This window comes from Notechis scutatus, chromosome 1 (assembly GCF_049901735.1).
Source record: "Notechis scutatus isolate UNSWTSFEM ecotype Mainland chromosome 1, rNotScu1.2, whole genome shotgun sequence".
NCBI lineage: Eukaryota > Metazoa > Chordata > Lepidosauria > Squamata > Elapidae > Notechis > Notechis scutatus.
In genome coordinates this window covers 189845161-189989339 of record NC_142009.1, presented here as the reverse complement: position 1 = coordinate 189989339, position 144179 = coordinate 189845161, and the positions used below count along the sequence as shown (strand labels likewise).

Sequence of the window (144179 nt, the reverse complement as noted above, 5' to 3'; positions counted from 1 at the left end):
ATTTAAGATTGTCAAAAAATAATAATAATAAAGTTTACAAATTGGAGACTGGACTGTGCTGGAATATTGAGGTTCGAAAAACCCTAAATAAAAAAATAGGGGAAAAAGGTGAAGACTTTGTATAATGGAGAGTGCCACCTTTTGACAAAAACTTGAGCTCAAACAAAAGGGAAAGCATCCTGTTTCTGAATGAACTTGTGTGGATATAACATTAAAGAAATATTGAAACAAAGTAAGAATCTTAGAAAATGAAAGCAGAACCAGAATAAAGAAAAAAGCAAGGAAAGACTGACTGTGGGATTGATTGATGTTTTTGGTATAGACCCTCGGCTGGAATAACTGAGAACTTTAGAAAATTGAAAGAAGAAAGAAGGAAAGTAAAAGTGGTTTTTTTTGTGGACTTTAACGATCATAAAATGTAAGAGTGTGTAATGATGATATCTCTTCGGGAATTAAAAATGGAACTTGAAAATAGGAGAGAATTACTACAGGAAAGAGGCGAATCACTTTGCTCTGTGTTAGAAAAAATGGAAATGGCGATTGAAGAACAAGAAGAAAGAGCTTCAGAGGAGGAGGAGTCGATTCAAGGAGAAGACATTTTAAATAGACAATTAACACAAAGAACACTACAAAGAAGTGGGGAAAGAAGGAAGGTTAAAAAGTTGAGATTTAAGAAGGCAATCAAAGGGAGTACCTGTGAAGTCGGGAAAGGCAGAAAGACCCAGCAGAAAAGGGGAAAGGAAGATATTAAGAAAGAGAGGGATATAAACTGGAATGAGAAAAGATATGGGGAAAAGAGGGGGAGGAGAAGCAGTAAGAAACAGGTGCATGAAATAAAGAAATACGGAAATAGTAAAATGTTGAAAAGAAATTGTTTTTTCAGAGATAATGGTTGATGAATTAAAAAGGGGATTCTGCAGGGTGACAAGGGGTGAGAAGAATATTTCTGCAATTAAAAATATTTAGAAAACAGGGTAATATAGATACTGATAACTCTTATTAAAAATCAAGGGAGGAAAATATGCTGCGGAATCCAAATGAAAAGATGTAATGATTATTATTGTAACTTCTTAAAAATAATGGTTTATTGGGAATCAAGATGAGGGAATAAAGGTATATTTTAATAATTGAGGTGTCACACTCAAAGAAGTAAAAGTGGGGAAACCTATACTTGTTTTTTTTTGTTTTAGTGTTAAAATTTGTATTAATCTAGAATTTATAAAAAGAATGTGTAATGGAAAGGGAATATGACAGACTAAAGAACCAACTAAATTAATAAGTTAACATAGACTATTAAAAGCAAGGAGAGACATTGGTAACTTTATTATTATTATTATTATTATTATTATTATTATTATTATTATTATTATTAGGCAAACACATATTGTTTATCTTTATTTTTAAAATAAATATTAAAGGATTATATTTGAAATAATTGAAATGAAACAAAAAGATGTTTCGGTTGACATTAATGAAAGAGGCTAGAATTAATGTGTTTGTTTCTCTCCTTACTAAAAATTTGGAATGGAAAAGGTAATAATAGAATTAAGTATGCATATATGAATGTATAATTGCTGTCATATTTGTATGTAAAGGTGATGACCCGGAAATACGTTGTCCACTAAAAAGAGATTTTTGTTTTTAATGTGAAAAACAGAATAAAATTTGTTTTAAAAAAAATATGCAGATCACATGCAGAAGAGGGGGAAAGTATGAAGTTTCATCCTATTGCTGAATTGCTAGTGCTTGCTAATACTGCAATGCGGAATTTTTAATGTATACTGGCAACAGTTCATAACAGAAATTTCACAAGTCATCCCGACCGTACCACTGTCTTTTAGTCAACACCCCAAACCATATCTGCCTTTTCTTCTATTGATATGGATGATTTGTTGAGGTAGAAAGATTCCAAGCAAAGGCACCATTCTTTGAAAAGTTATTGAAATGTCTGAAATCCTTGTCTTGTTCTGGACAGGCTTCCGTCTCTATAGTAACATTCGCCACCTTTTTCATGCTGACAATTATGCCAGCATTATGACCAGCAAATTTGAATCTGTAAACTCCCAGAATTTTAAAATATTGTAAACGGACTGTGTTGAAAATTACTTTATACTTTATTCCTCTTTATCTTTTCATCTGAGCACTTTTTGTACTGAAGTGTGAATACATTTTTTCCTGGACTATCCAGTGGGATTTTATTAAATGATGGCCTTTAAGAGAGATGACTCTTCAACATGCAAGCCACCGACCCATGATGCCCTACACAGGATTGCAGCTTGTTCTCCCTGCTATTCAACACTTAGATAAAAATACTAGGATAAGTCATTCCAAGCTTTGAACAAGGGCCTATAACATGCTGGTGCACACACTTCTACTGCTCCTTACCATCTAAGTCTAAACCGGTAAAGTACTACCCTTGAGTTTTCTTGGAAGAAGGAGATGACACTGAAATTAAGACCTCTATGAGATCCTGTTTTCAAACAGTGGATTTTCAGAAACAAAGATAACAGGATATTAGAATAACAGAATTGGAAGGGACTTTCAAGGTCTTCTAGTCCAATCCGCTCAAGTGGAAAATCCTACACCATTTCAGACAAATGGTTGTCCAACCTCTTAAGAACTTCCAGTGTTGGACAGCATCATTGCTAGACAATGAAGTACATTTATTCAGAAGTTTTGTTTGCCCCCCCCCCCTCAACTTTCTTTGCTTTTAGAAAACCTGTAGAAATGCATCTCTTTATATATCAAATATTTTGACTGTACATTAAATGGAAATAAGTCAGATATTGAGCCCATTGCCAGAAGGTCCAAAATGATGTAAAGGAAATCTCTTAGACTTTACTGGTTGACCAGCCCTGGCAAGTTTCCAACAACTTGATTCTCTTCCAGTTCCAGACAAACGTCTGAGAATGGCAATAAATGTTTACCTTCTCTCTTGCCATGTAGAGCAGCAGTTGCCAACCGGTGGGCTGTGAGAAAATTTTGGTGGGCCGCAGAAAAATCTCACCCCAAGAGTACCCCCCCCAAAAGCAATTAATCCAGGCTGCGCAGAAACACAAGTGCTGCGCCGCCCACATGGCCCGTGGGAATCCTCCCCGCCCACTCATTCCTTACCCTGTAAACTTGCCTGCTAAATTTCTATTTTTCCTTTTTCTGACCATCATCTGTTCTCTGTGTCGGGAGGTTTAGATTAGCTAGGAAGCAGAAAATGGTTGGATTTCTTGCTTTCCAGCTAGTCTTTAGATCTTCGGCTCTGCTTTTAAGTACAGCCGAACCTCCCTTAGGACTGAAGGTTTCCTTGCAAGCAAATTCAGTGCATGCAAATTTGAGAGACTGAGCTAGCTGATGGCAGATAGATAGATAGATAGATCATTGAATGATTCTGTGAGCAACTCAATCTGTCTGCTTTACCTGATTTTGAGTAAAAGTTGCTCTTTTTTTAAATAAAAAATTCAACATTTACATGCATGGTGTATTGTGAGTTAATTTTGTGAGTTTGTTTGCTAGCAAATTGTATGAGTTTGCTTGCGAGCAAATTTTATGTGACAGACTGAGCTAGCCGATGGCAGATAGATCTCTGAATGAATCTGTGATTCTGTGAGCAACTCAATCTGCCTGCCTGCTTTGCCTGATTTTGGGTAAAAGTTGCTCTTTTTTCATTAAAAAAATCAATATTTATATAAATATTTATAATATTTACATACAAGCCATGCCCAGCCAGTCACATGACCACCAAGTCACACCCACAAATTAGGCCACACCTACAGAACCAGTTAGTGGTTCCTGGCATCTAAAATTATGAGTTTGGTGGTCCCTGAGGTCCAAAACGTTGGCGACCCCTGATGTAGAGAGTAGTTTAGCATTTTCTGTTTATGTCTACTGTGGTGGTTAGCAGTGGGATGGTTCCTTCCTTTCTACTGGAATTCCTTGCTACTGGGTGTTGAAATTAGTCTCCTGTTCTCCTACTATACCTACTAATTCTTGCAGATCCGTTCCTCCACCAAGATTAAGTCCAGAGGAGTTTGTCCAGAAGAGTTTGTTTCTACCACCCTTTATTACAAGTAGCTGCTAATAGGTTTGACTGTTTCATTGGCTGGTTGATTTTGGGGCTATTCCTGCATGGGGTCAGCAATTGGTTCTTGTTTGCACTGCTGTTCTTCACTTGTCTCAGCTTTTTGGATACCAAACCAAGTTCAGTTCTTCTCCCAACTTCTCCCTATGAAGCTTTAACTAACCTCTGCTTTGGTGGCCTTCAGTTCTTTGGCACTGCTTCAGCCTAAATGACCCACCGTGTGTCTCAGCTGCTGCTTCAATGCTCTGCTGTAGAATTCTCTGTATGGAGGTTTGTCTGTGTTCTCTGTGTGGAGGTTCGTCCTCCCTGAACACTACAACATAAATCTATGTATATTTTTCTCTGGACCTGTGATTCCCTGGAAACTTCAAACTGTTTTCCAAATCTTCATACACCAATACTGTACCACCATTTCAGCCTTTCCCTGGGTATGAGAGAGTCAGCCTTTAAAGACTTTCTGTCTTAGGTATGCTGGCCTGTGTGCAACCTGAGACCATGTACTTTGTGCAGAAACGCACAGGTATTTTCAGTTGGAAATGTGGACATAAATTTAGTCCTTACGAAATGCTTGGGGCCATGATTATGCAACTATAGTATTTTTCCACTTCTCATCCTATATTGACCTCAACTATTGACACTTTGGGGGCAGGGAATCCCTTTAAAAAAGAGTTTATAAACAACCAGACTTGGAACAGCAAAATCCACTATATGTGTTTGAGGATATGATTTTCAGGAGAGCATTTTGGATATTTTGTCCTTTTCTTGGGACAGGGGGAATTGCATTAAAATGGCTTCCCTCAGGGAAGAAAAGTTATACTGTCTTTTGACAATAAAACTGTTGGTCATTTTGGATTTTTTTTTAAAAATGCACCTTTTGCTCCAACGTTTTTGGTACCCTTTCATCAGAGATTTGAGAGAGTCTTACCTCATAAAGTCTTACCTCACTTCTTGTCACATTTGCTAATGTCCTAAGCCTTTAACCTCGGAACCAGTTGGACTGTTACATCCTCTGATTTTTCTGAACTTATGGTAGCACAACATCTGAAAAAAAAACCTACTTAGATTTTGTCAAGGCTGCTTAGAAATGGCCTTTTTTCCCCCTCTCCATTAATCCTTCCAGAAAATTTATTGTTCTCTTTCTAACAGTCTAAGAAAGTGTGAGGGAAATGGATCACTTTCCATGTAGGAAGCTGCCAAAATTGCTGCACATTACTTCAAATCTCCCCCCCCCAATTTATGTTAAAGAAAATATATTTGTATTCTATAATGAAGCTTACTGTGAAGAATCTGTTAAGGGCTAAGCAGCTCAGGGTTGTCTGAACCACAAGATAAGTGGCAAATAAAATTGATTAAAAAAATTAAAAAGTTATGTTCTGGTTCCAGTCTGAGTTTGCAAGGAAACCGGGATGATAGCTAGCAATGGATAGTTCGCAACTCTTCAATTCTAATTGAATTCTAATTCCTGCACTGAAGTCCTACTCTCTTCTAGGTAGCAATTTCATGGATGGCTTAAATTTAAAAAAATCCTTGAAGTTAGCTCTCAACTGTTACAAAATTAGCAGTTGCCCAAATTTGGATTAGCCTTGATCAAAGGTTATCTACTTTGCAGCTTCCTCAGTCTTATCAGCAATTAGATTTATCACAAAACCTATCCAAATCTGATCTCTTGAGAAAGTCTTTTCTTATCTCAGGGAGTTCTATAGTTTACCTTGATTAAGGAAAGCAGTAAATTTGGATCTTCCTCCTCATTTGTCTACCGAAACATTTCTGTCCATCATTGAATTTCATACAGCAAATGATTATGTTCTTTCCTTTTGGCTGCCTTGTGCTCCTTTCCCCACCAAATATATTGGGGTTACTAAATGATGGTTGACAGTTATCTCTGCAGATTTCTGTACCCACACCATAATCGCAACAATGATTTCATGTCATTCAATTACATGTGTGTGGGACTTTTTGGACAAGAGATTTTAATCTAATTGCAGGCAAAAAAGGAACAAGGGCTGTAAATTTGTTGCGATTCTTGTATGTATTTGTCTGGCAACAAAGCAAACTTTTGATATTGAGGGCTGTAAGAATAACAGTGGTAACTGCCCTGGTAACAGCTGCAGAATAAGCTTGTGCTCCCACAGTGGGTGACTCACCTCTTATGGAGTTAGCTAATTTTATCTGCTCTTTCGGGTTAATTGATCCATGGTCTGAGCTACTTGGTTCACTTTGATAGCTTTCTGAGTCTAATATTGATGTTTACAACTTAATCAACAGCTAATAATAGTTCCCAGGAAGTTGGCAGCCATTATTCACAATCTAAAGTAATATTTGAATAGTAATGGAAGATAAGGACTATCAAAAATGACAGGGTCATTAAGATTTCCCAGACATTTGACTCAGCATGACTTGCCTCGACTCTAGATTCATATTCAGTTTAAGGCATTGTTAGATAGCAATCTTTATTACACAGTAAAAAGAAGTCACTAAAACATGTTTTCTATGAATATGAGAGTTTAACTCTGTCGTTTGTTTTTCCTGGCCTTGGACAGTTTATCAGACTATGCTGCTTAGCTTCAAAGCTGGGTGAGTATGGATTGCTGACACAATTAACATCTCCTCTCTGAGGAATTCTGGATCAATCAATCAAACATTTATTGTCAATGCACAACATGTATACAATGAAATTGAAAATGTTAATGTTGATACCTGTAACTGGGCATCTCCAGCCAGCCACCTGGTGAAAACTATATTTTACTTTTCATACGTGCAGGAGTGTGAGCCACTAAAATGTGAGTCAACTGTTCTAAAAACTTCACCTAATGGAGGAAAACACAGCTGAGCATTATCAAGGGCAATACCTAGAGCAAGGATCTTCAAACTTGGCAAGATTAAGACTTGTGGGTTTCAACTCACAAAATTCCTGAGCTAACATGACGAGGAGGAATTCTGGGAGTTGAAGTCCACAAGTCTTAAAGTTGTCGAGTTGAAGACCCCTGCCCTAGACCTACAATCCCTTACCAGTTGATTTGTCATAATAGGTAGCTCTCAACTTATGACCACAATTGAGCCCAACATTTCTGTTGCTAAGTGAGACATTTGTTAAGTGCCTTTTGCCCCATTTAACAACCTTTCTCGCCACAGTTGTTAAAGTGAATCACTGCAGTTGTTAAATTAATAACAGGATTCTACAATTCTACGAGTATACATAAGTATTGAAGGGACATAAGTGAATCTGGCTTCCCCATTGATTTTGCTTGGCAGAAGATCGCAAGAGGATCACAAGACCCCAAGACAATGCAACTGTCATAAATATGAATCAGTTGCCAAGCATCTGAATTTTGATCATGTGACCATGAAGATGCTGCAATGGTTATAAGTGTGAAAAACAGCCATAAGTCACTTTTTCCAGTGCTGTTGTAACTTCAAACAGTTAAGTTAAATAACCCAGAGGAAATCAGGACCACACCAAGCATACATAAGTATTGAAGGGACATAATAGTAGAATAGGTAAAATTAGCGGGACATAATAATAACTATTTTGCTTCTGTAAGAATTAGAATTGCCTCTGCCATTTGCTTCTACCAGTGATCTAATAGGGGGCGTGCATAAGCGCACCAACGTGCCTACCGTCCCTGTCCTATTGTTTCTCCTATTCTTTTATTTTTCTTATATGTACCCATTTCATGTATTCACAACTATGTATACATTTATACTTATTATCTTGTAAACAATTGGCAAATCAAATAAATAAATAAATAAAAATAAATAATACCTGCAATCTTGTTTTTTTGTATAACTCTGTATCTGGAACAGAATACATCATAGCTTGGCAGGGTTACACTGGGCAAAATACCTGTGTTGCTAAGCACCCAAGGCCAATGCAGGGCCACAAGGAAGGCATGGGCCAGGGTGGCAGAATTGGGTACTACGCTGATGTCTCTGAAAGTATAAAAGGACACCATACCTTCCCCCAAGGTGTGGCCTTCCTTACATGCCTCTTTTGTATATGTTTGGAAGGGTTCACCCAGCTCTTTGCTTCGATCAGATTAAACACTGATTCTTTCTCAAGCCTCCGCTTAACTTCTTTTGGCTCATTGGTGGCTTAAGCGCATCGCCGAACCTTACAGTATATACATGCATGCACATCCATAGAATTCCTTCATTTTGCAATTTGTGTTGCCGTATTTATAGATGTATATTTAAATTTAAAGACCAGAAAGTCCAGTTGAATATGGGGTGGGGGGGGGTGAGGAGGGAAGCACCTTTGGGACAACCATGACCCGGATGTCTGAGAATCCCCGTAGGCATGTATCGTATTTATAGCTCACCCAAACTTTACGGTATAAAATAAGAAGGTGTCACTACTAGAGCGACGGAGAAGCCGTACGAGAAGTACGAAAAATGTCAAGTTCTGGCGCTGGAAATTTCCACGGAAAAAGACTGGCTGAAAGATCGAGTTGGGCGGGGCTATCCCGAGGCGCAAACTTGGCAACTTTAAGACTTGTGGACTTCAACTCCCAGAATTCTCCAGCCAGCATAGCTGGGAGTTGAAGTCCACAAGTCTTAAAGTTGCCAAGTTTGGGGAAATCCCTGCTTTAAGGGAAGGCCAGCAATCACAGGGAGGGAAAGGGAACGTGCAAATTGCGCATGCGTGTGGAAGAGCGCGGCCGTCGCTCCCGTCCCTTCAGCGCCGAACGAGCGGAAGGGCAATTCCTTTCCCCTCCCCCCCTCCCCCACCCGAGTATGTCATTTCCGGCGTGTGGGCGCGCGGCTTGATTCGCTCAATTAGGCTGGGTCTGTTGGCTTTGCTGGCGCCGAGGCCGCCGCCGTTTGGGAAATGGCGGGTAAGGAGGGTCCCTCCGGGCGGATAAACGGGGCGGGTTGGAGACCCGGCTCTCCGGTGTCCGCTCGGTGCACTCTCGGCGAGGGAGGTTTCCAAGCCAGAGTCTGGCAGACGATGAGCGGGGAAGCCCACCGAGTTTCGACTCTAACCTGCCCTCCCGGCAAGCTCTGCTGGGCGGGAAAGGGCTGGGAAGGAGAAACGTCCCCGCTGGTGGAAACGGGGAAAGTCCGCCTCGTCCTCCAGCTCGTGGCTGCTTCTCAACTCGCTTTGAAGATGACGGCCAGTTAGTTCACAAACGGCTCGGAGGAGAAAGGGGTGCGCTTGGTCCTTCAGGGTTATTCCAGTAGAGTGGACCCGTGGTAGGATGAGGTTGATTAGTACAGGTAGTCCTCGACTTACAACATTTCATTTAGTGACCGAACTTACAACAGCTCTGAAAAAAGTGACTTAGGACCGTTTTTCACAGTTAACGACCTTTGCAGTGACCCTATGGTGCCATGATCAAAATTTGGATGAAAAAAAAAAGGATGCTTGCCAACTGGTTGCAGTGTCCTAGGGTCATGCTATCACTTTTTGCAACCCTCCGACAAAGTTAACGGGGAAGCCCGATTTAATTAACAACTGTATGACTAGCTTTAACAATGGCAGTGATTCAGTGAACAAGGTGACGAAAAAAGTAAAATGGGTCAAAACTCACTTAACAAATTTCTCACATAACAACAGAAATTTTGGGCTCAATTGTGGTCAGTAAGTCAAGGACTAACTGTAGTATATGCCCACTAGAAAAGAATTAGGTTGCATGGTTAATGTAAAGCGGGGTTCTCAAAGTCTTCAACTCATTGACCCTTTCATGAAGTTTCAGATTGTTCGTTGACCTCCATGTGAAAATATTACTTTAATAGTCCTATCAATTATAACATCAACCCCTTGGATTGTTTCCCTTGGAGATTGATGTCAACCACTTTGGATAAACTTGGTGTAAGCCCCTGCCTTTTAAGCTGTTGCAAAGTAGTAGACGTCCAAAATTGGCAACTATGCTGTGACCATTACATCATCCTAAACGAAGAGGGTTCCCCAAATAAATAACCACTAAATGTGGGTATCATGTTTGAAAATATCAGAGCATAGTCACAGCTTTCCCCATACTAGCGCTCACAATCCATTATGGTGGTTAGCAGTTTAATACATCTGAATGTCATTAAATTGAAGAAAAAAACAACTAGTTGATAACAAATACCTCAGTGCCTCAGTGTAACTTGGAAAACTATTCCTCAAAAGCCCTGTAATTCTTTTGCTTGTATTCTTTAAAACTTATTATATATTCTGTTCTAGCATTAGACATTGGTTTGTGTCTCTTTTGTGAACATAAAAGCTTATAGAATCTGCAATAATTCTAAGATGTGCTTTTAGAGCAAAAAAATGAAATCTTTCTAGGGTGATGACCTCTGACTGTTGCAAAGTTCCTGCAGCCAGCAATTAATGAGTGATGGGAACATTGGGATATAACACCAAAACTCTGAATTTGCACCTCTACCTTGTTTCTGTCGTCATTCTCACAGAGAGGAAGAAAGTGTTGAAAAAAAAACACTGTGATTAAAGCTAAAGATGTAATTTGCAGTGACATGTATCTTTCCAGATATTTTGAGCTGCTGCAGCTTTGTGCTAGTCAGAATGGGAATTGTAGGCCAAAGCCTCTGAGAAATCCATGGTGCAGAAAGCTGCTCTGAAACATAAATAACAAACTTCTGGCATGGGTGAAGTTATGGCAAATGTCACAAACTTAAATAAGGCTACACTCCAAAATTCTATTTGTTCCAACACAAAGTCAAATGAGTAGTGGTTTGTGTATCTTTGCTGTAAGTTTTCAAGGAGATGTTAAGTAGCCATATTTCTGGAATAGTTTAGTAAATTTCTGTGCTGAGGAAAGATTTGAACTAGAGAGTTTCAAGACAGAATACAACTAGAGGACATTATCACTTAAAGGTCTATATGGTCATAGATTAAGGGTCAGTATTATGCTTCTGTTTCTTAATTGCTACAAATGTTATTGTGTTAAAGCAGTGTTTCTTAAACCATTTTGGAGGGTCCCAAAAAAGGTTTTGTTGTATGGGTTATGTTTATTGATATTTACCATATTAACTTAAAATTGACACATTCCTACAATATTGAGTATCAAAATAATGTGTTAAACCAATTAAATATTTTTCATAAAAACTATTTTAACACATTAAAAATAGTAATGAGAAAAGTGCCACTGTTTTACATTTTTGCAAATGTAAAACAATATCTGACAAATAATACATTTGCAGACTCATGACAATCTTGGGGATACTCTCAGGGAGCCTAGGACCACATTTTGAGAAACATTGTTTTAAGGGACTATTCATAGATGCAGTAGCTATTTTGTCAGTCCTTGAAAATAGATCCTATTCTCAATTGCATAATATAGTTGTGAATTACTAAATATTCAGAAAAAATGCTAGGATGAGATTTGTTCAAATACATTTTATGTCAATTTTCCAGCCCAATATAGGATGAATTATAAATAAATCAGATGAGTATATAAATAGTTAATCTTCAGGTTCCTGAGTTACTTTATTTCACTGTGGAATAAAGCAGTAGTGGAACAGACTTGTGACTGCTGAGGTTGAAATTCTGAGTTAACTGTGCAAGATGAAGTGGTCTTCACAGTCTAGGCATAAGATTTCTAACAACCGAGGAAGACAATGTACTACAGTAAACTTCTATTTAATTGTCTTTCCATATACAGAAAGTAATGAAAGGACAACTACCTTTCTCCAACCTGAAATGCATAAGTAAAAGTATAATCTCTCCCAATTTGTTGAGCTTCTAAAAGTACAATGCATCTGTAAGGAATCTGGAGAGGAAAGTTTGCCCCTTGCTTTGTGGCATTGATCCTCAAAATATGGTGTCTATTATTGGTTGCCAAAGTTGATAATTGCCAGCATATGAAGCCAGAGAAAATTGAAGAATTTTCCTATAATTGTGATAAGACCTCTGAAGTTTCATTCTGTTCACAAATTGGATTTTGAGGAAGGGAACAAAGAATTACCCTAAATTTTCTTTGGGGATGAACTGAGTGTATAACCAGCCAAGTCCAATTCTATCTAGACCTAATGCTTGATGCACTTTTACCTCAGAGGCACTGAACCGCTCTCAAAACAAAAGGCAACTGGACTATGTTTTTCCCCTTGAGGAAGAAGACATTTCATTTATCATCCAAGAACTTTTATCAGTTCTAGTTGGCTGGGAAAAGAGAATGGAAGAATTCATTCTGACATTCGTTCCTTCCATTCCCCCCACCACCTGCCCCGCTGGTCCCTAACTATCCAGCCAGAACTGATGAAGCTTCTTACATAGTCCAGTTGCTTTTTGAAAAAGCACTTTTGAGACAACAGGATCTGGATGATTGAGAATCTCCATAGACATTTTCAAAATAATACCCACTTTGGGGGTACAGCCCTCAACATGTTGTGCTGATATGACGCTCAAGCCAATAGAAAGTGCACACTTTCACAGTAAGAAATTTGATCCCTGCCTGAAAGAAAAACAAGAATCCACTTGATTAGGCATATTTTCATGACTACACATTTTATTTCTTTTGGACTTATACAAACATGACATATAAACTATAAGATCATAGTGAAGAGTTGTGCTTGTTAGACTATCTTTTAAGGTGCTTGTTTCCTTGATAGCCTTGCTTTTATTTAAAATAAAATAATATGTAAGCTAAAATATTTGTTTAAATGCTTTTTATATTGTGGCAAAAACTGATTTAAAATTCTTTTCCCTAGGTCTCTCTGCTATGGAAAAGAAATTGGCTGAGTACAAGTGTAATACAAATGAAGCAATTCATTTAAAATTAGGTAAAAAAAAATAGTTCTGATGTAACCCACTATTTCAGCAGTTTTTGATAAACAATGATTTTTTAAAGACTAGCAAAATGTCAGTAGTCATACATACATCTTTATAGAATTTATAGAATTACCATAACAGTAAAATAATATGGTTCCTGTTTTACTTATTTAATGATTTATATAGCATCTCTTGCTGAATATATTTGAAAGTTATCTTGATGATTATTGAACAGAGAAATAGACATTTTCTATCAGATGGATGTTAGAACTAGGCTTAAAATCACTTCTGGTCAAAATCATCTTCAGGAAAGTTGGTTAATTAGCAAAGCTAGAAATGTAAGATTTATTGCACAGTCTTCTCTAACACCAGCCTCATCTTGGAATTGCTGATATTTTAAACATTTCCTTAGTCTTGTATAGTTAGTTCTCACTTACCAGTAGTACCAGAAACGCCATCATTAAGCCTTGCTATCAGAAGCCAGAGTGAAGGTTACAAATGGTTATTATGGTTATATTACTGCGGGATACAGTGAGCATAATAATTCTGAGCTGGTTGCTCAGTGCTGGAATATAAGGCTTGTCATGTATCCCTCGTTCAGCAGTGTCATAACTTCAAGTGGTTGCTAAACAAGGACTACTTGTATTCAGTTGATTTGTGTACACGTTTTTGCTTTTTGATATGGAAGTGGCAATGTGTGAAGGTGCCTTAGGAATTCAAGACTGTTTAAAAGATATATGTGATAAAACATAAAATACTGTGGAGAAGATAATGGAAAATAGATGGTTTTCCATATCGCTACATTTTGAATCAGAAATTGTAATTATGTCAATCTGAGAAATTGTACAGGATCTAATTATTTAATGGACTATATCTGCAGTAGAGTGTCAAACCGATTTTCTGTAACAAAGAAAATCTTGCTATGTGACATGTATTTGAAACTGAAGAAAACACATACTTATTGGGGCTTTAGCAATTCTGTGTTCTCAAAATGTATGGCTAAAGCAACACAGAAGGTTCTTGACTTCCCTCTCCCAAGATGTGGTAGCGGAAAGCTGTGCGTGTATTCGCACTTATACTCTGCCAGTGGTGGAATCAGACAAAATATAGTGTAATGTCCTAATGAGGAATGCTGGAGTTTTACAGATTGCTAGATAATCACAATTCAATTGTAATGATGCCAACTGAAGTAGTTGACTCTATCCTATTAAAAGTGGGTTTGGGGTGAGTGAGTTTAAGAATTGAAAAATATTAATTCGGTAGTAGATAAGATTTCAGACATGGTGGCATAGCCTCTCTATATGCACAGATACTCCCCTTTTTTATACTGCTCTTCCCACTGATACGATTTCTGTAAATTAACCAAAATGTGTTGGTAGACCGCTGCTAGCTATTCAAATGCAAACAACTGTTTTTCCCATTAGTCCGCTTCCCAGAGGATTTGGAAGATGATAGTACAACATTTCATCCAGAGTTCAGCCATCAAGTTTTTGGGGATGAGTAAGTAACAAGATATTATAAAAACAGTTTTAAGGTATTGGATTTTGTACTGATGCTATAAAATTTAACAATAATGTTTATTAAATTGCACACAGTTCTTTCAATAAATATACACTGCTCAAAAAAATAAAGGGAGCACTTAAACAACACAATGTATCTCCAAGTCAATCACACTTCTGTAAAATCAAACTGTCCACTTAGGTAGCAACACTGATTGATAATCAATGTCACATGCTGTTGTGCAAATGGAATAGACAACAGGTGGAAAGCATAGGCAGTTAGCAAGACATCCCCAATAAAGGAGTGGTTCTGCAGGTGGTGACCACAGACCACTTCTCAGTTTCTATGCTTTCTGGCTGATGGTTTGGTCACTTTTGAATGCTGGCGGTGCTGTCACTCTAGTGGTAGCATGAGACGGAGTCTACAACCCACACAAGTGGCTCAGGTAGTGCAGCTCATCCAGGATGGCACATCAATGCGAGCTGTGGCAAGAAGGTTTGCTGTGTCTTGTCAGTGTAGTGTCCAGAGCATGGAGGCGCTACCAGGAGACAGGCCAGTGCATCAGGAGACGTGGAGGAGCCTGTAGGAGGGCAACAACCCAGCATCAGGACCACTACCTCTGCCTTTGTGGAAGGAGGGACAGGAGGAGCACTGCCAGAGCCCTGCAAAATGACCTCCAGTGGACCACAAATGTGCATTTGGCTGCTCAAACGGTCAGAAACAGACTCGATGAGGGTGGTATGAGGGCCCGACGTCCACAGGTGGGGGTTGTGCTTACAGCCCAACACCGTGCAGGACGTTTGGCATTTGCCAGAGAACACCAAGATTGGCAAATTCATCACTGGCGCCCTGTGCTCTTCACAGATGAAAGCAGGTTCACACTGAGCACATGTGACAGACGTGACAGGGTCTGGAGACGCCGTGGAGAATGTTTGCTGCTGCAACATCCTCCAGCATGACCACTTTGGCACTGGGTCAGTAATGGTGTGGGGTGGCATTTCTTTAGGGGGCTGCACAGCCCTCCATGTGCTCGCCAGAGGTAGCCTGACTGCCTTTAGGTACCGAGATGAGGTCCTCAGACCCCTTGTGAGACCATATGCTGGTGCAGTTGGCCCTGGGTTCCTCCTAATGCAAGACAATGCTAGACCTCATGTGGCTGGAGTGTGTCAGCAGTTCCTGCAAGACGAAGGCATTGATGCTATGGATTGGCCCGCCCGTTCCCCAGACCTGAATCCAATTGAGCACATCTGGGACATCATGTCTCACTCCACCCACCAATGTCACATTGCACCACAGACTGTCCAGGAGTTGGGGGATGATTTAGTCCAGGTGTGGGAGGAGATCCCTCCGGAGACCATCCGCCACCTCATCAGGAGCATGTCCAGGCATTGTAGGGAGGTCATACAGGCACGTGGAGGCCACACACACACACTACTGAGCCTCATTTTGACTTCTTTTAAGGACATTACATCAAAGTTGGATCAGCCTGTAGTCTTTTTTCCACTTTAATTTTGAGTGTAACTCCAAATCCAGACCTCCATGGGTTGCTTAATTTGATTTCCATTGATAATTTTTGTGTGATGTTGTCAGCACATTCAACTATGTAATGAACAAAGTATTTAATAAGAATATTTCATTCATTCAGATCTAGGATGTCTTATTTTTGTGTTCCCTTTATTTTTTTGAGCAGTGTACTTATATGGATCTATAATTATTTTTGCCATATAATTCGCTGTGGTCAAGATCTATAGAATGCTTGGCATTGCTTCTGTGTTATAAGATGATGTAATTTTCTAAAGTTGTAATAGTTTTTAATTTCAATTTATTGAATATTTTAATTACAATAATACAAACTAAATTTAGAAAGAAAGGAAAATAAAAGAGAGTAAATGGTAAAGAAGAAGAAAGCAAAAGAAAAAAAGGTTTGATAGATAAATATAGATAGATTGATAGATAGATAGATAGATAGATAGATAGATAGATAGATAGATAGATAAAAGTAACTTCCAATCTTCATCACTAGTATTTTTAATAATTTTATTGTTTTTTAAAGAAAATTACAAAACACAAAAATACTGAAGCAAAAGCTTAAAAATAAGTGAAAAAATCCATCAGAAAAATATAAAGTGTAATATCTTGTTACAGTAAACAGTTACATTTTTATATTTACACACGCACACTGTATACACTTGCAGGTGACACCAGAATTATGTTTTCTTTAGAGTGATATAATTCTTTAGAGTTATATAATATTTATATATCTTTTGGTGGGAAAACTATCAATTGTACCTTAAGGTACTTGATAAAGTAGGTCAAAATCCATTGATGCAGTAGGTCAAAATCCATCTGTTTAAAGAATATTCTAAATGCATGTAATCAGGCTTATATTGCAGTAATACTTAAATCTTTATCCAGGTAAAGATCATACCTAATGTGCTAATTATCATCCAAATGCATTGATTAATGTTGACAGGAAGATCTTAACAGCAGTGTTAGCAAATAGATTAGGGCCGTAATGGTAAACCTATGGCACGCGTTCCACAGGTGGCACGCAGAGCCCCAGCCAAACTTACCTCATACCAGAAGTGACGAAACAGGCCTGTTTTTTTGGCCTCCAAAAGCTGCAGAGGCTTCCCTCGAGCCTCTGGGAGGCCGAGAATCAGCTGGGAGGCAGTGCAGGTAAGGGGGTGCCGCCAGCGCAGGGGGAATCGCGTGCGAATGCACAGGGGGTATGGGGGGCCCCCTGGCATTGCTTTCTGGGTGCTGGCGCGCGCATGTGAGCATGCTTGCAATTTTTAGCACAGGAGCTCAAAAAGATTAGCCACCACTGGATTAGGGCAATTGTTACCATTCATTTTTAAGAATGATCAAGTAGGGTTTATAAAAATCAGGCAAGCATCAGGTATTACTATTAAGTAAGTTGTAGATTTAATAGACTTGAATACAGGGAGTCCTCAACTTACGACCACAATTGAGCCCAAAATTTCTATTGTTAAGCGAGACACTTGTTAAGCGAGTTTTGCCCCCATTTTATGACCTTGCCACCATGAAGTGAATCACTGCAGTTGATAAGTTAGTAACATGGTTGCTAAATGAATCTGGCTTCTCCATTGACTTTGCTTGTCAGAAGGACATAAAAGATGACCCTGGACACTGCAACCATCTTAAATCAGTTGCCAAGTGCCTGAATTTTGATTACATGATCATGGGGATGTTGCAAAGGTCATAACTGAAAAACAGTCATAAGTCACATTTTTCAGTGCTGTTGTAACTTTGAACGGTCACTAAATGAACTTGTAAGTCAAGGACTACCTGAACCAATGACCAATTTGTAATCCTGTCATTATACATGAAAAATCTTCAACCAAATATATCGATAATATATGTTTGCTATGTTAAATAAGTGTGGATTTCCTTTAAATTCATAAAATTGATCAAGATACTATATGAGTCACATCTAAATTAAAGATTAATGGTTTGTTTTTTGCAACTTTCCTATTATTTAGAGGAACTAAACAAGGATGCCCATTTTTTCCTTTTTTTATTTGTATAGAATATTGCCTTGTATTATTAAACAATGAGGTAAAATTATCCATAAATTTTCCTATGTTTAGTTGAACATAAATTGGTTTTATTTGAAGATGACATTCTAAACATTACACTAGTATTCCTGTGTTTATACAAATGATAAATGCTTTTAATAAAATAGCAGGATATTCCATCAGGTAGTCCAAATCAGAGGTTGATGCCAGTAGGTCAGTGATGGCTAACCTTTTCAGCTTGGTGTGTCGAAAAACTTGGTGTGTCGAAAAAGTGTAGCCTTCCTCGGATCGTGTGTCACTTCAAGAAATATCAATAATTTGGTTTATGACGGACTGGGCTGGGGTGATCACACAGGGCTGTGAAACCCGTCTCCCTGGTCTCAGGGCTGCAGGTGCAGGATGTGGGGATCGGAAGGCCACCTTACAGGGCTGTGAACCTCATGGATCTCCTTTCCTCCTGTAGCGTTCCTGAGGTAATGAAACTGACAAACCTCAGTTTATGGCGGTTAAAACTGGTTCTCTGCTGCAAAGATCTTGCGGCAGCGGTGACACCACGCCTCCACGCAACAAGCAGGGAGCAGGGATTGGAGCAGAGCACAGGCAGCCTCTAAATGTGCAGGTTTTCCCCACACCAACAGGCGTGTCAGTCAAAGTGTCTCGGCGTGTCACGAGTGACACGCGTGTCATAGGTTAGCCATCACTGCAGTAGGTCAAAATCCATCTGTTTAAGGAATATCAGTTCCATATTTGTACCCAAACCATTAAATATTTAGGTATGGGTATATAGAAAAATATAACTCCTATATATAAGGATTTCTTCAGATATGGATAAGTGGGAATCATTTAAACTTCACTCTTAAGGTGAATAGCCTCAAAATAAATATTCCTATGTTAATTTATATTCTGGGAGAAATTTCTGCTCAAATATGACTTGTTTTACATCTGTCATTTTTTCATAAGCATCTTTTGAACAGTCTATCCACAGAAGCAGATATTGTTGCCGACATTGTTGATATTGATCTGTTTATTTTACATAGTTGATAATAAAAAATCTTATACTAAAAGTTTCAATATTCCAAATTTCTCTGGCCCCTTAAATTGCTTATACTATCGTATAACTTTCTTAGATTAAAATCTTCTTTACCTTTTTGCCATTTATTTTATATTCTTTAAGTTCTTAAACGTGTTAATTTTTTTTTTGTTCAGAAATGAATTTGACTCACCAAGTGGCTCTTCAAACTTGTTCTAAAGATCTCTTATTATTAAGCAATTTCTGGAAGTGATTTGAAAGCAAGTTTAGTGAACCTAGTGTCCTTTAAAAGGTGCCATGTAATTGTGAGCTTGATAACTTATCTCTTTGTCTTCCTTCCTTTTTTGAAGATGGGAACCATATCAGCTCTTTTTCATTCCTCTGGTAGTTTCCTGGTGCTCTGGGATTTTTTAATATGGTACAATGGTTCTGAGATAACATCTGACAGCTCCTTCAGAACAATAGGCTGCTATTTTAGAAATATGAACCTTAATGTCTTTTGGGTATGGGGATTTTTAAATCCATATAAAGCTAGAGCTTAATTATTATTAATGTAATAACGCTCACTTTTTCTTTATGGTTTAAATTTGTACACCAACATAATCTATTTCACTCTAGGAAGTTAACAGCACTAACAAAAAATCCTCAATGTAGCTTAAGCATCCATGGTAAACAAGAGCACAATTATTTTAAATTAAGTTACTTATTGCAAATGAAATGTAATTTCAATGAGAAATAATATCTTTGTAATTATGTTTGCACATCTCAGCAATGATTTGCTCTGTGTTTCTAGCTGAATTGTTTTAGGTGAATAAATCACAATCTGAAACAATTATTTGTCAATTGCATCTGTGACTTGGAATGATATATAAATATTAATGGTTTTCAGGGTTATTTTTGGTTCATTTTTATACTCTACCAAATCCAGTAATAATCCCTAGAAGTACAAAGCGGTAACAACTAAAATGAAAATTCTGAAATCAGAAGTTGGCCAAACAGCTCAATTTCTCCTCTACAAGATTGTCTTGCTCAAGAAACTATAATTAATTAAAACAAATTGTGGATTACTGTGATGTATGGTAATTCTCTTAGAAATTTACTAGTTTTCAACTGTAAAAGGGTGTTTCAGTAATTCAATTTGTGTTTCTCCTACAGTGAGGTTGCATTTGGTTACAAGGGACTGAAGATTCTTTTGTACTACATCGCTGGTAACTTGTCGACGCTGTTTCGTGTTGATTATACATCAAAAGTTAATGAGAACTTCGAGTGCGTGGAGGTAAAATCAGATATTCAGAAATCATCTAAACGTGCTAAGGATGCTACTCTTCAGCTTTTTATGATCACATGTTTATTTTCAAACTCTCACTATCACAATCCATATATCTTTTATTATTATACTCGGAATAATGTTTAATGAGTATTTAAACAAGCTTTCTAGGAATTTGTCATCCTTTGTTGGAAAATCTGCTTTATACAAGTAAATTGCATGCGCATCAGAAGTCTTAACATTATTTCATGCTTCAAGTATATACGTCTGAAGAAATTCTCACTTATATGGTTGTATTTATTTGTATCTGTTAGTTTGAAATAGAACTGATGTAAAACTATAATTTGTCTGATCTCATGGGCCACTTCAGAATTACCACACGGCAGCTCTAAACACAAGTGCTATTTTATATTGTTGGTCATTTCTGAGTATTGTAAGAATGTAATAATGCTAGGTTTACTCTAGGGTAGGAAGCTACATCTCTCTTTTAATCAGGACCAAAACATTGTTGCTTTTCATCATTTGATATTGATATCCTTAATCATCAGGACTAAAGCAGACTGTTGGGCTCAAAAATTCAAAAAGTTTCCCAGGAATCTTTTTACTTATATGTTGGTGCTCTATTTTACTTTGAGTAACAAAACTAGGAAGATGGGCAGAATGCCTATGGGATGTTTTCCATATAGGGGGATAATAGTAATTTAGATACATTTTAGTTTGTATTTTGATATTTTGTGAGATTGAAAATTAAGATAAAGATAGATTATAAATTTAGGCTAACAATATTTGGGGAAAAACTGAGCTGTAAATATATTGTTTTATTTTTAATATGGGGGAGGGGAGTTGTGAAATTATGTTAATACATTACCTCAGTGTTTACATTGAACTGCTTTTCCTGGTTCACAATTTTGGCAACCCAGACCAGGTGTTTCAGTTGATGCAAAAACAAATAAATAAATAAAGCTCCCAAGACCATAAATATTAGTCTGAGTTAATTTTGACAATGGCTTGTTTTTGTGGCATTTTACCTGTATCAATATTTGGCTAGAGAACCTTGTGAGCAGAAAGACGGGATATAACTTATAAAAGAAAGAGCTATCTTTTTAAATTCAATTCTGACTTGCATGAACCTAATAAGATTTTTAACATGTAGAATAAAAATGTACTACAGAATGTTATATTAAAAATAGCTTGGTGTTTATCTCTTGGCCTTCTGTTTTTATTATAATAGTTTCTAAGAGTTACTTTGGCAATTCTAATACAGCTAAATAAAGGCAGCCTTCTTGTATTTTTACACAGATAGATTTAGTATTTAGTAAAATGTATTTTAGCCCTCTCTCCACTACTTTAATCAGTTGCATAAGATGAAAGCAAATTTGTAGAACCATGTACATTAATTACACAACAGAATCTTAGAAATATAAAGCTGATATATATGAATGTTAATAGCACCAAGGCGTTAAGAATGAAATATGCAAAGGGTGAACTCCATCCTACTCTATATCCCAAAATATAGCTAATAGTGAAGTATTATTCCTTTGCAGGTGCGTTGCTTCTACTTAGGGGGATAATAGTTGAAAGGACAGCCATTAGCAGTGTGTTGTATTAGCCTTTTGTAGTGTATTTTGTCCTAAGCATCTTAATTTCCCAGTTTTGAATGCTAAGTAGCAAAGGTCTTGGTTTAGAATTAATACTCATCATGCATGTAAATGGTGTGAAAGAGCTGCTTAGTAAGTTAACACAAAGTGTTCTTGTGTCAATCCTTATGGAAATAGATACAATACAAACATTACAGCTGAACTCATGACAAACTCCATTAAGTAAAAACCTGGGCTTATTGTTCAGAGCATGGTTTGAATAGAATGTAAGCTCATTTTGTTGAATGTAATGTCAGGCTTTTAGGAGTTGTATTGAGGGGGGAGGGTTTTGTTAAGTTGAGACCAATTCATTAAGTTTTATTGCCTGGTGAGAAGCAGCAATACTTTATTGTTAAACTTCATCAGATATTCATGGCTAAAGAGAAGTAGTAAATGCATTCAATCAAGTGGCCGTTTGGAGGCCTGAAAAGGATTATGATGTCTGCTCAGCTGATAGTCTATCACATTTACTTTGACTATTTAATAAGGCTACTCTTAATTCAGTTTTGCTTATAAAATTTGTACTGTTTTCCTCATCCTTTGGTTAAATTAGATTTTAAAATAAGTTCTCTAGATATAGTTGTTTGCAGTCATTATTAAATTGCTAAAGTAATTTGAGGTAGGACAGTATTTTCTGGGCTTTCTTGATATTTGCATGATTGGATTTTTTTTTTTTGGATTCTAGTTTATATATGAGGGTGGGAAAAAAGTTGATCTTTATCCTGGGACTAGCAAGCCTTAGTTTGTTTGGGTTGTTTTTGCTTAGCTTCACGAGTATATAAGAATGGATTGAATATACACTGCTCAGAAATGGTGATCATGTGGGGACTATGTCTTCTTTAATTTTCTTTTTGTTATTGGATAGTTACATAGTTTTATTTTATCAGAGGTTTTAGCTATAAATAAAACACCAGTGCTGGCTATTAGCTATAAATAAAATTAGCTATAAATAAAACACCAGTGCTGTTTTCACAATTTTTATTTCCCAATATTGAATGGAAAAATATTACTGATGTACCAGATAACCTGCAGTGTGCAGAAAATCAGTTATAGCATCGTTTCCTGCCGTTTTGAGGAAAGTCAGATACAAAAACTAGTGTAAACTAATACATCCCATGCTTTAAAAAAAAAAACCACACCTTTGAAAGCCCAAGAAAAACTGGAAATCTAATGCTGGCCAAGTGTATAACATAGTCCCATCCACATGCCATTATTTTTCTTCCCACTGCTGCACTCAAGCTTCCAAAATATTGGTCATGCTGTTGTAAATAATCAGTATATTATTAAGAATATACAGATAGTCCTAGACTTATGACAGTTCATTTAGTGACTATTCAAAGTTACCTTGGCACTTGACTTATGACTGTTTTTTACCCATATAACTGCTGTAGCATCCCCATTGTCACATGATCAAAATTCTGATGCTTGGCTCATATTTATGACAGTTGCAGTGTCTTTGGGGGGGGGGTCACATGATCAGCTTTTGCACTTTCGTCTGATAAGCAAAGGCAATGGGAAAGCCAGATTCATTTAACAACCTTGTTACTAACTTAACAACTGCAGTGCTTCACTTAACAACCATGGCAAGAAAGTTTGTAAAATGAGGCAAAATTCACTTAACAAAATGTCTCACTTAGCAACATAAATGTTGGGCTCAATTGTGATCATATGTTGAGGGCTACCTGTAGTGGGACTAGGAAATGTGTTTTTACTTAAAATAAAAATGCGTATGCATTCTTCAAAATCAGTATTTAAAAAAAAAAACTTTTCTATAAGGGTTTGAGTTTTTTTTTATTGCAACTTTGATTTATAGGTACTCCTTGACTTATAACCATAACTGACCCTGAAATGTAGGTCACTTGTTATGATAGTTAAGACATGACTGCCTTGCTCAATGACAGCAATCCTGGCTGTCACCATTGCAATTGTTAAGCAGACACAACAGCAAAAGAGCAGCAGCTCCCAAAGGGAACTGCAGATCTGGACTGGAGAAAAAAAAAGCTTAGATCTTTATGATCCAAGATTTTTTTCTCCAGCCCAGCAGTTCAATTTGTTTTCCTTCGTGGGCAGAAGGGAACCGCCACAAATTCCAAGCAGAAGTTTGTCACAAAACATTTGCAGTATTGGGCATTTGGATTCAGCCCCCACAAATGAGAGGGAGTTGCCACATTTCTGAGGATTGGGTGCAAACACCCTGTGCTGCAAGCGCTCCATGCCAAAATCCTGTTTGGATTTTAGCCTGGGCTTTTTCAGTGGGTCTCCCTGAAAGCAAAACTGCTTGGCAGACAGACTGCACCCTGTGTCGAGTGAAATCAATTCCAGTAGGTAGCACTCTGACTCTTAAAAGAGGCTGGGTGAAAAAGTTCCTTAGTGGGGGACCTTCTTCACGCTTGATAGCAAAAACACGGTTTGACAGAGAGGCTGTTCCCTGCACAAGGATGAAACCAATCTGTCAGACCCCGCTATTGGTCTTGAGGCTGGGTGAAAAAGCCCTCCTGAAAGCCAAGCTTGGATTTTGTGATTTTTTTCAGCCAGTCCCTACAAACCAGAGGGAGTTCTCTAGGCAGGCAGCAGCATCTTGCAATCTTCCCTGCTGGCTTCCCCACTGACTGCCTGGGGAAGCCAGCAGGGAAAATTTCACATGGTGATCATGTGATTGCAGGGTGCTTGGCAACCTACCTTAAGCGCAGACAAGTTGCCAACTCCCCAGATTTCAATCATGTGACCACAAGGGTGCTGCAATGGCCGTAAATTTGGGCATGGGTCTTAAGTCTGTTCAGCTCCATCATAATTTTGAACGGTCACTGAACAAATGGTGCGTAAGCAAGGACTACCTGTAGGATTTCTTAATTATTTTTAAGAAGAAATATTGTCCAAGTCTAAGTGTTTTCTTTTATGACCTAGCTGACACCTATTTCTGTTTGTGTTATTTTGAGGAAACCATTTCATCTATTTTACTACAATCCTTTGTCCTCCAATAACCAAAAAGCAACATAGCCATGGTAAATGTTTTGCTTAAGTAGCCATTATTGAGCATCAGTGATGATATAATGATTGGGCCTTTTTTGTTTCTCATCTTTTTGAAAATGGAAATAAGAGTTTCCCTTAGTGAAACCTCTAAAGTAGGAAGAATACCGTAACTTTCTGATGAATTTTAGAGGAATTTCTTCAAGGGGTAGATACGAAAAATATTAGTTTACATTTAACTTTCCAGTATAACTGAGCTTACACTCACATTGCTTTTCCTTCTTTGTTTTCAGGCAGATGATGTGGAAAGTAAAATTAGAGAAATTATTCCCCCAGGCTTTAGCAGAAGTGTAGATGACTTGGTATCTCTGCTGGAAAAAGAAGTTAATTTTAAGCCGTTTGGGATATTATTGCATACATATTCCGTGCATAATGAAGAAGCAGGTGAAGACATAACATATCAAATATACAAGGTAAAAAAAATGAAGACATGTTTTGCCCAAAGTGACAAGTTTTCATGGCAACTTTTAAATGACATTCAGTTAATTGTTTGCGATATATGTAAAAAAAAAAAAAAACTTATTTGGGAGTCATATCACTTTTTGTGCACCCATAGTTGCCTGCCAAAGAATTTGAATGTACCCTTCTAAGAGCCCTTTTCACATCTGTGAAAAGTTTCACCTGACTTCTTCTAGCTTTTTCCCTAGGCTGACATGACATGCCCGGGCTTTCGAGAGTATCATGAAAGGCTTCAGACCTTCTTGATGTGGTTTATTGAAACAGCGAGCTTCATTGACGTGGATGATGAAAGATGGAACTACTTTCTAGTGTAGGTACAATTCTAAAGCAATAGTGGACCTTATTACCTCCATAAAGGCTGCGTTTTAATTGTGGCTGGCCAATTATTGGGACAGTATAATGATATTTTTCCCAGGACAGGAAAAAAAGCTATTGTTTATCAAGCTGGAGTTTACATCCATTATGTTTCGCAAGACCTTGAGAATAGAGCCAAATTAAATACTGTTGTCCACTGGAGCTCTGAATGTAGGGCTTAAACAGTAAAATGAGCTTTGCCTGTGTTTTCTTTTACTTGCCACCTATTCATCGTTATAATAGGCAAGTGTGGTGAAGTGCTGTAAAGAGGACTGATTTATCCAAGTTGCTGCACACCAATTAAGTGAATTGTACATTCAGAACATAGCAGGTGTACCCATTGGGCCCGCACAGAGTAGCTTGCTGACACTGAAAATTCAGTCACAGAATAGAAAAGAAAATGGACACTGCATGGGAGCGCGACTGTAATTGACCTGCTTGGCTTTCTGTTTTATCTGCAGATTTGAGAAGTATAATAAGGATGGAGCGACACTCTCTGCGACTGTAGGCTATATGACAGTCTATAATTACTATGTGTACCCAGACAAAACCCGGCCACGTGTAAGGTAATTGGAAGCATAACACGTGCCTTGCCTTTTATTTCAGAAGAGAGGACTGTTGAAATTCCCAATAATAGTCAATAATGGTTTTAATTTTGGTTTTAATTTGGGGGGGGGGGGTTATTTTTTTTACTTCAAGATTTGGGTTGGCTTTGCATTTTTTAAGATGTTCTTTGCATCTAAAATGGGAAAGAATCTCAGAGTTACTTGTATTCGAACTCCTATTTATAGCAAATCATTATAAATAAGTTTCAAAAGTAAAATGTACAGCTTTCAGTTACCTTTTTTCCCCTTCTTCCTGTAGCCAAATGCTGATATTGCCTCCATTCCAAGGAGAAGGCCATGGAGCCCGGCTATTAGAAACTGTCCATAGATACTACATGTCATCTCCTACAGTACTTGATATAACAGGGTATCTGAAATAAATCTTTATTGAAGCTGCTAGCTTTTGAAATTCATCTGTCAAAATGAAGTGAACTTTCAAAGTTCAACTAATCGGAGGTCAAGATAATACTGCCCTTTCTTACATAAGAACTGTGTATAATATAATTTTTCAAATCTTTTTCTCACTGAGAAGAGTGCATCATGGAAATCCATCCCTTTTGCTCAAGGATTACCAAATAATTAGGCATTTTGGTTGTGAAGTACATAGCTGGCTTGACAAGGAATCTTAAGTTGTGTGTGGGGGGGTGTTAATTGCCTTGGAGAGATTGTCTTCTTGAGGCAAACTGTTAAATCAAAAACTACTCTTAGGGATCTCTTGTGTTTAAAAACACAACTGTATGCGTAAGAGAAATAAGATCCCTAAAAGTAGTTTTTAATTAAACAGTTTGCCTAATTTACATTGTAAATATATGTATGTCTACAGGAAATGAGAAAAATTCCTATAAAATTATTTTGGACTCAACTTTTGAAAAGGTACAAGTTTACCATAGAACAAATGAACCATAACTTTATTTTTAAAGTTAAAAAGTAAAATATATTAACTTCTCCAAAAACATAAAAGGAAAACTTCTGTGTATCATGAGGTGATATTCAGGAAAGATCAGACATTTCTACTATTTTTATCCAGAACATAAGAGGGAAATTAATCTTTATTGACTCTTGCCCCTTCACTTCACTGTCCAAGCAGTCATTCCACATCCAAAGAAACCATAGGGAATAAGTGAAAGTGGTAGAAATTGCTTCATCCTTAATTCAATCAAGAGAAAATATAGTTTGAGCAGAAAACTAATAAGACTGTGTTTCCATGGATTTTAGTCTCCAAGCCATTGTTTTCTAATTCAACATACAGAAGACTATATGTATATAGTAAAAGATAGTATAATATGTTAGCAAAATAAATATTTATAAATAAATATACATAAATTATATTTACATAGACCCACAGGTTCCTTTTTACTTATTTGTTAAATTAAGTCCCTGTCTTTTAGAAGGAGCCGTTACAAGGGGACAGTCATATAACTATTTCCCCCTTTAAATATTTATGATCCAAGGCCCTTTTGTGAAAGGAGCAATGATTAAATGTCTTTGGTATCCTGTATATTATAGTTTATTTGAATTCATATTTGTCCCTGTGCTATACTGAAAGCATGAGATAGTCTTTATAAATTGTTTTTTGTATACTTTCACGTTTTGTGTTTCTTAAACAAAAATTGATATACTTTCACAAGCCATTTTTCAAAACCCACAAGGTCATTCTTGTATTATAATATAGGTCTGTGCCCATGCTTTGGATTCAAAGGCAAGGGAGTGCTTTGGAGTGGGCGGGCTCCTTATATAGCACTTGTCTGCAACTCAAAGCAGCTGTGTCTTTTTCTGGGATTGCATGTCTGCTCCCTGCAGCTGCTGAACAGTCTTGGGAACAGATATATTTGGTTTTAGCGGTTGCAGACAGGTGGTACATTGATGCCTCTGCATGCTCCAAGTCACCTTTTTGCCTTTCAGTCTGAAGTATTATGCAACCTTATAATAATGTGCATTTTAACGTATTCCTTACGAATCAGTGAGGGATTATATTTGATGGCAGGATAGTGGTAGGGAAAGAAATGCTGGTAGCATAAGTGTATTGGAAGCAAATCACTACCATGTAAATCTTCAGTCACATTATGTGCTTTTTATGCGGTTGAATGAATGTGTTCAGAAAAACTAAACCTGTGACATTTGTATATTGCATCTAAACTATATGATAATTTTCAAAAAAAAATTTAAAAATGGTTTCCCATTTGATGGTTGCGCGGTAAAAACACAAAAAGATTAATGTACAGTTAAATAATGTAATTAATTTAGACATATATCTGAACGGCTAATGCATATCTGTAGTTGAATTTCAGTCTCATATATAAAAGCCATATAATATCTCACACCATACCATTTTATCACCCGACACCCAAAAAAAATTAAAAAAAATACTGCTGTAGCTGGTGACTATGAGACCTCCATGGCAAACTAGACAGGAAACACAATTAAGTGTACTAAATCTACTTTAATGAAGTCTTGTCATAAGACTATATTAACAGAATTGTGTAAGTTTGAAGTTACAAACTTTCCCTCACCACTTTTAGGGTGTTTCCCCCCCCCCCCTAAGTTTCTTTCTCTGAGTGTTAAGTGACTGTAGGCTTCTTTCTCTCCTGTCTGATTGTTCCCTAGCCAGCATCTCTTTCCCTTGTCCCTCAAGGTCATCCACATATTCCATATCATTCACTAAGGATAACATAAATGTCAATTTTAAAAATTCTATCTGATTTTTTTTATAAGATACAAATTTACTGTGTTACTTAACAGTACTTAGAAATGGAACTGCCAGCACATACTGTAGCAGATAAAACAGGGCTCTGACTGGAGCGTGATGCGTATTTTTTCAGTAAAAGTACTCTAAAACAGATTAAATTGCCCTGTAGAATAATTTGCTAGGGAACATGCTGTTTTTGACTAGGAGCTTGAAATGCAGAGATGGGTCTCTTTTCATCTATTTTTCACTGCTGCTGTTAAAAGACAACTGGGTTGGACAAATGGGAACAAGATAGAAAATTATGAAAGTGAGATGATATTGAAAGTTATCAGGTGGTTATATTAAAAAATGCATCAAACTAAGGGAGATACCCAAGATAATTGCATTTGTAAAGTAGTTATTGATGAGTTAGTTAACCTTTTGATTAAATTCTAGCAGTTCCAGGGAACCATTTTTTATTGGGAACTGCAATACACAATATATAACGGCACAGTTTTGATATAAGAAAAGAACTACCTGAGCAAACTAAAGTTTTGTTAAGGCTCTTGAGTTTGACTTGTAGTGAGAATGGTGGTATCTGACATTACACAAACAGAATCCCCCCCCCCCCCATTCATATTTGAGACCTGTATTGGTACCCTACTATCTCTCAATCTTTTGAAAGCACAGGCATGAAGAGAAATGTGTTGTGCTGCTGTAAATATAGTCCTTGACTTATAACAGTTCATTTAGTGACTGTTCAAATTTGCAACAGCTCTGAAAAAATGACTTAAGGCCATTTTTCACACTTTTGACCATTGCAGCATCCCCGTGGTCATGTGATTTAGAATAGGATGCTTGACAACTGATTCATATTTGTGACAGTTGCATTGTCCCAGGGTCTTGTCACATTTTGTGACCTTCTGATAAGCAAAGTCAGTGGGAAAGCCAGATTCATTTAACAACTGTGTTACTAATCTCACAACTGCAGTGATTCACTTAACAAATACGACAAGAAAAATCATAAAATGACGCAAAACTCACAACAGATTTCTCATTTATAAACATAATTTTTGGGCTCAATTGTGGTCGTAAATCAAAAACTACCTAGTATATTATTCTGCCAATAGAACTGCACCATTTCGTTCAGCCTAGCTTCCTTAACTTAATGGTATTTGAAAGAGATAAATTCCTGACATTAATGCTTAGGGAAGAAAATAGTTTTATTACTTAGCGTTGTTACTATCCTGGCAGACTCTTGATAGTAAACTGCTTTGTCACAAGGGCTTACTGTAGATTCTCAAGATTTTACAGATGAACTCAGTATAAACTATTTCAGGTTATTTTTCCTTTTATTCAAAAAGCCAGACATAAAAGCAAGCAAGTTACTTTTGTTAAGAATCTAGTCTTGATTTCCTAATTGCATTCCTTTGTAGATTTAGCAAGTTCATTTACATCCAGAAATATTAAACTTGGACCCTCCCACCTATGCTTTTTTTAAAAAAAAATAAAAAGGTATAAATTTTATGAAGATTTAACATAGCTAAAAGATAAACATGAAAATATATAAATAAGTTAGAAAATAGAAGGTAAAAGAAAAAGTTTAAAAAACAGTGCAGCTAGAAAAAGTATAATTAAAGAAGCGATTTCCAATCTTCTTTGCAGCAGCTACAAACTTAATTAGCATTACTCCCTCTTTAAAATTACATTACAAAAATCCCTGTCCCATACTCAACCCTTTTCTCAATCAGCAAATCCAGAAATCACCATTTCATTCTTTTTTTTTTTTCCATTTTCAGAGGGGAAAAAAGTCCATAAAAGCTTTCCAGTCTTGTATAAAATGACTTGTTTTACCCCTGGCCAGGCAGATCAATTTAGCCATTTCTGCTAATCCACCTCCTCTTTTCCATTTCTAGATAAACATAGCTGGTTGAGGTTCTGAACTGCAGAGTGACCTAATCTTTCCCCTCTGCTTAATATTATGTGACATAAGTATTTTCTGACTGGAAAACTTCCGGTTTGTCGGCTTCCGCGGCGGCAGGGATTTGCGAAGCTGCGCGATCCCTGCCGCGCTAGCCGTTTTGGGGCTCCGACCCAGCCGGGTGCGGAGCTAGGCTGCCTGCAGGGGCAGCTGAAGTAGGGGATCCGGAGAAGGGTTTGGGGTGCTGCAGACTCCCTCCCTGGCCGGCAGAACTCCCTTTTCCCAGGACGGTGCAGCGGCGGTCCGTAATAGCCGCCACAAAGAAGCTGGCAGCCGGGTAAGAATGCGCAGGAGGAAGTGGAGAAAGTGATTGAGAGGAGAAAGTTTTCTTGGCTCCTAGGACTCTAAGACATATTTAATAAAATTCCTGAAAAGTATGATTCTCTGAATAATACCTGCCAGAAGAGGAAAAAAGCGGCTGCTTGAAGGTGCTGAAAGGATAGCTTTCCCTCTTTTCCTACGGAATAAATAACTGGATATTAAGAAACCTATTTTTTAGGTGGAAATTGGTTTTAAGCGATGAGTGGGAAGAGAGAGGATTAAGAAGAAAATATTTGTATGCTAAGATTTGTTGGAGCAGATGCCTTAAGGATTTGAAGACTAGAATATATTGTAATAAGATTTTAAACAGATTTGGACTTTCTTTCTCTTTGATTGATATTACCCCAGAAGGAGAAAGTGAGAACTCTGCCTTGGTTTGGACTGATTGATAACTTTGGGACTGTTTTATCTTTTTTATTTTCTTTTGAATATTCTGGTTGTTGTAAGAAGAAAGAAGGAGAAAAGAAAAGAAAAGATTTATAATGGCTCTTTCTGTTGAGGAACTTAGAAAAGAATATGAACAAGCAAAAAAAATGGTAAAGATGGTGTGGAAGAAGCTTTCCTTTTCTTAGAAATGGCGCTTACTAATTATCAACAAAAATTACAACAGATGAAGACAGCAGAGGAACAAGAAAGAAAGGAAGGAGCCATCTTTAATGAATCTCAGAATTTGATCCAGAAAAAAGGAAGAGAGAAACAAAAGAAGAGAAGAGAAAAGAAGAAAACTAAAGGATTTAAGGACTTAAGATCCAAAAAAACATTTAAGAAAGGGAAAAATAAAGTGCAAAACCAATATGATGATTGTAAACAAAGGGGAAAAGAAATACGACAGAGAAGGGAAGCCGGTAAGGCAGAGGCTAGAAGAAGGGGGGTAGAAAGGTTTGTTGGGAAAAGAAAGAAAGGAAAAGGTGGAGAAAAGCTACAATGTTTTGAAATTAAATGGAAAAAAGGAATTTTTATGGATAATGGATAAAGTATAAATTTTTTTTAAAAAAAAAGATTTTGCAAGGTACATAAGATGAGATGGTAGTATTGCAATGGTTTAAGAGTTGATAAGAGATTAAAATGTTAAAATGTTTAAAAATGATTGGCTTTAAAACTTAATAATAGGAGAGGTTTAGAATATTGTTTTAATTAAAGAGTTTAATAAAATTATGGGATTGATGTTATTATAAAATTTTTATTATAGTATTTCTTTTTAATATTTGGATTTATTGTCTAATTATGCACTTAATTGTGTTGGATGTATTAGTTAGATAGAATGTACCAAGCAAAATCTGATTGGGTATTAGATATTATTTTAAAGATTAATTTGATTAACTTAGGGGGAGATAGAAAGGCATCATACTCTGATTAATGATTTCAGGAGAAACTGATTTTCTTTTTTTTCATAAGGGATGAGACAAAGGGATGATAAAAAATGGACAAAAGATACAAGTATAATGATTTAAACTAAGATGATTAATTAAGGTAGAATTAAGAAGTGTGAAATATGTGGAGAAGTTAATATAGAAGGTTTAGAATGGTAAATAAAATAAGTAATGATATGTAAGATGAGCATGAATATAATTGAAGTCCATGAAGAGAGAGATACCTGGGCCCAAGTTACTTTCCAAAAAGATTTTTTTATGTTTTGTGTGTTGTGTGTATATGTCTTTTTGGGGGAGAATTGGTAAAAACTTGTAGAAATATAGAATGAGAATAATGGTAACTAAGTCAGAAAGAATCAGATGAAATAATAATAATGATATTGAATAAGAGTAAAGAGAAGTAAAGAGAAATTGAATAAGAGGTTTTGGTATATTATATGGAAATGGTTTAAAACAGAATCATAATTTATCTGACTTGTTAAATTTACAATGGAAAAAGGTTTAAACATGTAATGAATAATGATAATTTGTGTGTTTTAAAAATTAATAAAACTTGTTTTAAAAAAAAAAAAAAAGTATTTTCTGACTGGAATGCTTATGCACTCTATAATGTTGACTTAATATATATGAGCACTGCTTAACTTTATAAATTAGAATTTAGGAGGGCCTTACAAATACTAGGAGCAATTTTCTCTCTGTGAGTCGAGCTGCCAGCTGGTTTTACTCTAGTTTGTAAAACCTTTGATCTCCCATGCTCGTCTATCCCTGGAGGCTCATGTGGCTGAACAACAACATCCCACAACACACCTTCCTTTTTGAGTCTTCAGCATTCTTTTCTGGATGTACCTTCAAATCAACAATGCTTCAATATAATTATTGCCGAACTTAAGTCAGGTTTCACAGCTCACATTTTGTTTTTTTGTTTTTAATTTTATCTCATTTATTTTTCAATGTCTTCCCCAATTCTGGCATTTTTAAGATACTACATCTGATGCCAGTCTAGGATCTGTGGCCCCTCTTTCCCCTGTGGGAACTCTTCCTGTATAAAACTAAATCTCTCTCTTCCCATCTTTTCCTTAATAGCAAAACAAGCACAAAGTGTTTATCTAAATACATGAATAGCTAACAGAAAGATTCAGGCCATTGCACATTTCTTACATTCATTGTCTGGTCTCGGTGCCCTCATGGCTTCTGAAACTTTGGCTGCAGTGAACATTCATGAGAGGTCTTTATTGAGACCAAACTGACAATTTGTTACATCTTTTTACACAAATATAACTTTGCAGCAAAGAATGGAATATTCCATAGGAGTTAGTGGCTTCAGTTTTTAATAAATATTAGATATATTTATTATGCCTAAGTATTGTGTAATTTTGCCTCTCTTTTGATTCAGAGTTCATTCAAATGCTGAGACTGACGAATTTAATTGAACCAAAGTAATGGAATTGATCAAACCAGAGTACTTTTTTTTTTGAAAACAGTTTTATTAATTTTAACAACAAATAAAAACACATAAAACATAAAAACATCATCTTTCCTTCATGAGTTTACAGACAGTATATCGGTTGGTTTATCACTTTTTTGTGTGCATCCATTTCATAGTCTCCATTGTAGTTATATTACATAATAACTCATATTATCAATCAACAATTATATAGCCTGATATCATTATTAAACAATCATTTGACTATAATTTTGTTAATTCATACTTTAACGAGATAACTATAATTTACTTAATTTATTTTATAGCAAATCATAAAGTCATACCAAGTCTATCTTAATAAAATTTTATAAGGATAGTATCAAAAAAAGAAAAAGAAATATGTATTCATTGTTTCCTAAAATTCTAAATATTCTATTATTATATTTTATTATCTAGCCATTGATAGAAAAGATCCCAAACTTCATAAAATTGTTTATCTTCTTGTTCTCTAATTTCAAATGTCAATCTACTCATTTCAGCACATTCCAATATTTTCTTAATAATTTCTTCCTGTGATAGTATTTTCTCACTCTTCCAATTTTTAGCAAATACAATCCTAGCCGCTGTCAATACATTTACAATCAAATATTTCAGATTTTTATTGTATGTATCAGGTAAGATTCCCAATAAAAAAATATCTGGTTTTAAATCTATATGTTTCTTTGTCATTTTTTCCAACCATATGCGAATTTTAGTCCAATATTTTCTAGCGTCCTCACAAGTCCACCACATATGGTAATATGAGCCAGGTGTCTGATGACATTTCCAACATTTTTCAGATTTATTCTTGAACATTCTTGCTATTCTTGTCGGGGGGGAAATGCCACCTGTAAAACATCTTATACAGATTTTCTTTATATGCTGTTGACATTGTCATTTTATAATTTTGAGACCACAGTTTTTGCCATTTCTCCAAATCAATCCCATATCCAAAATTCTTCCCCCAAACAATCATCGTTTCTTTAACTTGTTCTTCCTCTAATTTCCAGTAAATAACCATATAATTTTTTAATCACTTTTTCATCAGTACCTGTCAAAATCTTATCTAAGTCAGTCAATTTATCATAGAATCCCTCTATTTTAGAATCTTTAACATACCTTGAATGTATTTGCACATATGAAAACCAATTCATCTTTATACCTTGTTCTTCTAGATTTTGCATCGTTTTAAGTTCACCCTTTTCATCCAATATTTCCCCATATCTAACTGTTTGTTCCTTCTTGTATGTTATAGGATAAGAAAAAGCTTCAATAGTTGATAACCAAACTGGAATTTTCAAATAGCATCGTCTCTTAATTTTCTCCCAGTTTAACCATAAAGACTCCCGTATATAATGCCTTCTAAAATAGCCCTGCGATTTAGTTCCCTTATACCACAGAAAAGCATACCACAGAAAAGCTTATACAGAAAAGCATGCCAGCCCAGTAATAAATCATGTCCTTCTAGTGTCAACAATCTAGTCTTTCTTAATGTTATCCATTCTTTGGCCCACATCAAGTTTGCAGCTTGATAATACAGCTCCCAATTAGGAAGGCCAAATCCTCCTAGTTCTAGCATCTTGTAAAAGTTTTAATTTTATTCTCGCTTTCTTACCTTGCCATATATACTTCAACACAATTTTATTTAAATCTTCAAAATAATCTTTGCCAAGCCTAATTGGTATTGTTTGGAACAAATATAAAATTCTGGGTAAAATATTCATCTTGATTGTTGAAATTCTGCCTATTAATGACAGTTGTAGGTTTTCCCATTTCTTCAAATCAAATGCTATCTGCTGTTTGAGTTTAATATAATTGTTCTCTTTCAATGTAGTACACCTTGACGTCAAATATATCCCCAGATACTTAACCTTGTTCGTGACTTGAATTTTCAATAGGTCTGCCAGTTCTTCTCTTTGTCTAAATAACATGTTCTTTGTCAGAATCTTTGTTTTATCTTTATTTATTTTCAAACCAGCCATCTCACCGTACGTCTCTATCTTTTCCAATAGTTTTAAAGCTGTCTCTAGAGGATCTTCCAAAATGAAAACCAAATCATCCGCAAAGGCTTGTAGTTTAAATTCCTCCTTTTTGATTTTCATTCCTTTTATATTTTGGTCCTCTCTAATATTTCTATTCAACACTTCCAAAGTTGATCAATTGATCAAACCAGAGTACATTTTTTTTACAACAGTCCAAGGTTAATATTTATTTCATTGCTCATACACTGAAAGAGTTCAGAATTGGGAGATATAATAAAAAATTCAAAAATTTATTAATTTGGATTGCTTGCTTTCTGGGACCATGGCCCAAGTTACCAGGATGAGGGAGTCTTGGTATGAGATGAGCTATACCTTATGAGTAAAAATCTCTTCTGCCAAAGCATGACAAGCTTAGTCACAAGCTTAGTATCTTTAAGTTAAATCCTATGTGGAAGGAAACCAAAAATATGTCGGAAAAAATGCTTCTTCACCACAAGGGATTGCTCTTTACAGTGGCCTATGAAATCAACCTGTGAGAAATCAACAAAAAATATTCAAAACTCATGGCTTTCATTATCAAATATGGGGCTCATGGGATATGGATGTGTGTGTGTGTGTGTATGTAAAGTTAAATATGCATGGACAACACTCAGGAGGGGCTCATGGGATATAGACTAGAACTTAATTTAATGTGCAAGTGTTTAGAATCATGAAAACAGTTATTTAAAAATGTTTTAATAGTTAAGATTGTCAGTTGCAGATGCCTAAGAATTACACTAAGTATTATGAGACATTGTTTTATTGGTTGTGTTTGTGTTTACATTGCAAATCATTACGAGTCTTTGAGAGAGTAGTAGTCTCAGCATAATGAATGTATGCATTACATTTAGCTAACTTAACATGTAGGAAATAGATGTGATGCATGTAGAATGAAATGGGATATTATTATATCTGAGTCATTATTGGAATATTCAGAAGAGGAAAATGGCGGATAGTTTTGACAATCTATTATTTTTTTAAATGTGTTGTATAAAAGTGTTCTTTGTTTTGGAGTGAGGCAGTACCAAGGTTGGGAATGTGTTTGCAGGACTCAGAATAAATTTTGAGGAGGGTTAAGCATGTAGCAAAGAGTTAAAGTTTTGAAGTGAGGTTAGGAACTCTTCAGATGTGCTGGAAGCTGGGGAATAGTGCAACTGCCCTGGCTCTTCTTGATACAGGGAAACAGCGCTATGGTGGTCCTCCTCCTTTTTCCAAGGCCAATCTAACCATTGTTAATAGGGAAAAGAGGTTGAGCCTGAAGCTTCTGCTCTGTGGGGTTCCTCAGGACTGTGCACTCTATTCCTAACAGCTAAATTCAGCTAACTAAATAAGGTTATCCATTGAGACACAGTATGGTATTACCAGTACTCTGCTGAGTCTGGAGTGCCTAGTGTCTGAAGGCTATGAAGGTCTGGATGGAGAAGAACAGGTGTCCACTCAGTCTGAAATAACTGGGTAGCTATGAATTGGGAAGGAAGGTTGGATTCAGAAACTTGTCATCTTTTGCTCTGAATGGATTGCACTTCCTCAGACAGAACCTGTGTGCAGTTTGGAGGTCTTATTGAGATATTAGTTCCGCTCAAAGAGTAACTGACACCTGTGGCCAGGAGAGGCTTTGCACAGATTTTTATAGATTTATTGTATTTACAGGTAGTTCTTGTTTAATCATTCAGTGACCATTTGAACTTGGTACTGAATGGCACTGCACAAGTGGCAGTTACAATTGGTCCTCATATTTATGGCTGTCGCAACTTCCCATGCTCCCATGTTCATGGTCTGCAACCTTCCCTGATGGTATCCAACAAACCAAGTCAATGAGGAAGCTGGCAGTGAATCACATAAGGTTCTTACTTAATGACAACAATCAGGACTGCTGGAATTGCCACTGCTAAGCAGTGTGATCACATTTTTTTTTTCAACTTACAATCACATCTCTTAATGGAGTTTCTAGTCCCAATTAGCTTCATGAAAGAAAACTACCTGTATTTAGATTTATTAGCTCATAGTAATAGAAATGGGAGGTGCACTTCAGTCTCTCTCTCTCCCCCCCCCCCCAATTTCTACTACTGTAATATACTCTAGTTGGGTCTGCTCTTGAAAAATATTCAGATGATGCAACTTGTCCAGAATGCATTTCAGCAATTCCAGGCAATAACATATTTTTGCCTCCTACTTGAGCTGCAGTAGTTTTCAGTGGGCTTCAGATGCACCAACTTCCACTGAGCTTCCAAGTGCAGTTCAAAGTGCTGTTATTGCCTGTAAAGCTCTACATGGCATAGGACCATGTTACTTGCCAGGCCGTTGATTTCCAATTGCTTGTGCTTGTTGTTTGTGCTTGTGTTGTGCCACTTGCCCACTAGAACAGCACCAACCCCTACCACTTTCATAAAGCAATGAATGTATATTGGGAATTTGAGTGAGAATGTTAAGCAAACCCTGGTGGTAGATTTGTTAGATATTTTTTTTTTCTGAAAGCAACTATGGAAGGTTTTCAGGCCTTGGATATGGATATATTGATATTTTTTTTAAGCATATGGCACGTGTTATCCAGGGATCACCGAGGTGGCTGGCTGCCTCTGTGAAAGGAATTTTGGGGGTGGTATTATCTTTGTCCGCGGGATGCCTGAATGCTGGTAGGCAATTGGGGGAGGCTCCTTTCTTGGCCCTATGCGGTTTATTTGCTCATAGGAATCAAGCCGTCAACCTCAGCGGTGTGCAGGCCCAGTGTCCTTCCATGTGAGCCATTGCAGCCCCTGGTATATTGATAATCATGGGTGTTTCTTTAACTGTTTTGAATGGTCTTGTAGTATTAATTCATAAAGGAAAACTTCTGGTTGCAAATCTAACATTTATCTTTTCTTCTTTTAGCTGAAGATCCATCTGAAAGCTATGTGAAATTGCGAGATTTTGTATTAGTAAAATTGTGTCAAGATTTACCCTGCTTTTCTCCAGAGAATCTTAAGCAAGGCTTCAGTCAAGATATGGTAATAGAAGCTCAACAGAAGCTGAAAGTAAATAAGGTATTAATAATATTTTAAATGTATCCAATATTGACATTTTGCAAATTGGTGTCCTGTTTGAAGAAGTATTCTATATCCTACTTGGAACTTTGCTAAATAAGATTGTTGTTGGTTTTTCTTTTCCCTTGCAGCTGCAGGGAATGTAGAATGATATAGGCAATCCTCAACTTATGACAGCAATTGGGACCAGAATTTCTGTTGCTAAGTATGGTGTCATCACTAGGGCCAGCAATCCTTACAGTCTCGGTTGCCACCGTTAACTGAATTCCATTATCATAAGGTGAGGCAACTACCTCACTTCCCACAACCAAAGACAGTGAGGAAGCTGGCAGGAAGTTGCCTGTCCCAGACTTGCAGGCAGGGGGAGGGAATGAGGAAACATGGGGGAGGGTCAGGGCAGGTTCCCGAGAGGCACAGGTTAGGAAAGGTACATGAGGGGTTATGCAAGAGTCATGGCCCAAGTTGGTGAGAGTGTGAGAAAGGCTTGACAAGGGTTGGGAAGAGTGCATGGGGCTCATGACTGAACAATGCAGCACAAGTGCAGAGGATCTGCAGGAGAGTACACACGTGGGGGATACTTATCCCAGTGACCTGTAACCTTCCTGGTTGATGGCGTTCCAATTGACCTTTTGAGTAAGCCAGCAGGGAAAATTGCAAATGGTGATCATGTGATTGTAGAGCACTGCAACTGGTCGTAAGTGTGAACTGCTTGCCAAGTGCCCAGATTGCAATAACGTGACCATAGTGGGTGCTAGGAATGGTCAGAATGCTGAGGACTGGTTATAACTACCATTTGTTCAGTGCTGTCATGACTGAATGGTCACTGAACGAATAGTTCTGGGTCTAGGACTATCTGCAAAGTGCCCTTAGATAAGGAATTATTTACAGAAGGACTACATTGTAACCAAAACTATATATAATAGTTATTGTGTTGAGAACTATTTAGTACAATGCAGCTTCTTTTATTGATAGGTTCTACAAACCCCACAAGTTTTAAGGTAGCATTTTTCAAAGTTATGGTAATATTGTATCGGTTACCAACAGTGAATTTCAAATTGTTGTTGAGATTTGACTTTTGTATAGTTATGCAATAAAATCTTTGAAGAATTTAGGACACCAATTTTCTAGGGAAAAATGTTCAGAAGGCTCGACTATTTGAAACTTACAGATTGCAAAATGAAAAATCTTTTGTCTAGAATGAAAATTGTACACCTCATCCACATACACACCAGAATTATTTATTTGCTTATTACAATTATGTGCCATGTTTCAATCAGGAGCTTAGGGTGGATGGTCTGCTATGTTTTTGTAGTTTATATCTTGCTGAGGTTAGGCTTTGATATGTTTGAGTTAATATTTTAAACAACCTGGAGTTATGTAGGCTAGGTGGTATATGAATGCTACAAATGAATAAATAAGATTTGAGAAAGTTACGTCCTTGAAAAAGAGGAGAGATTAAAACTAATATGATGAATTGTACAGTGACTGCTGAAATTTAAGGGATGGAAACTGTAGTCAGGAAGAAAAGATAGTAGGCAAGATTTTTAATTTTATACATTGCGAACAATTATTCCAACTTGTTTTGTCATATGTTTTTCCTTTTACTCTTAGCAACATACACGGCGAGTTTATGAAATTCTCCGGTTACATGCAACAGACATGAGTAATGCAGAACAATCCAGAAGTTATAGATTGGATGTAAAAAGAAGATTGATGGGCCCATATAAGGTGCCTTTCTATCATTTTAATTTTTTATTTGAATTTGTCATGAGGGGAAGGAGTCAATGGACACTTTATTCACCACTCAGACTTTCCCAAATGCCAACTTTCTTTCCTTTTTATTTTGTCTGAATATCCCTTCTCCAAGTTCTTTTAGTTTTCTGCCTCCATTCCTGGTAAGGAAATCTCCAATTAATCTTTAATTTATTTTAGTAGAATACAAATCTATTATTTCATCACAGTGTCAATGAACTGGCAGGAAGTGGTGAAATGTGGTAATGTTCATATGTGTAAATCCTTTGTTTTCTAGAAAAAGCAAAGAGAGATTGCCAAGATGAGAAGGTGTTTAAGACCAGAAGAGTTGACCAATCAGTTGAACCAAATAGACCTAAATTTACAACATAAACAATTGGAAGAGACGTACCAGCAACTTATTTCAGATTATCGACGAGTCCTAGAACGAATTGCTCAGATCTGAGGATTCTCTATAAAAAACACGCAAACTTCTACCTATTTGCATTGTGAAATACATTCATGATCACTGCTCCACTGCAAAATTTCATGTGACATTTTAATCACTTTCGAAATGACTGTGGTTTTCTGTATTTTGGATTTTTTATATTTTTGTGTTGTAGAGTCTAAAAACTAGTACTTCAATCTACTGGTACTTTGCTGAAATAAAGAAAGTAGATTACAAGCATTAACAAAACTGGTCTGAATCCCTGCATAGTAAGTGTAAGATCTAGCTTACCAATTGAGATGATGTAACAAGATACCAAAGTACAATGGCATAAATATTAATACTCTGTGAAACTATGCTCAGTAATGAGTAAAACAAATAATCAATTTTTGCCTGCATCAAAAATTGAACCCCATGAATGGAAAGTGGATTTATTTATTTAAAACACTTATATAACATTTCAAACTAAAAATATCAAAGCAGTTAATATTTTGCATTTTAAAGATTCAAAATAATAAAGGATAAGCTAATATCAGTTAAGCATCTTTTTCATTAAACAATCAAGTCTGATTTGAGCCAGTCTTGCCCTATATAAATTCTCAGACTTTGGTTCATTTTATCACAGTGAAATTCTCTCTATACAAATGTCTCTATACAAATTCTCTCTATACAAATGTCAGAGATAGATTGCACTCCTGCTAAAAAAGAAGTGCCCCAGACCTCTGTTAAAAAAAAGATGACCTGCCTATTAGCTCTCGTTAATAAATTATATCCAAAGTTTATTAATGTCATGGTTTGGGACAACAGTGAATCTTTCCAAGTGTGGCTGCCTATCAAAGTCACACCAATAGTACAATATCAGATAGGCCAGCTACCAGGAAATTGTAAAGGACCCCAAAACAATAAAAATTGCAAGCCCTCTCTCACTTTCGAGAATATTGGGATCTATGATCCAAATCACTAAAATCTACAGCATTTCACAACATAATATGAGATGGTTTGACTTATGCAGAACTTAGGTTCAACATAGAAAGGCATGGTGAGGAATATAAAGACTAAAACTTAAAGTAGCCCCCCAAAAATGTATGGTCTCTGTCATTCTAATGGGCCCAATGCCTAAGAGTATAAATTGTGATGAATTGGTGTACCAAACTGAATAAAATTAGCACCTAAATAATTTAATGACTGTTACCATTTGTGGCTGAAGTTCACAGATCACAAATAGTATTACAATTTTGCTACTTTCCGTGAGTTTAAAATATAGTGGTTAAAATTTGGTATAAATATGAAGTGTATTTGGGAACTAAAATTCTGTTAACATTATAGATACATCCCATGAGAGGGTAGCTTGACCTTCTATGTGGTGAACCTTTTCGGCACCGAGTACCCAAACCAGAACATGTGCATGCCAGGAAACCAAAGACCAGCTAGCCGGTGCACGCATGCCTGTTTTCTGGCTGTTTTGGGGGCCATTTTCAGGCTGTTTTTCAGGTCATTTTTTGGGCCCAGAAACAGTCCAACAGGTTTTTTCTGGCTGTTTTCCAGTGCTCCAGCGCCCGCGAAGATCAGCTGGCCGGCGTGCATGTGTGCATCAGAACCATAAGAGCAGTTGATGACGGCATGTGTGCCCATTGAGAGGGCTCTGCATGCCACCTCTGGCATGCGTGTCATACATTCGCCATCATGGTCCTATGTCAAATTCTTGCCTTAAGGTTAATTTAGCTTGATCTGGCCCAAATGGTAGATCAGCAGAACTGGAAAGCCACAACATAATTTCTTCTGGATTGCTTTTTACCCAAGAGTATTTGAAATTATCTGCCAATGTTAGGTGGACCAATCCAATACAGTTGCAGAATAGCTTCATCCAGTAAGTAAAAATATTTATCCAGGTTTGCAGAATAAATATTGATCTCGGTTTTATTGACTCCTGCTTTCTGCCGAAGTCAAGTTATGGAAGCAGAAAGGTGTAGGTGACAAGGGTAGAACTGAGCTCCAATTTTATTGGTGAGGTGGGGTATATTGGGCTTTTATCAGAATCAGCTGACTAACCAGCTATTAGCTACAAACTATTAGTATATTTCTGATCTCAGTTGAAAATGTGGCAATTAATATTCTTAAACTCATTTATAATTTGGTTGGTAATTTGCCTGGCTGCTAGAAAGGACAATAGAGACCCTGTTCAGGTGCCTTAATCTTCCTAGTAAGATTCCTCAGAGTAGCAGGAAGGACAATTTCTTCATTGTAGCCATGTGTCTGTGGAACTTCACCCTCAGTTTGTAGACCTACTGGTGGTTTATAATTCAATGTATTTTAATTATTTCTGCTCTTCTGGTATAGTAAATTTATGGCAGCTCACTTCCCCACAAATACTTTAATCTCTGTAATAACATTTGCATGTTATTTGCTTTGCACAGTCTTTAGTGCCCAGAAGGATGGAGTATAAAACATCAATAAATGCAACTTCAAAACTTCTGGGGCAATGGCAGGACAATATACAAAATCCATCATACAATAGTTGGCAAAGTGCAACTACCTGGACCAGCTCTGTAGTTTTCTTGACAAGGATTTTTGGAAGGGGTTTGCCCCTTACAGCTGAGACAGAAGGACTTGCTCAGGATCACTCAGCTGGCATGCTTCCTGTTTCTAGCCTGATGCCTTAACCACTATACTAAATTGGCTCTTAAGTCAATCATCATCATCACATGGCATTTGGAATGCCAGTACTATAGGTAGTCCTCAACATATGACTGCAATTGAGCCAAAAATTTATGTTGCTAAGCATGACATTTGTTAAGTGTATTTTGTCCCATTACAACCTTTCTTGCCACAGTTGTTAAGGGAATCACTGCACATGTAAAGTTAGTGACACTTGTTAAAGAGAATCTGGTTTCCCAATTGACTTGGCTTGTTAGAAGGTCGCAAAAGGGGATCACATGACCCTGAGACACTGCAACCGTCATAAATACGAGTCAATTGCCAAGCATCTGAATTTTGATCAAGTGACCATGACCATGGGAATGCTTGCAGTGGTCCTAAATGTGAAAAATGGTCATAAGTCCCTTTGTCAGTGCTGTTGTAACTTTGGTCACTAAATAAACTGTTGTAAGTCAAGGACTACTTGTATATTATCTGTGGAAAATACAGCAGCTCCAGCCATTTAGTGAAAAGCATCACCATATTTTCACTTTACTCACTGCCTTTTGGGTGGAGAGGGCTCCGTATCCCATTTTTGGATAAAAAGGTGAAGAATTTAAGGGGATGCCTGAAGCAAGGCAGGTGGGTGAGTCCCAAGTGAGGGTGATTTGGAGCGGGCAAGACCAGGCTTAAGGAGAAGCCCATCCAGAGCGGCAGTTGCACATTTTGCACCTTCATAATTGGGAAGGATCGAGCCCTGTTAAGCCGTCAGAATTGAACCTTTTAAAAAGACGTGGTTGTGACGTATCTCAGCTTGCTGAGCAAAAGGAAACTTGCGCTTGCACTCTCCCCCGCCGTTCAAAAAGGGCTGTGTGATTTGTCCTAAGAAACCAAGAGTATTGAAACATTTCAAGGTTTCCTTCAAAGGAGAAAGATACCAACCATCCTTTTCTACATTGCTCAAGGAGTGCTGCTGGCTTCCACTATAGCTGTTTACAATATGTCTCAGAGGTGCTTTTTCAAGAGGAACTGTACTTCCTATTTTTTCTTTGAAGATGTTTTGCTTCTCATCCAATAAGCTTCTTCAGCTCTTCAGCTTCTTGGATGAGAAATGAAACATTTTCAAAGAGAAACCAGAAAGTCCAGTTATCTCTTGAAAAAGCACCTTTGGGACAACCATGATCTGGATGCCTGAGCATCTCCATAGACATTTAACTGTACAACAGTTGCAAATCCTTTTGTGTTTCGGCAGGCTACTGTCTTTTCAGCAGGATTCTTGACAGAAAGGAGAAGAATACATTTCCGAGTTGGTAATAACGTGTGTGTGTGTGTGTGCATATATATATCCTGTGTAGGTAGGCAGGTAGGTAGACAGACACACAGACATAGACAGACAGACAGAGGATATAATATACACACGGTAACAATGCGTGTATACACACACACTGTTACCAACTCTGACATGTATATACTGTACAGGAAACCCAAGCTTGTCGTTTCTCTGTAACCTGCTACCACAGTTAACTTCTCTGCTCTTCGTCTATGGAGATCCTCAGGCATCCAGGTCGTTTGGGACAACTTTTTTCAAAAGGCAAGCAGCTGGACTTATTGGATTTTCCTTGAAGACGTTTCGCTTCTCATCCAAAAAGCTTCCTCAGTTCTTCAGAGAAGTGAAACGCCTTCAAGGAAACCCCGAGAAAGTCCAAGTTGGCTTTTGGAAAACAACAACCCTTCACGCTCCTTGCTCTCCAAGCAAACGCGTGGAAAGGAAGACGAGCGACAGCTGAGAAGGGGGCGCGGCTTCCCCTCGGCACCTCCCCTTTCCCTTTCGCGCGCCCTTTTTTGTCCCTTTCGTTGAATTGCCGTCTTCTCCAGGCTCAGTGGCGGTCCATGGGTGGGAGTGTAGCACCGCTCCCACGTGACCGACGAGTTTATGCAAAATGGCGGCGCCCAGAGGTGCTGTTGGTATGCTTCGGCTGTTCGCGGGTAAGTGCCTTCTGTTATTTTTCTCAGAACCGCCTGCGAAGAGCCAACATTCCACACGCAAGGAAAGCGGATGTCTCGTATGCACGTCTGAAAGCTGACTGATAATAACTTTTCTGTCTAGCAGGAAGGACCCGATTAAGTGTTTCTCCTTTTATTTAGTAATGCTATTATTTTAGAGAAACTCCGAATTTCCAAATTTATTAATTGTCGGGGGGAGGGGAGGGAATCCAAATAGTTACAACAAAAGTAACTGATGTACTGTACAACATCCTCTTCTCCCTATGACGGAAGTTTTGCTTTAAATTTGCTGCTGGGATATATAATTAAGCATGCTTTCTTGTTACTTGTGCTCCATCCTGACTAGAAATTATGGTATAGGGATTAAAGATTCCTGTAACTTCATAAACGGAATATATGCTTTAATCTGAATTGAAGTTTGCAAATCTTGATCGGTTATCTAAAGTGTGAGTTGAGATATACCGTACCTAAAATACTTCAGCTCCAGTTTGTACAAATTTGATCCTACATCGTATTGCATCAACAGAATTTGTTTAGTATATAAATAGCTGATTTTCAAAATTTAAACAGCATTGGAGTTGGTTAGTACTTGAAGGAAGAACCACTGGGGAAGAAGGCAGTGGCAAACTGCTTCCATATTGCTACCAAAAATCCCACGCATAATACTGTATTGGATTCTATGGAATCGCCAGGAGTCAGATTTGACTTGTAGGAGGAGTTGCCTTCATAGACTTGTGTATTATATTCTTGGACTTCCATTGAAGATTCTTATAAGTATAGGTTTGCAATGGCAATTGTGTTTCTTTGATCGCAAATTCTAACTTTTGTTGGATTGAAAGCTATGTATAGGAGTAGAGCGAAAGAGGAGATTTCTGATGAACTTGGATACTTTTTCTTTAAGAAAGCAAATGTGAATATAAATTTAAAGCAATTCATAAGTTATCTGTCTAAACTCTGGCATAGCCTGTCTACAGGAATGTGATTGATTGCACTATTGGAGTAGATTGTAAATGTTCTGATTATGCATTGGAACAGTTTTCAATGATTAATAATTTCCTTAGAATAATATTATAATTTTTAATAACAAAAATCAGGATAATATCCTCTGAAACAAATCTTAATGGTCATGAGAGCCTGCAGTATCCTTATATGCACTGATTTTCTGATTTTAAAAAGCTAAATCATTATGAAGTAGGCACTCTCTGCATCTTCTGATAAGTGGCTCTCAATCTTTTAAAATATTCAGTTTCAGATAAAAACTCAATTTATATTTGGAATTCAAAAACAAATAGGAAGGTTATAGTTGTATTTGTGTCTCCTTGAAAGTTCAGATGTTGACCTGTAAAAAAAACAACAGTGTTTACAAGTAGCCATTTGATATATCACTTCTTGCTTCCATGTTTATGCTAGTAAAGCATGTTTATTTCTGCTACTGAGGGAAAAAGTTACTTTAATAAGCTGCCAAGCTATGGTTAATATGCTTGAATGTATTTCCTTGCTAGTATGTATTTCCAGCTTATGTTAACAAGTTGAGTGCCCATATTAGAACTTAGAATATAGAATCATAGGGCTGGAAGGGATCTTGGTCTTCTTCTAGGCGGGACACTTTATGTCATCCTGGACAAATGGTTGTCCAGTCTACTTTTGAAAACATCCACTGAAGGAGTACCCACAAATCTGGGAAGCAAGCTATGCCATTGATTAATTGTTCCCATTGTCAGAAAAGTCCCCCTAGGTTGTATAGAATTTCTGTCATATCCCAGAAGATGAATGTAAGGCAGAACTTACTTTTGGCCATTTATACATGCATACCCATATGTAGATATAAATAGATTGCATTTTTTGTTATGTATTCTGTACTCTTGCACTGGGACAATAGAATCCCTCTGATGATCTGATAATTAACTATAACAATTAACAACGATAATAAGAGAGTAGGAATGGCCTAGCTGTGAAATCATACCGAGAATAAAGTTGCAATAACATCGGAGTGTATTTGAAATGAAAAGGATGGAATTCAGCTAATGTGTTCCACCAACTGTATCTTTTTGTTAGCAGAATGAGATAGAGATAAAAGAATGTTTAACAATTCTCATTTCCTCCTATAAATTTTATTGATCCCCCAGGTAGTTCTTGCTTAGTGACCACAGTTGTACCAGGAACTCAATCAGTAAATGACATGGTCACTAAGTAGAAAATCACATGATGCAGCAGGCTTAGGACCTTACTTCCCTTAGGTCAGGGGTCCCCAAACCCCGGGCTGGGGCCCACTACTCAGCCACAGCCTATTTAAAACTGGGCTGCACAAGCAATAGGCTGGTGTGCACTTGCACATACAGCTCCAGTCACACAAGGTCAAGCTGCATGTGTGTGTGTGTGCCATACCGCCATTCACACAAGTCAAATTGTTTTGCCACCCTTTAAATCAGGGGTGTCAAACTCAAGGCCCACGGACCAGATCTCCCTGTGGGATGCTTAAATCTGGCCCATGAGGCCAGCAATAGCAAAGGACCGGCCCACGGTGCCTCTGGCAGCCAAAATGGGGCATGGAGGGGGCATGCAAGGTCCCCCCACACCTTGTTTTGGTCAGCAGGGTGCTTCAGGAGGTGTCCATCCTGTCTCTCCCCCCCGCCAAGCCAGCCGCGGAGGAGAACTACAATGCTGATCTGGCCCAGTTTGACACCCATGCTGGTTCCTCCCATTTTCTTCTTCCTCTTTCTTTAAAATAATTGTGTCTGTTTCTGCAAGACAACCTCTTCAGAGTGGATTCACATATTCAAGAGTAATCCTAAACTTGCCCAATAAATGTAATTCAAGAATTGCATCTTGCAGTCTGTTAAGAATTGACAACACAATCCTATATATGTCTACTCTGAAGCTAATCCTGTTGAACTGAACAGGCTTCTTCCCATGTGTCAATATGGTTAGACTATGCCTGAAAAGATATGCATTTGCATATGAATGAAACAATCATTTCTGATTTGTGGGATTTCTTTTTCACTTTAGGGGGAGGCAACAGGATAAATTTGCCCTCTTTAAACTCATAATTTTCTATGCTGCAGTAAGGAGATGCAGTGTTCCAATATTTTCTAAAAGAGGTGAAGAAACAGATGCATTTCTTAATCATAAATTGAATGCATTCAGTATTAAGCCTCCTTTCTCCCATGCATTCACCTAAATAAATGTACTGAGGGTAGAAGTGTAAAACGAAAAAGGAAATTTCACTGAAATCTGCTCAGATTTCCCTATTGATGTTGAAAACCATCAGTTGTAGCATTTTATAATTTTCATATAATTTATAGCCTAATATATAAATTAATAGTGTCCTGAAGATTCCTGTTAATACAGGATATTATGTGATAATAACCTGTTCTTTTGACTGTCAGTTCATATCATTACTTTAGGTCAGGGGTGTCAAACTCACACCGTCATGGGAATGTCATATGATGTATTGGGACTTTACCCCCTTCGCTAAACCTGGTATAGGCATGGCTAGCGTGTGACGCAGCCGACCTGTGGGCTGGAAGTTTGACAGCCCTGCTCTAGGTTAATGCTAAGAACAACCTTCCGGAACCCTATACCCTCTAGATATGTTGGAATGGAAGTCTGAAAGTTGTAATTCCGCCCATCTTGCTAATACATAAAATTTGAATAATCTTTCTACATAAAATTAATATCAGTATCTGCCCCACCCCAAAGCATTCTGAGGCATAAAAAGAAAACAAATCTATTTCTTTTATTTAATATTTTATGTATTATATGCTTATGCTTTGATATCATTAAAAGTTAGGTAACACATAGGAATTCTAGTTCACTTAAAAGATCCGGTCCTCCTAAACAGGTCTATAGTTATGGATTAATCAAAGTTGACATCTCTTTCAATGTGCTACATTGAAGTGCTACAATTTTCTGAATAAGATTTGGCTACCAATGGACAGACTTCAAGTTTGCTACAACTCTTTGGGTTTATAATATAGTAGAAACCCAGAATCTAGTAGAGCCAGCTCATCTCTCTTTTTTCTTTTTCTTTTTTACTCTGGAGGAACCCTTGAAATAATTTTCAGGTCTCAAGGAACCCCTACAAAAAAGCATGAAAATTTCACAAAACAATTTTTGAAGCAATTTTTGAAGCAAGAAGCAATGGGTGGAAACTAATCAAGGAGAACTAAGGAGAAATTTCCTGATAGTTAGAACAATTAATCAGTGGAACAACTTGCTCCAACACTGGAAGTTTTAAAAAAGATGTTGGATAACCATTTGTCTGAAGTGGTGTAGGGCAGGCTTGTCCAACCTGCGGCCCACGGGCCGCATGCGGCCCAGGTCGCCTCGTAATGCGGCCCAGTGCCCACCCCAACCTTCTGGCAAGAGCCAGCGAGGAGGAGGAGGAGAGGCAGGCGCAAGGCGGGGCAAGGCGAGCGCCACGCCAAACAGCAACAGAAAAGGCGGGCGCCGCCTTTGCTGCTTCTTCCCCCGCCGCCGCCGCTTCTGCTCCCACCACCGCCCACCCCACCCCGCCGCCGCCGCTTCTGCCCCCGCCGCCGCCGCCGCTTCCGCCCTCGCCGCCGGGCGCTTCTGGCCCCGCTGCCGCTTCTGCCCCCGCCGCCACCGCTTCTGCCCCCGCCGCTGCTGCTGCCGCTCTGCCCCTGCCGCCACCGCCGCTTCTGCCCCTGCCGCGCCGCCACCGCTTCTGCCCCCGCTGCCGCCCGCCGCCACCGCTGCCCCCGCAAAATTTGGCTGGAAAATTAATAAAAAATAAATAATTTTTAATAAATAATTAATAATAAATAATAAAAATAATTTATAATTTATTATATAATTTTATAATATAATTATTTTATAATAATTTATTATATGTGCGGCCCAAACGAAATTTTCATCTTCTAATGTGGCCCAGGGAAGGTGAAAGGTTGGACACCCCTGGTGTAGGGTTTCATGCCTAGGCAGGGGTTTGGACAAGAAGACCTCCAAGGTCCCTTCCAACTCTGTTATTCTATTCTATTCTGAAATTTACTTCTAATCTATATATTGTTTTACAAATTTTCCATGAGCAGCAAGTCAGCAGCCTACATATCTACCATATAAAATTCCCATCATTGCAATCACTAACATTGTGTGGTATACAAAGTTTTTTTTAAAAAACAACTTTTGTTCCCATTAGAGTATCACAGAATGGGGGCTTCTGAACAACCCTAGAAAGACTTCACTTGATTTTTGAATAAAAATAATATATGGAAGTCCATGTAATAATGATCTTTTATTAATATTACTGGTGTACAGGGAGTCACTTTGTTGCTGCTGAAATTAAACATTTTGGAATTTAAAAGAACCTTAGCTCTATCCCTTGCTCACCATGTCATAATCAAAAAATATAAATAAGTCATCCTCTGAGGTTATTCAGTTGGTGCCAATCTTTTATATTTGCTGTAGTCCATATTATTTCCTTGTGAGAAAGTTGAAATTCTACTCAGACTTCACAGGAAGCTCTGCTGCCCATGAATTTCTTTATTTATGCTGGTGGAATAAATTTCAAAATTAGAACATGCTGTTCCTGATTACAGGCAGTCCTCAATTTTTGAACACAATTGAGCCCAAAATGTCAGTTGTTAAGTGAGTTTTGCCCCATTTTATGACCTTTCTTGCTACAGTTGTTAAGTGAATCACTGCAGTTGATAAGCTAGTAACCCAGTTGTTAAATGACCGTGTCTTCCCCATTGACTTTGCTTGTCAGAAGATCGCCAAAGGTGACCACATGACCTTGGGACCCAGCAATGGTCATAAATATGAAGCATCTGAATTTTGATCACATGATGATGGGGATGCTGCAAAGGTTATGTGAAAAACGGTCATAAGTCACATTTTTCAGTCTTTTTCTGCCATATCAATCATTGACTTTGGCGATAATGTTGGCGATCCTATTGTTATCAACAGCCACACGAAAAAGGGCTGCTGAGTTTTGTCCAAACCAGTCCCTTAGATTTTAAAACCATGGTATTCTTCTTCTGCCTGGACCTCGTTTGCTTTCAATCTTTCCCTGGAGTATTGAATTGAATTCTTTATTGTCATTGTACGTATATACAGGGGTGGGATGCTACCGGTTCGGCCCAGTTCTATAGAATCTGTAACTGCGAAGAGCAGCTGACACCAAACCAGTTCGGTGTTTGGCCCACCCATCTGCCCGGGCTCTAGGCTATCCTTTATTCCCTGCTTTTCCTTCCTTAGCTACTTTGCGCGGCACAGCTGAGGTTGAAAAAGTAGGAAACAAGAGGATTTTTAAACGCTGCACACCCGAGTGCAACGCTTGTCAGCTGTCCAGGCAGCACAGCTGATGATTTCTTGCAAACATTGTACACATGATGGTCCCCAGTTCGGAGAACCGGCAAATCACTCCACTGGCTGGCCCCACCCTTCCCCACCCACTCAGTCCTTACCTGGCATGTGAGGCATCCAACTGCTATTTTTCCTTTTTTTCCCCGACCATCAGCTGTTCTGCTCTGCCAGAAGATTTAGATTAGCTAGAAATCAGGAAATCCTTGGATTTCTTGCTTTCTAGCTAATCTAAAAGCAGAGCCAAACCTTTCTTAGGACTGAAGCTTTTCAGTGCAGACTCAGGTAGTCAATTGCAAATAGATAGATTTCTAAGTTAATCTGTGATTCTGTGAGCAACTGAATCTGCCTGCCTGCTTTGGGGTAAAAGTTGCTCTTTTTTTAAAATAAAAAATTCAATATTTACATACATGGTGTGTTGTGAGTTAATTTTGTGAGTTTGCTTGCTAGCAAATTTTATGAGTTTGCTTGCAAGGAAATTTTATGTGACAGACTCAGATAACCGATTGCAGATAGATAGATCGCTAAGTGAATCTGTGATTCTGTGAGCAACTCAATCTGCCTGCCTGCTTTGCCTGATTTAGGGTAAAACTTGCTCTTTTTTAATTAAAAAAAATCAATATTTACATAAATATAATATGTATATACAAACCATGCCCAGCCAGTCACATGACCACCAAGCCACACCCACAAATTAGGCCACACCCACAGAACCTGTTGTTAAGAAATTTGAATCCCACCCCTGTGTATATACACAGAATACATACAACTATTAAGTGCTGTTGTAATTTTAACCGATCACTAAATGAACTGTTGTAAGACGAGGACTACCTGTACTTAAATATTATTGTAGCACCATGTTGTGTCTGATCTTTTTTAAAAAATATTTATTGTTTTATCATAAATGCAAAACAGTAAAACAAACAAAACAAAACCAAAGCATACATTCAACCCTAACAACAACAACAAAGAAAAAAAATAGCATGCAAAGAAAGAGAGGAAAAAGTGGTCAATTAAATATAACATTTAATATGTAAGATCCACTTTGGCTGCGTTGTGTCTGATCTTTTTACAAGTAAGAATAATATATCTATATCTCTTATCTGATTATTCTTTTTTCAGCAATAATTCTCCAATCTATTAATTTGCTCTGTTTTCATTCTGTTGATGAAGGATTAGGGGATTAGGGGAAGGTTTGGCAACCGATGGGCCACATGCAGCCAGCAGGTATCTTGTCCAATTTTCCCTAATTAACTGGGAGAAGTGAACCAAAAGTCTGCTTCCCTTCCACTAATGAGAGCAAAGAAGCAGCAGTCTTAAGTAGAATTGCCTGGCTTTTCCCTATTTCTTCCATGATCCTGAGGCTGGATTCCCTCGTAGTCCAATCCTAAAACCATGGTTCGATAAGTAACCCACAACACCTCAGTTAAAACAAAATACTGAGCCATAGACAACAGTTAAGGTTTGTAAATACAACCGCTGGTTTTACAATTTGTGCTGAGAAAACCAATTCAAAATGGCATTATTATAATATCTGTGAAAGGGCCTCAGGGTTGCTTATTCCTAACACTTGTTAGTTGTGATTGAGTAGCAATATTGAGGGGAGGGGGTTGCTAGAAGGGCAGAAAACGTCTCACTGCTTCTCCAGTCATCCAGCGCAATAGCGCTGTGAACCCGCATTATGGAACAGGAGAAAGCAGTGAAAATTCCTCGCTGCATCCCAGCATGCCTGCTGCTTATAACGGAGACAAAGCATAATCCTGAGCAAGCTCTCTTGGATGAATAAGTGGGGGACCCAAGTGCCAGATACCACATGGGCACTCGTGGGTAGGCAACCTTCAGTTTCCCAAATGCCCCTCAACATTGCATTGTTAAAATTTGGTGGCAAACTTTTAAAAAATACAATTTGTTTGTTTTTTAAAAATAATGGCAAACCTGGGAGATTTCACAGATTAATTTTAATTTAATTAATTTTAATTAATTTATTACTTTATTTTTTTATTCAGAAAAGTAGATTAAATATAGCAGAAAAAAAGAAAAGGCATGTGTGTGATAAGATTCCCATCCCTTTTTCTCTGGTGACATCACTACCATACTTGCTGCCCTAAGTGGCATAAAAATGAAATAGAAAAAGAATGCAGTAAAATCAAAATCAAAGGGAGGTGTGCCCTCTACTTATTTCAGGGAAAATTGGATTTTAAGTTTGGGGAAAATGATTTCTTCATTTTGAAAGAATAAAGATGGTATTTAATTTCCATTATGATTTGCTTTGCTTTTAATAAATGAATTGAACATGGATTTTTATATGGATATTCCAGTTTTTTGCCAACCTCACCAAATTGGAATTGAAATGAGCATTTCACAAAACCAAGAAGAGGAACAGATGGTGATGGTTGACTGTCAACTCCCTGGTCTGTACCTTCCTGTTATTGCATGCTGTGGAAAGAAGACCTTTAGTTAAAGCAGTGTACTAATTTCATTTGTTAACAGTTACAAGCTTCTGAAAGGGCTTTCTGATCACTACTGTTATCTGGTGGCGCCTAATTTTTCATCAGTATTAGACAGGCAGACTAGCTGGATTGGAGCCCAAATTTACCCTTGTAAGTGGTGAACACGATCCCTTGTGTTAAGGAATTCAGGGGTGAATATTGGAATTCACAAGGGAGTTGAAAGAAAACTGTGTTTAAGGCTCAGCTCTCGTATTCATCCTTTTCTTTGTAGTTGTTATGCATTATGTTACAACCTTGAATTATGGTACAGGATGAAATTCTTTTTCAGGTGTCAGTAAAATCTCTTATGTAAAATAAATACAACCCATTAAATGCGCACTGAGTCTTGATGGCTGTTTAGAGATGATCTGACAACAGTGACTAAAAGCAGAGCTTATTTATATCAAAAACAATTAATGATAACATTAAAAGAATAATTTTGGTCCACCCATTTACACGGTGTTTGTTCCTTTTGAAATCCTGGTAGCTATGCATATTTCATAGTTGAGGAGCAGTTGTATGGTTCTTAAATTACATGTTGAGCAATGAGGCTAAATAGGATAATCTATAATAGAAGATGTGAATACATTTGGATGCATAATATCTGAGGCCTTTCATACATGATTATTATCTTATTAACGTAGTTAATTTTTTTCTTGGTTGAAGGAAATTGTCTGAAATATGTTATGAAAAACAATAGAAGCAACAACTGCATATCTAAATTAGAAATAATAGCAAAAACACAATATCAGAAAAATGACAACAGATAATAAACAACCTTCCTCCACCCAATGTTTTTCATCATTGCAAATAATGAGTATCAATAGTCTACCATGGGTGTTAAGTTGTGTACTGTCCATCAGTTCTTGTGACTGACTATATCTGGAACCATTTCTTAGTAGGTAGCAGATTATTATGCCATGTCTGCATGCACCTGAGGAGAAAAAAACAAACCAGCAGGATGCTGCATTGCATAGTTCAGGTCCACTAAAATGGAGCTGCATCCAGGTTTACAAAGCAGTGATGAGATAGGAAAATATCAGGTTATCTGTTTTTGGTAAGATATTAATATATGGTTTGTGATGAGTTTCCTTGAGTGAGAATGTGCCAGTAGTTTATTTAATGTAAGCTTCTGTAAGTAGAAATCCAACCTGTAGTTTGAGTCTACATTGATGTAAAAGGTGAGTATGAAAACAAATGTTTTCTTTTTCCAGTTTTCAAAAAAAAAGAATAAGTTGTTTGTGTGTGTGTGTTTTTTACTTCTCCATTTATTCTCATCAAGGAATGTGAAGTTGTCTGTTCTTGTTTTATAATGTAATAATGGAAGATCAGATGAAGCTCATAAACAAAAATACTTTCATTCAATTGTTTATTAATAGCAGGGATCCCATATATGTCTTCTCTGGGTTTTCCAGAATCTTGCTAACTGCATAGAAAAGGCTTCTCATCTTTTTAGTAATTTTTTTTCCTTTATGAAATAATTATGTTTGGGGTGCAGTTTTAATTATTTAAAAATATTATAATTAATCAGGAAATTGATAGAATGCAAAACACCTTTCAGCCACATGCAGACCTTATATACTTAAGAATAAAAAAATGGTTTGTGGTTGTAGGTCAATCTGCTTTGTTTGCAAGTAAGCCCACCTACCCGGAAAAATATAAATAAATAGTAAATTGGTGTGGTCAAGAACATCCTGGAGAGTTAAAGTGGGTGGCAAGGAGCTTCTGAGGCAGCCCCATGTAGAGCAAATTGCAGTAATCTAAGTGACAAGGTGTTTGTCACTTTGCCAGGGTTTTCTTCTCCAGGAAAAGGTACAAAAGCGTCAGCAACTGAAGCTGGGTACAGCTCCTCTAGCCACAATAGTAACCATGGATCTAGGATGATCCCCAAGTTGGACATCTGCTGCTTCAGAGCTAGTATTGTCCTTTCCAGAGCTGACAGGGGTCCAGTTCGCAAATGGCGGCACTCATACGTCCGAAAATCCTTTCTATTTTCTTAGGATTCACAGAATGAGAGAAATCCTACCAATATCACAAGGTTCTTTCTTGATTCTGCCCATGGAGAATCAAGATTTGAGTTATTCTATCAGCAAAAAAAATAGATCCAAACTTTCACAGCAACCTGTTACCAGGTTTTGGTGGTTCTGGGCCCTTACAAGGGGAACGGTATATTTATTATACTTGAAATAATTTTGTATTTTCCTGAAGAAGAAAAAAATCACACTTGTGAAATTAAGAACTAGAGACATGTATTTTATGCTTCTGAGATGTGATTTGTAGCATCTTAACAATGGATCACAGAAAATAAATTAAATCAATTAACATAGGAAAGCAAGACCTAAGGGTCTTTTCTTCACCTCTAAAAGCAAGGATATAAAAGCTAAGCTCTCGTTTGTGCTTTGCACAGTAAGTGTTTAAAGACATTTATTATGTGTTTATAGATGCTCTAACTCTGTATGTGTCTCAACTTTTTCTGTGACTTCTTTTAAAGAAAGTTACTGCTTTACATCTCTCGTGTAGAAATAATCCTGAGTTTGTAGAAAATCAAACAGTACACAGGTAGGTTTCGATTAGTGTAGATAATGAATCCCATGAAATGGTTACATTATTCAAATTTGCTCTATTCAAAGCGATATTTCTATGGGAAATTGAGTAATTGGCTCCAAACTTGATGGAAATCGGCAATTAAAAGTATTAAGCATAAATTTGTATATGTTTATTAATGAAATCCTGTATAATAGTAAAAGAGAAAAACCCATATCCAAAGTGTATTTGTTATCTTCTGTATTCTATTGTAGTTCTTCGGAATGATCCTCTTCTTTTTGAACTTTCCTCAGCTGAAACCGCCTTTTCTCCAGTTTCCACACACAACAATTCGCATCTAAAACCCCAATTACAACCTACTGTATGTATATGGAGCAGCCTGTGAATCCAGCAATTATGCAGACTTTTGGTTGTTAAATTGAATACCATTATCTGCTTTAAAATGACCTTCTTCCAAATATATTGTTTCCATAAATAATGGGTTATTTATATCACCCACACGTGCAAAGAACTGCCACTATTCTCCATCTAACAAGTGTGCATAAATCTCATTTAGATAAGTGGCACTTACATCACCAAGCACTCTTTGCATGATACACTGACCTTTTTAGGAGCAAAGATCTTACATCTTACTTTTGAACTGGAACTCAGGAGAAAATAAAGATTTCACAAATAATATGTCAATTGAGAAGCATATAGATGAAGCGTGTGTTGGAATAATGCAGAAGTAGTATTGTGGTTACTACTTACTTATGCTACACCAATATCATCTTGTTTGGGTTGATGTCTGTGTGAAGTTGCTACCCATGACAATAATGACATTGTAGCTAATACTTTCAGAGAGATATTTGCATCAAGTTACTGATGTTTGTAACTGATGTATTTCAGAGAAAACTGAAATTTTTCATCAAAATTGATGTGAATTAAAATCATAGTGAAAGAGAAAAATTTGCTACACATGTCAACAACTCGTTGATATAGTCTTAAAAGTAGCTCCTGTTTTAACCTGGTCAAAGGCAAAGTAGCTGGGAATGTATATAATTTATTTAGATGTATATCCTACCTTTAATTTGCACAACTCAAGGAGGTGTATGCAGTGCTCAGAAGCTCCAAGAAGTACCATGTTGGGGAAGAATACATTATTCCCCATACCTAACATAATCTACACAGGCCTAGACTTTATCTTGGGAGTTGTGCCTAGCCTGTGGCTACTAATAGGAATAAAAATAACTAATCCTCCATGATGATACTTCGCTTTGAAAATTCAACTAGTGTAAGTTCTGCAGAAAACTGATCTTGATTGATATATTCCATTTCAAAACTGTAGCCTCCGAATTACATCAAAAACTAGTTATGGTTGCTTCCGGTTTGAGTTCCTTCGGCGACAGACAGAAGTCCGCGATCGTGCGCGGTTTCGGTCCGGGTTCGCCGCTGGAGTGCCCCGAGCCGGCTGGTTTCGGGGCTAAGCCACCCCGTAGAGGTAGTGAAGAGGGGGGGAGACTGCCAGCAGGGTTCAGGAGAGCCGCATCTCTCTTCCTCAGCTGGCCATTACTCCCTTTCCTGAAGGCGGTTGCAGCGGTGGTCAGAAATGGCCACCTCAAAGAAGAACTCGACCGGAAAAGAATGTGCAGGAGGAAGATAAGAAGTGAAAGTTTTGGCTGACTGGGTTAAATTGCAAAAGCAACAACTAAGGTACCCTGGAATTTAATCTTACAAAAAAATAACCGCTCCCAAAGAAGAGTCGGAAGCAGCGAAGGAAAGTGAAAAGGGAAAGGTTTGGTGTTTTTTTTTTTCTTCTCTCCCTTTCCCTACACTGACAACTAAGAGACTTAAATAAGAAATCGGAAAAATCCGCTTTGACATCAACAGGCAATTAAGCTGAAAATAAAACAAAATGTCAAAGGGATAATAAAGATTTCTGGACACTAAATTTTTTTTTCATAAGCAGGAAGGGAGAGAAAAAGAATAAAAGGGCAGGATCTGGAAAGAGGGAGGAGACTGCCTGGAATTAAAAAGAATCTACAGTAAAACTTCAACAAGACTTCTAAAAGATACATTTTAACTGAAACTTTGTAACTAAACAGTAGAATCCCAGGAAGAGAAAGTGAAAAAAAAGAGCAAAAAGCAACAGCTTGCGTGTATTTGGATTACTTGGTGATCTTTGGATTCTTGGTTATTGCATTTGAATGACTAAAATTAATTGGGTGGTTGTTTAAAAATTTATACAATGGCACTACTTCTGGATGAATTGAAAATGGAACTTAAAAAGTATAAAGAAGATGCACAAGAAGGGAGGGGTTCTTTTGGCTTCGTTTTTCAACTCTTAGAAATGGAGATTTGGAACTATGAGAAACAACAAGAAACGTCTGCAAAACAAGAAGACTGGGACAAAGAAGAAGCCATCTTTAATGAACAAGTAATTCTATGTGGAGAAGAAAAAGGAAAGGGGGGAAAGAGAATAGAGAATTTAAGACTTAAAAAAACAACCAAAGAAAAGAAAAATAATTCAAAAAATAAGTATAATACTGGAAAGCAACAGAAGTGGGGAATACAGAAGAGAGAAATAGAGGTAGAGAGACAAGGGGGTAAAAAGGGGAGAGAGAAGAAGAGAGGGAAGAAGGAAAGGAAAAGAAGTTACAAAGGACCGGAACAAGATATAGAGAAACAGGACCTATTTAGAGATAATGGGTGAAAATCTAACTGAAAAAGGGATTCTGTAAAGGTACATAAGATTGTATTGTATTAGTAATAGAAATAACTTTAGAAAATTGGAAACAATGTATGATTAAAAAGAGGAATAAAATAGTGTAATTTAGTGAAACGTTTGTTAATAAAATAAGTGAAATAAAATAAATGAGAAAATTGAATTAGGAAGGGACAGGAACATTTAATTAGTTAATGTTTTATAAAATATAAGTGAAGGGGGGGGAATTAATTATGGAAAGCTTATAATTGTTCCCATAGAAGTATGATATTTAATTGAAAAGTAATGTTAAAGAAGTTAAGATTTTAATGAATATTAATATTAATGATAGAATTGAATTGGAATGGAATGTGTTGTTTTAATTACATATATTTATATTTTTTTCTTTTTTTAAGAATATAGTGTGTATTTTAAGAATGTACCAAGCAGAATCCGAATGGAAGTTATGTATTATATTGAATGTTATAACTGTAGGGTGTATATTGAAGCCTAAATAAGAGTTAAATGGATAAACGTAAAAGATATAAAGGCATCATACTCCAGTCAGTAACTACAGGAGAAACTTTGTTTAATGAGAAAAGATAATAGATAATTGAAACAGGACAGACAAAAAATATAAATATAATGATTTGAATTGAGACAAGATAATTAAAATAAAATTGAGAAAATTAAAAGGAGAAGCTACGCAGAAAATGTAAAACAGTAATAAGATATAGAATAGAACATAAAAATGAGCATGAAATTGAATTTGTGTCTGTACGAAGAAATGTAACCCGGGATTACGCTACTTTCAAAAAAGATGTTTTATTTGTATTTTTTTTTTGTGAAAACTCAAATAACGTTTACAAAAAAAAAACAACCTAGTTATGGTTTACCACCCATTCCTTCAAAGGTGCGATTCAGCCTTCCCCAATCTGATCTTGTCAAGATGTGCTTTGCCTAAGTGTCAAGATGTGCTTTGCCATAAGTGCCATATGTTCAGTGTTGTCACTCCACTAATCTGTTCGATATATTTAGCATTAGTGGCCCTTTTCATACTAATGCTGTAACCATTCATCCTAAAATCCATTCACATCCTAAAATTCCCGAGTGCAACCTAATCTAAGAGACCCCAGAGTTCCCCACAGGGACCTGCAATCCTGGAAATTCTCTATGAGAAACTAGGACTGCCAGATATCAGGCTGTTAGAACAGTGAAAATCCCAACCATTTTTAATCTTAGGTTTCATTTGCCGTCACATCATCTTCTGAAACCAACATTTGTTTTGAACTGAAAGGTTCCGATATTAATCATTGACTGCAGTTCACTTTTTATTTCTTGCTGAAAGGATCTTCATTTGCACTTCTTCTCCATTGTCACTTAGTCCTTTTATCTTTTTGCTATAAAGCAACACACTTCTTTGAACACTGGAATGAATTAAGCTGCCCATGGAATGTCTATAGAATAAAGATCAAATTATTACCTCAGGAAAATATTTCAACATAAGTTGGTTACAGATGCTATAAGTTTTCTTTCTGGAAAAAAAAACTGTATTTGGAAAGGCTGGTGTAATTTTAGATATTCCATATATCTTAGCTTACCAATATCCAGCATGGTGATTAAGCTGCTGGTCTAAGAGAGGGAGATCTGGGTTCAAGTCTTTTGTAGGACTGAATAGCCAGTCATTCTTTTCCAGCCCTAACCAGCATCAAGCTTTGGGATAAACCAGCTGAAAAACGAGCCCCCTCCTCAGATCATATATTAATAGGCTGCATTGTAAGAAAATGTAGGACAAAGTGCTAAGAACAGCAGCAAAATATATTTGAAGTTTGATTAAATTTTCCATTTATAAGTTATACATCATTAAATACTGAATCTAAAATCATGGTATTGACTTTGAAATTTACAGTGCTGAAGGAAACAGCTGTCCTTTTAGAGACATACCCGTACATATCTGGAGCATTTACATAGGTAACTTTCAATCAAGATGAATAAAGCATCCAGTGATAATGTTTCTGGTTTCTATTTCCATTCAGATTCAACAATACACCTCTCTGTGAAATACACAAATTGATTGAATAAGGAAACTTCTTTCCCTAAGAATGCTATGACACACAGGTAGTCCTTATAACCCTTAATTTAGTCACCATTTGAAATTACAATATCACTTTAAAAATTGACTTATGACTGTTTTTCACATTTACAACCATTGCAGCATCTCCATGGTTGCGTGATCAGAATTCAGACGCTTGGCAGCTGGTTCATATTTATGATGATTGTAGTGCCCTGTGGGTCATGTGATCAGTTTTGGCAACCTCCTGACAAGCAGTGTCAACGGGGAAGCCAGATTCACTCAACAACTGTCTGACTAACTTAACAACTGCAGTTCACTTAACAACTGTGGCAAAAAAATGTCGTAAAATGGGGCAAAATTCATTTAAATGTCTGTTTAGTGAGAGAAATTTTGGGCTTAATTGTGCTTGTACATTGAGGATTACCTGTACTAATCATACAAAGTGCATATATTATGTTTTTTAGCCTTCCTATTTAGAATGTTGAGGGGTTATATTGTCAGGGAAACAAATTTGCCCTAAGGTCCCAAATTGTATGATGCTAAACATTTGCTGCTGTAACCATAATGGGAAGGAAGGAAAGGAAAGGAAAGGAAAGGAAAGGAAGGAAGGGAAGGGAAGGAAGGAAAGGAAAGGAAAGGAAAGGAAAGGAAAGGAAAGGAAAGGAAGGGAAGGGAAGGAAGGGAAGGAAGGGAAGGAAAGGAAAGGAAAGGAAAGGAAAGGAAAGGAAAGGAAAGGAAAGAAGGAAAGGAAAGGAAAGGAAAGGAAAGGAAGAAGGAAAGGAAAGGAAAGGAAAGAAGGCAATCAGTTGGGAGACCTGAAATAATGGGTTAAGGATAGATTGTAATCGAAAGCAACTTCACGGCACATAATACATCAAAGGAGACTGCATTGTTTTCATAATGCTTAAAATAAAGACAAACATCTAAAACCCCAGGCAAAGTTCCAGCTACTTGCAGTCCAGGAAACATGTCTATTGTTGTGCACAAAATTCATTGCTGTTGTCTTAGAGCCTTGTATATGCAAACTGCTGCAAATGAACGGTATAATTAAGACCAGGGACTTGTTTCTGCATGTTGTCACCTTCCTTTTGAATAAAGTCAGACTATTGCTTTTTTGTGAACCACCCATGGCTTCCAGAGGGCCATCTAATGCAACAGTGATTAAAAACTGCATTAATTCTTTAACTAGTCAGCCTGTAAATTCTGAATAAAATTGTGCTGGTTGAATTCACAGATAAAGCCTAACCATAAGGTTTCTGGATACCACACTGGAAGAGACTCCCTTTCTGGTTCTGTACTATACTGGTTATAGTGTCTGCTACAGTCTTTCGGGATAAGAATAAGCACCCACCTTTATCTCCTTTGAAATGCTGCCAACGACTAAATTGCCAATAGCTGTACAAGGCCAAACGGAGCACAAAGTCAACACGGAGCTTCAGACTGCAAACCAACCAGAACGAGTTGCTTCCTGCAAAGAGTCCTGTCCCTTTGCTCCTCCTTTATGTCTTATGGGAGGGGCCAATCATCTCCAAGCCTTACTCCTGAGTCTCCCCTTTTGTCTTAACTGTTCTTGCCTTCTGGCAGCTCTGCGCAAGTGCGCACTGGGAACAGGCTCCCCCTGTTTCTCTGCCTCGCTGATTTCAGATTCTGGAGACTCTGGAATCAGCACATAACTCTCAGATGGCCCTGGCCCCATCTCTGTGTCGGATGCAGATCCCTCGTCTGACTCCTCCCCAGACTCCAGGTCTGGCCTATGTTCCTCCCCACTGTCTGACTCTGCTGCCAGGTTGCCGACGAATCTCATCAGGCTCAAGGTTGATTCAGCCTTCCATCCTTCTGAGGTGGGTAAAATGAGGACCCAGATTGTTGTGGGGCAATAGGCTGACTCTGTAAACAGCCGAGAGAGAGCTGTAAAGCACTGTGAAGCAGTATATAAGTCTAAGTGCCATTGCTATTATGTTCCAGACTGATCAACACTGGCCAGTGACAACCGCACAGACATTCCGTGTACTCTGCTGGAAATATTATGCAAAATAGGAGGTGCAGACCCTAAGGAAAGATTTTGTGAGCTTCAACAAACCCAGAACCACCTTGATTGTTACCCCTGTTACTAAAGTTCACTCTTTGGTACGAACAAATTGCCTCAGGCACCGTTTCTCACTCGTTTTCTTCCCTATGAAAATTAGTTTCATATTGTTTGTATTGAATGGTAATAGATTCTCCCTGAAGTATGCCCCAGTCCCCCTCCAACACAGAAGATGGATTTGTTCTGTGGAGGAGAGGTAATGCAGAGCAGCATATTAAATGCATGCTGTTGGTGCTGCAATTCAAGCACTTTAACTTTATTTTTAATACATACATTTTGAATAAAAAAGAGTCACGAAACAGGGCCTTCAGAGAAGCCTGTTGAATAGATGATTAATTGCCTACCTGCTGATTAAAGAGATTGGAGCTGCTGAAGTTATCTAAGCCACTTTCTATGGTGGTTACAATACATGGCAGCAAAACACCAGCTGTTTTTTTTTTCCTCTCCCCTCTTCAAGGTACGAGTTGTGGACACCTGTTCTTTGCCCATCCCATTGTTTAGTCACTGGGTTCTTCTTCTATCCCTTGTGCCCTGGCACTTTAGAAGCTTCCTGCTTGCTCTAAAAACAAATTTACAATGTAGATGTGCATATGTATTGTGGTAATCTGCAGGTACTAATTTACTGTCTCTAGACAGATAAATCTGACTAGACTTTCTCCACATTGGTTATCCTATCGTTGCCTCTCTTCTTAAAGAAAAGAGGCCTGTAGAACAGTGCAATACTCGGCTTACAAAAGTTCATTTAGTGACAGTTCGAAGTTACAATGGCCCTGGGAAAAAAAGTGACTTGTGACCATTACGATCGTTGCAGCATCCCCAAGGCCACATGATCAAAATTCTAATGCTTGGCAACAGACTCCTATTTATGACGGTCGCAGTGCCTTGGGGCCGTGTGATCAGCTTCTGCAACCTTCTGACAATGGGGAAACCAGATTCACTTAACCATGTTATTAACTAACACAGCGATTCGCTTTTAACAATTGTGGCAAGAAAGGTCGTAAAATGGGGCAAAGTTCACTTAACAAATGTTTCACATAGCAACAGAAATTTTGGGCTCAGTTGTGGTCGTACGTCAAGGACTACCTGTATCAGAGCTCAAAACTTCCTCTTTTTCCTGGTGTTGAATAAGAATAGGCCATCCCCAGGTTCTGAGGTGTAGGCATGGGATAACTTGATCCCTGGGTATCTGTTGCGAAATGGAGATTTGTGGTGAGAAGGCAGGTTGCTGCAGATCTCTGAAATAGTTGTATTTCGGATGTTCAGGAAACGCTATGGCTCCTGAAATATTGCAAAAATATTATAATTTGGATACAATGGCCTCTCTGTCCTTTTTTGACTATAAAAGTCCAATGGATTCCAAGAAAATACTGGCGAGCTAAATATTTATCTTCTTTGTCTTTTAGTAATTGTGCAGCTACAATAAGTTTTGTAATTCTAGGCCAGAGCTAGGGAAACTTGGCTCTTCTATCACTTTTGGACTTCCAATTCTGGAAGTTGTCCAGAATTCCTGAGTGAGCCATAAAAGTTTCCCCCTCTGTGGCCTACTGGTTTTTCAGTTGTGGGGGAAATCTATTTTTGACTCGAATGGGACTGTTTAATATACAAATGTAGGACATATAGAATATGTTTCCCTACCCCTGTTCTCGGTGACTCCACAGAAAAAGAAACCAGCCTTCCACTACTTATACCTGTTACTGTTTAACAAAGATCTTTCAGCCAGTTTGGGTTAAAGTGGCAAGTTTGCCATCTTAATCAAAAAAGGGAAATGTCACCAGGGGGTGACACGTCTGATCAGGTTTGGACTAGTTTAACGGGTTTGTTGCATGACTGCAAAATAACGAGATCAGGTCAGCCCAATCACTTCTCTGCCAAAACAATATCTCATGGTGGCTTTTCAGTGTTAGCAATTGTGTGAAATCTCCCACCAGAATCCTTTGTGTGCTTTTATAGAGATGTAGGGTCTTCTATTTCTCTCTCTCATTTCTACCCAGGCAAGTGTTCTTCAACAGCTCCTTCATCACCAGTTAACCTAGCAGGGGTTGCGATCAAATGTCATCATTCCATGCCATTGCACCCAGTGATTTGATGCAATTTATTTTTTATGACTCTATGTGGAGTTTCGAGGCTGCTTCAGAGTAGGGGGGGGGAACATGATGGGTGAGATAATGTAGCAAAATCCTTGTGCTATATATCACGCGGGTTGATGTACACAGTTCTCTGCTCATCCCGTGCCCGGGGCAGGGAGTAGCATTCAGATATTTGGAAGATAGCATATCTTATTATTATTTTTTGCCTCAGTTAATGCAGGAATAGCCCATAGTCCAATATTACAGGCTATGCTTTGTGTACAGAGGTGTTCAGTTCCTCGAGTTCAGTTCCTAACTTCTCCCAAGTCAAGGGATCAAGAAGCAGATGATAGCAAAGATCATAGCCTGGGGATCTGGAGAATTGCTGCCAGTCAAAGTAAATTACTCTTTTCCTGCATGGGGCCCCTCACAACTCTCCTATCTTCATTTGGTAAAACCAATAATAGATGATTAAATCCAATGTACCCACATAGGCTAGGTTGAGAAAGGTTGGAGAAGGCAGTGGCAGGGAAAACCGGTCTATCGCACAGCACGGCCCTTGGTTGAAACACCTCTCTGGAGGCCTGGTTCATACAAAACATAAAACTATAAGACACGATTTACAAATTATAATGCCTGAGCTCACACATTATGCTAAGCAGGAACTATATATATTATGGCCTAACACATTAAATGGTTAGGTGTGAAGTAGATTCCTTATGCTCTTGGGTTTGGGAGCCATTGCACAGAAACTGCGTAGTATAGAACTGGTGAAATGGTGTGTACATCTCCGTGAATTAAGTAGTTCCAGTAGCTCAGTGATGAAATTAAGGTAATCAATGACCTGTTGTGAAATAAAATTTGTACTGAGCTGTGAAATGTGTGTGTTTCTGCCAATCCTGACAATAATGAAGAAAGAATGAAAATGAATGCACTAGGTAATTAAAGATGGTAATATAAAGGAGGAAAATGTAGGCATTTAAGAGGAAAAACCAAAGGTATAAGTACAGATTAGGCGAGAAAAAATAGTAACTGTGAGAGGGAACTTGAAGTCCTAGTGGATGATCACTTGAATATGAGCCAGCAGTGTGCAGCAGCCGCCAAAAAAGCTAATACAATCCTTGGTTGTATAAACAGAAACACAGAATCAAAATCACGTAAAGTGTTAGTACCCCTTTATAAAACCTTACTAAGACTACACCTGGAATACTGCAACTAATTTTGGTCACCATACTACAAAAAAGATGTTGAGAGTTTGGAAAAAGTTCAGAGAAGGACAACTAAGCTGATCGAAGGCAGGGGTGTCAAACTTGCAGCTTGCGGGCCAGATGCGTCATGTGCTGGCCAGGCCAGCCCCGTTTTAGTGAAGGGAAAAAGTCACAATACATCACATGACAACATGACGACATGAGCTTGTCAACCCTAGCCTGGAGTCTAAAACATGAAGAATGGTTGCAGGATTTGGGTTTGTCGTGGTTCGCTGGCAGCCGGTGCAGATGGCAGAGGTATGGCAAGGTAATTGCAGATGGCAGTGAGGAAGAAAGGGAACCAGTCAGGGAGTCTGGAGAGGACTGGGACGAGGGTCCTGTGTCCGATGCAGGGATGGGGCCAGGACCATCTGGGAGTGGGGTGCTGTCTTCGGAGCCTTCGGAGTCTGGCAGCAGCGAAGCAGAGGACCCAGGGGAGCCTATTCCCAGTGCGCATGTGCACAGAACTGCTAGAAGGTGAGAGCAGCTGAAGCAGAAGGGGCAACTCGGGAGTAAGGCTGGGAGGTGATTGCCCCTCCCATCAGGGATAAAAGTCAGACCTCAATTATGAAGAGCTTTGCAGGAAGCAAAGCAGTTCAATAGATTCTGAGTCCTTGAAGCTCTGCGTATTCTGGTCGTTTTTTTTCTGGTACTGTTATAATTAATTTGGATACTTCTGTTTTTGGCAGCATTCCACAGCACTGATAAGTGTGTGCTTATCTTGGGGAACGGTTTAAGTTTGGTTTTGGCTGTGAATGAAAATAATTCCCAGCGTTGCATTAAAATAGGTTTTCCTTTTAAAACAAGTTTGTGTTTAATTACGTTTGGCGAAGCCTGGGTCAGATCAGGGTTTGGCTAGTCTAGAGAAAAGAACAACTAGGGGTGACATGATAGAAATATTCCAATATTTGAGGGGCTGCCACAAAGAAGAGGGGGTCAAATTATTCTCCAAACCACCAGAGGGCAGGACAAGAAACAATGGTTGGAAACAACCTGGAATTAAGGAGAAACTTCCTAACAGGGAGAACAATTAACCAGTGGAACAGCTTGCCTTCAGAAATCGTGGGCGCTTCTTCATTTGAGGTTTTTAAGAAGAGACTGGACAACCACTTTTCTGAAATGGTATTGGGTCTCCTGCTTGAGCAGGGGGGGTGGACTAGAAGACCTCCAAGGTCCCTTCCAGCTCTATTCTAAATTCTAAAGGAGGGGGGAAAAGTGCCTTGCTGTTTGTATGATTGTAAGGAGGAAAATAATAATAAGTGTTTTGAGCAAAGCTTACTAACACGATTAAAATATGTGAGTTCCTTGGACACCAAGAGGAAATCTTGCAACGTCTGGATTAGAGATAGCAACAGGCCAGGACTGAAAGAGTCAGTCTGTGAAAGCTGGATGCTTCTAAATTTGTTTTCAAGGCTGTCTTTATTTGCATCGACTGGCCACTGCATGCTCAGTCCATGATCAGAAGACATTCACTTCTGTGTACTAATATTTATTTACAGATTAAAATGTCCTGACAATTTGCTTTGTATAAAAATTGGCCTTACATATGACAGTCTCTTAGTTTAAGATTGGAAACTGCAGCCTTGACACTTTCTGGGAACCACTCAGCCCCTATTTTCTTCAGTCAGAACCTGAATTCTTACCGATAAATGCCTGTATCTATTTTTCTCTACTTCATGTTTGTCACTGAGGCAAGTTTCCTTTGAGAAAACAAACAAACAATGGACCTGTGTGTATGTGTGTCCATGTGTGCATGCACCTGTGCTGACAATCCATTGATCCTACCAATCATAGTGGAAATATAGTCCCTCAAGTGTGAACACAAACGCCTCCTTTTAAAATTTTTAATTTGCCTAGGGTTGGAAGTAGTATATGTGAGTGGTTTTAAAAACAATTTTCATCTTTTCAGCGCTTTTTTTTACATTAACTGTTTTGAATGATTAATGTTAATATAAAATACTCTTAACCCATTTAACATTGGGTAATATCCGGTGTTCAGATGAAAAACCAAACATTAAATCTCAAGCTTTCAGGCCAGTGAAATATACAAGTCCATGTTAAATTATGAAATAATTATATAGCATTTAGCACTAATAATAGTATAAAATATTATTCAACCATGTTTACTATCAGCATTAAGAAGGGCTATATGCTAAAATACTATTATTAATTTAGCTACAATGAATAATTCACAGCACAATCCCATATGAGTCTCCTGAGAAATAAGTCGCTTAGCTTTTCTTTCTCCTGCTTTTTGTAAAAATTCCTTGTGATGAAAATCCATTTGTGATAAACCAACAATTTGATGTTAATATTTTATATACCATTTTGTGTTCCACTTTAACTTAGTAATATTAATTTGTGAGAATAAAACATATTGATTTTTGTTCATAGCGCAGTTTATCTTTAATTTTAAAAGGCAAATTATCAATAATTGAGATGGGAAAAATCATTTTCAGCAGCCGTTTGGAAACAAAGAAAACAATCAGAGGCTTTAAAATAAAACCCAAGAATGCTACAAAGAGGGACATAATTTGCAGCATTTTAAAATATATGTAAACTTAAGAATGCTGAACTTATTTCGGTAGTTAGCCACTTTTTGACGGTTTTGTAAGATGTGTAAGTGATTTATAATTATTTGTTTCTTGTTTGTTAGATTGGGGACCTTCTGTTCAGTGTGCATCTAATATAGTTCCTTTCCTGTGCTTGGGTTTATGTATATTTTCCTTGTATGATTGACAGTGATTGAGCAATTTTTATGGAGTGCTTGCTTTTTATCTATCAGAAATTATGCATGTTGATAGTGCTGAAAAAGTAAACCATTTTACTTTCATCACAATTTTTGATAAACACGGATTCTTTTTATGCAATAAAGAAGGAAAAATGTATAGCTATAACAAAAGAAGTATTCTTTTTTTCCCTACTTCTAGCAGGTTTGTAACTCCGTCTGTTTAATGTATTCATCTAATCAAATGCCACACATGTATGGATAAATATTTCTAGATATCCAAAAATGAAACACTTCAATGGTGGTATGACATGAAAACAATAATAACAACTGACAATAAAGGCCCCAAAGTTTAGCCTCTATTGGACTTTTGCCTGGTACATTTCCCTTGCACAGTATGTGATTTGTGATACAAAAATATATTTTCAAACTTCATCTGCATCTTAAAAATGTCGGACAGCTTGTTGGTTTCACCCACCACAGCCCTACCTACTCACAGCCCTGTTACTTTGCACACCCCAAATGAAATGTAAATGTCTTTGTTTAAATTTGTTGGGGAAATACTTTAATTTTATAGTGGAATCAAAGTTATCTAAAGTGTACTCCTTTTTTCCTGGGCATGCTGAGGAATTTATGCCTGTACCTTGCATTTGTAAATTCTTTCTCGATAGGAGGTTAACCCCATAATGTATAAAATAGTGCTTTCTGATGCTTCAACTGCTGCTTATAAAACAAGATAATGCAGGTAATTAACCAACACCTGACACAGAGGAGGAAACAGTCACTGCTAGATGTCATTTCCAAACAAGCAATATTTTATTAAAAGCTTCATTTCAGATTTCAACAACTGTTACTGCAATTGCTCAAGTGTATTGAAGTTAGTATCACAAAGTTGCACTTGCCGAATTGTAATGTGCTTTATTTGGTGCAAGAATGCTAACAATCACTTAGATATGGAAAGTCAAAGAACTCTTCACCTACATCTGTAGCAGCCACTTACAGATTTGTTCCTCTGTGTTTTTTGTAAAGGAAGTAATATATTCATTAAAGGTATTTTAGGAAAGTACAGTATTATGAACTAACCTTAAGACAATGGCATTGAAGGGATTACTCCCTTAACACACAAACACACCCATTTGGATGTATTAGCATGCTGGACTACAAGTGTAATGTGTACTTTACACACATAATAGTTTTTATAGTTGTAATTCTTTTTTTCTGTTTTCACTTTTACAAAAAAGATAATAGGAATTTTTCTAAGTAAATTGTATGGAGATCTGCAAATATGCATTAATATGTTCCCAGTGTGCAGTTAGGGTCCCGATTTTCTAACCATTTTTTTACCTTAACATCAGTTCATTAGGAGGGTTGTGTACAGAATTTAAAAATCTAAATATTAGACCTGATGAGCAATGGTTCCCTATTACAATTGACAGAGAGGTTTTGGGGTGTTGTAATGGTGACAGTAGAAATTTTTACTTCCTGCCATGTCAGATGGATTTTAAATCCTTTAATGCATTAAATATAGGAACAATCTGAACCGTCTCACAAACATGTTAAGGTTTTCCCATTTTAAGTGAAGTGCTGGCAGTTTAATAGGGCTGTTTTTAACTAGGTTTTTAAAAGTTGAAATTTGCCAGATGTCATTGGCTTGTTTGAGCCTTTATTCCTTTGGTAATAACCATGTGTGAAGCTTTTTTTTTTTAAATGCTCTGTCCAGCCTTTGGATCCAGTGTTTCATTTATCAGCGCTGCTGCCTTATTCTGCACAAGTCTAAAATTTGCTATTTATCTAATCTTGGCAGAGAAAAGGAGTACAGAGGCTGTTGCTTTCTTAAGAATCTTTTTGCTATGCTGAGAGTAAAGATGTATATCTTTCATCAAATAAATGCCAGTGGTGTTTTTTAAAAAAATGTTAAGAATCTCAGTTTTTAAAAATAGAAAGCCCTTCTCATCTAGTCATGGTTTTATTAATAGACAATGGAATCCCTTTGGTGAATACATGAATGATAGAGGCTCATAAAGCTTTGCTATGGTTATACTCCTTCCCGGCTGCTGGAGCATTTTGTTTAATGCAGCATTAATTTAACTTATCTTACTGTCTTCTCTAAAAACAAACCACAAAATTCTGAACAACTGCTAGAGCAATCATCGGGGGAAGATTTCTGAATTTGTTTTTAAGGGTGTAAAATGAGACGTCTTCTGTCTTCCAGGCTTGTTAAAGTTGCACAGTATCAATTGCCATTGATAAAAAGCGACTCCAAGCCAACTTCCTGAGGGGGGTCTGGGGGAAGGGTCATAATTTGTCATGACCCAGGCACGATTACTTGAATGTTGTTATTATTGGAGTAGAAGACCCTTAGGCTGCCATCCTTCCTGTTCAGCAGCCTTCCCCAACCTAGTGCTCTCCAGATGTGTAGCTCTGGAGAATTCAACCCCCATCCCTCCTATGTCTTAGCTGGAAATGCAGGATTTCATGTTCAACACACCTAGAGGGCTCATAATTAGGATAAATATACATGTATATTTACATTTACATAGGAGTTTGATTCTCTAGCATGTTCCAATTTTCTGCCTTCATACTTTTTTTCCTGCATAGCACGGGGGATTGCAAAAAAACAACAACACCTCAAACCTCAGATACCATGCTTTCTGAAAAATGTTAAACAACGGAGTGAGGAAATTAAAATAAGCTATATCACAACTGAAAATGTCAAGATGACATGCAGTTACTACATAACCATGAAATTTTGTATGTAAGTGTAGCCCAGCAACTTTTGAAGATATTAACAAAACTGTTTGTTCGCTAAGAAGAGTGTCTGATGAATCCTTGTTCAATTTGAGACTGTTGTGGAGTCTAATAAGTTCTGAATTAAACTTTGATCGCTGCCTCAATTTGTGTGGTCATAAAACTACTGCTAGATAAGATTAGTGGTCCATTATACACTGTGGGTGGTCAGCCAGAAGCATGAGTGCCACATGTGTTACAGGAGCAGAAATACATTGCGTGCTTAGGCTGGTGCAAGGAGGCATGTGGGTCTGACTCTGAGATCACAAGGCCTATGTTCCTGTATCCTCTAGCTTTCATTTTTTGGCTTTGCCAAACCATACAATCACCTTGGAGGAAGGGATCAGAATGGCTTTCAGGTCTACGCATTCAGTGCCAGAGAGATGCGTTTTCATACTTGGGATTCACCCAATATTTGACTGCAATTAATTTGTCTACTCCAGAAGCTTTAGTAAAATATTTGAAGAAATAAGATAATGTCTTGCCCATTTTCCATGTTGCTATGCTCTACAAGTGTATTCCCCAGATTTCTCACTATAATGCTTATCGGAGACTGTGACTGAGACTTGTTCATAGGTGTTGAAATAGTTTCACATTCCAGAGAACCATAAAGAAACTATCAATGTCCAGGATCAAGTACGAGGATACAATAGTAATAGAGAATATCCTTTGTTCACCACATATCAAATAGCCACGCTCCTAATCTTCTCAATCTGACAGCCCCCAAGTATGTAAGATTGCATCTTCTCTTCAGTGTGAATGGCCATTCCACATATTTGGAGACATCAGTCCAAAGAAGGTTGCCCTAGGCTTTAAACAATTTTGCTTGAGAATCCTTCTAATTATGCAGTAATACGTTGAATAATGCTAGACTTGACAAACCCTTTCAATTGATATGGAAATAAACCCAGGCAGGTCCACTTCCCTCCACTTTCACTTGCATTTTAAATAATTCATTTTAAAATGCATTATCCATCCGGTTCAAACTATTGACCTTTGGATTAATAATTAGTGGGTAACCGGGTAGTATAATAAAACTTCTGCTTTGCATATGTATTCCAAAAAAACACTATTTTTGTGACCATGTTTGTGTGCCATTACTTTTTATTCCATTTCTTATTAATGATATTTATTCTGTCTAGCCAAAATGGCCATTATGATGGTGGAAAATAGCAGATAGGTTATAGCATACTATGTGGCCTTGACAAAATAAAATGTATATGTTGCATTATATGTAGTGTGTATTATGGAGCCTGTATTTGGTATTTGTGGCTAAATAGGCTGTGCAATTTTGCCTATCTGACTTGAGAGAAGCAAAACAAGAACCATATGGCAGCTATCTGAGCAAGACTATATAACCCATTTTCTACAGCTATCAAATATACATCATCTATGTAATTTATGTTTTGATATTGTCAAGTTTTGATTTTAAGTTTTGTTGAATGAAGAGAAGCGTTTTATTTTACAGAGAAACTAAAACGAGTAGAAGTTACCCTGGCTCAAGGTGAATTGTATCAAGGGAAGAAATTAATTCAGCTTGTTAGCTGTCATATTTATTCTTGCAAAATGGTATCTTTTCCTTAGTTCGGTTTATTTAAAAATATGTGACATAACTCTGGTTGAAAAAAAATGCAGATCTTTCAAAATGAATGGTTTATTCAGATGTAATCTCCCTTTCTTTTAATGTTATCAATAAAATAACATTAAAATAGTTATCAATAAAATAGTTGCCAGATGATGAGCTTCTTGGCCTCTCTTTTATTTTTCCTGATAGAAAGCCCGATGGATGGTTAAAGTATTTTCTTTTAAATCTTCCTCAGATACTAAATAAGTTTATATATACCTCCCAAATTGATTTGCTATTGACTGGCATAATGTGGCCTAACCTAATCCATGTTCTGGGTTCTTCCTCCTTTTGTCCTGAATTCCAAGCTCTTTTAGGGAGGAGGAGACATATATACAGTTGAAAGGATTCCTTCCACAAGCTTCCTTGCATTTGGACATCCCAATGAGGAAGTTTCTTCCTGATTAGGGATGGGGTGTTTGGAACACACTTTCAGACTTCTTCCCCTGTCCTAGCCAACTTGAACTGCACCAGCTCTGTCATGGCAGCCCTTGTCCAGTGCGTTGAACCGATTCATATCACTTGCCCATCTTTTCTCCAGTTGAATAAATACCTAATAAATAAATAACCTGATATGTGAGCTTTGGCATAATTTATAGCTTTGGAAGTAGTAGACAGTAATTCTGTCAGTAATTCAAGAATTAATGCAGAGTCTAATATTAGCTTTATGGACACTGGGGAAAGGACTTTTTTGATCATAACCCCAGGGATTCATTGGTGGCCCCCAAAACCCCAACCCTAGAGCTGGGAGATCCCAAATATTTGGGACTGTGACATGGGGTTTTACTTTTGAATTACTTTTTGAACAAAAATAAAGAATTCAAGAATCATTCCTCAACCTGACTTGGGCTATTTTCCCCACATTTTAGGAGTTAAGGCCTCCTTTTTGCTTCTGAAGCCCCAAAGGTTTAGTTGATTCAGTTGGTTATTGCTCTTGGGAATCATACAGCTTACTATAATCTTCTCTGCATATCTTCAGTTATGCTTTGCTTTACTTTTATTTTTGCTTAGATGTACAGTTACTTAGATTTTACATCAGATATAGTGAGCCAATGTCTGCCCTACTGGCATTCGGCATGCTCAGTGCTACTCTTGGGCCTGTTCACCCTTCTCAAATTGCCACCCATACTCTGAATCATCCCATTGGCAGCAACTAGGCTTATGACAAAAAAGATCAAGACACCAGTGCTCTTAAATCATCTGCCAAGGTGTGTAACCCTACAGGGAAGATCTGCTTCTATGGTCTTAAGGGGTTATAGCCATCCTCCTTCTCCTTAATGGCTCCTGACTCACCAGTGTGAGCAAACAACATGGGAAGATTGAAGAGATGCCTTGAATTATTTCCTTCTGGACAGCTATAATTACACTGACCATGCATCCCTTATTATAAAGAACAGTGCTTTATCCCAGAAAGCTGCCCCTAGGTTTATTTAATTGAATAATTTATCTTCTTGATTTTGCTCTTGAATTTTCCTTTGTGAAATCAAAGTTATAAACACAAACAATTGTTTCTTTTCATCTTTCAGATTTGCCCCTTTTTCAAGTTTGTCCTTTATTTTTTCCATGAAAAATGGTCAGTGTGCCTGTAATGGTCAGTGTGCCTGCCCCAACCTTTGGGGCACCAGGGACCAGTTCTATGGAGAGAGGCTTTTCTGCAGACTGGGCGGGGGGGGCATGGATGCCTGTATCCCATGGATGGGATTTTGCTTATTTGTGTGGCCCGGTTTCAGGCATGCCACGGCCCGGTGCCAGTCCACAAACCAGGGATTGGGAATTTCTGATGTAGAGGAGCAAAGGAAAAGATAAAGCACATACACAGCCATTATTAGTGACGAGGGTGTGGCTTATTTTTTTCTTTTTTTAAAGTCTATGAGAACAGCTATTTGTAAGGCAAAGATATGACTGGCATCTTGCCCAATGGCCTCCCACTCAAAAACTGATGACTTCAGAGATGTTTTTGACTGAGGGAAAAGTTATGTGTGTATATCTTCTGTTAAATTAAAAAAATGAAGGCATGAAAATGGTTTTAAGGATTCTGATTTATTTTTTTAAATACAGATGCATGAGAGAAGCAGGGTAGGTTGGAAGGGTTCCTGCCTGCTGGATCAGTCTTCAGGGAGGAGGGGGAGGAGGAGAAATGCAGAATTATCTTCCTTGGGGGCTAAACATTTCTTGTAAGAGTCTGTCCATAGCATGATTTCCGGCCACAGAGAAGAGTGCAAAGCATCTGGAGAAAAGGAGACTTTCTTTACCAGCTTGTTTCCTACAAGTTAAATTGGAAGACCTTGTCTGTGCAAATAGATTTCAAAATAGAGCCTGCCCTTTGACTGTGTCTGTAATTGCACAGCTCACACAGTGTTTTATTTGGCTGCCAAAGTAGTTAACCCCTAGAACTTAAAGGCTATGGATGGCGTGACCAGCACGGGTGTGCAGACATGACCATGTGAATGCCTTGTTGTTTAAATAAGCCTGCTTACGCCAGACTCTTCTTATAAATCTGGGGGTGGGAATCACACACACACACACACACACACACAATCTAAGATATAGATAAAGCTTTTGGGTATGCAGATAATGAGATTATGGTAGCTAACTTTCAAGGAAGAAAAAAAGTTGTTTCATTGCTTTGATGTAACCAACATCTGTCAACAGGGTAAATTTGCTTTTCTTTAATTTCAAGAGCTCTTGTGCTTCCTTCTATGTCCAATCAGTTTAAGCTTCTTCTGCCTGAGGCACTCCCTGTGTTGTTCTTTTCTTCTATCAATGTGCAGGTTAATGCATGTGAAATGTGAGCCTCACTTCTCTTGCACAGGTTACAAAGAATTGCAAATAACCTTTATCATTTATGTGGGGTGGCTTTCAAGCATATGTGTATTTTAATCCCTCTCTTCTATTTACACAGATCATTGTGTCACTGAGCATTTGGGGGATTTCCTTCATAAAATGTGTGTTATTTCTTATTCCTTGCAAGATTTGGTAACTCTTGTTAAAAAAAAAAACTTGAATAGCTAACCAATTAAATTTGTTACACTCCATAGTCATTCTGTATTCCTTTTCAAATTTAAAACTGTTATACCTGTTGCAAATGATCTTTTTTTTTTATAAAGAGAGATAATTAATCAAGAAACCAGATTAAACTTGGGTGGATAAATGTTAACTATGTCAGCGTGATAGTCGTAGATAAAGCAAGTAATTTTATGCTTGACTGAGCAAAAGTCTGTTCATCCAGTAATCAATTGCTTATCTTGGATAGCCTGATGGCCATTGTTCTGAATAACATTTCAGTTATTTATTTGTGATTTGGTACATGGTTGATGTTTGCAACTTGTACTAATATAGTTTAGCATTTTGAAGAGTTCAGTTTTTTGCATTTGAATATATGTGGGTGGGTATAAATGGATAGATACTGAAATAGACACATAAATTATATAAAATTTAGTTCCTGCCATTACATTGAGAATCTACTGTGGTAACCTTTTAGTATGTTGATTGAAGTTTAAATAAGTTTTTAAATAGCTTGATGAAACATGAGAGAATTTGCACTAATGTATGTTGAAATTATGTGGTTTTCTGATTCTTGTAGCTCTTTAAAACATAAAGCAATTATTGTTGCTACTATTAAATTAAGTCTGTTGGGATGGGGTCAAATGAATCTTGTTGACCAGAAGAAAAATCATACGTGAATTACTAAAATTTCCTTAATTAAGGGTCATTATGGAATAAACATAAAAATCCTTACTACTAAGTAAGTGAAATGGGAGCATTTCATTATATACTTTAACACGTGCGAACAGATAACAATTAAAATAAACCTAGAGTAAAAAAGGATAATAAGTGTGAGGCATACTAATGCAATAAAAATTAAATATATATTTTTTCTATGTTTATTATCAGACCATTTCTGTGTACAACATCAAGAGAAATTATGATCTAGTATATTTTTCATGAACGGAATTGAGGGGAATGAAATCCTGAAGATTAAGCCTGCTAACTAAATATTGTTTAATGTCATAAAAATGTACTGAGAGCTATCGAATTTACAGAAGGCACAAACTCATTTTTGTCTGGTTTATTATTTCAGCAGTAAAGAAATGCTTATGGATTTTTTAATATTTCAAACACATTCTAAATGTTCTGTTCTGTTCACTACATCTGCCATGGCTTGCTGTTCCTAAAATAAGATAATAAATAATCAACACACAGCACCACTTTTAAGACATTTTTTTCAAAGGAAATATTAAACCTGGTAAAATATTTTAAAACTAAAATGTTATATAGTCTTTCTGAAAAATAGAAGAGTTTCTTTAAAAAAAACCATGTACAATGTCTAAAACAGTGTTTCATCCACTTAGAGAAATTTATTTAAGACACTAAATTGTTCAATGCATGAAAAAGATATTAGATATTGGTTATCTTATTAATTATGTTAAATCTTATTAACATAATTTGACAATAACTGAGATTTTTATAAAGCAGGCAACAGAGTTATGAATTGGACTGAAGATTGCAATCAGTGATTGAAGAAGGCAGTATGGCAAATTGTTGTGAAACTTGGCAGATTTGAAGATTTAAAACAACATTCTTTGTCAAAGGAAAAAATATTCTAGCGCAATTAAGTTTTCAGTTTCTCTGAAAAGCTCTCCTCAGGATGACTTTCCTTAATCAGCCTTTTTAATTGTGTTTTCTAATGCAACATTTTATGTTAACACAGTGAAAAAAGATTATTTATTAGATTACATAGCGCTTTCTGATATGGTATGCCTTGTTGCCGATGGTTGCATTCTGTGGTTTAAATCATGCAAAGCGGGTTTCCATTTGCGCCTAAACAGCTGCTGTAGAATCCTCTGAGAGAGAGAGAGAAAACCCAGAGCTTTGTAAGATGTTTTCCACTTATAATTAAAAGCAAAGAAAAATCCCTTGCTACAGCTCTTGGCAGTCGCAAGAGGGAGCTGGGGACTTAATCCACATCTAGAGCCCAAGAGACCTATCTCTTATCAATACCCACCCGATAAGATCTGCCAAAGCAAGTGGATGCAGCCTCTTTCCCGATTATAATCCTGTTTTCTTCTACCTTTATACAGCAATTCATAAAATTTAGCTTTCTGTGCAGTGTGCTTTAAATTCTGTCTTATAAGTAACAACCACAGAACAGGAATAGTTCCCTATGTTCTGCTGTCACTTGATAACTTGCTTTTTAAAAATGTATCATTTTTCCATTAAGTCCAGAAAGCCAGGTCCTAAGGTTGGTACCATGGTTAGATTCGCATAGATCCTTTGATACCTAATGAACCTGCTCTCCCCTCTCTATTAAAAAAAACAAAAACAAAGGTTGTTCCTGAAATTTTACCAAGTTTCCAGTCACGCGAAACACTGTGGCCTTCTGAAGAAAAGAAGACGATGGAAAGAAAACAAAAAAAAAAGGAAAGTGGCAAGATGAGAAAAAGGGAGGGTGCTCTCAGTAAAATTGAAAGGATTTAATGAAAGGAGAAGGCGAGGCAGGTGCAAAATGTCATCAGCTGTCCACAGGGCCCAGATTGCATGCTGCATTACTTTTGGTGCATTTTCCTTTCCTTGTCTCCAAAAGATTGTCCCACTTTTCCACTCTTGGTCCTTTTGTTAATTTTTTTGTGGTAACAAAATTGATGGGGAAGGAGTTGTTGGTATCCTCTAGGAGAATTACAAATAATAGGCATTTTTTTTCTTCTTCTTCTGTCCCGCAACATTCCATAAAGTACACTGTCTACATAAGACACGGCTGTTTTAGGATCTCCCAGAGGAAGAATCTATCTATTCACTTACAGAGAGAATAGGACAACTCTCCCAAGTATTTTTATTATTAGTTGTACGTTTCCCAGTCCATGATAGATAATTGTTAGTAGTGCCAAGTGTTTAAATGCCCCCCTAAAAAGTTGGAGAGTGCATGGAGATGATAGGCATTGGAGTTAAAACTTCTGGAAAGTTGCAGATTTTCTATCCTTAATCAGGAATCATCTTAGTTTTCTTGAGAAATAAAATTATAAACTTTGATCATACTCATCTTTATAGAAAGTTAGGCTATATATAGGTCTACATCTGATGAAGAATTTAAATCCTTAATGGGGGTAATTCTAAATTGTGATGTCTTATGGAACTGCACAGTGGTGCTATTCTACCGGTTCGGCCTGGTTCTGGCATACCGCTGGCACCGAAGATCAGCAGAAACTGAACTGGTTCTCTCTGACAAGCTGCTGATGGGCCCACCAATCTGCCCGAGCTCCCATACTGACCTTTATTCCCTGCTTTGGAAGCGCAGCTGCTTTGCGCGGCAGAGCAGATTGCCGCGCATCAGTTGCTGAAGCTACAGGAAGAGTGCAGGATTGCAGGAGGTGAGTAGGAAAGCCTCTGCATGTGCGCAAAGTGCACGTTTGGTGCATGCGCGCAATGTGTGCATGCTGAGGAATTTATGCCTGTACCTTGCACCCACCAAGCCACACCCACCAAACGACACCCACCAAACAGGTGGTAAACTATTTTGAAACGCACCACTGGAACCGCATATCACTAAATTCAAAAGCATTCTGGTTTAATCCAAACCCACCCACCCCCGGGTCCTTCCTTAAATTTATTTCCAGTCAGTAAGGGTATTTTGACAGAAACTTACTTTTTAGATAAGGAAACTCTGAAATGCATTCTGGTGACCAGTGGATTAATTTAGCATGATTTATAGCACAATGTAATTTCATGCATATTTTCATAGTTCACTGGGCTTTATTGTTCACATAGTATTGGAACCCTGGTTCAGTGGACCTTATTTAGCTTTTATATAATTTATTTGCTGTTGCTGTATTGAGTAATGATAACTCTTCATGTGGATTACCAAAATATTTAGCAGGTGCAGTGAATAATTAGTTTCTGTTGTATGTTCTGATGATAGCCAAGGAATATAGTTGGCTCAATTTGCAATAGCAGTTGCTTTGATGTTGATAATGCATTTTTGTCAGCATAATCATTGTACTGAAGAACCTTTGCGCAGATGCAGGGTGAAATGTCATTCAAAAATCCTGAGCAATATTGATCTCCTGGAGCAGGAGAACCTAAGAGAATCTGGGTTATCTCTATTCCAAGAAATCCATAGTAACTCACCACTTTTCGAATTTGTCCCCTGATCAATACTTTGGTATTGATCTCCTGAAACCAATAGAACCTGTGTATATAAATATATAGAAATGGTGAAAGTTATAAACGGGTTGGAAAGCGTCACTGTGTTTATTGCTCTGTCCTGAGAATGCGTAGTGTGCCAGTGAAGAGTTTGGTAATGAATAGAACTTTCAGTATCCAGAGTGTATTGATGTTCAATAAGGAGAGAGAGAGAGAAAAAGAAGAAATCTTAACCACATGAAAGATGCCTAATAAATTTTTAGATGCTAGATGGGAGAATGTAAACAAGATTTCACTTTTTGGGAGGGTTGGGTTTAGAAGCATAGCTTAAACTTACTCATAATTAGAAGAATAAAATATGCAAAACGATCAGATAATGACATTTTTACTATATAGAATGTATATGCACTATTTAATTGGTTTTAATTCAATTTTTATTTTTGCATACTTGGTATTAGTTTATTAGTTTACAGTATTTTTATTTTAATGTTATGAACCTGAGGATGAATGTAATTGTAACACAGGAGGGGAGAGGGATGTAGTTATAACAGCAAGAGTGAAATATGGCCTTAGAAGAGGCATGAAAGCATGTTAGAGTTGGCTTCAGTAACCCATATCTCCCATATTCCAGATGTTACTGGAAATTCAAAAAGAGTCTTTATGGTTTGAAGCAATCGGGATATGAGTGGAACCAATGTATAATTAAAGAATTAACTAAGATAGGTTTTGTAGCTGGCATGGCTGATCCATGTTTGTTCAAAAGAGAAAGTAATGGTGTAATTTCATTATTGCTATTATTTACTGATGACATAGCATTAATCACCAAAACTGAACAAGAAGCTACTAAAGTAATCTCACTGTTAGAACAGAAATTTAAGATAAAACAGTTAGGAGAAATCAAACAATATCTTGGTTTAAAGATAGATAGAACTAGGGGAGGATACAAGATCTCAAAGGCAGATAAAATTAACCATTTACTAAAAAGTTTTAAAATGGAACTTTGTAAGCCGGCTAAAACACCAATGAGCCAGGAGTTTAGCCATAGTGATGTTCAAAATCCTATTTTTGATAAGAACATTTATCAGTCCTTGATTGGTAGTTTATCTTATCTCAGTAATTGGTCAAGGCCAAATATTGGATACAGTGTTAATCAATTAGCGAGATTTAATGCTGAGCCAACTGATAGGCACTGGCAAGCTGCTAAACGTGTGTTAAGATATCTGAAACAAACAATGCACTATGCATTGTATTTGGAGCCTAAAGATGAACTGAGTTTAACTGCATATGCTGATGCAAGTTTTGCTACAGACATAAATACATGAAAATCTACATCGGGTGCTATAGTATTATTGGGAAAAGCATTGATTGGATGGAGGTCTATTAGATAGAAACATCTAAGTTTGTCAGCAATGGAGGCTGAATTCTCATGTTTGTCTTTACTATGTACAGATTTAGTTTTGTGTAAGCAATTATTAATTGATATGGGAATTAATGTAACAGATTCTATTGTTGTTTACAAAGATAACCAATCAGCAGTACAGGTGGCTTCAAATATTGCTGTTAAAACAAGAACGAAACACACAGATTTAAGATATTTAAATGTGAGACAATGTGTGCAAAGTAAAATGATTAAGCTGGAATACTGTATGTCAGAAAATAACATAGCAGATCATTTTACAAAGTCCCAAGGCTCTATAAAGCATAAAGCATGCTGTGAAGATTATGGACTTAGAATGTAAGGTTGTATATATTGTCATATCCAAAAGGGGAGAATGTTAGGAATGTAAGCCACCTAACAGGGTTGAAAATATATAAACCAGGATAAACATTTTAAAACTGTATCTTTAAGAGAATCCTAAAAGTGTAATTGGGTGTGGTTTCTCAAACGGCCATAAGATGGAGCCAGAAACCTGGGTTGTTTCGTCTTAGTTTTAGTCTCAGAAGAGAATGTGTCTCAGTGAGTCTCTGTTTCCTTCTGCTGGAGAGTTTTGCCGTTCCTCCATTTTTCTTCTACTTGACTGCTATTCTTGGATTTGATGTAGGTCTGTTACTGAACTATTTTTTGACACTGGACTTTGTTATTGGATTACCCCTGGACTGAAAACTGACTGACTTACCTATGAATGACTTTGGACTGCTTGTTTTTGAAATTTGCTTAAACCTTTCTGGAAGTAAAAACCTACATTTACTGTACAGTGTATCTGTGTGCTGTGTGTGTATTATTCAAACACACTTCTCTCAAATACGTCTCCCTGTATGCGCTCATTCTCCTAACGGGGAATTACCTCAACAATACCCCAGTAATGTTTTCTGGTATGAGTTTTTATAAAACTGCAAGGATTGAATTTTTACATCTGGAGCATCTAAGCCAATAGGACCTGATAAATGGCTTGAGCATGTACAGAAAAGGGAAGTTGAATCAAATCAACCTATTTTCCAAAGCACCTGAAGGCCAGATAAGAAATGATGGATGGAAACTGAACAAGGAGAGATTCAACCTAGAAATAAGGGGAAATTCTCTGACAGTGAGAACAATCAACCAATGGAACAGCTTGCCTTCGGAGGTTGTGGGAGCTTCATCACTGGAAGCTTTCAAGAAGACACTGGACTGCTATTTGTCAGAAATGGTGTAGGGTTTCCTGCTTGGGGGGGGTTGGACTAGATGACCTATAAGGTCCCTTCCAACTCTGTTATTCTGTATTCTGTCTACATTCTCCTGCTTGAGCAGGGGGTTGGACTAGAAGACCTCCAAAGTCTCTTCCAGCCCCGTTATTCCCTTCCATTTTGGGGGCTTTGCTGATTGAGACCATAGGACAATGGTGGTGAACCTCTGACAATGTTTGAGGTGACCATGCCAGTGTCCACCAAAGAAGTGTGCTCTCACATGGCCTCTGGAGCCTCCAGAAGTACCATGCCCTTGTATGGCCTCTAAAAATCACATGAGAATGGGGTGTGCTTTCACACAGTTTTCAGAGACTGCAGAGGCTGTGGAAGAGCATTCTCCAAAGCCATTCAAGAACAAAGACCGTTTGCGACCTGGAGCAGCCTTGGGTAGGCCTCAGGAGCCTGGCAACAGAAAGAGAGCTGGGCTGTGAGGGCAGTCATGTCATTCTCCAGGGTTCACGCACCTTGGGGAATAACATGAGGCAACCATTTTGAATGGCAGTAGTGGTGCTGGAGCTGAAGTCAAGGCCCTGGTCTCTATCTCAGGCCTAGGTGCCGCTGTTCAGGGGGAGGGTCTAGACGTGCCGGAGATAAAAAATTGTTTCTCTTTCAGTGGAGTGTGTATATGTGTGACATGCCAGAAGAATCAAGTTAGGCATTTTCCAAATTGTTGACACAAAGTCCAAAAGGTTTGCCATTGCTGGTCCAGAAGAACTGGAGAATTAATACCAGTATTTTGTACAATCACAGACAAATCTGTTGAGGAAGAAAGTTAAAGATATCCCTTATTTACAAGTTAGAATTTGGGGTGTTAAGAGGATTGTGATCAAAAGGCCACTTTATAAAGAAAGATAAAGGAGAAGAATAGGGTTAATTTATGGCATTTATGTTACATGAGGTAGTGTGCACTTTGAAAAATGAAGAGAAAAAGTCAATCAAGAAATAGGTGAAGTTTGCAAGAGAATGGAAAAAGCACACTATTATGAAAATAATAAAAATGTATTTTTTATCAGGCTGAGGCAGGTAATTAAAAAGCTTCAAGTTTTTTTTGAGTCCTCATTATTACATGGATATGTCCAAATCATATTTTGTGCAATAGTAAGTAATTGGGTTGCCATTGCCTTCTTCAGTATTTAGTTAATTTGCTTTGTAGTTGACTGCTGTTTAGAAAAAAATGTGTTGCTCTCCACCAAAATTGTGGTTCCTGCTTCATGATGCAGTGATCAAAGAATGCATCTTTAGAGCGAGTCTGGCCATAGTCCAAGTGGGTTTTTTGCTCAATCCATGCACAGGACAAGAGATTTTATTTCCTAGTTGGGAGAAGAATATACAAAGTCTGTACAAAGAAATGATTAGAAAACCATCTCTAAAATGAAGGAGAAAGAAGAACCAAAGGATGCTAAATTTGAAACTTCCTCTCCCTCCAGTGATTCTGCCATATTGTCCATTGAAAGGAGCATGCTGGGCTCAGGAGGCCATTGTACTTTCCATCCCTGTCATACTTTTGATCCATGAGATCAGTGGGAGAAAATGCCATTTGTGCTGCTCTGCTCATCAGTGTTGTCATTCATATTGCTTGAGCTAATATACGTCACTTTCACAGCTGCAGAGTTATCTACCAAGGAGGAAATGAATCTGCAGATTTTACTCTGCTAGTCATTGCCTATTAGAGTTCATCTCCATTTTGAGACCATGAGCCAGCACTACCCAAAGATGTTTTCACGGTCATGTGGCCAGCATGATGTTGCAGGGTGCTGTTTCCTCTCTACGAAAGTGATACCTATTTATCTACTTGCATTTGCATGCTTTCGAACTGCTAGGTGATCAGGAGCTAGGCGAAGACAAGTGCTCACCCCACCGCATGACATTCAGATCTCGAACCCTGACTGTTGCTTTTCCAACTGACAAGCCCAGCATTTTAATTGCTGAGACATCCTGTCGCCTATCTACCAATGAGAGATTGCATGTATTCAATTGGCACTCTGTGAAATTTTCAAGATGTACATTTTCATGAATCTGTTCAGTAACTTTCACATTTGTCATTTATATTTTTACAAACTTAGGAATGGTCTACTGACTTGTAGAAACCAAGAGTAAACCTCTTTTCCTTGTTACTAGAGAATGTTCCTTAATATTTCCATCTTGCTTGAAAGATTTGGGTTTAAGCTGCTCACAATCCATTTTTCTACCCCATTAGTCCATGCACTAGGCCTATGGAATAATGGAGTTGCCTGTAATATGTTGATCCTCGGTCATCTCTTGAGGTGCTATACAAACCTAAGCCATTTTCATTTACTTGCCTGGAAAGAACATTATGAAAACCTGCAGAAAGTCTTAAAATGGCAGCTGCTATTCAGACTGGCCTTTTGTTCAGTATTTTTTGGGCTCCTGAAAGGAGTGTCCCACTGCTCTAATTACAATAAATGGGTATATTTCATGTATTCTGTATTTCGTGTGTTCTGTGGAATACTAGGAGGAGGAGGGAGCATAAAAGAAGCCAAATATTTTATAAATGTAAAGTGAAAATGTCTCTACAGCTACAAAGGAGAGAAATTAGTAGGATTGAAAAACTACTATCCGCAAAGAAACCCATGTTTTTTTTCTCAACATTCAAAAATATATTTTGAAACATTTTAAGGAAATCACTGCATTGGGCAAGAAGATTCAGATAACACAACTCTGGTGTCTGCATGTTCAAAATGGAAATTGTGGAGCTGATGTATCCCAGAAACTTCCCTTCTTGCCTGCCAGGTGCCATGCCCTACCTGATTTTATTTGGGGCTATTTTTATTACTTTAATTAGAAAAATAAAATAGAAATCTACCGTGTTTTGAAATCAAGCTCCAACCATGAGGATAATCTTTATGTCTAAGAATGTTTCAGTGCCCCTGTATCTAGCCCTAGCTAGGGCAGTCTTCAAAAATAAAATAAAAATATGGGGCTACCACCAATGCTTTCTTTGGAATTATGCCCTTCTGCCCAGATGAAAAGGAAATAAACTGAGATGATAGACAAGATGGAGAGGAAGGTGTCTTGTTTGTTTGCCTTTCATAAATGAGTAGGCATTTGTATTTAATCACACCAAATGGTAGCTCTTTGGTCAGTGTGCCTGTAATGTGAGTATGCCTATAATTTACTTGCTCAAAAAGGTTGGGGTTCCCTATTGTAGAATTTAGCCTGGATATGGCAATTTTTCTACCTTGATGAAATCCTGCAGTTCAGGATGGAAATCCTGCAAGTCATGGAAAATTCAGCTTATTTTATACTGATTCTGGAAATTGTAATCCTCAAATATCCAGTATTCTGGTTCAAATTTGCATTCAGTGAGATTTGCTCCTGAATAAATGGACTTAAGATAATTCACTACTTTAAGTAATGGTAATTATTTGGCTTACTGATTAATTAGCTTATTTTTGTCTGTAACTGTGTAGTTTTCATTCTTAGTTTTGGCAAGTAATTTATGTGTTTCTTCTGGCATATCCAGACTGATTAATTTGCTTAGCATAGCTCACTTTATAGTTAGACAAAGGAGGTGGTGATAGTTGCCTTTGATAATATCATTATATAGGGTTTGTAATTTTTAGAGCCAGTTTGGTATAATGGCGAATACATCAGGCTAGACACTGAGGGACTGAGTTCCAGTCCTGCCTGAGGCATGAATGTCAGCTGGGTGACCTTGGGACAGTCACTCTCTTAGCCTTAGGAAACAGGCAAGGGCAAAGCAAATCTGAAATCTTGCCAAGGAAACTGGAGGGACTGTGACTCAGGCATAAAAACGGTATTTGTACCTTCAACATGGAACAATGGCGAGATCTTTAGAACCAAGATTTTTTTCAAAGACTCTTGATACATTTCCTTAAGTATAACCCTTCAGACAGTAAAATATTTTGGGGCGCTCGCTCCTGCTCCTCATTACTGTAACAAGTACACCAGTATTAGTTCCATCCTCGCTATCCTTTTGCCTGACTCCCCTCTTCACTTTCCCCCCTACAATATTGTACAATTTCTATCATCTTCATAATAGCAAAAAGGCTTAGATTCGGAGATGTCTTTGGCTTGCTCCTTTATCTTCCTGCTAAGGATGTGTCATCGTCCAAGCAGAAATGTATGTGTTTGTTGTGAAATCTAACTTATTATTGGTGTTCTTTTCTGTAATATTATACTGTGTGCATATGCATGCTGTGCAGGCATTTTGAAAATGATGGCTAAATGAAGTAGAACTGGTAATTACCAAAAAAAACCAACCCACTCAGAATGCCAATAGAAAGAGTATCTTTTTACTGTAGGGTAAAATTTAGATGAAACCTTTTTTATCATTTCCATGGGGGAGAAATGTAATATTTTTACTTTTATTGGTCTGGAGAAAAGAAAGAAAGAAAAGAAGGAATATAGATGGCATTAAAAGATAAGAGTCTCCTTTGAATTAAAGCTTGGCTCGTGCCTTCTTCATAGAGTTTCTCCAAGTATAGTTTTTGAGCTTCTCCAATCCTGAAATTTTCTCCCATCCAAATGCTAACTGAATCTGACCTTGCTTAGCATTTGCTCAGCCAACATTACATAATTGTGTTTTTTTCCCCCTTAGAAAACGGGAGATACTTTTACTCACAATAGATGGCCTGTGATATTACTCTCCTTTTAAATAAACTAGCTTGCTTAATAATAAAATAAACCAGCTTGCTGGTTGTAGATTAGGGGAATGTGATGTATCTTGGTTCCTCCCAGGTTTTCATTTGAATTTAATATGATGCGGCTGATGATAAGCCACGATCCTCAGTCTATCAGACATGTTAATTGATTAAAAATAAAAGGTAGTCTTGTTTTGAGCCACACTAGATCTCAATGTCATATCAATGTCATATTGAGCGATCATCTTCTCTGATTGTACAAATGGTATATTTACAAGGGTAGAACAAAGCCAAAATTTCTTTTAAAAAGTATTAATGTTGTCATTAATATGATTACATGGTTATAAATGGTAATTTATTCCATTGATGCAGATACTGTACCATATATATTTGTCCACAGGCCATGTGACTGGCTGTCAGCGTGTTTTCTACTCATCAGTTAATCATATCTACTTACACCCATCAAGCATTCATCAAAGAAGATATATTTTTTGCCACAGACAGAAAAATGCTTATAAGGTAGTTTGGCCAGCTGATGTTTCTCCTCCTTATCCAGTTCCTAAGGTACTATCATTTCTATTGCTCTGTTGCTTCTTTCAGTAGTCAATATAGAGATTTATTAGATGAATAATGAAGTACATCCCAACAACTAGCAGTTTGAATCATGATTTTGTTACCAGGGCTGGGATTTGAACATGCACAAAGTAATCGAGTTCCTGCTATAGTAAAGAAAGCATTTAGTCAATTTCTCAGCCAGTTTCAATTTGATACTCCTGCTGCTGCTACGTCCCAATGTTTTGGTTAGCCTCTTGTTTAAAAAATAATGAAATTTGTTATAAATCATGTAAATAAGAATTGGCCATACATCAACAACTTTTTAATATCCATTTTTAAATTAGGAAATCTAAAAACAGTTTTTGCCATCATAAGGTTTTTTTTTAAGTATCATGCTGCCAGCTAACAATGTTCCTATTAAAAAGTTCTTCAATTGTCATGATATATATCTTAACAAACTATTATTATACTGCTTATAACTGCAGGAAGACAAAGGAGCAAAGGCCGCATAATATGTTTCAAATAACTGATGTATTTCATTGTTTAATTCTTGATTTAGATAGATTCTTAGAAAATGCATGGTCGTGTTGTTTTTGTTTCATGTTCGTTAACAATTTTTGAATTGTGATGGCTTTTATCATCGAAATTACTTTGTAATTTGTAAACTATTACTTTCAAAATATTGGAAATATGTTTGTGTTTATTTGTGCGTTTGTGTGTCTGTGTGTGTATCCTGTTGTAAACTTCTTTGAGTGGAATTTGATCCCTGAGGACAACATGGATGGGTTCTTATTTTTCTTTGCAATAAGCTGATGAAAGTGATCTGTCACTGTCATCTTCTCATTTATTTTAACAATTTGTGAGTCTAGTCTAAAGCCTGGGATGTTGGGTTTTTTTCAGCTTTGGGGGAGTTGTGAGATTGGGAATAACTTGCCCCTCAGAGGATTCTGGTCCTGCTGAACTACCGTGTTTCTCCAACAATACGGCCTCCACCAATAGGAAGCCCCACCATGTTTTATTGGCATAAAATCAAATTAAGCCCCTCCCCCCAAATTAAGCCCCATATTAAACATGCGAAATGGGGGGGGAGAGCGGGGGGGGCTTGCCGTTAGTAAGTACTTTTGTTGCATGCCCGGATATGGTGCTGCCTGCGTTGGTGGGGCACTTCATATCGGGAGACCTTCCACCGTTGCTTATCCCTTCTCCCTTGCTGCCCCTTCTCCCTTGCTGCCGCGGCGTTTGGCGCAGCCACGTGCGGCCAGTCAGGGCTCCTCCCTGCAACCGGAGCCCTGAGGAGACACTTGGCTTCAGGCGCTCCCGTCTTCCCTTTGCTTTCGAAGGTAAAGTGAATTATTTTACAAAGCCTCCCCTGCCCGAGAGGGCAGCCCAACCCCACGTGGGGAGGCTAATTTCCAGGGGCCTCTTCCATTCCTCCCCGACCTCCCTACACTGCGCGCCTCTGACGCGCTGCTCCCTTCAGCCCAGCGAGCTCTTCCACCTCAAAGAAAGGCCAGGCGGGCGGCTGTGGAGCAGCAGCAGCGGGTCTGAGCTGCTCGCAGCGGAAACAGCCACCACCTGTAGCCCGACGCGGGAAGAACGAGCGAGGTTAGCGCCCGCCAGCCCGGGCAAGATTTGGGAACGAGGGGCAGGAGGAGGCACGCACACACCCGCGGCTCACTTTCCCAGCTTTGCCCAGCCCTTACGGCTCTGGCGCGGCCCTGGCAGGATGAGCGGAGGGTATGGGTATTACACCTAGCCAAGATTGGATAGGGTAGAGGTGATCCACTCAGCCACCCACGGAAGCTTGTAATGGTTTGGGGTCATTGTTCACTATCTTAAGCTTTTGAAGAAAAGGAAGGATAGAAATCTATCTCACAAATAAATGAATAAAATACTGGCCAGTGTTGAGGTCTAATGTCTTTCATGTAAGAAACCTAATAGATTAGGCATAGCTCAAGCATGCATACACACACACACACATACACATACACACAAAGAGAGAGAGTGTGTGTCATGCCCCTGTCGGAATCTGAGTCCAAGTGGGAGGCCGAGCAGCTGACAGGGAGTGGGAGTGTGGCTCCATTGGCTGTGGAAGAAACTGGGGAAGGGAAAAATCTAGCTGGGCAGAGCAGGGCAGAGGTAGAGCAAGGCAGAAGGAATTCAGAGGAAGATTCAGGCCCACCCCCTCTTCATCCTAGGGCACACAGGGAGGAACGGAGAAGAGAACAATGTGAGTTGCTTATGGGGGAGGAAAGGGCCCTGATTCCCTTCATTAGCTGCAGCTGGGAACACAGTGTTTAAAAAGGGAAGCTACGCACAGCAACTTATGGGAAGCAAATCGTGAGTTATCTTTGATTATCAAGGCTTATCTGCGTTCCTGGCATCTTCCGAACTGTGTGTGTTTTGTTGGCCTTTGAAGTTTGCAATTCCTTATCCTGCCCTGTCCAGTTAATTGCTGCAGCATGGTTTGTGTGGATTTTTATTTACAGTATATATGTACTTTGTATTCGGACTGAATTTCCTCCACTTAAAGACTGTTCTTGGGAGAGTTTTTTCTCCAGCCAAAGGTAACCTGCACATTGGGGGCAAAGTTGGAGGTTTTAAAGGGACTTTTCTTACTTATGTGACTGTGTTGCCTTTGTGCCACACCCCGAGTCATCACAGAGAGAGACATGAAGACACATATCCATATACACAGACCTAGACACACACTCTACGTTATACATGTGCAAGAATATAGAATAATTTTGAATAACTGCTACATTGGTAATTCTTTTCAACAGAGTCAGAGTTCTTATCCATTTTTATGGGATTCAGGATTTAGGCTTTTCCCTTTTCATTGATATGTCAGTTCAGGACTCTGCAAAGTTACCTGGCTTGTTTTGAAAAAGTGGATTTTTCTTTTTTTTCTTTTTTTTCTTTTTAAAAAGGCAAACTGGAACCGTTGGAGTGCCATTAGGAACTTTTGGTCTGAGCCGAAAGCTGCTGCGATACTCTGAATTTCAGTGTTGTAGGCTCTGCAAGTAACAAACACTGTGAAGTTCAAAAGGGCAGTGAGACAAATACTGGGGCATGCTTCAGGGTTTTCCCTGATGGCTTAGGAAGGTCACTCAGACAACCAATAAGACAGGCTGAAGTGGGGGGGGGGGGGCTCTATCTGAGAAAATGATCCCATTGTCATGCTCCGTGTTCTGATCTTCATTTTTGCTCCTTCCTTTCCAAGCATATAAAGCAGCCAGACTATGTGACGACAGGCGCTCCGCCTGACATGGGAGACGAAATAGACCTTAAGAATGAAGATCAGATTCAGCGGCTTCGTCAGGCTTGTCAGCTGGCCCGTCGTGTCCTGCGTCTGGCTGGGAGGAGTGTAAAGGTAACATGGGCTTGACAGCTCCTGGCTTTGGCTTTTTGAAATTTCATAACATTTTCCTTTTTATATATATATATATATGCATTTCACAGTTATTTATCGTACATCATAAACTCCGCAGAACTGATTACAATAGAATTCCTGCTTTTCACATGCTTCATTCAACAAACCAGCTTGCTTATTCGTAAGCTGCCCTCCTTGATCCCTCTCCAACCGCACCCCCACCCTGCCTGTATCCATATCAAACAACCAAAATCTAATTCCAATATATGCCTGGACAATTAAGCAGTTTCTTTTCAAGTATTTATTTTATTTGGCTTGTATGTTTGGAATTTTTAAATTCCTCTCCTTCACACTGTGGAAGGCCAGAAGAAGACAACGATTTGTGCCTGTGAGAAATACAGAAATTCTGCTGCCTTGACTATAGGGGAAAAAAAGGAGAATAAGAGTTTGTCTTTATAAACTGAACAATTAAAAGCACATTATTAAACTCTAGATTTGCTCTACTCAAAGTTGAGTAGAGTTTATTGTGTATCTGAAGCTTTCTAAAATCCTTGCGGTTTAATAGTCAGGGTTTGGTGTCCAATTCTTTTGAATAAATGTATCAGCAATTTGTGTTACTTATCTCTGTGTGAAAGCAGATGAGCATCTCCATTGTTTGATCACAGGCAGATTCTTGGTTCAAACTTGATTTTCAGCTGTATAGGTATTACATTGGATTGATTTGCACAGTACAAATAGTCCTCTATGTACGACCACAACTGCGCCCAAATTTTCTATTGCTAAGTTGTTGTTAAGTGAGTTTTGCTCCATTTATTAAGTGAATCACTGCAGTTGTTAAGTTAGTAACACAGTTGTTAAATGAATTCTGGCTTCCTCATTGACTTTGCTCGTCAGAAGATCACAAAAGGTGATCACATGATCCTGAGATACTACAACCTTCATAAATACATACCAGGTGCCAAGCAGTCAAATTTTGATCATGTGACCATGTGGAATGCAATGTTGTAATGGTCGTAAGTTTGAAAAATAGTCATAAGTCACTGTTTTAAGTGCCACTGTAATTTTGAATGGTTGAGAATTACCTATACTGTTTTGGTAGATATTTTTCTGTCTTCCTCTTTCTCTAGGCTAATTCTGGATTTGTAACTTGTTTGTAAAAGCATACCATGGCACAATGACTGTACTGTTTATTACATTAAATCTATAAAAAATGCAATCCCAGTGGAGGGGAAAAAACCACATTTTAAAACAACACACATTTTTTAAAAGTATGGTTACTTAGTACGTTTACATTCCACATTTTCCCCCAGATTTTCCAAATCATACGAGGTCTTCTCTCATTTTATCTCCACAACAATCCTATGTGGTAGGTTTGACTGAAGGAGAGGGACTAACTCAAATCCATCCAACGAGCCCCATATGCTAGTGAAGAGCTGAACCTGTCCAATGCTTAACTACTTTTTCACATATGTTGACGGTAATATTTGGGTAATAATTTAAAATCATGTATTTTAGCTCTTTTAAAGAAGATTTGAGGGCAGAGAAAGAAGCCCTACATGCTTCCCTTAAGCACTATTGGCCAGAATAATTTCTCATTATTCCTAAATTGAAGACACTTTTTCAAAATTATAAACTGACAAATGCACAACCAGGGGATATATAAATATGTGTACTCAGGGACCAAAAGGCCACCTAGCCCCCAAATTTTGCAGCTCATCTTTGCATGAAATGGACAGAAAAAAACTTCTGTTGTGGGAAGAGGTTCTGCTTGTCTTAATCAAAAATTTGCAAAGTTCCATTCAAGTGGCAAACATGATTGTGTTTGAGCTGTGCTCTCCTCAGCGTCTACGTTTCCTTCATCGGATGAGGAGATCAGATCTTTCTTCTTCTGTCCTGGCCGCTTTTTACAGAGGCATGATTGAGAACATTTTAACAAACTACATCACTGTTTGGTTGGTGGCTAAAGTGCCTCAGAAAAAAATCCATACAGAGAGTGGTAAAGGACAGCCAAGAAAATTATAAGAAGCTCGCTTCCTGTTATTTAGGATACTGCTTATAAGTGCTATGTGCTTAGAGCTCGAAGTATTGTTAGAGACCCCACACACCCACTTTACGATCTGTTTCTGTTGCTCCCCTCTGGAAGAAGGTTTCGAAGTATTTTTAACAGGACTACCAGATTCTGTAACAGCTTTGTTCTTTATGCCATCCATCTGGTAATCTCGCAAGATTCTTTTTTCTCACCATGTATATGTATATATTCGAACTAGACTATGTTGTATGTGTGTATATGCATAATTTTGTATTAATTTATTCTGCCATGGTTATGTAGTGCATTTTGAAGGTGGTGACCCTTTGAGAGCTGTATGCAACAAAATTTCATTTTAATGTATGCTGATTAGTGTACATTCAAAGTGACAATAAAGTTATTCTATTCTATTCTTTGCTGACCTATCCTTTAGGCATAAAGTATTATCAACAAATTAACTGAGACCATCTAGCCAGAGAAGGGGGCAGAGATGGAAAACAGAAATGGAGGGCAGTGTAGAAAGAAGATGAATTAGAATGAGCAGCATGAGCCTGTCGAGATGTAAATGTAACCTAAAGAAGTTTCTAGTGAAGATGAAAGGAAAATAAGAGCTAGAATAGAGAACAAAAAGCGAGAATCAGATGGCTGAAATCACAAGCACTTGAATATGTCAAGCAGCTAGATTAAGGACCAAAACGAAAAGTACAAGATATGAATGATGAAGCCCTAGAAGAATATTGCAGTAATGGAGATGAGGCTTTATAAAGTTTTAGCTTTGTCACAAGGTAAGACCAATTTTTCCAATGTTCCAAAGATGAAAACAAAAAGTTTAAATGAGAGACTGGCTAGATAGAAAAATTAAGATGAGAATTGAATGTTACATAGAGGTTATTGACTTGAATAGGTGAAGAATTAATCATCTTAAGAATGAAAGAATGGTAAGGCTATATGGAAAAAGCAAAAAAATAAAATAAACAGATCAGTGGTGTTCAGATGCTGTGACAAACATCTTCAGAAAAAAAAAACAATAGACAAGGCCAAACTTACAAAAGAAATTAAAAGATTGTTGAAATCAAAAGAGGAGGGGGCAAAATGGAAGCAATATAGAAAAATAAGAAGAGTCAAGAATTTGAATTCAACCAAGGGACAGAAATATCTGAAGTGGGTAATGGATGATTGTAAACTGATATTTTAAAATGTGTGTTTTAAAACCAATAAACATAGATAAAAATCAAAGAATTCAAACAAGAGAAATAAAAAAGAAAGAGAAAAATTGCAACCACAAGACATAGAAAACTTTGCATAGAAGTATTGATGTGGTGGATGTCATTCCATCAACAGATGTGTGCCATAGACACAATCCTACACCTTTTCAATTTTTCCTGCCCTTGGAAACTACACAAGGTTAGTGCTTGGATGGAAGACCATCACGGAATTCCAGACTAAGCTCGAGGAGAAATTTTTTAAAAAGAATATCTCAGAAGAAGGCAAGTGCAAGCCCCCTTATATATATTGTTGCCCAGAAAATTGCATAGATCAGGGGTGTCAAACTGAAGACCCGGGGGCCAGATCCAGCCCACGGGGTGCTTAGATCTGGCCCATGGGGTCACCTTGGAAAGAGCAAAGATCCGGCCCACAGTGCCTCTGCCAATTAAAACAGAGCTCGGGGGCACTCCATTTTTGCTGGCAGAGGACTGCAGGAAAACACAGGCTGAAAACACAGCTTGCAAGGGCCATGTGCGCCCCCACCCCCGAGCTCCATTTTCGCTGGCAGAGAGTAGCAGGAGACCATCCCAGCCAAAAACAGAGCTCGGGAGCCCATTTTCGCTGGCAGAGCGTTCAGGCCACCCACCACAGGCATTCCCCCAACAGTGTCAAACTGGCTCTCCCCCTCCCCTGAGGTCAAACACAACCCTGATGCTCTCCTCAGTGAAATCGAGTTTGACATCCCTGGCATAGATGAATCCATTAATAGGCAGGCTTGACTGAGAGATGTCTTTATTTTTTATTTAAATGGAACGAAATCAAACAACAGCCCATATGATGTTAAAAACATTTAAGAAGTGGAAAGAAGAACAGCGAAAAAATAAGACCTTATTACAGAAAAGGGATAAACAATTTTGAATGAGTAGAGTCTTAACATAAGGTCAACTTAGAAGACTGCAGAAAGGAAAGGTTTTGTTAAATGACAGTTCAGACAACCCAAAGAAGAGAAAGGAAGTGTGTGTTTATATAATACGATAGAATAAAGAACAGATGAAAAGGAATAGGAACAACAATAACATAAATGGATGTTTCATTCTGCTGATTCCTGTTCAGTATTATATTTTACCTTTCATACCTGTTTACAAGATAATGAATAAGCGATAAGGTATTCAAACAGGCTGATTTGTATCCCTTGTTTCCCATTTTTCTTTTCCATCATTTCATACCTCCACTTCTTGGTAGGTTGTACACTGAAGGGGGGACTTTGATGGTTCTTGAAAAATAAGCTGTGTACTTCTGCAGACTTCAGGGTTTCCTCAAGCATGCCGAGATCCTCCTCTGGTTTCTCTGCAAACTAATTTTGCCTCCATTTTCCTTGGCAGTGAGTTTTCTATTAGAGAGAATGGTATCCAGCAAGAACTGCATGAAATAATACAAAACGGGATAAAGAGGAAAAAAGGAACACTAAAAAGAGAACAATTTAACCCTTTCCTCATACTTCATTTTCTCTGAAAAGCTGACCCAGTTGAACTGTTACTTGACCTATCAGTAAAAGCATTCTGCTAGTTAGGAAGAACTTTCTTTTTTAATGATGACTTTAAAACCAACTGATAACTTTATAACCTAAGCAGTTTCTTCAAAGTTTGTGTAGGGATCACTGATTTTTAAAATACAGGATATTGTACATTGAAAGTTGAAAACTCATTCCTTTTAAGATCATTTTTAAGTCGCTACTAGACACTGGAACTGAACTCTCTTTTTCAGAATCCAAACCTGAAATATTCATATTAGATCTTGCTGATGTCATATATATGTCAAGCTGCTGTTGAATCTAATATTATTTAATATGATAATTAGTGCAGCCAAAGTTTTGATGCAAAAGCCAGGGGATTCTGTATGAAAAAAAAATCACAACAAAAGCAGTCGGTGAAAGTCAACTAATGTTACTTTAACTTCTTTAAATGAAATATACACATTCGCTAATATTGCATTGAACAAATAATGCAATATTAAACTGAACTTAGAATTCTATATATTACACTGGTTCCAAGGCAAATAGATATATAATATGCAAGATTTAGGAGAATGTTTAATATTTCTGTTCATAGTCTGCTTTTAATAAAACAAAGAATTCCATTTGCAACAAAACTGGTAATGTCCAAAGATTTAATCTATACTGTACATATCTTATCCCCAAAGGTACTAAATGAATACTTTTCTTTTTTATTGCAATTTCCATACAAAATCCATTGAGAAATATTTCATTCTACTGCCTTAGCCATTTTTTTTTTAAACCCACTTGAATTATTTAAACTTGAACTTATTTAAAACTGAATGTGATTTTTCTTTGTAAAATATCCAAGAGATATCTTTGTTTATAACAGAAAGTGAGTTTGTGCGTCTGTGTCTGTTTCCTACATAGATCAAGACCTTTTGAAATTGGCAGAAGAAAAAGAGAGAAAGGGAAAAATGTATATGAGATGGGAAAGAAAGAAAGGAAAAGGTGGGATACAGAATTTGACAATGACTGGAGTTAAAATGGAGGAAATAATAATAATAAGGCAGACTGAAAAATATGAATCTAATTTTAAAGGTACCTGGGGTATAACTTAAAGGAGGGATCACATCCCTCTTATTTTATCTGCAAAAACAGTTTCCACAATGACAAGCAAATATGCCATTGGATTCCATTCTAAACCCTGAATGTTAAGGAGCATGTTAATGGAAGATATATATTGATCATCGGTATTTTAGAAGATAGGATGATTTCTTTGATATGTATTTATCTATCAAGAAACCCAACTGTGTGTTCTTTAATGTAATTGTTGAATCTGATAAAGGAGAAATCATGATGGTGAGTGACTTTTAACAGAATATGTTATGCTGCTAAAGAACGTTGGAAAAATGTTGCTAAAAAAATGTTGGAAAAAGTTCACTTCATTGAATTACTGTGTTTCTATTTCTCTCAGATTGTACATCATACTTACACAGAATACATTTGCTTCTGGTAGCTCCTACAGTCTAATATGACTTGATGACAATATATGAGATTTATTCTAGCAGTAGAAAAGTTGAAAAAAAATCTCATATATTATCATACTAAACCTCCTTAATTTTGTGAATCAAAATCCAAGATTCAGCCTGTATACAAAAGGTGAAATATTGAAAGAATTTGTTTATCAATATGTGATACCATATAAGTTGATCAACATGCAATCCTGAGTATATATAAGGCTTATGTCATTACTTTTGACTAAAAGAAATACAATATGAAAGATAGTTGTAATAAAATAGCTATAATGAAAGAGTTTTGAGATAGAACGTATATTTGAATCTTTGAAAACAAAAGAAGTAGAAAACTGTGAACTTCACAAAAGCAGAATTCTTGAGGATTACCAGATGTATCTGGAGGAAAAAATGTGGAATGAATTGTTCAATATAAATTGTTTATGTAACAAATCAGCAAAAGAAGAGGCTCATTTCATCAATATTATTTTAATGCAGTCTAATGATAATAAATTATATGAATTAATACATTCATAACCTCTTTGAGGAATGATGCATCATGTAATGTGTGAAGTAAAATAATTCTTTTCTTAAAAAATATCAAAATTAAGAAAATTTTTAAAAAATCCTCAAAAAGAAAAGATTAAACAGTAAAGAGCTCAGTGTTAAATAAAACTATTGGTCTTTATGGTTTTCCAACTAAATTTGGTAATTATAGTTGAATTACTCTCTGATCACAATTGAATTATGTGCAGAATGAGCAAAAAATAGAACTAGGTATACACCAGAAAAGGACTCTAATTTACCACAAAGTTTTAAAAATACAATTGTTACATGCCTCTATTAATTCAAAGACTTAATAGAATAAACTATTACTTCTAGAGAAGTTAATTCTGCTATGTCCAGCTAATAATGTCATTTAAAGTAGATTAATTAGAGCAGTGGTGGCACAGTAGTTAGAATGCAGTATTGCAGGCTAACTCACTGCTCACTCCAGGAGTTCAATTCTGAACAGCTAAAGGTTAACTCAGCCTTCCATTTTTCCAAGGTCGGTAAAATGAAGACCCAGATTGTTGGGGGCAATATGCTGACTCTGTAAACCGCTTAGAGAGAGCTATAAAGCACTATGAAGTGGTATATAAGTCTAAGTGCTATTACTATTATATTATATATCAGTTCTTTCTTTTTTAAAATGGCAGAGGAAGATTCCTTATACTTCCCATTCCATGGTTGGAGACTTCAAACTCAAAAGGAAAAACCAGGCCTTGGATATGCTTCTACTGCTGGATTCTGCCAAAATCAGATAATCTCAGCTCTTGAAATGGAAACAGGAAGTTGGATCCATACTTGATCCAACTTGATCTATACTTTTCCATCCCATTCCTCAAAGTGAGAAGCAAGTGGAAAAAGAGATTCCCTCCAAGAAGAGAGTAATACCATTTTATATCTACTTTGCATCTATCAGTGGATTTTTCAGAGTAGTCCAACTTTTAGAATTTCTTTTAATTATGCAGATCATCTATGCTGAAAAAAAACCCATGGCTTTTCTTACTAAATCTTCCTTCCTAAGAAGGCTTTTGATAGACCTGGATGATAAATATGTTTATCCCACAAATTTATTATACTAAACTGTTCTTTAATTGTGCAAGATCGTTACAATATTGCTAATGTTATTTCCAGGCCTTTTCCTAATGTTCTCTAGTGTGGAATCTGTCTTTTTTCATAGCTGCTGCAGTTTGAGTTCACATTTTCATTACCCTATCCACTATGACCCTAATATTTTGTTCTTGGTTAGTTACACACAACTCAGACTACCATCAGTTTATATGTAAAGTTAGGACAGTTTGCCTCTGCGTGTATTATTTTACATACATATTTAAATGTAACCATGTTTACCTCTCAATGTCGATTCACCAGTTTGAATAGATTTTTCTGGAGCTCTTTGTGCTTGCTTTTGGTTTTTACCACCCTGAATGGTTTGTTATAATTGCAAATTGGTCTTCCTCATGACTTCCTTCCCGGTCAAGATCATTTCTGAACTAATTAAGAAGCATGGTTCCCAATTCAGCTCCTTGAGGCATTCTGTTTTTTATTTCTTCCTGTGAGAAAAGTGGCCATCTACTATTTTTTGTTTTCTGCTTTTAGCCAATTGGCAGTCCATAAAAGGGCAGATCCTTTTAATGCATGATTGCTAAGCTTACTCAAAAACTTAGTTCCTAGTTTTACTCAAAGAGTTTTGGTGGCAATATTTGTTCTAAGCCGAGAGCCATTTGTAAAATTATTAGAGAGGATCATATTATTAAGCTATATTAAATGACATCTATTATATGCAGGTGGCTAAATAAAGACCTAGTATTTTATGACATCATGTAAAATTGCAGGTTACAAATTAAACAGAGTCAAGATGAAATTAATAGAAATAAATATTTAAGACTGTGACAATGAAAAAATAAACAAATTGAATAACTTGAAATGGTCAACCAAGCCTGAAATGTTCAGAACTACAAACTCTAAATTAAACACAATTATAGGGGAAAATACACACACACACACACACACAACTTGAACAATGCTTGACTTCATAGAGTTGTTTGATTAAAAATGATATAACCATAAAAATGTCCCAGGTGAGATATCTTTAAAGACCTGGCACTGTGTCAAAATTAATTAACTGACTTTGTATTATCAGATAATAAATTGAAGTAGAACTTGCAATACAGGAAAGACTAAAACCTAAAGGACTCATGTTAGATGCAAATATTATACAATTTGATTCGGTAATGAGAGAATGGTAGTAATAAGGGAGATCACTTAAAACCAAGAACATGCAGTTCTTTTCAGCCAAGAATTTCATTTCCAAGAATCACATTCTAATAAAAAGCCAGAAAAGACAGTACATTACCGATAAAGGAGAATATGTGTAGCTCAGAGTTGAAATGAGGGGTCCTTGGTGCTCTCTGAGCTTGGTGGTTTTCTTGCTGATATTTCATTACCCAAACTAGGTAACATCATCCGTAATAATCAGTGCTAGACAAGTACCGATAATGTTACCTAGTTTAGGTAATGAAACATCTGCAAGAAAACCACCAATCTCAGAGAGCACCAAGGACTCCTCAGACAGTACATTTGATAAAAAGAAACTTAAATAAATTACTTTTGAAGCAACTGGTCTCATGTTAAATTGGTGACAACTTTTGGAGAAACTCTTCTAAGGCATGGCCTGGGGAAGTGGCAAAATCATCTTAAGATACTAAATTGCATGTCCTCAAGTTTAATAAATATTGGAATGCATAGATGTAAACAGCAACCATCAAAATTGTCTTGGCCTATCAGGAAAAAACATCATAATATTAAAATTAAAAGTAGTGGATTATGAAAACATACTTTTCATAGGCTTTTGTGAATACATTTTGATTAATAGTGTGCTCAGGTTTTGATAGGCAGAGATATATTGCCAGTTACCTCTTTAAACAAGAGTATTAGAAAAAGTGATTTTATATAATGGACAAACTGCAGTGGTTCCAGTTTATTCAGATGGCAGATTTTAAGTACCATATATAATGTTATAATGACTCTCAAATAGTGACTTTAAGATTAGTATTAAATACATTTTTTAAAAATGAACTTTAGAAGTAAAAATGATTACATGTCTTATCAAACATGCTGTCTGTTTTGGATGAAAGCAATTACAATATTATTTTGGAAATTGATATTTACAAGTGTAATGTCAAACTGTACTTGGGTTACTTTTAAAAAGAATTAATAAATCCATACATAATGTAGTGTGTAAAATGTTACTTATGTAGTCATATTTGCATATATCACTAAAGATTGGTTAGACAGGCTTTTTATCTAAAATCCATGTTATTTTTTTTAGTGTGATGCACATAAAACACATCAATCAATGAAAACAAATTTTGATGGCAGCAAAATTAATCACAAACAAAATGCTACTAATTATATGTATGGATTAGTAAATTGGGGCAAGCAATACAATTACAGAAAATCAGGCAGATTTGCACTAGTAAAATCCAAGATTTTTCAGCAAATAGAATCTGTATATTGAATACTGTACTGATTATTCAAGAAATTAATGCCTAATAATATTTCCCTATCTCTCAATTAACCTATTTTCACAGAAATATAATTGAATATTAATATACATTTTCATTTCATTATTATATGCGAATTGATAAATTTTTATATTATATTGTATACTAAAATGATTATTATCATTTTCTTTTCCTTATTACAATTTTACTATTGTTTACTCAGTGGTTTTATTTCAACTATAGCTTTAAAAAAAAAACTCCAAAGATCATACATATAGTCCAACACACTCATAAAATATAAATTAAACATGTACAATTACACATATGTAATTGGAGAATTAATTAGCATCCATATATACCAATAGATAGCAATTTTGTTGCCTTGTTTATATAGCGGTTGCATCTTAGCTGGAAGGCACTGAGGTCACGGCCTATCTCTGGAATTGATGGGATCTTACTGTGAAAGAAAAGTAATAGATTCAAATTGCTGAAATCCATCATATCTTTTGCCCAAACTTTGTTATCCAAGTATTATGAGATAACAACTTATCTCTTTGTTTCCCCCTGTCTTCAGTCACAATATCTGTTTTAATGAAAAATGGGATTCCGCAATAGTTGTATGTTTCTAATTCCTAACTCTTTTGCTATGTTGCAGGTAACTGCACATCTTTGTAAAGTAAGAAAGCTACTGATATTTTGTACCCATCATAATTCTTTTGTTAAAGTATCATATTCATGGGCTTATAGCTCATTCAAATCACAGCCAATTTTCGCAGGAACACTCAAAGCACTTCTTGACAACGAGAGAGGTTTTTCTACTAAATTTCAGAGTTCAGCCCTACCTATTTCCTATCTTGGCACTGTTCCAGGAAAAGGAGTTGCAATGATAATATTTAAAGTACATTTTCCCATATTTTACTTATATTCAAACATGATATGTACCCTTGTTGCAAATTCTTACAAGAAATAATCAATTCCAGTATAACTCAAAATCTAAAAAAATTTGAGCTACAAAAATGAATGTTTCTGGAAATGATAGGTATCTAAAATTGGGGTGCTGGATTGGAAATGCTAATATTGGAATATCTGCTGCTTACATTGATAGAGACACTGCTTCCAGGGACAGGTTGAAATCTTAAAATGGGATGGCAATTCTAAAGGCAGGGAATAATATAGCCAGCAATGCACAGGGAAAAATCATGTTGGTTGTAGGAAAAATAAAATTATTTTGCCTAAGCTGCTAAGAAAAAGAGGATTGCATGAGAAAATGCAGATGTGGTTAAAATAAAATACAGGAGAACCATATTGTTTTTCTGTATGTATATAGCACTTTCAACAATCATACACAAGAATTTTAGAACGTCAGATGAGCAAAAAGGCAAGGCCTGATACCAAGTAATTGCCTTTCTCTTATGCCTGACAGTGGACTGGGAATGCTAAAGAGGATTATATGGATAGAATGCATTTAAACCATGTGAACAAGGACAAAAAGGGGTATTTCCTAGGACTCTGACTATTGTATAGCAAAGAGGTGCCCTTCTTGTTCCATATGGGAGCTTCCAAGTAGTCCGGATGTAGCTTGACACAATATGCCATTTGCACTATCCGTTTCTTCCACTTCAGGTCAAAGTTACAGCTGGAGCAGGATTCACTGGCAGTGTTCCCTCAAAAGATCTTGAAGGAATGGGATAGTGTTTGACATCTCAAATCTTTCCTGCAGCTAAAAAGCTAATACTTTATGTTGAGAGGGGAAATTTCAAAATAGGTAGTTGTTTACCTGAGACAAGATCTTTATTTAGAGAAGCATTCACGTATGCAACCCGTCATTGCCATAAAAAGTGGTAGAATATATTTCATTGTACTTTCCTGACCTTCTGCTGCACATATAAAGCAAATCAAAGGAAACCTGGAGAGGCGGCCTTGCCTGTTAGTAGTATTTTGGAAGGGGATGGTTGGGGGTCCTGGAGAATTTCAAATGCTTCCTGGAAGAATGCATTGATACTAAGTGACTCCATAGAAATAGAGTGTGTGGATGTTGTTTTTTTAAAGGCTTTAGCCATGTTTGTTTAATATGCAGACTGCACTAGGCACTTAATTCAGCACAAATTTGAAAATGTGATCTTTCAGGTTGGCATGACTACAGAAGAAATAGATTATTTGGTTCACCATGAAATAATCAAGCACAATGGTTACCCGTCACCTCTAGGATTTAAAGGTTTTCCAAAATCTGTGTGTACTTCAGTAAACAACGTGGTAAGCCATGGAATTCCTGACAGGTACTCATGTTTTTGTTATTCAAATTAAGATTATGTGGATATCCATGTTTTTTTTCGTGTTACACTTTCATAGCATATTGTCCATTCAGCCTCCTTAATATGCCACATTACAGATCTTTACATTTTCCATGTGGTTTGCATGGAAATTCTCCTTTAACCCAGATGAATCAAGATGAATGCAGCAGCCAGGCTCGGTTACTATATTTTATCAAACCAAGTACCACTGGTTGCTGTGCAGTAAGAAAATGATGTTGGCACTTATCAAAGGGGGATAATAATAATAAAAGCAAAGATTATTACTTCGCCATCTCTTTTCCCAGCATGGTACAGTACCTCAGTCTGGGATATATCATCAAAAACAGAAAAGTCACTCAATAGAAAAATTATACTAATTTTCTGGAAATCTAAAGGTGGAGTGTGTGTGTTAATTATACATGAATATGTTGCTAATTATTAATGAATATTATCTGTTCAGAAAATAAGAGGTGCCAAATGTCAGTCTTTCCATGATGATAAGATAATCATAATGGTGATTTTTGTTCCTTTGCTTTATATTATGGATTCTTTCTTTTATTTAAATTATTGTTTGGGGTTAACTTGAACTGGTAACTAAAAGTAGTTATCACCTTTGCCTGCTTCCATTCTGCTTGACAATTATAATGATGCTTTTCATGTGGCTTTGTGGCATATGGGATAAAGTGTATTTGTTTTGTTACTCTGTCTTAACTAAGATTTGCCTGTCACCATTAAATGTATCTTTTTTCCCCTTTCCTTTCTGATTATGCTTAAGCCGCCCTCTCCAGGATGGTGATATTGTTAACATTGATGTCACAGTAAGTAATTGATTTATTATTATTATTGCTTTCGATCAGTTTTCAAAATTCATAATCACAGTAGGAAGAACACTAAATTACAGATGTGCAAGGGTTTTACTCCAAAGCTAAGACAAAAGCAGTTAGTTTTATTCCAAAGCTAAAGCAAGAGCAGTTTAGTTTCCTCTTGTATTGTTATTGTTTTCCTCTCCCCATGCTTATTCTGGCTGGATCTAGGCTTGACTTGAATTTAGGGCTGGAATCAGATTCACTGAGATCAGTGTTGGCCTAAGTGAAATGTCAGCCCAATCCTGCTATGTGTCATGTTTTTGAGAAGATGTAATTGTTATTGATCCACCGTGTAGTTAATGCAGAGCGCCCCAGTACTGGGGCAGCAGTTGAAGGCAAATATGTATGAGATGAGCTAACATGAAGAAAGCCGGCATTTTTCCTTCACTCTGCCAAGATTGATCTTCCTCTTCCTGCTGATTTTGAGTGGGGCCTGTCATTATCTTACTCTGTCATTAGAGGCTACATTGGCCTGTGTGTCAGTCTATTTGGACAGCAACCCTTTGGCTGGCTGTGTTCCCTACATTTATTAAAATCCTCAAAGGTAGCGTTGTGTTCTGTTTGTGGCGTAAGAGCCATGAACTCTTTACTCATGAATGCACAACCTGATCCACAGCCCACTTAATCCAAAGTACTCAGGTATCCCCGTGGGACCGTTTCAATCCAGTTGCTTGACTTATCTGGCTTATAGAACCCATTAGGTGCATAAGGTACATATGTAGACTTAAAACAGGACAAAAACAAACATTTGCTATGATGAGTATTCGTTATAAAATGGATTGATATACCAGTATGAGCAAAGAAAACATGAGTTTATGTCCTTATTTGCATATCTTTAGAAAAAGTAAACATTTCAAAAAGTGTTATTAACATATTTTTCTATAATTCTTGAAATTTTGAATATATTTTCTCCAAAATGTTGAAGATTGAAATCCTGTGTGAATTGAATTTATAAATGTTGAAACAAGTTCTTCCTTGATTTTAATAATGGCTTTAGTTTGATTCCATCCTACAGAACTTGTTTTTTCAGCTGTCTTTTTTTTAAAAAATCCTAGTTATTGCTTTCTCAGTATTTGCTTCTTTTTTTGCAGTCAGCTAATAGTGGCTTTTAGAGTATTGATCTAAAATGCCTCTGTGTGTGTGTGTGTGTGTGTGTGTGTGTGTGTGTGTGTGTGTGTGTAACTTATGAATTGTAGCCACGGCCTATACTTTTGAGTATATTTTAGATCAGACAGATTATTATAGTAAGTATTAATTTGTGGTTGGATGCAAAATTCTGTGTTCTCATCCCCAGAACATCTTATTATTTTTTTCTCTCCAAAGAAGCTTATCCATCCATTTTTATTCTTCAGTAGTGTATCTTCCAGGAAGTGTTTCCTGGTTTTCTGTTTGGAGCACATCCTATTTTATTCAGAATATCAGAAACCTATTCTTCTGGAAGATCCCTTTTCAGAAAATTATAGCCACCACCAAAATAGCCAGATTGACCAATACAATATCTCTGGGTTTTGGATTAAACATACCTACCATAATCCATACAACACTAAAACTTTTAATATCAACTATTCAAGTGCAAGTATTCAAAATGTATATATAAACCTTAATCTCAATATGGTGACCTGATAAAGGAGAATGCGGAGGGAGCTAAAATTAGCCCGCACCAAAATATACCTTCCCAGAAAACTAAACTCTTGATAACATATAATAACACATTTAGAAGGCCAAGGTACTGGGAAAGCAAAACAAGATATAAAAAACATGTTCATCAAATATTGCCTCTTTGTTTTCTCAAAACCCCCGTTGTCTTTGTAGTCCTGCCCCATCACCTCATGGTATCCCCTTATTGCCTCCCTTATTGACTTCATCAGATACATGGTGTACTGTAGCCAATCAAAAACTTGTTATAGTTTATGGCAATCAGATACTGCTTGCTACTCTAATTTGCTAAATCTAAATCTATAAAGAGGGGCCTTAACAGATAACAGATAATCAGAGTTGGAAGGGACCTTATAGGTCATCTAGTCCAACCCCCCCCACCCAAGCGGGAGACCCTATACCATTTCTGACAAATGGCCCTTCCATCTTTAGACCTGTTTTTGCCTCCAGCACTGCCACTATTAAACCAGGTTTTTCTTCAGTGTAATTATGTCCTGGTCTCCAGTTCAAATGTATTTTTGAGAAAAATTTCCTTCACTCAATTTCTCCAATACATTATAATCAAGCTTATACAAAGATATTTCACCCTGCTAAGTATGCATCTTTCACCTGACAGGGTGGGGACAACTTGATTGGAAGAGTAGGAAAAAATGAAGACTGAGTAAGAGATAAACATTTTGTTCCTCACCCAATTATGGCCACCTACACTGATCATACACATTCAAGGGATCCAAATCTTACTTTATGAAAAATGCTTTTCTATATACATTTATGTAAAATGTGTCCTTTTCCCAGGATTACTTAAGTTTTCCAGATGCCTTTGATGGGTTAATGTCAAGGGTATATTCTCATGTATTAGGGCATTGAGTTGGGAATTTCATAAACAGTGGCATAGGCAACCTGATGCTCTCCAGATGTTTTGACTCCTATAAGCTCTGATCATTCATCATGCTGACTATATCTTATGGGAACTATAATCCAAAACACCTTCAGGACATCAGACGGTATGCATAAGGGCATTGCATATGGCCTTTTTTAGACTTCAGCTTTCAAAACTTAGAGGGAGGCATACATGCTCCTGGGGCCTCCAGCTGTGCATTGCTGCTCCAGGTGTTTGTTGTTCATTTATTTATACATCCAGTGGCTTGCACATTCTCCCATGGGTTTGTTGCCTAAGGATTTTTCCCTTTAAAACTTGAACACCCCATACTCAGACATTTCCTGTAGCTGTCATAGTGCACATAGTGGGTCACTACAGCTGTTTGCATGATGAAAGCTACAGGAACTGGCTAAAAATAGAAAGTTCAGCATCTCTCCGGATCTGGCAAGGTAATCAATTCTGCTTCCTACCTGTGATTACTGCTTCCTGTGTATGTTTCCCGTTTCTTAAGTTTTCTTTGAATTAGGTATATAATTGCAATGGCACCTGTGTCCCAAAGGTGCTTTTCAAAAGGCAACTGGACTTTCTTGTGTTTTTTTTTCCTTGAAAACGTTTCACTTCTCATCCAACAAGCTTTCTTGAGTCGGAACTGAAGAAGCTTCTTAGATGAGAAGCAAAACGTTTTCAAGGGGGAAAAAAAATCAAGTTCAATTGCCTTTTGAAAAAGCACCTTTGGGACAACCATAGATATTAGCACCTATGCTTGCAATGGAAATTAAAATCTTCCAAGACTGCACGTACCAGATTTTTTTATCACTTCTTCACTCATTGGATTTATTGCTCATGCCAGTTTCTCCCTGCTTAGGGATCATCCTCCCCCCCCCAGCAATAAAATGTGAATTCTATTGAATACAGTGCCACTTACTTTAGAGTAAACATATTTTGAAACTGAGAGCAAGAGGCAAGTCACACAGTGCATTCAGCATATGAATGCTGCTCTCTTAATGTTTTTGTTTCACCCAGATGAAAACCACAGCATGCAGTGAGTGGAAGCTTAATCCCTTTCCATACGTGACTATATGTGACTATAGGCTGCAGCTGAATAAAAAAATACAAAAAACTTTGCCTTCAGCCCATATTTACTTGCTTGGTCTCACTAAATTCTAGTTAAAAGAACATTTGATTGTTTGAAAAAAAAATCTTGTTAATTATAAATTTGTTTTTGAAGTGACATGCGTATTTACCTTTGTATCCAATCTAACAATGTCTAAATTTTAATTTCAAATATTTCCTTATCAGAAAATCTTGCTCTTACAGTAAAATGATGACACATTAAACATCCAAGAAAAACCACTTCTACAGTTATTGTTTATCCTTTTTGTATAATGATTGAAAAGATTGCTGCTCTGGAATATTTTGTTGAATTGAATGAATTTGAGGAAGCATTATTTGATCTTTCCAAATGGCATAACTAGGCCATTTTATAGGTAGAAAAAACTATTATGGACCAATAAAAAAGGACAATTACAGTACATGATATTTTAGAATAATTTGTTTGTGATTGTACACAAGATAAAATGATTAAATAATCAATCAAATGTAAATGCTCTTCTGTAACTGCAGATTTTTAAAGAATGAACTCTTATTATTGAAAAAATAGTGAGTGCCTTGAAACATGTTTTATAGGCTTCATATGTTGTTTAAAGAATTAGAGAAACCAGTTAGTTTACTTCAGTGGCCATCAACCCATCACAGCTCTTAACCAATAATGATCACACAGTTATTCTATACGCTAATAGACCATCATAATTTAGCAAATGAAAATAATTATTCTTATCACCAAACTTCATGTAGAATCTGTCTCTCTGTATGTAAGGAGTATTTTAATGGAAGCTGGTGTAGAATATCGTAGAATTTTGCATGGGGTTATGTTTACTAGTTTTCATTAATTTAAAAAGAAACATTTAAGAAAGCAAGAGGCAGTCAAAACAATGCTTCTCAGCTACTCTTTTATTGATCAGTTATTTTATTGTATTCTTTAATCCCAGATATAAAGTTTTACAGTGGTTAGCGTGAAGGTCCTCATCTGTTGAGGAATCTATAAAATGCTACCATTAAATCTTTCAGTTATTGACAGTTCCACTTCTATAAAATCACAGTGACAAGAGGAATATTTTTATGTCTCAGAAAGTTGTTTCCTGTTGCATGAAAATCCATGCTTAGACTTATGAAAGAAGACTATCAAATAACCTTAAAAAAAACATTGAATGACAAGGAGTTGTTAATGCTGGCTTAGATTTGAATTAATGGAGTCCAAAAGTATTGAAAGCGTAGCTGTTCATACCGATAATGACTTAGCCTAGTTCTCAAATACACTATCTCTTAATTTTAATAGACCATTTGTAGGAGGGATTCCATTATTCCCAAATAGACATTTAAATATGAAAGTACCATTGTCATTTTGCTTAATTATACCAATGGCTATGTTACATAAATTGCTATGAATGTGGCAAAATTAAAAACAAATGTAACTGCTTCACCCAAATTATTTCTGATGCAGCAGAATTATTCTTTATTTGGGGAAAATATTTGGATGCAAATTTGGTCTGTGGCATCCAAAGTCTGCTGTGGGAGTCCATTAAACGGAGGCTTAACTGTATGAAAATAAATAAGTGCCCTCTGCTGTTCTGCATAATGATTTGGTTTTTATTTATTTTGCACATATACTAATGCAAATAACAAGGGTAGTTCATGATAGATTTTTAAGGAAAACTTGTAATCTGTTCTATAGGCCATATGTACTGCCTACTGTATCTTTTAATATTTTGAAAGCTAGGCCTGCTGTTGTGTATTCTTTACTGGCTCACTTTATATTTTCTATCACAAGCAGATCTAATCTGACCTAACAGATAAGAACCATGAGATTAAAATGTGCATGAATTCAGTCGCTTGTCAGTAAATGAGGAAAGAATCTCAACTGAAAAGTACAGTTGACATACAGATTTTTCTCCTTACACCGATAACCAGCTGTGGCTAAAACAGTGGATGAGGCTTCCCAGTCCCTACTTTGGCTCTTCTACTTACTGGAGAATTTGTCCGTAGTCAAATCTTCTTTTCTGCCTTGGCAAAAAAAAATTTTTTTTCACTGCGAGATCCTATAGACATCAAGGGAACCTGCATAACCTAATTGTACAGAACTGCAGCCTTGATTTGAAATTATTGCTTTTGTGGCTTGAATCTGGGAAAGAAACCTGTGCCTCCAATGTTTTTGTAATGCTGTCTTCAGAGCTGCTTGTATGATCAGAGTTATAGAGAAAATTCGTTGTTTCTTTCCCCTCCTTTTTTTCAAAAGTCATTTCCTGTTTGATTTGGGAGTTTTGGTTTTGCAAGTTATGCTGAACTGCTCCTGAAATATGCCCAAGGTGTTCTCTAATTAAGCTTCCATCCTTGAGAAGTGTTTCTTTTTTACATTTCTGCATCTGTTTAGGTATATCTCAACGGCTACCATGGTGATACATCCGAAACACTGTTAGTGGGGAATGTGGATAAGGCTGGTCAAAAGTTAGTGGAGGTTGCCAGGAAATGCAGAGATGAAGGAATTGCAGTTTGCAGACCTGGGGCTCCTTTCTCCGTAATTGGAAACACAATCAGGTAAGCCTTATGCTGAGGAGTAATGGGAAAGCTGGCCAAATAGGACAAAGGCCATTGGTGGCTTGGTTTAAAGCCGATGGCATGTTTTATGATTCAGAACCATCCTTTCAATCTGATATCACCACGTGAACTCCGTTGTTCTCCAAAGGTGGTTAGAAAAGATTTTAAATGGTGAATTATGCAAGACCAGGTCAGGAAAACTATCTGTGTAAAAAAAAAAAAGTAAAACATGTTTCTAAAACTGATCACACTCACCCTTTCCCCAATATAATTACTAGCACTTTGGATTGCATTAATACAATATGACTATATTAAGATTTATGTAAGTTCATCTGTTTCTTGCATGATAAGTAAGGTGTTTGTAAATGTGATGAAGGACTTGGAAAATTTCTCCTTTACGCCAAAAAAAAAAAGAAAGAAAGAAAAAGATGACTCCTTCTGACCTTGGTAAAACCTGATATTGATATATTGGCCTATCGTGTTCAACTTGGTTAAAATATATTAACAAGGTTTTTCATAATTTCTGCACGGGTCGTTTTTTGTAAGAGTCCATCTTATTTTTTGCCCGTGTATACTAATACTATTAGGAGAGGCATGTGTATCTTAAGGCTATAAAACATGCATTGCTTAACATCCTGAGAATATGCTATTTTTATACTTCCCCCCCATCTCCCAAATGCTTTACAAAAAATAAGAAAAGAGAGCAGCAAAATATCAGTTTGATGTATTTATAGCTTTAAAAATATTGTAACAGAGTCTGAATCAAACTTTAGTAAAACCACTTTGGGTTATATCCAAGAAGCTTTTATTGAAGACTTTGTATAAAATTGTGTTTTTGACAGTTTTAAATTACAGGCTAACTAGCCTGGGGAAAAAGGATAGTGTCTTTACTGTTCTTTCATAGGAAATGTTGAATCAGACCCCTACTGGGAAAAGAAATTTAATGCATATCTCACTATCCTACTGTCCATGAATATAATAGAAGTGAATTCAAAATGTAGTTTTATTTTTGCAAATGGGATGAGTCGATGGATGCACCTCCGTATTTCTGAACACCTAGAGTTCAACAAATTTACTGGTGGTGCGCTTGCATTTTAACAAAATTTATGCTCTGAGTCGAAGGGGGCAGAGAAGACAAGATTCTTATTCAAGCGTTTTCTCGAGCACGGCATTCATGGCAGTGTCTAAAGGGCATGTCAGCCTTTGATTCTCTCTGAGAGGTAATTATCCTTTTCCTGTCACAGAACAACAAATGATAGCTAACTACAGAGGCACATTTGCAGTAGTCACATTCATCAACTGCAGGGGGAAAAAAAATTCAATTTAATTGTGCAACACAGCTGCACACAGGCTTTTTGAGCAGTTGTGTTGTTCTCCCTGTCTTGCTATTCCTTCCTACCAGATCTATTTTTTAAACTTTTCTCCCCTCCTTGCTTTTTTTCCCCCTCTCCCTTTTCCCCCTCTCTTTATTTTTTTATTTTTTTTGTCTCTTCTTCCATTTTTACTCTCTGTACTTTCTTGTAAAAGTAATTTTCCTTTGTGGCTCTCGTTCTTTTTTTCCCCCCATTGAAGGCTATGAATGTAGAAAATTATCACAATTACTCATATAATTGAGCCTCTTTGTAGCAAGTGCAACTCCAGTAGCCTTTCTCCATCATGAAAATGGTTTCATTATAGGGTTTTTCATATTCTCTGACACCATCTACCCAAAAGAACAGGCGTGCAGATGAGATGTGCTAGGAATAGGGTAGATCAGGAAGGTCACAGTGGGAATAATTAGCTCTGCTATGGAAAGAGCATCTAGGCCTTTTACTGCTACATAAATGTACTGTCCATGGCTTTTAGGCACAAAAAAACTTACTAACAAATGGAGCTCCCGCCTACTACTTTGAAAAAAAGATTTGTATCAACACTACAATTTTCCATCATTAAGACTAATAACACAGAGCCTCGTATACATCAAGGGGAATAAAAAGAAAAATCTCACATTCAAGTGGCGACTGGGTGCTGACCTTTGTTCCCCTTTTTTGTGTACGACTTAACTCTTTACAAAAAAGAGCCACACGCCACACCAACAGGCAGGTGAACTCCAGCCAGTGCTGGCGAAGTGCTGCGTTCAACTTGAAAAATTGGAGAAAGCTCCTTGTTGGATAATGTGTTTCATTAGATTCACTCCATTAATTCTGGCTACATTAAAAGTGAGACACAGAAGGATCACAACTAAAAGTAGCTTTAATCCCTTCCTTCCTTCCTTCCTTCCTTCCTTCCTTCCTTCCTTCCTTCCTTCCTTCCTCCTCCCTCCCTCCTCCCTCCCTCCCTCCCTCCCTCCCTCCCTCTCTCCCTTTTTTCCTGTACAGTGTTGATGCAGAGGTCAGTATTTTCGCAGCATGAAAATATGTATGCAAAGCTCTGTTGAAAAGCAAATTAACCAGATTGATCCATAGTCACAATTGCAGACAGAATAACAAATCACAATCAACTGGCTCCCCCCCCTTCTCCCTTTAATATTTCCTTTTGAATTTATATATGCTAGTTTTATTTAAATTTTCATGCAACTAAAGATTTTTCTGGCCTAAATTGTCATATATCTCTAAACGTTAATATTTTAAAACTCGCGTAAACAAAATTACAAAGTGGTGGGGGAAATGTGTAAAATTTTCATCATGTTTGTGGTGATACTTATTAAGGTCTAACTATGTCTTCTATCTGCCATGTGTTCAGAATGTTTATAGATTTTGTTTAAAGGCACCATTGTGCATCCTACATATTAATATATAGGATCGATGTGAATATGGTCTGAATTCCAGAATATCCTGTAATTTTATGATTTGATCTTAAAGGCTCATGGCTTAATTTGGGCTAGATTCAATCAAACATATAAAAATATTTATGAATTTGTATTGCACATTAGCTATTTCTTAGGTGAAAAATCAAACTGCTTTTGTTGAAATCCCTTACATTGTTCACCAAAATTCAAATGGAAAGTATTGTGATCATAATCACTTTGGAGTGTTCTTTACATATACCATAGCCTTTTTAATGTGATTATTACAACCACATACAAATTACAGTTTTTAAAATAAAGAATCTGGATCTCTGAAAATGACTTACAGAACTAAACAAATATAAGCATAGTTAAATCAAGGCATTTTAAACTCTGTTGTTAACATTATTGAGATAAGAGTATCAATAAATGGTTTCTAAATGTTTTAAATTATAAATACAATGTTTTGATACTACCTTAGAACAATACAAAAGCAGGGTTTTTTTTTAAAAAAAGAGAAATCTGTTTCTATCAGATTATGCACATTTAAACAATAAGTGGCTCAGGCAAAATAAGTCATTTTAATGTCATCAGTGATAGATTTTCTTTGACAGCTACTGTAAATTACAATTACATTCCTTCTCCTTTGAAAGTAAGCATTGCAATAAATTATCTTTTATTTCAATCCATCAAGACTGCCTTTCAGAAATGAAACACCTCAAATAAAAGTTCAACGGCAGAGTAAGAAAAATACAGTAATTTGTGTTAGTTTGAAACCAAAAATGTACCTTTCTTTACAAAGAATGTCCACAATTGTGGGTTTTCAAAAATATGGTTAATTATACCTCATCGTTCATTGTCATTAGAGGGAATCCCAGAAATTGTACATTCCATTAGTCTAGGACTGTTATGGAAGGAATACCTTAAAACTCTTCCGGCAGACAGTTGGGTAAGCCAGTACAATACCGCTGACCAAATTAACATAAACTATCCTTTGTTTAAATATCTTTAAAAATTAGAGTACATCTGCATTGCTATTTGTGCGGCTGAGTTGTAGAGGTAAACCAAGGCAACTGCCAATAATATGTGGCCCTTCAAATGCTAAGACCTAGGTCTTCCTGTATTGATTTTCTATTTGTACATTGGGGCGTTCCTGTCCTGCCCATCCCCCCTCTTGAGTGGTCCCAGAACCCTTCAAGGAATCATTTGAGGCTATATGGACAAATTCTATTTCTGATGCCACTAATAGAAATTAGCATTTGACTCCATCATATAAATGTTAACGATGGCTTGGTCTCCTTCCATTCTCCTGGAGTGGCTTTCATTTTTTTCCTCTTGATATTAAAACCCTTAAAAGGATTGTTGTTTTAAATCCGATAGTTTACCGTCTTCTTCAGATTTCATCCCCCCCAAAGTAGTTTGCTGTTAGCTGAAACAAACAAACGTTTTGTTCCTCTGAGAAATACATATAAAATATAAAGAAAAATAAATATGTAAACTCATCTTTCAGACCAGAATGTGGATAAAAAAGGGAGCTTGATTCCAGCCTTGGAGAATAGATGTCTTATGTGTAGAAATATTAGTTCAGTACTATATTTTCATGGGTAAATTGAGGCTGCTTTTTCTTGCATCATAATAACCTAATCTCTAATTTAGAATCAGTTCACACAGGAAGAGGATACAGGTTCACATGGGAAAACCTGAGCAGCATCAAGTAGTCAGGTTTTTGAATTGTGGATTTATTGATGTAGTTGGTTTCATGAACATAATTCTATTTTTAATGCATTGTAATCACATACGTTCAATTCAAGTATTGCGAACATGAGCTTTTTTTAATTAAAAATATACCCATTTATTTACTTTTATTAAAAATATTTGTAGACTGTCCATTATCCAGGGGATCTTGTGACAGGCTGAAATTTGGCATGTGACAGATAATGCACTGTTTAACCTAGAACAAAGATTGCAAGATAATTGCACTATGGATTTGCAATTCCACTGTGTTTTCATGTATGCCTCTAATTTCTTCTTTACCTGCACTGACAGTCTAGCTTTGGCTTGACCTGTTATTTTTGTATGCAGAAGGCTATTAAAATATTTCAGAAAAGCAAATCCACTGTGAACTTGTATGAGATAGTCCTGTTATATGAGGAAGTTCCAAGGTATGCTTTGTTGAATTGCTCCTTTGTCATGAATTTTTTTAAAAAAATCAAATGACTCAAATCAATTTTCTAAATGCTGGGCTCATCCATATGTCCTGGTTGCCATGACATTAAGACATCCCACTGTTTGCAAAGGTCTTCAATATGGTACTTCCATCTTCTTGCCAACCCACTGAAGCCAGTCCATAGCATTTGATTTGAAAGTGGTGCTTTCCCTGCTGCTTTAGTGGAAGAACCTAATATAGGAAGAGGCGGTCAGCAGGCAGCTGGAGTCCATTTGACCTGTAGTCTGACTTCTAGTCTGGTTGAAGAGCTCACAGCCGTTTTTGGTGGAGTCTGGTATGGGACTACTAATCTCATCTAAGACCAACAGGTCTACAAGGAGCTCAATATTCCCATCAGTAAGCAAAAATGAGAAAGGCAGATCTTTGACCAGCAACATTTTCCTCTGATGGGCAGGTGAGATGAGGGCAAGTGGACAGAAGTGCACAGAGCATCCTGATCATATTCTGGCTAAGATCTTGAAGTAAGTCATGCTGAACTAAGGAGAACTCAATCCTGATTGTATATTTAGATTATATGAACCTTACTGTGGGATTTACTGAACTCAAATATTTACTGGAGTCAGAGAAAAATAAAGAGAAAGGCACATACCCTAAAAGTCTCTTCCCTTTCCCCTTCCAATAAACACAAATGGGATGCTCCACTGGTTGCATTCCTTGAAATTTGACTGCTCTGTATATTGATTTGAAAGTAAGTCCCACATCTTTCTAAAGCAGGTTTACAAAGAGGCAGCGAAAATAATTATTTGGAGAGGGTAGTGTACAGTTTCCAAATAAGAAGGGTAGTTTCAATTGGATGGAGGGCATTGTGATATCCAACTCTGCCCCATCATATGTTCAGGGGAGTGACTCATTTATTTTGTCATTGGTAAGTATTACTGGGTGGGAGGGGGAAAGGTGATGGGTTCCATCAATCTCTGCCTGAAACTACTCCATGTTACAGTGCATATAGTAGTGGCCTCTTCCCATTTATACCATCAGCCCGCCTCATTATATCTGGCAGAGAAGGCATACTGCAGACATCAACTGCCAGGGACTTACATTTGGTAGGTCCTAGGTGGCCAGCCTTCTCTGCTGTGGCTCCTTACGAAACATTCTCTCTCCTGAAATTAGTTAGCTCCATCTCTTGTTCAGAAGTCCCTCAAGACCTGGTTATGTCATCAGTCTTGGAGCTTCTGGGGAATTGGAGATAAATCTCAATGGCTCTACTATTGAAGTGTTTATATACATTATCTCTGGTGGCATTTGTATATTTTCAATTTGAATTAACTTCTATTTTTTTAATATTGACTTTTTATTTTTTTTAAATGCTTATTTTTTATGTATATATTGTTTTTTATTTGATTGTTGTATGCTGCCCAGAGTCACTTCTCATGAGATGGGATGCTAAATAAATTTGATGAATGAATGAATGAATGAACATTTGACTAACCCTGATCAGAGCCTGATTTGGGTTTTCCAAGAGTACAAGCTACCTCTGCCCTTCTGTAGCTAACTTTTTCAGGAAAAGCTGCTTTTTACCTCCAACTGCAAAAAATAACTGAGGTAACTGGGAACTTCTTAACAATAAAATACTTCAGATAGACTTTATTTCACTTGAAGCTCAACATCTCTTCCCCCAAAGTGAACTAATTGTCACTCCCTCACTGTGCTTTTCTATCTCTATGAGATCTGCTGAAACACAGACCATGGGGTGAGAAGACAAGGGACCTTAGAGGTCTTCTAGTTCAGCCTCCAATAATTGAAAACCAAGAGTCTTCCATTTTCTGTAGACATACTATCCCTCGCCTGCCATTTAAGTTATCGATCCTAACATTTTGAAAAAGAAGGGGGGGAAACCCCAAACTTTTTCTCTAAAGTTTTTATAAGGAGTGTTCACACTACCAGGTTTTTTTTTTCTTTAGATCTTAAATGAGGTGGGAAGTGCCTCCACAGAGCCCTGTTTCTACACAAGCATAGAGCCCATGGGCTTCTCCCCCTTTATCTTCGGGCCACTTGCTCTGGGCTGAGGCTCTAAACAAGGGAAGTGGGTCAGCATCTAATCTGTAGAAATGCTTCCTACTCAATGCAAGGTCTCCTTTTTGCTGTGTGACAAGATCTTATGCATCTCTGAGTTGTATAGAAGGTGACAATAAGACCTGGGTTTTGATGCCACATTTACTAAATATCAGTTTGTTATTATTGCAAACAAAACATTCTTGCAGCATACTTGAGCCATAATGGTTTTTTTTCCACCCTTTATTTTGGGTTAGACTGTTCTGAGATCATACTCATTGTGATTGCAAGCCCAACTTATCATGACCTTATCCAAAAACCCAATCTAAATATTACTTTGAAAGTAGCTAAAGAAGGACCAGACAGCCTGAAGTATGCTGATTTTGATATTGGTCATTAATGAATAATAACCTTTCTACAGACCTTTATTTTTATGCTCAGTTTTGCCACTGTAAAAACAAAACCTGAAGTGGGAGGGGTAGCAAAAAATGTTGACTAATACCAGAGTAGGATAAGTAAATATATTAAGGAAAGGCCAAATCATGTGTAATATATGGAAATTATAATTATTATAGTTGCATAGCCAGATAATAATTTCCATTTATTATTTGTTGATAATTGTTACTTATTATTATTTAAACTTGCATGCCATCTGACTCTCAAGGACTCCAGGCAACTCAAATTCATCAATGAAATTATAATAAAATCAGTAAAAAAATAAAGATCTGTAATCTGACACTGTGTGGAATCAGTGCTTAAGTGTTGAAGACAAATAAATGCAATGCTGCTCCTGTACAATTTTGTCTACATGCATCACATTTTTTCTGTGTTGATAATGTTAAACAGCCTTTGTCTTCAATACTGTTGTCATGCCAATAAAATATAGCAACGGAAAGCAACATAATCTTGATCAGCTTGATCCAGTTCAGTTGTAATGTTTGTTACTTTACACCTTATTGACTCAACTAAGAAAATAGAAACAATTTGTTTAAATCTGAGTGTTCTAAATTCACTGATTTGGCATAAGCGTGAATAAAGTGCTGGAACTGAATTGGTGCGAAGCACCATAATAGAAAACTTCACTATCGTCTTTCAAGCTGATAAAGATGATGATCCTAGTTCCAGTTGCTGGCATTTTGGACCGTGTAACGTTTTTGTAAAATAGTAAGCCAAAATAAGAGGAATTTGTCCTCTTCAATCAGGTGTAATTTGCAGTACAGTAAAACAGCATGAGACTTCGCTTAGGCAGATACCCATCTATTGTTAGAATAGATGCTCAATAAGACACACCATGCAGAAGTATACTCCACTGCCGCTCTGATTATTTATACATTAGCCCTTGCTTGCTGCTGATCCACAAAAAAGAAGAAAGGGGGCCGGATTTGCAATAGATTTTATCTCCCATCTGGATGGTATCCTGGAAGGCCTTAAAGTCTGGCTGTTTTCCTGGGCCTTGAAGTCGAACAGGTAGAAGCCCTGGTTAGCTGTGCTTGACATCATGCTGCCTATGTTCAGGGACTTCTCTTGAATTTTATTGCCTTCATTTCCTTTACTGTATTTTTTTTTACCTGGTTATGTTTTTATCTTATCTTCTTTGTACTGGGAGCCACCCAGAGTCGTTTTTAAATCAGGCAGTGCCGAAATCAGATCAAGTAAATAAATACTGCCCTTCACATTCATTTCCCTCCCACCTGCCCTGACCTGTTAACCTCTCAATATTTTGGACTACAAGTCCCATAGCTGTCAGTGCAACTCTACCATGGAAAGTGGGATAAACTGCTATCATAGAAGGTTCTTAAACACTGAATGTGTGGTACTAATTGCCTAAGAAACTTGTTCCTATTGCCCTAGAGTCAAAAGGATTCTCTGACAAATTTTTTTTTCAGCCAAAAATATTGAGAACAAGGAAAGGAACATTGTCACCAAACATCTACAAAATGACAGCCATAGATCAAATGATGTTAAAGGCAATGGACATTTTTTTAAATGTATGGAAGATTTTTTGATGTTTTCATTATTCAAAACCCAATTTCCTCTCTCAGTCGCACACAAGCACATACATTATTACCTAAGAATTAATCACCATCCTAATGTAGCCCTCATCAAGTAGGTCTTCTCTACTGGCGGGGTAGTTTTTTGTGCTCCCAATATGCACAGGCATCGGCTGTTTGGTATTAGGCCTGGGGGCCGGATCCAACCCACAGGGTGCTTAGATCTGGCCCATGAGCCCACCTGGGAAATAGCAAAGGACCCTCCCATGGTGCCAGTGAAAAGGGAGCCTGAGCTCTGTTTTCGCTGGAAGCCCTCCCTGAGCTCTTGTTTTCGCTGGCAGAGGGCTGCAGGGAGCCATTGCAGCCAAACATGGAGCCCGGGAGGTCTGATGTGGCCGAAAATAGAGCCTTGAGTGAAATCAAGCTGGCCACTCCCTCCCTGGCCACGCCCCTCCCTGGTCCCCAAGGTCAAACACAACCCTGATGTGGCCCTCAATGAAATCGAGTTTGACACCCCTGTATTAGGCTACGCAAAGCATTCAGAGAGATGCATCATAAAAAGGCCTGAGCGCGAGCAAAGACTCAGGGAGGTTGTTTTCAGGGGCACCCCCAAGAAGGAAGACAGCTGTGTGCTCTGGGGCAGTTGCATGCAAAGAAGGGTTGGTGGAGCCCACAAAAACCACAGCTGAAATTTCTGGAGGTGGCAGTTGCCCCAGTGCTTCAAAAAGGGGGACATTTACTTTCAATAAATGATTTTTGAAAGTGTCCCCTTGAATCATTTGCAGTGAGAAACATCGCAGGAAGTCAACAAAAGTCAGTCCAGAGGACTTGTCTTCAGTGAAACAAAGATGGGGAGGCTTTAGTTGTATAGCCAACAAATGCTGTGCACACATGTTGTCTGTCACAGGTTTATTTATTCGATTTCTATAGCTGCCCATCTCAAGCAAGTGACCGTGTGGCGAACAATCATAAAACAATTACAAAACAGTTACAAAACAATACAAAATTAACTTCAGGTACTCCTTGATTTGCAACCATTTGTTTAGTGACCATTCAAAGTTAACGGCGCTGAAAAAAAGTGACCTGTAATTGTTTTTCACACGACTGTTGCAGCTTCCCCGTGGTCACGTGATCAAAATTGGACCGCTTGCCAATTGACATGTATTTATCATGGTTGCAGCATCCGGGGGGGGGGGGGAGGTCATGTGATCCCCTTTTGTGACCTTCTTGACAAGCAAAGTCAATGGGGAAGCCAGATTCACTTAACAACCGGGTTACTAACTTAACAACTGCAGTGATTCACTAAGAAAAGTTGTAAAATGGGGCAAAACTCACTTAATAATTGTCTTGCTTAGCAACAGAAATTTTGGGCTCAATTATGTTTGTAAGTTAAGGACTACTTGTGTATCTGGCAGCCAAGAAAAAAGAGTAATCACAGATGTCAATACAACCAGGAAATGGGATCCTTCACACGTAAAGGGCTCCAAGCCCACGCACAAATCCAGGTCTTTTAAGACCTTACGAAAGGCCATCCTTAACCCATAAAAGAGAACGTTTCAGAGCGCAAGTCCTACGATAGAGAAGGCACATTTCCTATTCCTTGCTGGTCAATTTTCCATGTAATTAATATTAATATTATTGTCATCATGGGCAAATAGGCGGCAATATAAATTCAATAAATAAATTATTCCAAATTAAAGAATCATGTTTTTCTCTAATACATTGAAACGTTCCATGTTTGATTTGACATATTCTTCATATTTCTACAATTGGCTTTTACATCTTTGGTAAGATATCGGCTAGAGGGTTTTAGCCAAATAATTGTTAGAGAAATTTAAATTGATATTTACTGTACTTTTCCCCCCTGCAAAATTCAGTCTTACTCAAAACTGAGGAACTAAGAGCTCTGTTTCCTTGACTTCTAGGTTTAATCTCTCTACGACAGCCTTGCCATTTCATTCTGCTCTATAATTTGCATGACGTTTAGGATATTATTTTGCCTCCTTTCTCTTTGAGTCTTTCACCTATTATTTCCTCAGCTTTTTCAGTTTTCAGTTCCTTTCCTATGTTTTCAGACTATCTAAAGCTACAGACAGAGCTCTCTCTCTCTCATACCACTCATGTCTTCTCCTTCCCATCCAGGTTCTTGCCCCAGGTTCCATGTCTCTTACTTTCTTGTGTCTCTTCCTGCTTTTTGGATGGCTGTGCAAAGCTGTTCCTTTCCATAAGAAATTTATTCTAGTCAGAGAATTATCCTTTATTTCCTTCAGTGTAATAAGATTGTACATATGGACAGCTCTGGTCTGACGAGCTTGGTTGTCAAAGGCTATTCCATTCATCATGATCACTGAATTAATCAATTTTAAAGGCCAGAAATACAACGTAAAGCAGATTTATATATATCAAACTATATTAGGTCAGCTCTTTAGACCCAATATAGGAGTTTAAATTGCTCTTGGTGAAGTGTGCTTACTTTTCGCCTCAAGTCAATCTTGCACAATAGCACATCCAATGGTGACACTAAATGACTACAGGATTCCCACTGATCTAAAATGGGCATTAGATTTCAGACACGTATTAGAAACTGCATCCAAATGAATGGAATTGCTTTGAGTGTAGTGGTGGTTATATACTGTATTGTATATAGCATTGTATATAAACCACATAAATCATTCATACTGAAGTTTACATACCACTTGTTATATTTGTCAACTAGGAATGTACAAATCATGTAAGGTCTTATTTGAACTAGTTTGGTGGCAATTAATTAGAAGGGATGATTCAGTCTAAGCTTTGAATGGAGGCTTTGCATAACCATCATAACATCTCTCTCTCTCTCTCAGCCACTGATTTTATTGCAGAGATGGGAGAATTTCAGGTGCCAGGATCTGTGTGTTTTAATTTCAACTTCAAAACCGATGGCAGCTTAGTATAAAGCTATAGAGTTAGGATTAAAGAATTTGGAAGTCAAAAACTTCTTTGAATATCTATCCTATCTAAGAATAATTTTTTTCTAAAAAAAAGCACTTTAATGTTGCAAGATAATAGGCATGAATAAACCCAAATAAAAAATAAAATTATTTTGGCACTAGCAAACTTGGAGAAAAGTATAGAAATATAAAAAGGCTGTTGCTCCATTGTTGAAGAAACAGACTTACTATTTTCTCTTTAGCCTGTTCACTTTTATGTGTAAGTGTGGACACTGCTAACTCTCTGGCTTCTTTTCATTCTCATTTTTTGGGGCTCCAATTAAACCTTTCAAATCCTATCAAGACTGATTTTCTACCCCGTCTTTTAACTTCCATGTTCCTGCTTCTTTGTGTCATTACTTAACTCCCTGTGACTATTTAGGTGATCCATAAAGACATTTCAGCTATCATGCATTTGAGATCTATACTCTGCTGTGCACCAGAATCGCGCAAAATACTGTAATAGCTAAAGATTTTTGTTGGTGTGTTGGTAGGCAAGCAGTAGCTAATCTATAGAACCTGTTCAGAAAAATCCATTCAAGGTGTTATCTGTGAACATAATGAAAAGCTATTGACCTACTTCTCCACTTTGCAGTAGTTGGGTGTCTTCTGTATCCTGGTAGCACTTGATTGTGGCCATGCGCTCGTGAGCATTGGAGCAAAGAGCATGGCCTCATATGATGTGTAAAATAAATGGGAGAAAAGAAACCAATTCCTCGCCTTTACAGACACACGTGGATGTCTTGAAACAGAACCAACAAGGATATTCAAGGGTTTTGGGTTTTTTTTAATATGAGTTCTCAACAATACCTCCAAATGGTAATTTTTTAGAGCTGACAATATCTCATGCCAACTGAACTCCGTCAACAGACATAATTCTACATATAGACGGCAGCATTTTAAGACTGCTGTTTTTTGTGCATGTAATTTCTTTTTTTAAATGAGCACTGGACTCAACTCATGAGTGCCAGCGGTCACAGCCATCTCTATCATGTTCCTGGGGCAGTGCACAGTATATACAAATAGAGGCCTTTATTTAATGAAAGAACTGGAGCAATAAGGCCATGTCTTCAACTCTCTCCTTTTTACATGACTGACTTTCAGTTGCTATGGCATTATTAAGGGATATTTGCCTTGAATATTCTATAAAATAATGGTTTCTGTCTTCAGATGTGAAGAAATGGGGAATTTGAGTTGTGAAGGTATATGTAGCACCCATTTTTCCTATAATGCCTCTAAAAAGGAGCTAAAATGAGGCCACCAAGTAATAACAAATGGGTTACTGTATATGCATTCATATGCAATGCCAGAGAACTGAAAGAGGTCCTCTCTTTCTTTGTTTTTTTTTTTTTTAACAAAGAGAAATCAAAATAAGATTAAACCCAGTTAGCAGCATTAGAAGCCACCATATGCTGAGTGAATTGGAAAATATAAAGACAATGAGAATTGTGGAATCCAGGGGCTCCATGATTCAATCCTGAGCTATGTATGTTCTCTTATGTTGCAACAGTAGGAATTGAATTAGCTTGAACCCGTAACAGTTTATTAACCCAGAGGACGACACATCCTGTTAGTGATGATGAAATTGTACCACAAGGGTAGGCAGCAGAGTGCCATCCAGTTGTTTTCAACTATTCCTCCTACTGTTCCTTGCTATTAATCAGGCTGGCTGGCAGTGATTGAATTTGATCAGAATATTTGGAGTTCCTTACCCCAATGTGCTGCAACATTTGTTTGCATTCTCATCTCAGATTGCTAAACTGTGGTGTTTTCATGCTCAAGATTCACACTCATAATTGGTAAGCTTTGCCCTAATTCCTATTATGCTTTCAACATAATATTTTGGACAAAAAGTTCGCCCTTATTTAACTAATGGGAAAAGATCATTCTTGTACCTCATGCCTAATTCTTATGTAATGTTCATTATACTCTATTTAAAGCTGTGGGGCTATGATTGGTCAGCAGTTTTAAAGAGCTTGTCTGCCGGAAAGCTGAGAGTCTAGGTTCAAGACCCAAGCACCACACAAAAGGGTGAGCTCCCTTTACTTGTCCCAGAGCTCCTGCCAACCTAGCAGTTTGAGAGCATGCAAATGCAAGTAGATAAATAGGTACCACTTCGGTGGGAAGGTAACAGCATTTTGTGCACCTTAGCATATAATCATGGACCACAGACAACACTGGCTCCCTCAGTAAGAAACAGAGATGAACACCATCACCTAGAGTCAGACATGATTGGACAGGGAAAAAACCTTTACCTTTACTTTACTTTAAATATAAAGCCACAAGCACACAAAGCCATTAACAGAGCTTTAACCTTTGCAAACCAATATACCAATGTGGGTAAGTGCCACTTTTTAAAATCTTTTATTTTAAAACTCCATAGGCAGGTTTGGCCACAATACTTTGCCAGGCCTTAAGTTCCAATGTAATCCGGTGGGGACAGCAACACAGTTTTTATTTAAGTGCATGAAACAGCATTTGAGGAAAGAAGTTGCCCGTCATCTCTCTTGTACTTCCTACATGTGCTCTGGGGATGCCTTTAAAGGAAAACTGCAGTCTTCAGGTTTCTGAGTTTCTTTTGAATGAAAAGCCACAGTTACCCAGCTCGTCTGATTCTACAGATCCTGGAGATAAAGCCAACTCCACTCAACTGAACCATGTCATGGCTGTGATTCTGTTTAAAACCAGAGACGAACCTATCCATTTGGGGTTTTCTTGTTGGGCCTTTCTTACTTTTGCAAATAGATTGCTTGCTTCATCCAACATATGAACTTATTTTTAAAGAAATCAGATTTAAACAAGTATATGTGTTTTGAAAACCATTTCTCCAAGTGTGCTTTTTTCTTTCCTGTAAAATGCAATGTATTTTGCCTATTTTGCCTATTTTTATTTATTTGTATCCCACCTTTATTATGTTTACCAATAACTCAAAGCAGTGAACATATCCAATACACCTTCCTCCTTCTGTTTTCTCCACAACAACAGTCCTGTCTGGTGGGCTGAGAAAGAAAGTGGCTGACCAAGGTGACCCAGCTGGCTTTCATGGCTAAAGCGGGACTAAACTCAGTTTCTGGCTTCTAGCCTAATGCCTGAACCACTTGAGCAAACTGACAGATATATGCATTTTGTGTAATCTTTTCCCTAATATATTTTAAATTGTTGAGGTGTACTGTAAATTCAAAGGACTGCAAATTTTGAACTATGGCAAACTTTTGGTCCAAATAATACTTTGAAGCTGAAAGTAGGTAAGTTCATAGTCAAATACAAACTAAACAAATTATCTCTTATCTCTGTTTACGGCAGGATTATAGAAAGCACCCAACAAGAATTGGAAGCACTATGGCTGCAAAATCTTCCTCTTATAAATGCTTGTATGCCTAAAATGCACAATTTTGGATACAAACTCTCAGCTTTACAAATAATGAAAGCACTGATCTAATAATGCTTAGTGGATTTGAAGTAATTCTAACTTTGGTAATCCACTTGTCAGTTCCTGGACAAATGTAATTGTTTTTTAAAGTTCCTGATTTTTAGAGACAGGATAACCCTCCAAAAGGCAGGATTACCTTTGGAAAGCTCTTACCACAAATTAATACTTCTTGGTGAAAACCCCCATTAATAACATTCCCAATCTCCTTTTCTCTTTTTATTACAGAGCCTGAACAGCAGGGTATTCTGCCATTTCAGAAATGAAATGAAGTCTTGAGTTTTAGCAAAATGCGAGAATGTGTATTTCTGTCAGAAAGTGGTAGTGTCAGGATCCTCAGCTGTGTTCTTTTGTGAGAACATGGTAATGATATCTTCAATGAAATGCATTCTTCTGAACTTGGAAATTGTTTGTTGTATTAAACATTTCTGTGTTTTTTTTTAAAGCAACATTGCCCATCAAAATGGTTTTCAAGTCTGCCCTTACATTGGTGGTCATGGGATAGGAACGAACTTACATAGTAATCCTGAAGTTTGGCAACATGGTAAGAGGGTCCCCTCCTTAATTTTCCATGGTCCTTTGAGTAACCTTACATTATATTTGCATCGAACTGCAAAAGGGTTGTGCTCCTGCCAGTACATACACATTTTGTCACTTCCTGGAAATAATTGTCCTTTTGCTTATTCAATGAACTTTAAGGGAAAATTCAAATGAACAAATCAGAAACATGATCAAATAGGAGCAGTATCCAGAATTGTGGGAGAGACATTTTTATTTCCATGCTAATTCAAAATGCATACCACTGGTGATAAGCCTTTAGGGCAGGGGTATCAAACTCTCAGCCCTGCAGGCCAGATGTGTCATGCGCTGGCCATCCCCACCCCCATTTTAGCAAAAGGAGGGAAAAGTTGCGATCCATCATGTGACGACAACGTGTTGTCGCGAGTTTGACACCTCAGCTCTAGGGTCTTCTGGTTTCTCACAAACCCAGGCTTGCTTGACAAATACAAAGGTTTTGTAGTTCCCGCTCATCATGATAAAGCATGGTTTGTCGAACCAGTCATAGTGATCAGGTTTTTAGACACTAACCTTATGACAAGATTCCTACTGTAATAAACCACTTATCACTGAGGTTTGTACATTGCATCAAGCCAAGCTAAATCCACTTATGGCTTCATGCAGCCTTGTGCAAACTAGTGCCTTCCAAGTGTGTTAGGATTGTCCGTCTCCAGGAGACAGGTTGGGAAAAGACAGCTTTCTACAATACAAGGCCCCAAATTGGTATCTACAGCAATTGACTTAAGGCCATCAACTTTAGATATTAATGGAAGAAAGAGGGTACACTATAGGATTGGCCCTCCTCTGAGACATGGCTTCTGTGCAAAGAGCAGTTGTGGGGAAGCAGAATCAGAAATTTTCATACTGAATGCCACACATTTCTTTTGTCATCTGTCTCCAGATTTTTGCCAATTATTTTTTCCACATAAAAATGTATTTGCTAAAAGGCGCAGCTCTTGAGGAAAATCCCTCAGCACCCCACACGTTGGGGATTGGAACAGAAGCAGCATTTGGTCCTAAATCTGAAATGACTAACTAAAAACTGGGGTGGGGGGGTGGGAGGGGATAGAGGGAGAATATTAGCATCTTTTTCACTTCTGCTTGGAAGTAACATGTGTTATTTATTTTCAAGTAATGATACTGAGGAATCCAGGTGTGAAGATAATAGGTGGACTCCACTCTTTGTGTAAAATAGTCATTCACCTAGATCTCCTTTAGTTTCTTTGACTCTTCAAGCATATAGGGTAATTTTAATTTAAAATCTGAATGTATTTCTTTCCTCTGATAATTTGTCATTCCGGCTAGAGATGAATACTTAGGTTATTCCCCTCTCCCCCAAAATACTGTAGTTTCAGAATCAAGTGCAAGCCTCAAATTGGCCAGTCCTGTCTTCTGAATTCAGAATAATCAAGGACCGATGAGAAGCTTGGCAGGGCAAAGATGGGCTTAGCTAGGGGATGATCCTGTTTGAGGAAAACACAAATTTCTAGCAAAAGATCATCTTTTTTATTTACTTGGGTAATTTAAAAAGTTTCTCTTTTATTTTGTAGCAAACGAAAACGATGTATTAATGGAGAAGGGAATGGCATTCACAATAGGTTAGTTGAAACTGTTGCGCAAGCTTACTGTTCAATTAGATTTTCTTTCTCCAGAGTCATTAGGACTCCTATTGTTTTAACAGAACAATACTCAAGCGCCTCTGTTTGAATCTTGAATGTATTAGTATAGTTATTCTAAACTCATTGGATACGGTTTCTATTTGCATTTTCATGACACTATCTACATTTTGTTAGTTTTGAATTTTTTTAAAAAAAATATCACTGATTTTAATATAGATTTTATTTATTAAATTGGTATGCTGCCCATTTCTCTATCCAGAGGTGTGATGGCTTCATTACCTGAGATAGTTTTGATTTGCCCAGAGCAGAACAGAGCTGCCCAGGACTACTCCGTGGAGTAGTAGTAGGTCGGAAGCTTCAAGGAAGAGCTTGCTCAGGGAGGCCCCAAGCAAGGGAGAATTGGAGAACTGACAATTCCTCAGTCCATCCTAAGGATAGATTTAGATTGTGTCATGACAGCACAGTGGGTTTTGGGAAGAAGGGAAGCTGAGCTCACAGTAAGAGGTCAGTTTGAAGGCTGATTCCTCCCGAATATCAGATTAACCACCCAACTCTCTGGGAACAATTATGCCCCTTCATTGGAGCCCAGGAGCTGCCCTTCTATCATTTTGGCTGAGTAGCCAGTCAGCAGCCCTCACCTGGGAGATTGAACACGCTAAATACCAATCATCAAGAGCTTATCAGGGGGTGGAAAGAGAGAGGGGAAAAAAAATGTATTCCTCACTCACGGCGTGCCTAAATGGTACAGCAATTAAGGCGAAATAAGAAAATTGTTGTTTTGCTGATTTAATGAACATTTTAAAACCCGCTTTTTAAAAAAAAAAATCAAATATTTCCATCCTGCCTGCTCTTTGGAGGAAAGTGGATGGGGGGCTTTGGTTGTTATGATCCATGAGGATCTTAATTAAAGCTTGATTAAAATGCCCTTCTTCCACCTTTTTGAAATAGGAACGCATATCCAGCTTGACGGTTGGTTACTTTGCTTTCTTCCACCGATAGCAACTGCTTTTGTGATTGGGATTTTTTTTGAGGGATGGCTTAGTAAAATTCAAGATGGTTTCTCTGGACAAAGTGGCGCTTGTGGGGTTGGGAAGGGCAAACTTGCAAATCACTATGACAATACTCATTTTTTAATTTTCTGTTTGTCCTATAAGAGCCTGTAATAATGGAAGGAATGACCGAATGTTGTCTCCTGGAGGATGGTTGGACTCTGATAAGTGCAGACCTCAAAAGGTGGTAACTTTCCTGCTGTCTTTTTTAATTCTCAGTTTAATTGATCATTCCCAAATTGGAAGTCCTCCTGCATTTTTCCCTTCAAAATAGATTTCCAAGACCACCTTATCCCCTAACTCGCTGCTTGCTACTTCTCTTTCAGATCAGCTGTGTTTGAGCACACCATCGTCATTACAGACAAAGGAGCAGAAATCCTGACCCTCCTGCCTGAGGAAACTTAAGAGCCACCAGCTGGCAAAAGAACCTTTTTCCCTGCGGTTCTTCCCGGGAGAAGCTGGCACGAAGGGCTGTATCAAAACCCATTTATTTATTTAGGGGAACGGCTTTCTTGTATGATCCTCAAAGGACACCGATGTAAACTGGATAATCTTTGAACAAAGCATGTAATCTCTTCTACTCCACAACTATGAAAAATATAATCCCCCTTTCCTAAAAAAAAAAAAAAAATGAGGATGTCTCTCTCTCCCCCCGCTTTTTTTTTGAGGGGGGGGGTTTCTTATGCTTTGTTTCAAGGCTGTTCCTAGTCCCTGTGGCAATGCCCACATGTTTACATAGCCAAATGGGCTTTTTCAAAGACATGCAAACAACAGCAAAGCAAAGGGGCAAACTTTATTTCTTGTGGCTTTGCGGCCACTTACATTTTTAGCAACCATTCAGCTCTCTGTATATCAGAACCTTTAGACCAAACAAGCCTCCTTTACTAAAAAAAAAAAAAGGGGGGGGGAGTGGTTTTTACTGTATTACTTGTTAGTTACTCCGAGGATGACACGATTCCTTGAGGAAGAGGATCTTTCCTAAACTGGTGCGCCTTTTCCCAGGACGCCAGCCTGACCTCACACCTTTACTGCAGAGGGATTGTTTGATCTGGCTCTTCTTCGGTGCCCCAAATCCCAAGCCAAATCTCTCAAGGAAGAGGAGAAGTCTGGAGGCCTGGCAATTGAAGACATTCCTTGGAATGGCCAGAAGAAGGGCTGCCTCTCTGACTTTCGCCCCATTCTCCCTTCTGCCTGCAAAGGAGCAGCCTGGCGGTGGCTTCTGCTAGTTGGGAGACGCTGGCTACCCCGTTTATTAAACAAAGGTCTTCTCGGGGAGCTGTTGGAGATCATCTCCAGGCCGGCCCCAAAGACTTCAGTCTTTGGCCTATTGGGAGGCGGAGGCAAGCCGGAGAGGGTCCCACATAAGCTTGAAGCAGGATCGGCTGAGCTAAAGGCGAACCTGGGCGAGGGAAGCAGCTCGGTGGGCAAAGAAAGTTGTGGGAGATGGAGCGAGTGAAAGGTGGACAGGGTGCAGTTGCCGATGCCAATGAGTTTTTTTGGATAGGGCAAATAGGCACGAGCTGGGAAGGGAGAAGGGAATCTCTGGGCTGGGCTCGGCGTCAGTCACCCGAAATGTACTTTTCAGGTGGAAACAATCACGCCAACCCACCCCCGACCCACGCAGCCAAAAGTTATCCGCTCCACGTCGAGCCTAAGCAACGTTTGCCAGTTTTCCTTCTATGAAACCAACTATGGAACCTGGCCCCTGTGGGCTATTTCAATAGTAACCATCGAAGCAAATTGTGGAATGACGGACAGCTCCCAAATTTATAGAAAACACATTAAACCAGATTTTGACAAGCTCGTGAACGAGTCCCTCCTCCCACCCACCCACCCACCGCTTCGGCGCATTCCCAAAAGTCACACAAATAATAATAAACTTAGTTTTGCTTTTAAGTTTTTATTTTTTTTTTTTAAAAATGATCTGATCGTTCTCCGGTAATAAATTCTTTTCGAGTGCTGGTTGTTGTGAATTAAAATTTGGTAATGTGTACTCCGGTAAGAAAGGTCTCCGAGACAGAAGTCAACTTTTTGATGAGGCCCTAGGAATATGGAATTTGGCAATAAAGCCAAGGTTGACTAAATAAAATTGGATTCACACGAGTCTCTTAAATCACAAAATCCTAGTTTACGAATGGCTGAGCTTTCACGATCACTTCGTAAACAACGAGGCCTCCTTGCTTATAAATGAGTGGAGGGTCGCTGCTCCAAGGTTAAAAGTAGTGTTTTGGTTTTTTGTTTTTCCCCCCCATTTAAAGAGGATATATCAAAGTTTTCCCGACTGGCGCTCTTCCAGAGCTGCTAGACTACAATCTCCATTGTCCTGGACCAATGTGAGGTTGTGTATAATGGAAGATCTTACAAGCACCAGTGTGGAAGATCCACCTTTTGGGCTGGATTCTCACAATAGCCCAATTAAATCATTGACACCAAACATCTCGCGCCTCACGTGAACTGCCAGTATTTGCAAAATTGGATGAGGGCTGGAGTTTAACTCTGCTAGGCAAACTCAATTCGTTTGGTTAGTTTCGTGCGAACTCGGCAAAGGGATTAATTCAGCAACTAAATTAAGCGAGTGCTGTTGGATACTTCGGCAAATTTGATTCCCTCATTTCCTGGACAACTCAGGGGGGAGACTCTGAGAAATAGAATATAGAATAGAATATACAGAACAGAAGAGAATAGAATGTAATAGAATATAGAATATAACATAGACTAGACTAGACTAGACTAGACTGGAATAGACTAGACTAGACTAGACTAGACTGGAATAGACTAGACTAGACTAGACTGGAATAGACTAGACTGGAATAGAATAGGACAGGACAGGACAGGACAGGACTGGAATGGAATAGAATAGAATAGAATAGAATAGAATAGAATAGAATAGAATAGAATAGAATAGAAGCTGGAAGGGACCTTGGAGGTCTTCTAGTCCAGCCCCCTTGGGAAGGTAAAGTCAGGAACCAGCATGTCAACCCAGTCAATTGAGCAAAGAAAACCTAAACCCATTTGCCTCAAAGGACTTGAGTGATGAAGAAGATCCTTCCTTGCACCTGGCTTCCCATTTTGTGGGCCCTTTTGAGTTCAGAGCACCAGTCGGCTCTTTGACAAGCTGAACTTCCGTGTTGCTTTTCTTTCTACTAAAGGATGTGTACCGAGGACACCAGCTCTGGAAAGCTATAGTCCATGGCACCGCAATCCCCTAGATATAGGGGATGTATATATCATAAATGCATGAGGCTTTAAGGTGGCACAAAACTCTTTGATTGCATTGCTTCCTTCAGTATTCCCCTGGGAACCTCCCTCTCTCCCTTCCCTGGAGTTGGAGTTACACAGAACATTAAACCATCACGCCAACCCTTGCGTTTGGGATTAACCTGTGCTTACAAACTATGTTTTATGATTTCGCTAGTGCCTGAAACCAACCCAGTGTGGGTTTATGCCATAAAACATAGATGAAGCCAAATCAAGGCTTAGCAGGCTACACCAATATAATGCACATGGCATTAGAATGAGAAAGGGCCTTGTTTACTCCACACTGGGTTGGAGTAAAAAGATAATCTCACAGGCTTTGAGTAGCTGCCCAACACTTTCTTCCTAAGCAAGTGAACACTTTTGAAGTGTCTTGACCAAGTTGGGTCTGAGGTAGACAACACTGCTTCCCACTTATTTCAGTGGAAGAACTAAGGGTTGATGTAAAAGTAGCAAGAGTCTATGGAACCCAAAGAGACTTACTACCAAATAGGCTTAAAGGTACATCTTCTGCATTGGGCCAGCATCTCTCTCTCTCTCTCTCTCTCCCCCTTTCTCTCTGTTTAATTGCAGCCTTCCCAGAGCGTTACTCCCCCCCTCGGGTTAATTTTATTAGGACTGCAGGATTTTACCAACTGCTGTGGTAACAAGCTGTTTGCCCAGCAATTAGACTGAGGTAGCAGCATTTATGATACACATTTATAATCCTAATGATTAAGGTGATTGCAGAAAGGTTTATTGTTTGTGTGTGTGTGAGAGAGAGAGAGAGAGGGAAGGAGGGGAGAAAGTGGGGAGAGTGTGTGTCATTGCTGTCATTGGGACCATGAAAAGAATAACAAAGTTTGGAAAGTTCTGTGCTTGGCTTCTCTTTTCCAACTCCCTCCCTCTGCTATGGATCTGAATACAAAGTTGGTAGATCTCTAGAGGAAACAACTTTTTTCCTTCTCTGTCCCCCCTCCCCCTCCCGGAACACCTCTCAAACCCTTCAGGGCCTTCAGCCTCACAGAACTACTTTGACCCAATTCTTTAACAATGTCCCTTTGCAGAAAAAAAAACAAGCCAAATCGGAGTCTCGCGCTATCAAAGCAGAAACACTTTCTGGTCTCTCTCCACACACACATGCACAACGTGTCTTCTTGCACGTGCAATCTCTACACGCGTTTTCTCCGAAGTCCTTAGGGATGAAAGGACTGGAGTCTCCCCCAGGAGAGACTTCAATCTCAACGAAGTTAAAAGCTTTGGGACGATCGGAATCCTTCGGTTTGTGGCCACAGAGGACGAGGAAAGGGGCAGCTGGGTACGCCCAGTATAAAAAGCCAGTGTTGGGCAGGTTTGATTAGAATTGATTACAAAGCTGCGACACCAGACCTGATGAAATGGCCCGCTCGTGGATTCGGCCCTCTCTCCCCACCCACCCCCACCCCCCGAATTTCAAACAAATTCTAACACAAATGTCGACGGAAAGGAACACCCGATAAGTTTCGACCTAAAAGTACATCCGGCTGAGTTCAGCTGGGTTAATTCAGTGGAAGGGCCCAACCGATGCCGCCGCCTGAGCATAGCAAATCGTACACAAACCGAAGGGACTTTCCGCCAGAGAATTGCGTGATTCAGACAAGTGCATCCGCGCGGAATGGGTGCAGATTTCCAGCGCGCGTGAGAGAAGTGCAATACCCCCCCCCACACACACACACTCCCTTCGACCCACTTGGCAAGGCCGGTGCAAAATTAACCCTCCTCTATTCTCAGGGCGTCTCTGGCAACCCGACGAGGCGCTTCACCCGAAAACTTTGATTTTCTCTCGCAGGAAGAAAATCTGCAGGCCGGAGACGGGGGCTTTTGCTAGGGACGCAAGAACAGCCCTCCTTATAAATGGGCTTTTTTTTTTCTTTTTTCTTTTTTTCTTTTGCTCAACACACCTCTTTTCCATCGCAGCTGGAAAAGCCATCCGATTAGCCTCAATGAGGACTAGGAGCAAGAGCCCGCACTCAAATGCTATTCCATATCCAAGAAATGGCCGGGTTCCGGGCTTGGGAGGCAACTTGCCCCACCCCTCTACTCCCCCTTCCAACCAGTTGCAAACTTTTCTCCCAGTTTGGAAACACTTTCGGCCACTTCAAAACCCCCCCAGCTAAAGGCTCGATTTCCAAGGCAAACATTCTCCCTTCCGCTCCCTTCTCCTCCAACGCGAGCCAGACCTGTCTTAGCGGCCATTCACACTTACGCGCTCCGGGTCCAGGTGAGAGGACAAGCGGCGAGGGAGGGCTGAGTCGCCAGGTGCGTTGCGATGTGGGCACCCGAGGGGCGCCGCTCTTTTCGGCCGCGCTTGGGGGACGGGAGGGATGAAAGGGCTCCAAAGCATCGGAAAGACTTCCAGGGAGGCAGGTGGCCCCGCTTTAGCCCGACTCTCCAGAGCCCCTCGGAAGTGGATGCTATAAGGGTGGGTGGGTGGGGAACGCTACGGGACGGTCTCGCAGCTCTGGCTTCTGCCCGCCACCGTCGCCTTCTAGTTCGCGGCGAGCGCAGGAGCTGCTCGCCGGCTTCTGAAAAGCAGCCAGCCAGCCAGCCGGCGGGGAGGGGAGGCCTCTCCCCCCCATTAATATCTATAACGCCACCCGCGATGCAATTTGTCTGAATGTTCATTTTTACTGGTGATCTCCCTTTGCCAAAAAAAAAAAAAAAAGTGGGCTTGATTACAACAGAGCCGGAGGGGTTCCGTGCGCGCCCTCGACGCGCCGAGGTGGAACCGAGCAGGGCAGGCGGAGAAGTGGAGCTCGGGCCAAAGAGGAGCGCGTGCGTGTCTCGGGGGGCTCGTGCGTGCACGTGGGGGGGGGGAGTGAGTGTGCGTGTGATATATACACACACACGCACATCCACACACACACACACATATATATATTTATATATTCCCCCCCCCCGCGCTCCGGTTGTTTAAACACGCCAAAGGCTTCGCGTGCCGCCATTAGTGTTAAATATATGGCTAATTATGCGTATGAGAATTAAACATCAGTGTTATGCTAATGGGGGCGCCTTCAGCTGTGGATCAGAGCACTTGAGACTAGCATTTAATCAAGTGAATCAGTAACTAATACAGCTGCACGTGTGAACTTTCCGCAAGATCAGCCTCTCCCCACCCCTAACCCCCCTCCCCCAGGACGGCCCGCTCCGCCCGGCATCTCAATCGAGAGAGGGAGAGAGAGAGATCGTGAAATGAGGAGTGAAATAATTAGCCGCCGGTGCTTTCTAATTATTAGACCTCGGAAAGTCAGTGGAGATTGCACCCTGGAGGCCTCGCCTGACGACGGCGTGGAAACTATTTTGATGCTTTGCTCAACTAGAGGCAATCGAAGGAAGGAAGGAAGGAAGGAAGGAATCGAAGGAAGGAATCGAAGGAAGGAGGGAGGGAGGGAGGGAGAGTGACCGGGTCACTTCAGCCCCCAACCTTCCCCTTTTTCTGTGCGACTTGAATTCGAAAGTAGCCCGGTTGTTCTCACAGAGGCGCGGGGGTGGGGGGGAGGCTTCAAGTTGGGATTTATTCCCCCCCTTTCCATTTTCCACCTCAGGCTGCTCAGGCAAACTCATAGAAAAGCAAAGGTGCCCATTATTTAGAATTTATCACCAACGGCAGGTTTTCCTTCTTCACCGCCTACTACTTTAGGTTGAATTCTGAGAAACCGTCCACAGCAACCACTATTCAGAAAATTAGTCTGCAACTAACCTGCTGCTCGGGGGAGTTAGACACAGCAGCTTTCCCACAGTCCCCTCAGGACTTCAACTTCAAAGGAACCAAGGTGTACCAGGTCTTACAATAGATTGCTTTTGAATGGGGTCGCGAGGAGTAAATCCCGTGGCCCTGACTCTAAAGTGGGCATCCTCTCGTAAATTGGACTGAATCCCAATCGAGTCGAAAGCTGACTTCACCCCCTTCAAGTCTGCAAGGTGTCCCGCTACCAACTCAATGCGTGGAAGCGGTTAAAATGACCTGACCTGACCCCACGAGTGACGTGTCTTGTCAGGAGAGTGGAAGCGCTGGTCCCTCGCCCCTCTGCGCACAACTCTGGCTTCCGATCCTCCAGCGGTCTTTCTTCCTTCCTTCCTTCCTGCCTTCCTTCCATCCTTCCTTCCTTCCTGCCTGCCTGCCTTCCTTCCTGCCTTCCTTCCTTCCATCCATCCTTCCTTCCATCCTTCCTGCCTTCCTTCCTGCCTTCCTTCCATCCTTCCATCCTTCCTTCCTTCCTGCCTGTCTTCCTGCCTGCCTGCCTTCCTTCCTGCCTGCCTGCCTGCCTGCCTGCCTGCCTTCCTCGGCCCTGTTGGGGCGCTTGGCTAGTCCTGCCGCTCCCGCTGGCCCCTCTCGCGCACCATATGCAGCCCCGGGGAAATCCTGCCCCGCGAATTGCGCGCGCCTGCAAGGAGGGGCCTGGCCGGTCTCGCCCTGCCACACCTGCCAACTGCGCTCCCCTCGCTTGGCTGCTTTAAGACCGAGGACCGGCCCGTAGCCCAGTGGCCGCTCCGAGAAACGGTTCCACCCGCCAACCGCACCTGAAAGGCTTTGGGGGGGGGCAGGAGAAACGGGCAAAGGGCAAAGCCGGAGAAGTTGGCGGGTGGGAGACCCTGATGCTTCTTTTTCCAGCTGACATATATCCCTAACACACCGGTAGGGATAACCCGGAAAAGTCAAGCAGAGCCTGGAGGGTGGGTGGGAATGGAGCCCGGGCTTCATCCTCTCCAGCGGAGAAGAGGAGAGCCTGGATTGCGAATCTTTCCCGTCTTCCTTCCCGCATCCTTGGCGGGGGAGGGGGGGGGTGGACTTGGGGTGGGTGGGGGGTGGTGGAGAGAGGCGGCTGGAAGGGTCCCGCGGCAGCGTCTCCTCCGCCCAGGCGAAGTCCGTCTCTCGCTCGCCCGGTCCAGCCGGCGAAGCCCCCTAAAAGCGTCTCGGGCCAATCGCGAGCGCTTCTGCCAGACGGCGGGCCAATCAGCTCGGCGGGCTCATGCATATTCATGGCGTTTGGCTGAGTCAAAGCTTTTAGGCGAGTTTGTGTAGATTCCCCCCAGCACATCTCATGCCTTCGAGACACTTTTTTTTTTTTAAAAATTTTTTTCTTCAAAGAGCCCAACTCCATTTTCTTATGAATGGAAAGTGAAAAGCCCCGGGCCTCTTAAATTGGGTCCCGAGGACGGCGAGGCCGGGAGAGAGGCCCCCCCAAAGACGAGAGCGCGAGAGAGAGCAAGAGCGAGCGAGGGAGAGACACCCGAGTCAGCGGCGAGCAATGACCATGACCACCATGCCAGAGAGCCTAAATAGCCCCGTCTCAGGCAAGGCGGTCTTCATGGAGTTTGGCCCGCCCGGGCAGCAAATGCCTCCGTCGCCCATGGCCCACGGCCACTACTCCATGCACTGTTTACACTCGGCCGGCCACTCGCAGCCGGACACCTCGTACAGCGCCGCATCCTCTTTCTCCAGACCGCTGGGCTACCCCTATGTCAACTCGGTCAGCAGCCACTCGGGCAACCCTTACATGAGCTCGGTGCAGTCCTACCCCAACAGCACCAGCTTGGCTCAGACTCGGTTAGAGGAGACAGGTACGTGCCATTTGCCGGCGGGAGGGGAGGGCAGGGCGGGGAGGGGGTCGGTAGGGAGGGAGGGGGCGAGGGGAGGGAGAAACCCTAAATGGATTTTCCTCAACCCCCCGAAAGATGGGGAAGAGAAACAAAAAGAAATGCAGCCAAACTGAATGGGGTTTGTTTGAAGGTTTTTCTCCCCCCCGCCGCCCCCAACCCCAAAACCTCCTGGTTTCTGCCCCAACTACCCTCAAGGGAACAGCCTAGTTTCCAAGATCTCTGCAGTTTGCACACAAAGCCACACCAGGCCCGGCTGGCAAAGCCCCGAAAGCATTTCCTCTGCACTCTTTCCAACTCTCTCTCTTCTCCCCCCCAGATGTGCGCCTATTAGACTCGGCAATTATTTATTGCGTCGCGCTATAAACAATGTATGCAATTAAGGGTAATTAAACCTAAAGTGCCGCCGCCTGTAAAAATAGAAAAAACTTTTCCTTTTTCTCCCCTTCCTTCCCCTTCCCCACGGGCGATGGAACTGCGGGGCTGCCAACAATCCCTTCTCCTCTGCACGCACCACAGCCGCCTCATCTCCGCCCGGCTTCGGGGGCTGCCGGTGGGGCTTAGCTAGCGAGGCGTCCGGGTCTCTCTCTCACGGGGGGCTCCTTTGTCACTTCTTCCAGGGACCGAGACCGAGAAAAGCACCGTGGTGGAAGGCGGCGAAGTGCGCTTTAACGGCAAAGGGAAAAAAATCCGGAAACCCAGGACGATTTACTCCAGCTTGCAGCTCCAGGCTTTGAACCGGCGCTTCCAACAGACCCAGTACCTGGCTTTGCCGGAAAGAGCCGAGTTGGCCGCCTCTTTGGGCCTCACCCAGACTCAGGTAGGCAGAGCCGGGGCCGTTTCCCCTCCTCATCCCAGCCCTGAGACGCTCCCCTGTCCCCCCAAGGAGGCTTGGTGCTTTTCCGACCCCCGAGCTTCCTTCGGCAAGGAAGGAGCGGAGAGTTTCGGGGGGGTCCGGTCGAGCCGAAGAAAATCTCCCCAAAGGGATTCCCTCCTCTCTTATCGCGTGTCTGGATGAATCCATCTCCCCAAATCTGGGAAAGCGCCCTAAAAACACATTATTAAAACACGTTATTTGCTTTGCCGGCGCTTTCCTTCTTCTTGAGCTGGGCTGCTACGAAGCCTTGTTGGTCGAGCTTCGCTTCTTCTCTTTCCAAGGCGCCTTTGGCTCAATAGGTCTCTATACTCCTCAGATAGGAACCAGAGGTTTGAAGGCCCGAGTTTCTCAGGGTCCAGAAATGTCCTTTCGGGACGTGGAGAAAGCCGGGCCCAACAACAATCCGGCTCCCTTTCCAGAAATCCGATCCAAAGGAAAACCACCCGCCCGCTACCGTTCATGCCCATCTCCCCCTATACCCCTTTCTAGGTCGAAACCTCAAACCTCGAAATTAAAAACCGTCGGGATTTTAATTGGCGCGACACTTTCTTTGGCCTGGGCCCCCTTCCCGGTTTAGAAATGGGAGTCCGCTGTCTTGGGGCACCGTTACTCTCTGTCCTGGCCGCATTCCGAGGTCTTGAGCATCGCGGCACCCCGATTCTTAGCCACGTGTGGACTGGGGGAACAAAGTTATTGGCCTTTGGACCTATTGGTCCTTGGACACTGGGCAAGGGGTAACAGTTAAAAACGACCTGGTTAGTCTCGGAACAGCAGCTGACTCGCTTTCCGCCCCCCATTAAAGTAGGGAGGAAAAGTGGAAGCGCGCCTCCAGCTCCATCGACCTTTCTGCCCGGGGCTGCAGCCAAACACTGCCTGGCGCCTTGGGGCCGAGACTGGATTCCTCGGAGGAAGGGGGGCGGGAGGGGGGGAGAGAGCTCCCTTCTTGGGCCCGAGGGTGGCTTGGGTAGGGAAGGCTTGTGACTTTTCCGATGGGTTCTGACCGTTTCTCTTCCTGGGACGGGTTGCAGGTCAAGATCTGGTTCCAGAACAAGCGCTCCAAATTCAAGAAGCTCATGAAGCAAGGAGGAGCCGCCTTGGAAAGCAGCGGCCTGGCCAACGGGAGGTCGCTGTCGGCCAGCTCTCCGCCCGGGCCGCCAGTCTGGAACACCGGCTCGTCGTCGGGTAAGAGCTCCACGGGAACCCCGGGCACCTACATCCCCAGCTACACGTCTTGGTACCCTTCGGCCCACCAGGAGACTATGCAACAGCCTCAGCTGATGTGAGGAGCGAAGGGTTGGCCGGCTCCGGTTTATGTTGTTTTGGTTTTTTGTTTTTTTTGTTTTTGCTTTGGCTTTTGTGTTTCTTTTTTTTTGTTTGTTTGTTTGTTTCTTTTCCTTTTCCTTTTGCAACGTTGAACGGATAAGCCGATCGCCCCATCGGCTTGGAACCACCGAACGAAGGAAGAAGGAAGAAAACAAACAAAGGCAACCTTGTTGGTCTGGGGAAATCGCATCGCAGAAGGAAGCCGCCTTCGTCCCCCTTTAGAGAAGCCTGAGCCAGCAGGAGCGTCTCTGGGCCGCCGACGGTTTTTGGGTCGCAGCTCCCGAGACAAGCACAGATGCCAGGCGGGGCTGGTTCCCACTGCAGACAGCTGACGCGGCGGCCCCAGATAGTCCCTCAGCCATGCCGGACGACAGGCTGCCAGCAGCAGCGCGGAACACGGCCCTCGGCATGGGCATCCCGACGCCGGCAGCAAAGAACCTGTTTGTCCCAGGAAGGGAGGGGGAGTAGGGTCCTCTCTCTTGTCCGTCTTTCTGTCCTGTCCAAATGAAACTTGGCCATTCCCTTCAACTCATCCTTCCTTTCTGGGCTTCACCAAGGAACAACTTTTCCTTCTTTCCTTCCTTCCTTCCTTCCTTCCTTCCTTCCTTCCTTCCTTCCTTCTTTCCTTCCTTCCTTCCTTCCTTCCTTCCTTCCTTCCCCTTCTCCTTCTGTGTTCGTTGTAGTCCTCTCGGTGTACATTTTTTTTTCCTTTTGTCGAATGGGAAAGGGATTTTTTTAAATTATTATTATTTATTGACTTAAAACTACCACTATGAGAGTCCTAAACATTTTTTAAAAATAAACTTTTATGGGCGGATCTGTTTTGCAAAAGTGATGCTGTGTTCAGGCCGTTTGTTTCAAACCAACCGCGCGCACACACGCTGAAGGGACTGTTCTCATTATGGCTGCTGCTTGTTCTTCGCTTTGGGGCATGCGCGCGCGCGCTCCTCGGGATCCAAGGAAGGCCATGGGATTCGGACTGCAAACGCATTTGCAGAAACCTAGTCTTGCAGGCTTTTTTTTTTTTTTTTTAAAGCCGGTGGGGTTTATTTCTCGGATTCATTTTCATGGATCTCAGCGGAAATGTACGAAGCGTAAAGTGGGTTGTGATTCACAAAATCTGATGTGGCGAAAGTGGCTAAACATGTCATATGATTTTATTTTAATGTTATTTTGTTTATTGCTCAAAAGGGTAACAGGCAGTTTTGAAAGGCACGTGCAAGGGATGTCATCTCTTTCCAAAGCTGGAAAACTTCTAAACTACAAGCTTAAGCACTTTACTTTGACAGGCAGTTATAGAACTGGATGGCATTTATATCGGATGTTATTGTTGGCCTTCCTTTAAAGGGGGGGGGGGACGAGTGGCAAGTTTGCCAAAAAACAACACACAACACACACACACACACAAACATAATTTGCTTTGGAGGCCGGCTCAGTTAGTTGGTGGTTTTTCTGAAGCAATGTAAGCACACCATGGTGTTTGTGTGTTGGGGGGGGGGCGGGGGTGGAGAGAGACACACACAATGAAAAATTTGTCCTCAGGCTGTTTTAAAGTTTTAAGTTTGGAATCATTTCCCATTCACGCATCAGCCTTTTTTTTGCGTGCCCTCCCAGCACCCATGTTCGAGTTCAAAAACTAATGCTTGTCAATATATCTGACTAATGAATAGCATTGCTTGGGCTTTTAACAAATGCTTCTGGTTTCTCTCTTGCTTTCTCTTCTTTCTCCACAGGCCCATTTAGTTGGGTATAACTATAAAAATACCTTTTTTTTAAAAAAATGAAATCTTTCATGAATTTGCTTGGGGCAAAACAGAAGCAAACCAGCCACGTGGAGAAATTATCTCCCACGATGTGATAACCTGGAAGCCTGCAGTTCTCTCTGAGGTTTTATTGAGAGTCTGGTTTTTATAGTGAGAATGGTCTTGCCTTTGCTTTATTGGGGGGAGGCGGAAAGGAGGACAAGGTAACACTTCCCCCTTAGCCAGAAAGCACTCCAGCACTCCAGCACA

General features: G+C 38.6%; 3 protein-coding genes across 6 annotated transcripts; all 3 read left to right on the top strand.

Annotated features, from left to right (window-relative positions):
* The first annotated feature begins 6608 nt into the window (after window positions 1-6608).
* HAT1 (histone acetyltransferase 1) lies at window positions 6609-41471 on the top strand. 2 transcript variants are annotated; one of them, XM_087949717.1, is made up of 11 exons: window positions 6609-6646; window positions 12722-12793; window positions 14207-14282; window positions 20010-20130; window positions 25019-25198; window positions 25433-25554; window positions 26060-26164; window positions 26463-26569; window positions 38892-39043; window positions 40655-40771; window positions 41073-41471. In XM_087949717.1, exons 2-11 carry the CDS (start codon window positions 12733-12735, stop codon window positions 41238-41240), a joined length of 1209 nt encoding a protein of 402 aa, XP_087805843.1. In that variant the 5' UTR covers window positions 6609-6646; window positions 12722-12732; the 3' UTR covers window positions 41241-41471. The 2 variants fall into 2 exon arrangements, with proteins under 2 accessions (XP_087805843.1, XP_026533495.1); XM_026677710.2 differs by lacking the exon at window positions 6609-6646 and adding an exon at window positions 8739-8907.
* Window positions 41472-45691: 4220 nt separating this feature from the next.
* Window positions 45692-132992, top strand: METAP1D (methionyl aminopeptidase type 1D, mitochondrial). Of its 3 annotated transcripts, XM_026677707.2 has the most exons (10): window positions 45702-45842; window positions 89339-89502; window positions 92717-92866; window positions 105284-105432; window positions 106223-106265; window positions 112337-112500; window positions 128317-128414; window positions 129979-130026; window positions 131202-131280; window positions 131423-132992. In XM_026677707.2, the coding sequence occupies exons 1-10, from the start codon at window positions 45797-45799 to the stop codon at window positions 131499-131501; spliced, it is 1020 nt and encodes a 339-aa protein (XP_026533492.1). In that variant the 5' UTR covers window positions 45702-45796; the 3' UTR covers window positions 131502-132992. The 3 variants fall into 3 exon arrangements, with proteins under 3 accessions (XP_026533493.1, XP_026533492.1, XP_087805842.1); XM_026677708.2 differs by lacking the exon at window positions 89339-89502 and having other exon boundaries at window positions 45692-45842; XM_087949716.1 differs by lacking the exon at window positions 131202-131280.
* A 6626-nt stretch (window positions 132993-139618) lies between these two features.
* Window positions 139619-142981, top strand: DLX1 (distal-less homeobox 1). Its single transcript, XM_026677747.2, has 3 exons — window positions 139619-139931; window positions 140588-140787; window positions 141873-142981. Exons 1-3 carry the CDS (start codon window positions 139619-139621, stop codon window positions 142125-142127), a joined length of 768 nt encoding a protein of 255 aa, XP_026533532.1. The 3' UTR covers window positions 142128-142981.
* The last annotated feature ends 1198 nt before the right edge of the window (window positions 142982-144179 follow it).

Bases quoted from the DNA above. Each gene is read 5' to 3' on its own strand.
- HAT1 (XM_026677710.2), top strand. The intron at 12,794-14,206 runs GTAAAAAAAAAT...TTTTCCCATTAG, and splicing joins AGCAATTCATTTAAAATTAG to TCCGCTTCCCAGAGGATTTG. The intron at 20,131-25,018 runs GTAAAATCAGAT...CTTTGTTTTCAG, and splicing joins AGAACTTCGAGTGCGTGGAG to GCAGATGATGTGGAAAGTAA.
- METAP1D (XM_026677707.2), top strand. From the start codon at position 45,797: ATGGCGGCGCCCAGAGGTGCTGTTGGTATGCTTCGGCTGTTCGCGG. The intron at 105,433-106,222 runs GTACTCATGTTT...ATTATGCTTAAG, and splicing joins AGCCATGGAATTCCTGACAG to CCGCCCTCTCCAGGATGGTG. The intron at 130,027-131,201 runs GTTAGTTGAAAC...TTGTCCTATAAG, and splicing joins GGGAATGGCATTCACAATAG to AGCCTGTAATAATGGAAGGA.
- DLX1 (XM_026677747.2), top strand. From the start codon at position 139,619: ATGACCATGACCACCATGCCAGAGAGCCTAAATAGCCCCGTCTCAGGC. The intron at 139,932-140,587 runs GTACGTGCCATT...CACTTCTTCCAG, and splicing joins GACTCGGTTAGAGGAGACAG to GGACCGAGACCGAGAAAAGC. The intron at 140,788-141,872 runs GTAGGCAGAGCC...GACGGGTTGCAG, and splicing joins TGGGCCTCACCCAGACTCAG to GTCAAGATCTGGTTCCAGAA.